Source organism: Vanacampus margaritifer, chromosome 4 (genome assembly GCF_051991255.1).
Source record: "Vanacampus margaritifer isolate UIUO_Vmar chromosome 4, RoL_Vmar_1.0, whole genome shotgun sequence".
NCBI lineage: Eukaryota > Metazoa > Chordata > Actinopteri > Syngnathiformes > Syngnathidae > Vanacampus > Vanacampus margaritifer.
In genome coordinates this window covers 9268100-9374665 of record NC_135435.1, presented here as the reverse complement: position 1 = coordinate 9374665, position 106566 = coordinate 9268100, and the positions used below count along the sequence as shown (strand labels likewise).

The 106566-nt window shown below is 39.0% G+C and overlaps 3 protein-coding genes and 1 long non-coding RNA gene across 4 annotated transcripts; 3 read left to right on the top strand and 1 right to left on the bottom strand.

Annotated features, from left to right (window-relative positions):
- The first annotated feature begins 21321 nt into the window (after positions 1–21321).
- On the top strand, positions 21322–54927 carry coro2ba (coronin, actin binding protein, 2Ba). Its single transcript, XM_077564442.1, has 12 exons — positions 21322–21728; positions 40890–41090; positions 46048–46164; positions 47244–47393; positions 48902–49066; positions 49833–49949; positions 50042–50146; positions 50584–50680; positions 51676–51788; positions 51914–52004; positions 52103–52242; positions 53739–54927. The coding sequence occupies exons 1-12, from the start codon at positions 21714–21716 to the stop codon at positions 53871–53873; spliced, it is 1446 nt and encodes a 481-aa protein (XP_077420568.1). The 5' UTR covers positions 21322–21713; the 3' UTR covers positions 53874–54927.
- A 2993-nt stretch (positions 54928–57920) lies between these two features.
- Positions 57921–62852, bottom strand: anp32a (acidic (leucine-rich) nuclear phosphoprotein 32 family, member A). Its single transcript, XM_077564178.1, has 7 exons — positions 62681–62852; positions 60073–60222; positions 59883–60005; positions 58820–59018; positions 58631–58737; positions 58377–58443; positions 57921–58279 (listed from the first exon to the last, which is right to left on the bottom strand). The coding sequence occupies exons 1-7, from the start codon at positions 62732–62734 to the stop codon at positions 58200–58202; spliced, it is 780 nt and encodes a 259-aa protein (XP_077420304.1). The 5' UTR covers positions 62735–62852; the 3' UTR covers positions 57921–58199.
- Positions 62853–73949: 11097 nt separating this feature from the next.
- On the top strand, positions 73950–74873 carry LOC144050827 (uncharacterized). The gene is made up of 2 exons (XR_013293938.1): positions 73950–74375; positions 74510–74873. It is a non-coding gene; the product is annotated as an uncharacterized LOC144050827 (long non-coding RNA).
- A 4362-nt stretch (positions 74874–79235) lies between these two features.
- glceb (glucuronic acid epimerase b) lies at positions 79236–103492 on the top strand. Its single transcript, XM_077564285.1, has 6 exons — positions 79236–80031; positions 81736–81803; positions 89089–89609; positions 90714–90959; positions 97002–97294; positions 98999–103492. The coding sequence occupies exons 1-6, from the start codon at positions 79996–79998 to the stop codon at positions 99728–99730; spliced, it is 1896 nt and encodes a 631-aa protein (XP_077420411.1). The 5' UTR covers positions 79236–79995; the 3' UTR covers positions 99731–103492.
- The last annotated feature ends 3074 nt before the right edge of the window (positions 103493–106566 follow it).

Genomic DNA, 106566 nt, shown 5'->3' with positions numbered 1-106566 from the left:
TCGCAATGTGAATATCAAAACAGAGACTTAAGTTTTACCTTAGAGACCGTAAGCTACGTTTTTTATGATTCTAAGCTTGCGCTGACATTCGCTAAATATCACTAATCAGGTTGCATGAAACTAAACGGTGACTCATGTGCAATATGTCAACGTTAAGTAATAATGCTGGGATATAAACACCTTTAGCTTATGGCCACTGTTAAAACTCATTATAATGTAAAATTGAAATTATTCATTTTAATTGTCTTCAGAAGTCCATAAAGAAGCACTCACGTAGACAAAAAATTGAAGGCGAGTTCAAGAGGTTACATCGGTTGTTTGTAATTAAAACATAAAAGCATTCTTCATGTGCAACAAATGTTTCATAACAAGGATCGTTGTCATCTTTTGTGGGTACCAAAACGAGCTTACGAGTCCCCCAGAGCTTACAAGAAAGATGATAAATTGGTTCAAAACTTTTGAAAGCCAAGTGCTGTGAATGAAGGCCATATGCCAAGGATCTGTCAGTGATCAGAGAGAATAGTAAGCAGTTCTCTCCATTGTCTTTCTGCAAAAACAACATTTCCAAGTTTTTTAGGTTACTGTTATAACAACAACAATCAACCCAAACTAGACAAAGTGCCAGTACGTAGAGTAAAATGAAATTATAATGACCAAACGGCCTCTTTTGAATGATATGTCCATTTATTTACACACGGTTATAAATTCATGAAAATGTCCGGTTTTCAATGTTGTTTACGGGACATGGACACGAGTGGTGGACGAAAATCTGGAAAAGAAGGCAAGTTGTGGGAGTTAGGACAGCTAAAAGCAACGGAATGTTTGATGTGGAATATGGATATAATATATAGTGCAAAATGAGGGTTGGGGATCCAGGTCCAGAAAGTAAAAAAACGTGAAACAGATTGGCTTTAGAGAGGCAGAGTGGTACCGTCACTTGCCTACAATGCAGGTTGGCGTGGATTCGCTTTCCCGGCTGGGAGACCATGTTTGTAAGTGTGAGTGAGTACAGAAAAAACAGGTGGAGACGAGCTTGTTTACCTGCCGGGTGAGTAGAAGCACCTGTGGCTAAATCTGAACTGTTTCAAAGTTTTTAATTTTTTAATTCCCCCCACACTGTCCAAAACAGTAATAATAATAATAGCATGACATTCCGTTTATTCGTCTGTATTTCATCACCGTTGATGAAGTCGCCAGACTGAGGTTTGTTGAACCACATACAACTGCAGTCGTTTCGTCCCGGAGCGTTGAAATAAAGTCCTGAGCTGTGCCAACGACCAAGAAATTAAGCTCACTCAGAGTGCACGTTCGATGCCCGACGGGCAAAAAGGTTTTAGAACATCATTTATTTATGTGTCAAGCAAGACTTCAAAAGAGTGTTAAAATACTTAATAGAGGGAGTCCTCGAGTTACGTCGTACACAACCTATGTCGTTTCGACTTTACGGCGCCCCGTGCCTTGTCAGTCACCTTCTTTTTCGTTAATTTCCCACAGTAATCACACCATTTTAAGTTGTGTTGTTGTTACCTCCAGCAACGGATGTCCATCGAGCAGGTCGGCTCGCCATCAGTAGCATCACATTTCCGTGTTCAGGTCTCCATTAGCTCCGCTTTGCAATGAATGTCCGTGCGGAAACACAAAATATTGGTTCTGGCTGTTCCGGGTCACGCAAATGTTTTTTTTAAAATTACTGTAAAATTGACTTTAACATTTATAACAGTTAATTTGGGTTACATCGCCAGCGTAGGAACGGAATTCGTCCGTAACTCGAGGACTCCCTGTAATTAATGTATGGCGCCTTTGAGTAAACTTTTTTTTTTTTTTTTTTTTAACCCTTTTTCTAACCCTAACCCTAACCCTAACCCTAACCCTAACCCTAACCCTTTTTTTTTTTTCTAACCCTAACCCTAACCCTAACCCTTTGAGTAAACTTTTGAGTATCATTAAGTATCTCGAGATCGGGCCAAGTGTCCTCCTTTTTTGAAAATCAAAATACGGTCACCCAAACTGAAATCAAAACGGAAAAGCAATGGTACTCACCTCACCCATCTAGACCCTATCCAACTTGCAAACCACAACTGCAAGCAATTACCTCAATCACCCTGGATTAACTGTTTGAGTGCGAGAACGGTAGTTTTATCCAGGCACAAGACAAAGGAACGCAAAGGAGCGAAGTGTTAATCCCCGTCAGAGTTTAGTCTGGATGTGTGCCTTATGTTGAGGCTCAGCAACTATTACCTATCAAAATGTCATCAAGTCTGATACCTACACACTGTATTGCTGTTGTCAGTAGTTTTGACTCATATGCTTCTAATGTAATGCCATCACCCAATCATCAGTTGAACAGTCAAGAATAGGCAAAGGGTTGAGCTATACAGATCCTGAATTTCTGTTTGTAGTTTTTACAATATTCAGTACTTCTGGAACTATATTCAATGCTGTCTGAGTGGGTGTTTTTTTTTTTTTTAATTTTTTTTTATCTCTTAACACAAATAGTACAGAAATAGTATTTTTTAATGTGAGCCCAATCTTGCAAGAAAGGAGCACACAAAAAAATCAACATGAATCACTCATCCACTATTAGCTTTGTTATTTGTGGGTTGAGACGGAGCACGGACAAAAAGACAGGATCAATGTTCAGTTGTTTTTGTTTTTTTGCCATTGTTGAAATCCTGAATGGTGGGCCATGATGTTGCACATCGCCCATGACAATGGAACTGTAATGTCACAGAACAAAGACAAATATCTGCCTCCAACATTACAAACATATTGTGTAACCCGATGAACAATACCATTACAACCATTACAAATAAGATTTAAAAGAGATGGGACTTAATTCAACCAATCAGTAAGGAAAAGGATGTGCCCTTACCTCACAGATGATCCAATTGAACAGCTCAGAGTTACATCCTTCTGCCAACTTAACTCAATACCATTGGTACCAGTATTCGTTACCTTTAATGGCTACAAGCCCATATCCTGTTTGTCTGAAGTTACACTATGTTCAATTTGTACTGCCAGTGTTTGAGACTTAGAAATCATCCTTCAGACATTTACAGTAACGACACACCGGAGCATATTGCAGCCAATAGGGATGTTACTTTCCACAAATCACAGCCAAGTAAGGCAGGATGAAACAAAGAATGATTTTATGGAGTTCCAAACAAGGCTTGTGAGGACAGCAGGAAGAGATTACTGATCCAACAGGTGGCCCTGAATATTCATCTGGAGAAAGTGTTAGAGGGTGTGTAAGGACATCTGCAGGAAAAAGCATTTACTCCAGCTAGGTATTATTATTTTTTTCTATTAAACTGTAATGTACAGTAAATCAAACAATGGTAATACAAAAACAACATGCTTTTCATTGAACAGAAGTATTTTTGTAGAAGGTGATATCAGAATAAATACAACATTTTCAAGTGTGTTGCGTTCTCAAGTATCAAATATCGACAACTGTGAGTTTGTGTGATGACATTCAAATAACAACAGATTATTAGCATTGCTCTAGCCAGAATTAGGAAATTAATATGAACTCATCCTTCAGGAATGGGATGAAGTAGTTGAACACTGTTGAGGTTACGCAAATCAGTGCATGGAGAGTAGAAGTGGGTAAGGGTAATATGATTGACATGGTGCAGGCTGAGAAGAATTCAGTGGTTTCACTGGGTCACCATGAAGGCATTCTTCCACCATGCATCATATTGACTACATTTTGACAAGAAGTTGTTGAATGTGTATGTGTGTGGGTGCGTGTGTATTGATTAGTTCGAATACCACAAAATAATTACATATGACATATATAAATGAAATCTCAATGTGCCTCATAAATATTCTACCCAAAACTAAACTTCATAATACTGAGTTAACATTTTTAATCATAATTAATCACATGACTTCAATAGTTAACTCCTGATGAATCTCAAATTTTATATCTGTTCCTCAATGTACAGATAAATAAAACAGAGGTGGGCATTGGCATTGACTGGAATTGATGATTGATGGAAGTGCCCACCTTTTGCCGTGTGCTTCAGCCTCACAAAAATACACGGCTTGAGAAGGATCGTGTATACTCACCGCAATCAACAGAAGTAATCCTGCTTCACTCGGTGCTCAGTCTGTGCATTTTTTCAAGGCTTCGCATTATCATGCATTTGCTGACAGTGCTGAAGCACACGCCAAAAAGTGGGCACTTCCATCAATCATCAATCATCAATTCCAGTCAATGACGATGCCCACCTCTGCAATAAAATGTACAATAAAATATTTTTTTCCTAAGTTTTCATACTCTTGTAACATAAAAGTGGAAACAAATTTTAAAGTAATAAAAATATGGCTTTATCTTTTAGTCATTGATACAGTAATTTCATAATAATGTATAAAATTGTGTTAGAATTAAAAAAAAAAAAAAAGTACTGTACTGTAGAAAACAAGTGTGTTGTTAAGTTGTGTTGAAGTAATTTTTCTGCTATTTTGATGGCATAATTGCATTTGTAAGATAGTGACAGCTCAGTGCATTTTTCTTTTCATATTATGAGCTATCTAATCTTAAACATAAAGTAACTTGTGAAATTCTGCCCGTTTTTAAAATTGTAAAATACAACTTGACCCAAGTCACCAAAAATACTGTATAAGCATTATTATTAAATTTATTACTGCAAAATGTTGACGTCTGCAACTGGAATTTCCCCAGTAACAGGCTTTCCAAGTTAAGGGGCGGTCATTAATTGCGCATAAAAGCACTAATTTTTAGGAACAAATTTTGACACCCCTAATATATATATATATATATATATATATATATATATATAAGAAATTCCTCTTGTGGCTTATTTTGATAATTTTCCTGGTCTTTGCTATATCAGTCATACTATAAAATTAAACATGAAACATCTGTCAAAAATGATCTTTTACAAGCCCTTCCCTTGTCTTCTTTCATTCCAGGGCAAATACAGTACGTTGAAAAAAAATGTCACCACATTCATTTATCCAATTATGCTGCTCATAACAGATGCTTAGGTCATGCCGTCATGTGGTTTAACATAAACGTATGCTTTGGTCATGCCTTCATCATTGGATCACACTATCTTCTTTCCTTGCACTTGCATTTTTATGAGAGATGGAAAAATTGTAGTGGGATTTTTGTCCTTCCGGAGTTCAATGGAAAACCAAACAGTCTACAATATTCTGCACACAAAGATTATGCACAAATCCTAGACTTTTTAAATGGAATACTTATGACAACACTTTGCAAAGGGAATGAGTATGTGTGCCATTATTCCCGGTAGCACTACACCCTTGCAGCTGGCACTGTCCAAACTTAAGATTTAACGTTTGTTTTTATACGAGGCTTGGCAGCTTGCTTGGTATGGCGAAGACAGCTTTTCAAACTGTATTTTTTTAAATAATTATTTAATTTTGCGAAAAGAGGGAGTTGTAATCCAATCAAAATTCTATCTACTGCTTGTATTGTGCTTATAGATATGTTTTCTTTCACTCATTCCTTTACTTAACCAGGTAAGAAACTCATTGAGATAAAAACTCTCTTTTCCAAGAGCGACCTGGCCACAGGGGCAACAAAAACACACGATTGTTACAACATGTATTTATTTATTTTTGAGAGAGTGAGAAAGAGCTCAGTATTGTTCATTCGGTAGTCTTACCGATTCAACATGTCATCATCATTGCGCTCTCTCTTTTTTATTTTTTATTTTGTGTGTGTGTGTGTGTGTGTGTGTGTGTGTGTGTGTGTGTGTGTGTGTGTGTGTGTGTGTGTGTGTGTGTGTGTGTGTGTGCGTGTGCGTGCGTGCGTGTGTGTGTGTGTTCAGTAACCAGAAGGTCGGCTGTTCGATCCCCGCCTTTCCCAAGTCAAGTGTCGTGTCTTTGGGCAAGGCACTTCACACACGTTGCCTCCAGTGATACTCACACTGGTGTATGGAAGGTGCGAATGTTTGGTGGTGGTGGTTGGAGGGGCTGTAGGCGCACACTGGCAGCCACGCTTCCGTCAGCCTGCCCCAGGGCAGCTGCGGCTACTTAAGTAGCTTACTGCCACCACAGAGTGAATGTGTGAGTACATGAATAATGTATCCATTCCTCTGTGAAGCGTCTTTGAGTGTCTAGAAAAGGGGTCCGGAGGGCGGCGGCGGGGGGCTGGGTTGTGGTGGTGCCTCATGTGTCATTTTTGTAGTGCATATGAAGCACTTTTTCATTTTGGCCATCAATGTTTTTGACGCCGTGGATGTGTACGCTTATCGTGACGGGTAGTAGCGCCGAGAAGCCCACTGTTTTTTAAGTAAGCCTGTGGACTTCCAGTTCCTTTGTTGCGCTCCAGTTTTTTCCTCACCTTGTCTTGTCCCTTCTAGTCTCGAGTCTTGTTCCTCGGTCCCAAAACTCCAACTGCTATGGCAGCAGGCTGATGTGGTCCCAGCCCCTGCTCCACGGCAGCAGCAGGCCCCCACTCCCTGCTCCATGGCAGCCTCAAGTCCCCGTCCCAGCTCCACGGCGGCAGCCAACCCCAGTTCAAGCTCAACCCCTGCAGCCCCTCCCCCCCTCTCCTGTGCCGCTGCAGACCCTGGCCTCCTCGCCTGTGCCGCTGCAGCCCTGGCCCTCCTCACCTGTGCTTGTTAATTGAGAAGTTTCAAAGAAGTTTTTCCACATTCCTTGTTTGCTTTTTGGTTGTCCTTTTGGAAATAAATCCCTTTTTGTTGAACTCCTGCAAGCCGGCCTTGCCTCATTGTATCCTGCATTTGGGTCCTCACCCCGCAAACGTAACAAATACTTACAGGTCTGAACATGTCACCGGCACAAATGCTGTTGGGAAGAGTTCTCAATCAACCCCACCAAACATCTCCAACAAGTTAAGAGCCATGCAGTTTCATCCGAAACATTACTTTGACCAGCCTGCAAAACCACTACCTGTGTTACCTCCAGGTAACACGGTGCACATGCAAACACAGAGCGGCTGGGAGCCAGCAGTTGTCGTCCAAAAGACAGAGGAACCTCGCTCTTACACAGATGAACAGTCTGACTTGGATGATTAAGTGGAACCGCCACAAGGGTCCCCACCTATTGATCCTATTGTAACCTGTTACACACGCATTGGTAGTGCAGTCAGGCGCCCTGCTAGGTACAGAAATAACAAAGTGGATGTTTTGAATTTACAGGTCCATGACACATTTCTTCATGTTGTGCTTAGTATTTTGTCATTGAAAAATAAATAAATAAAACAGAGGTAATAGGAGTCACTCAGCCATTGTTAAAATTGTATTTGCATGCAACTTGAAATACATTTAAATTAATGTTTGACATGGTTTCTGTAAATAATAATAATAATAATGTTTAAGTTGATAGATTTTCATACATTTAGCATTACAAAGAATATTTGGCATTTGGGGGGGAAAAAAAGGTCACAAGGCACTTTTGTTGGATGTGGTGTTTTGTTGCTAATGAGACTGCTAGGCGGCGCTGTGCTATGTTGTTGACTATGTAAGTTGAGAGCAAAGAGTTCCGTAAAAGAGATCACCAAGGCCAAGGTGCCCTTTCAGACTCCTATTATACAGCACTACACAAAGAGCTGATCCCTCACGCTAGAGCCAAGCCAACACAAGGTAAAGAAATACAACACACGGCGGCCGGCGACATGCGCTGATTAATATCTATTGATGGGGACGACCGGCCTCCGGCTGAAAATGAACCAGCCATTCGGGAAACTCATGAAATTCCCGATGGCCTGTCCGCCCCTGGCGCTAGGAGTCTGTTTGTCTCTTTCATTATCCATCCCTCCTATGTATGAACCGGACGGTATACCGCTGCCTGTTACATTCATGCATAGAACATTATTGTCAAGAATTTTTTGAGGTTGCCTTTCGCTTAAAACTACAAAAACTTTGGAAATATACGGTTGACTACCTTGAAGTTAATATTAGTTAAAGTCAATGCTGTTATAACCTGAGCAAGACAAGCTACCAACTATTTCGGGTCATTAAGTGAAACAGTTCTGTTTTTATTTCTGCTTGTCTTTGAGATGCTTGAATTGTGTCAGCATTGTGATTGTTTATAATGACCACTTATATTCTTACATTTGTTTTTGCCTTCAACTTAGCACATCTGTGGTTAGAAACAACAACTAGTCTTCCCGTTTCAAGACTAGCTTTTCCTCCCAGTCTTGACCATCAACATGAAAGATCAAACAAATACCGATCATGTAAAACTATCTATTACAAAAATGAAAGCTATGTGCCAAAACTATGTTCCTGGCGGCCAAGAAAGACTCGTTCCCAATTCTTGCTAAGGTTTCTCATGGTCGATCACAGTAGTGCTGTCACTATTGAATAATTTTAATTAATTTGAATTGAATATTGAATAATTTTAATAATTTAATTAATCGATTAATCCATAGAATATTCAATCGATTAATCGACGTATTGGATTCATTTTAATTTTGCATTAAAGTGTATTACAAAAGCACTTTCCCTGATTACTGTTTATTAATCAGTGGTTTATTTTGTACTTTTTTTTAAGGGGGGTGGGGGGATTGATGTTGTACTGATGCATTGATGTTACCGGTTCGGTCTTTGTTTTCTAAAGTAAAAACAGATGTTTGCAAATGTCTTATTTTGATTAAACAGAAGAATCAGTCTTCTTTCATGAAAGACTACATAAATGAGTGAACAATTGCTGTTGTTATGCTAAAATCACATTATTTGGACAATTTTAAATTAAAAAACAGCTCCAAACAATTACTCCATTATTAAAATAGTTGTTGATTAATTTGATAATTGATTACTTGTCGATTAATTGATTAATTTTGACAGCTCTAGATCACAGTATCTATGATGAGTCCTGGAGGCTGACTGGCGCACGACGTTTCAGCAATGTCAGTAGGCTACTTTTCACATTCTTATCAAGGTCAGGCATTTTTTTCCAGTTCTTTCAAGGCTTTATATGACTTTAACATGGACACCAGGCATGTCGGAGCATATTTATGCCCATGGTATAAAAAGCAGGCATGAAAGCAATACAAGTTATTAATCCAGAATAATAGGAGAACACCCTTTCAGTTTACTGTACAGTTTTAAAATATATGTGTATGAATGTAATTAAAGCATATTAATCAAATTTATGTCATCTTTAAGGGAAAAGGACACCACATACTGCAGACATAATAATTTACTGGAGTCATATAATTTTGGCCATGACACAGAACTGTGAAAAATGCAAATGTGTAAAAGGGGATGAGTACTGTATACTTCAGATGTATGTCTGGAATGGGTAAAACGTCAGGACCTCTTATTACCAGCTGGACACAGGAGAGATTTCAAAACAAAAATGTGTGTTTAAAAAAACGGTCCCCAAGTGTGAAATGGCCAACAGACAGAAGTTGTATTTGGTAGCTTGTTTGACCAGGAATAAGGTATTGTTGTCAGAAGAGGGCTAGCTTTCAGTGGTTCATTTTAAACAAAGGATATCAAACCATGTCATAATTATTCTTATTAGTATTATTATCATTGTTTTATTGGTCATAGGGACAGAGAAAGCACCACAATAGCAAAAATGGATTCATTGGTATTTAGTTGAATATTGGACAAATAGTTAGGTGATGGGAAAACGTGCCACCAACAACCCTCAGCTCAAAGATATTTCATTACACAATGTTTGTTTTTTTAAACTCTATATCTTGACTTGACTTATTGTTTCTGTCAATCAATCATGAGGCTGATGTGGTCAAAGCAAACTTTCAAATCTTATTTCCAATAAACCCTCAAACTGATAAATTGCAGTGGATTCGATTTCATCAGACATCCTGGAGTTGTCGTGAGAAAGGCCGAGCCCTTCAGCACAGACACGCTAGACTTGAACACACAACCAGCAAAAGAACATCAGAAAGAAGTCTATGGAAAAAAGGACACAGAGCGTGTACCTATACCAAAACCGCTGAAACAGCTGGCTGGTGCCCCAGTTTCCTCAGCCAAACAGCTGGTGTCCAGGAATGAGATTTTAAGCTGGAAATAGCGACTCAGACGTCAGCTTTTTCAGCACTACCTACCGACTGCTACTAATTTAATGCTAGCAGGCTGTTAAGTGTCTTCCCGTTGCCTGTTGCAGGTCAATATGCTACCCCGTGGCTGTGTACAGCTGGAGATCCTGTCCAATAACATTAGCTTAGTGCTCCCTTCTGTACACCAAATAGTCAAGTCAAGTTAGCGTCTCTGACCTCCGAGGGTAAGGCATTCCAGAGCAAATCGAAAACGCTCTTGAACCCGCAGACTTCTTTTGGCTCTTGGGATCACCAAAAGACCAGCGTGTTGCGGATGAAGGTTTTGTGTCGGAACGTACGGTACTATTGAATCGACCAGATAGGAAGGCGCTAAGCTGTGTAATATTTTAAAGGTTAAGTAACAGAACCTTGAACTTACCTCACAACACATTTTTCATGTTTTTACAAGCCACTAGACATCAAATCAAACCCTTCTCATCTCACACTTGGCAAACAATAACTATAACAAACCTTAATATGAAACAAACTGGAGGGGGGAAAAACAGACACATGTGTATTGCTGAGTTTTAAATAAGGAAATCACTTCCTACCTTGGTGGGAGACCGGACATTGGCAGGAGGCAGCTAGCGTCTCCTAATGAGGAGTAAAGGTGCTTGGTCTCTTGAGGTCTCCCTGATTTGTTGGAATTTGGATGTTTCTGGGGTTGGTGAAGGACTATGGTTGGTGGCCCGGTGTCTGGTCGGTGCTGGATTTCACTTTCCTTTCTTTTCTTTGGTCCTTCCTCGGGTCTCCTGACGGCCTCACGGCTCTGGCTGGGTTCTGAAGTGTTCGGTTTAGGTGAACGGTATGGGATTTTTTAATAGGTTTTAGGTGAACTAATGAATACACACTCACACACACATACACATACTCCCCCACATACAAAATAAATAAATAGATAAATAATTAAAAAGGGAGAGAGCAATATCAAATCGGTAAAATTACCGAATGAACAATACTGAGCTCTCCAGAATTTTTAAAAAAAAAATAAATAAATAAAAATAAAAGGAGTAAAGGTGCTGGTTGCAAGGCGTAAGCAGGCAACAAGGTGGTCATTGAAGAGAGGCAATTTTGTCTCACCAACAAATCCCATGAAAGCATTAAAAATATCTTTACCTCTGGTGTGTCTTTTTAAAGACAAAACAATGAGTAGCTCTTCCTTGATGCTCATGTCTTATAATAATAATTAATTATAATTATGTCTTATTATTATTATGTTTTCATCAGGATGCTTTTTAGCATCCTGATGAAAACATAATTGTGCCACATCCCCTATATTAGTCGACTCCTCAAATTGGAGAGAAAAGCACAAACACCTGTCGATATCCTTCCTCAGCTGCTCCTGTATATTCACGGCCATTTCTTCACATCGCCTTGTAGCGGTGTTGCGGGAAAGTTGCACTCCGTTAATGGCCTTTAAAATCTCATCAAAAAGGCTATCCGCTGCTTCGAGGATGTTTTCCTTCACAATATCTCCGTCTCTGAATGGCTTCTTGTGTTTAGCAAGAACACGTAACTTACGCGATAGGAAGCAATAATTGCGGCTTTAGCCTTGACCTTCCGTTTGGGGAAAATTGCTTGCTGTGCTTTCAAATCCCGCACTTATGCGGCGCGTAATGCAGTTTTTGCCGGTACGTAGAGTTTTAAAATGCCACGCCACATTTCCTTTCTTCGCCAACGCCGTTGTTCCCTTGCAGATTAAACAGACGGGTTTTAAATTATAATAAACAAAAATATAATTTTCCTCCCACTCTGGGTGAAAATGCTCGTTTTTCCACCATTTTAGTGTGTCCTGTAATTCACACTGACTGCAAAACCGATGCAGTGCGTTTTCCGTGCAACATCCGCACGGACTGCAATTCACACCACGTGCGTTGCGTGAGCTGTCCGTGTCCAGAAATAAGCACCTGACAGACCCCAAGATTACGGGGGTTCATGCTGGAGAGTTGAGTTTGCGCGATAACAACCGTGTATTTAGAGTCCTATTGGTAAACAATAACCACACTTACCTGTTGTCACATCGATATGCTTTTGGACATTATTTCTGGAACATGGCTCTTCCACCATGGGTAAGTACGTTTTGTGTTTAAATAGTGTTATTTTGTCATGTTTAATTTATTCTGAGCTTGTTTTTTGTCTTAAATGTCCGACTCATGTCATGCTATGTAGTTAGCTAGCTTCCCTCCTCCTAAAAATGAGTTCGCAAACAGTTTTATTTTGAAATATACCGGATCTACCTTGATGTTGACGCTCGACTTACTGTTAGGCTCGTGTAATTTTTTCAGCTTTATGAAAAGAACGCATGCGAAAACCTTCCGCAGCGCCGCATCCCTTCCGCACCTGGTGTGAATTGACACGCAGACTCGAATGCTTTCTATTCCTTGCGGCGGCCGTACGGAAAATGCACCGCGTCCGTTCCGCAGTCAGTGTGAATTGGGCGTTAGTACATTTCTACAACGTACATTTTAATCCGTTGCCTTGATTGGTCAAAACCAACGTGCAAAGATGCCGCATCGTCCAATCAGCTCGAAGTATTGTACAGCAAGTCACCCCTTTTCCAAACGGATCAACCGAGTAAAGTCCCAGATTGATAATGTGAAGAACTCCCTTGAGTGAATTGCAATTATCAATCTGGCTTGTGAGGTGAGTCCTAAACCGGCTGCTGCGAGCACCGCCCACAAAACTCTGGAGCGCTGCGTTCAAACTCCTCTGAGTGGCCACGCAAGATCGGCCAGCACTTGCAGTACAACCACGTCTTCTTGAAATGTGGAAATTGGATGGATGTTCAATTCTTCAATAAACATTAGAAATAAAACGGCTCCTTTCCTGCAAGAAATCGTAGAGGAGGAGGGGGGGGGGGGACCCTGAGTGCTTTAGCCACTTCACCAGTTAGGTTCAACAGTGCAGAATTGTCACTTGTAGTCAGCCCCAATGGCATTGAAAATGTGAAGGCAAATTGCTTTGAAATCATTTGAACAGAATGTTTACTGTTAAAGGCTACTTTTATCACTATCCTGCGAGCATGGAGGTCTCAGAGAAAGTGGCAGTGTGTTTAGGCGGTGCGGGGGTGGGTCCGCACCTGATGACGTCACAGAGTGAGCACCCGCTCGTTTTTCCGGTTGGGGCTGGAGAGCAGAATGACCTAGAATTGAAAATGGAGGAAAGCATCACTTTGGTGATGTTTTTGGTGAGCTCCAAAAAGTTGATTTTTCACGTTATTGTCCCTCTAAGAAGCCACATTTTCTCATTTTAAAAGTTAATCAAGCCAGATCAAGAGTGGCAGCTGTTTTTACTTGATGTTACAGTACGTAACTTATTTTTGTTAAGAATTTTTTTTTAAAAAAAAGTAATTTTCAGTCAATACTGATTAAAGCTTATCAGCTTCTCTAAGATGAAAGTCAAACAAATAGTAAAAAATACTGCAAGCTGTTAGTCTCTGATCATTTGTATTTTTTGTCGACTTTTCCATGCTGGCCCGCTTGATGGCGCACTGAAAATGACGTTGGCTCATTTTGGGTGTAGACATTAATTCAGGCAGTGCGCTAGCCATCATCATCTGAACCCATAAACTGCTGGGCCAACGGCGAGCCCGCCTTTCATTTGATTGCGAACCAGTGGGCCAGATCTTGTTTGGCTGTCTCCTTTTCTGCCTTGCTTCTAACAACAGAAGCAGAGCTCAGAGTGCACACAAGTGTGCACCCAACACAAGTCCTAATGATGAATAATGTTGATCCAACAGCTTTATATATTGCAGCTTTTGCCACACTTATGTAACTGTGAACGATCATTTCAGTTGCTATATCAGGTTTCAGGCGAATTTGTATTCAATCTGGAAAATATGTAAGTGGGTGCCAGCCAATTACAGGGCACATATAGACAAACAACCATTCACGCCTATGGACAGACTAGTAAACGTCTTCAACAAACCTATACATGCATGCTTTTGGAATATGGAAGGATGCAGAGTCATCGGAGGCAGGGAGAACATACAAAAGCCATGAAGAAAGTTCCGACCATTCTGCTGTCACTTGTTCCATGTGGTGGAAATATGTCACTGCTTTGCGGCTGGCAGTAATCATGTGCTGATGGGCTGCCAGTACCGCTTTGATTACCAGGCACAATCAAGATGGGAAGTTGCAATGCAATCCAAATCCACGCAGTTTAGATTCAGATAGTTTGTCTGATTCCAACAATTCAATAAAGCAGAAAGTGAGGTCAAAGAGACACATATAGACAATTAGGATTAATAATAATAATATTCTTTAAAATGGCTGGGGAAATTGACTTATCAAGTACCCAGATGAGGTTCTTTATATCATGTCACTCCAAGGGGAATTTAAACACAATTCAAACATGTTGGATCCCTTTGCGTTTACTTTTACATATTTACAATTCTGGATCTAAAGGTTCAAGAGCATTCCTTTACTTTTTTCATAATCCCAAGTCTGTTAGTGTTGAGCGAGGGAGTGAAAACGTCAGACTTGCCAACAAGCTGTGTAAGCAATGGCAGCAGCTTCACTAATTGAAGAAAGAGTCTTGGATTTAATACTGAACCAGAAGCTAGCCTGCCTTTTCTCTGCACTCTGGGAAAAAAAGAGAAGAGGACCACACAACAACATACACAGCGTGGCTGATTTTGTGACACTATCTCAACAGAGGGCCAACACAACTTCCTCGGATTACAAAAAAATGAAGGACAGCAAAAACAAGTTGTTGTACAAACAGAAAGCGTAATTAAGCTTGTGGATTTCAGAGAAAATAGAAAATAATAAAAATAAATTTTAATAAATCACATTTTTGGGAACATACTGTATGTTGGCTCACTCTTCTTTGCAGAATTGTTTTACTATTACTGAAGTGTTTTCAAGCACAAACAGCCTTTTGAAGGTTGGCCACAGCATTTCAGTCAGATTCAAGTCCGGACTTTGACTAAGCCACTCCAAAACCTTCATTTTGTCGTCTTTCTTCTCAAGCCATTCAGAAGCTGATTTGTTGGTGTGTTTTGGATCCCGCTACAGAATTCATTTGTGCTCAAAGTCACAAATTGATGGCCAAACATTCTCCTTCGGGATTTTCTGGTGAAGAGCAAAATTCATGGTTCAATCAGTCACAGCGAGTCGTCCAGGTCCTAAAGTACCATAATGAGACACAGAATATTACAAATATTGGAAATCTTTCAGATGTTTTCTTTCTTTCTTTCCTTTTTTCCTTTCTTTCTTTCTTTCTTTCTTTCTTTCTTTCTTTCTTTCTTTCTTTCTTTCTTTCTTTCTTTCTTTCCTACAAGTATCCATGTTAATTTAGGTCAGCAATGATTTTGGCCTTGGAATACTGCTATGGATGTCATTTTTGCCCAGCCTCTTCCTTTTTGTTGAGTCATGAACACTTAACAGAAGCAAGACAGGGTTGCAGTTCTTTAGATGTTGTCCTGGGTTCTTTTGTGACCTCATGGATAAGTCGGCACTGCGCTCTTGGGCTACGTTTTGTTGTTGCAACCACTCCGGGCAAGGTTCACTATTCTCCATTTGTGGATAATGGCTCTCACCGTGGTTCGCTGGAGTCTTAACACTTTCCCGACTGATAGATGTCAATTACATCTGTGATTTCATTGAACATGGGAATAAGGCTTGGGTGTAGTTAGTGAAAATGAACGCAGCCCCCCCCCACCCCCCCCCAAAAAAAAATGTGATTAGCCATATGTAATTCATGATTTATCAAGATAGTCAGTTACTTTTTGTACACAGACTTTTAGTTTTGAATATATTTCCACCGTAATAAATTATATCACTATTTAAAAACTGACAGTACAAAACAAAACATCAAAATATACTCCCTCAGTTTACAGTTACAGTGTCTCACCTAATCAGTATGGCAATTCAAAGAAAACTTTCTTTTTTTTTAATGGCCGCCAGGTGAAAAAACAACAGGCTAGGCGAAAACAAATGGATTTGGGAAGGGGAAAGTTGAGAAAAGAGGCATCTATACAATAGTGGAAAATGACTTAAGAGATGGTGTGAGTTCAGTGATACAATAAATCCATAAATGATGGAACGGTCAAGACAGCTGTGAGACAAAATGACATGAATCCAAATGGCGCTCACTACTACTGTCTCTCATACTTCCTACTTCTGTCAACCTATGTCACATACTTTCCTCTCGCTGTTCTTTTAAAATTCTACTAAATCCACTCCCCTTTCTTCCACTCCCCTCTTTTTCTTCATTTTGCTGAGGATAGAGGAAGTGTTTTTTGTGCGCAGACTGCGGCTGACTGGGTTTCTGTGCCATCAGTTCCAGAAGCTGAAATTTGAGGAGCTGTACATTAAATGTTCCAATCGAGCAACAGTTTCTCTGAAGGGAAATAGTGGGGGTGGTTGTGAAGGGGGGCTTCGGGGGTTTAAGGTTGGAAGAAGGGTGAGAGGAGGCTTTTTAATTTTTTATTTTTAAATAGGAGCGTTGCTGATTATTACAACCATGCCCTCTGGTGGTCTGGGTGCAAACTGCAGTATGCTCCTCGAAGATGTCATTGAGCTGCCAAATCAGAGAACATCCCTTCGTATCACGTCGTCCCTGAAAAACGAAACCACAGTAATTTAGTAATAAAGATGATGAAAAATACAAGTATTATTTGAGTAGGCGTCTATTAAGGTATTAAACACAGTGACTCCGGCATATAATAAACTTGGATAAAGAGCATACTTCAAATAGCTGAGGAAAACTCGGTTAGGGATTAAGAATAGAGGCCTTCAGCATTCCAGATCTCTTTTTGATGTTGGCAGGCATAACATATCTTTTAATGCATTTTGGACCCACATGTGTAGCTATACCACCAGGGGAACCTTTGATTCATAGTCTGCTCACCACCGGAGAAATTTGATGTTGTGGAAGAGGGTTCACAGTTTTTTTTGGATGATTGTTTAAAATTTATGGTGTGGTAAGATTTCATAATGGCCACATTTTTAAAAGGCAACTCAGTCACTCAACTGTTTCTGACCTTATAAGAACCTTCTAATTTATTTAGGAACCTTTTAATTTATATTTTTTTTAAAATAAGTATAACATAACCTATAGATAATTAGAAGAAAATAATATATAGCCTACTTGAATGAAATAATTTTTCAAATTAACTTTCATAATATTGAGTTGTTTTTACTCATTGATTATACAAAATAATAATATTAGTAGTTCTTACCATAATTACGTACTGATGATGCAGCATCAGTCTTGCAATCTTGCTCAAGGATGCTTCGACATGGTCACAATAGCCTGGAATCGAAACCACAACCTCAGAGTTGCATGAGGCCCACGTTACCACTGAGCCACGCCACCCCCATTAACATCATCCAAATCTCTGGATTGTACTCATTAACCTTTCCTGTTAATGGTTCAAAATTTAATCTCATTAAGCACTTGTGGCTTGACAAGCAATTAGGACACTGCACAGGCAGCAGTTGTCACCTGACATAATGACTTTGCATTCAGAAAATGCAGGCATGTTTCTCTGTACACGCATGTGCACGCATATTTATTTATTTATTTGTTTGCTTAATTATTTAGGAGTTTCAGGTTATTTGTATTGAATATATTTTATTTAATTTGCTGTTTACTGTTAATAAAGGTTGTCAAATGGCTTGTTGCGTTATGATCAACTTATGCCAATGATACCTTTTTTTTCGATGGGCAGAAGGATGTAGGGCGCTCTTGCGTCACGTTAGTAAGTGTAATGACAAAAACAATGACAGTACGGGCTGATGCACATTGTGAACATTTATTTTAAACGTGATTTTGAAGTCCGGTGCTTTAAAAAAAATGTTTTTATGTATGATTGTGAAAGTTGGCGTGTTTTCGTGCCATACCACTTTCACGTTCTAAATTGCCATTTTATGTTTTATGTCAGTGTCACAAAAGCTGTACCATACGGTCAAGGACGGTGTGCAGTTTATCGAAAATTTGTCAGGAATGGGGACCGTTTGCCGTGCATGCCTAGAGAATCAAAACGGCAAAGATGCCTGAAAGGGAGGTGGGTGGTTTTATTGTGCATACGGTTTATGGTAATAGCGCAACTTTACCACAAGAGGACAGCAAACGGTTAGTTATGAGGGGGATTCCTCATGGTAAATGGCCTTGACAAGCAGTCAAATGTATGGATTAAAGAAAAACATCAGCATGAATTTCTGAAGTTCACCAAGAAGGAAATAGCTGATCTACATTATAATGTAAAAAATAAATAAAAAGAAGAATTCACCCAAATCATACACTCCAAATGAGAATATTTTCATAATATAAATTAGAACACTCTGTAATGTAGTGGCATCTGCATTACAGTTCTGAGGTTTCTGGTTTAAATATCTCCTCTGGCCTTCCTTTGTGGAGTTTGCTTGTTTTTCCTCCGGCTTCCTGTTTACTTGAAGATTCTAAATTGGCCAGGTGTGAATGTGAGTGTGATTTGTATGTCTATGTGTGCCATGCAATTTTGCCAGCAACCAGTCCAGGGTGTACCACGTTTCCCAAGTAAAGCTCAGCCTCGTTTCAGTCATTTGTTTTCCAAATAACAATTCAAAGACTGTGTCTCCCCTCAGGAAAACTATTGTTCTACACAGGAAATGCTTAGGAATGGTGCCCCGCAACAGAAAGACGGGAATGATAATGTCTTTGACAATTGAACTACAGTAAGTAAAATAAAAGCCACACACAAAACAAGACTCTAATACTCATCTGAACATGTCAACAAACAAAGTCAGTGTTGTTTGTTGTATAACCAAGAAAAACAAGTCTCAATGCTGAATAAAGTTAAACCATGGAGACAGAGTTGGAATCTTGGCCTGTCTCTATCATCTCTCCATGAAAACAGATTAGTATGACAAACGTGGCTGGCCCAAAGACTGCTTTTGTAACACCATGTCCTCACCAAAGAATGATCAGCTTTTATTTGCAAGCCACAAAACACTATTAACACACCAACACGTTTTAGATACAGTCAGGGCCATAAATATTGGGACAGCGACACAATTTCTCACCTATTTGGCTGTAGACACCACCACAATGGATTTGAAATCAAATGAACAGGATGTGTTTTCACTGCAGACTTTCAGCTTTAATTTGAGGGTATTTACAAACCCCAATTTTAAAGAAGTTGGGACGTTGTGTAAAATGTAAATAAATACAGAATACAATGATTTACACACCCTTTTCAACCTATTCAACCGACACTTCAATATTCAAACTGAAAAATGTGTTTTTTATGGAAATATTCTTTTATTTTGAATTGTATGCCTGCAAATACATTCTCAAAAAGGTGTTAGATGTTAGAGGGGCAACAAAAGATTGGAAAGTTGAGGAATGCTAAAAAACATGATTGGGTATAAAAGTAGGATCCCAGAAGGCACAGGTGTTCAAAAGAAAGGTCAAGGTGAGGTTCACCAGCTCTTTGGGGCAAATAGTCAGCAGTTTAAAACAATGTTTCTCAATCTACAAATGCAAGAAATTTAGGGGTTTTATTAATCATTGACAGTCCATGATATCATCAAAAGATTCAGAGAATAATGAGAAATATCCGCATTTACTGTATGTGGCAAGTCCGAACACCAACATTTAATGCATGTGACTTTTGATTCTTCAGGTGGCACTACATTAAAATCCAGCATTATTGAGTAAAATATATTGCCATGTGGGCTCAGGAACAATTCAGAAAACCGCTGTGAATTGGCACCGTTCGTCACATCTACAAATGCAAGTTAAAACTCTTAAAAAAAAGCTTCTCTGGGCTCAAAGAGAAAAAGGACCATCCGGATTGTTAACAGAGCAAGTTCACAATCTAGAATCTGTGATGGTATGTTGTGTGTGAGTGCCCATGTTATGGATAACTTGTATTTGTGAAGGAACCAGCCATGCTAAAAGTTGTATACAGGTTTTGGAGCAACAATAGCTGCAATTTGGAAAATGTCCTTTTCAGAGATGTCCAGGCTTTTTTTGTTGTTGTCTGCCAGCAGTCCAGACCTGTTTCCCATTGAAAATTGTAAATCAAAGAAGCAAGAATGGGAAAAATGTCACCTACAAAGCTTCATCAATTGCTCTCCTGGATTGGCTGGCAACCAGTTCAGGGTGTATCCCACCTAATGCCCGAAGCCAGCTGGGATAGGTTCCAGCATCCCAGCGACCCTTGTGAGGAGTAGATGGTTAGGAAAATGGATGGATGGATTTCTCAAATGCTTATTGACTGTTAAAAGCAAAGATGATGTATCACAGAGGTAAACGTGCACAGGTCCCAGCTTTTTAGGAATGTTTTGCAGGTATGAAACTTAACATGAGTGAATACTTGCAAAAAAAAAAAAAAAAAAGTTTTTTAGTCTGACTTTTTTTTAATTCATTCAATTGAATATAGGTTTTGCAAATCATTGTATTATGCTTTTATTTACTACATTTAACACAATGTCAAACCTTCATTGGCATCGGGGTTTGTACATCCAAATCAGGTGTACAGTACATCCTACTTTTTAAGGGACCAAAAATAATGGGGCAAATTAACAATCAGAAATCAAGCTTGTCCTTTTTAACTAGACAATGTGACATTTCTGGAGAAATTGCGTGTGAATGCCGAAAGCTGAATGCCAATATTTGAATGCATGTGGAATGCTTGTGAAATTTTGCTGTCAATTACAGCCTGAAGTCTGGAAGGCATACACATCATCGGATGCTAGAATCATCCGTCTTCAGTTCCTGCTTGTTCTTCGGGCATTTTGTCTTCAGTTTTGTCTTCAAGTGAAATGCATGCTCAGTTAATTTCAGGTCAGATGATTGGTTTGGCCATTGCATAACATTCCACTTCTTTGCCTTAAAAAACTCTTTGGTTTCTTTTGCAGTATGGTTCTGGGCATTGTCCATCTGCACTGTGAACCGCCCGCCCAATGAGTTCTGAAGCATTTGGCTTAATATGAGCAAATAATATTGCCCAAACACTTTGGAATCTCAGCTAACTTTCGGTGAAAGGTGGGGTACGTAATGCAGTAAACAACACAACTTGGGATTTATGAGGATAACAAAATATCTGCTCTGAAGTGTGAAGTTGCCTTAGTCATAGACACATCAAGGCACAAACTCGAGCTGATAACAAGCAGGTGCTCGTGTAGAAAAAATGAATTAATTCTTTCAGCAGTGCAGCAGGCAGGGTAGCAAAGTGCGACACACAGTGACCAACATTCCTCTCCTTCCGACCAATCATTGTGCTTTTGCAGAGTCACTCTTCCTGCCTAGCTCTGCCTGACTACTCGTCAATAAGCTGCATTAACGCACCACTAATCATACTGTGATCGTGAGTGAGAAAGCAGGGCAGGCAGACTTTGTGTGCACCATCCCAGCGCGTGTGTTGTTTCCTTGCGTGCATGTGGTGAGGCAGGAGGGGTGTGTCCTGCAGAGTGCGGGGAAGCTTTTCCCTCTGGAATCAAGCAACCGCGCTCAGAGCACCAGCCGTGACTTCACTGCAGCAGCAATCAGCCTCTCGGGTACTTAGTGGGCTAGACACACTACCTGTCTGTCCACTCGTCTTCTCTCTCTCTCTCTCTCTCTCTCTCTCTCTGCATAGCCAGCAACCGGAGCTGCTGCCCTCCTCTCCTCCTCATCACTCCGCCACTCCTGCAGCATTGATCTGTTTGAACGGGACACTGGCCTGCAGCTCACCCACTGATTCTGCATGACTGTCACAAAGGTAAGAGATGCTGCACGGCTTAATACTGTTTCAAGATGACTCCTGTGATATGATTGGTTGATTTAAGTGAAGTGTGTGCTGATTAGTTGCTAACATGCTTTTGTTTACATAGCAAACACTGGTTATGATAAACTGAAGGATGGCAGTTTCTCATCTGAAATATATCACTTTATTGCAAGTTTTCATTTCTAAACAGTTTTTCCGTTAAAATCTGATAAATTACCCGTTCAAATGTGCAAAATCCTTTTTTAATATATATTTAAAAAATTAACAGAGAAGCAACCTTATCTATTTTGCATGCTAGCATCCGCTTTTCTAATACAAACTAGCTGAGGAAGCAATTACCAGATTTAATTATAATAATTCAGTTGCATTACAGGGACTAACTACCTAATTGAGGATGATTAGTAAGTGGGAGGCAGAGGCATGAATCTTTCCCCCCATAAAAGGCTATTTGGGTTTTTATGGACCATTCCAAGTCCCATACTAATTATCTGAAAATATAAATGTTATAAATGTTTAAGTATTATTAGTATTAGTATTATTTAATTAGTATTAGTTTCTGCCAGTGGATATTTATTTATTTATTTATGTATCTTCACTGTCCACCAGTGGGTATTTATTTATTTTGTGGTGTCAGAAGCTGTTTCCGCCAGTGGATTTTTTTTTTCTTTAAATGTAAGAATTATTAGTAATATTTTGGGGGGTTCAAAAGCCCATTTGGATTAGCTGTTAGTTTGGGCTTTTAAAAACATTTCAATTAGAATTGAATGGCTGATTCAAATGCTCTTGAATGTGGAGCTTGGGCTGAAGGTTTCCCACCCATGTCAAGCAACCCAAACAAGGGTTAGGCTGAAGGAAGTTGAAGGATGGACCTCACCAACCCCCCAAAGACTGTCATTGATACAGACTACTACCAGGCGTTTCTCTGGGCCTCCTACTAGTCACCAGCTAGAAATAACGAATAAAGGCCCCATATCAAAAGTTTTGCAGTGTTTAAAACTGTGACTTTGATTTGTCATCATGGATACAGGCCAGTGTCAGCCATTTCTCAAGGTCTTAGGTCCTATAGGCAATTGCTTGTGTTGTTGCAACATCTCTGGGCAGCACGTGTGTGTGTATATCTGAGTGTTTATGTGGAGCCAAGATTGTGGTTTGTATTTAAGACAGCAGCAGCAGCAGCGGGTTGAATCCTCTTAATCAATTAACCAAGTGAGGGAATAGCACGGAATGAGAGAGGAAGAGTGGCAGGAAGACAGATAAAGGAAATGAGCACACCTATGCCCAGGAGGAGAATTAACCTGGACTAAAATAGATGACCTAGTAGAGACACAGGACAATGGCCTCATTTGTGTTCCATACCTGAAATTGTATAAAAATGTTGCCTATAAATTAATATAAAATGGTGTCTTTTCTTCATCTTGTACAGTGCAGATAAGCACACAGACACAAACTCTCAAACTACAAATTGTCTTCCTGTGTGTGATTACGTGGGAGGTGTAAGAGCTGCTGCTGCTGCGTAGGTTCTCCACTACGATAACTGAAATAGGAAAAGGCCATGTGCGCCTTTGTTAAACAGGAGTCAATGCCAAAATCTGTCTCCAGACAGGACGAGCAATACATTTTTCTCATCCGTTTTGCAAACCAATCACGCAGTTGGCTAAAATTTAGGGGAGGGGAAAAGAGGCAATGCATGGAGATGTTATTGTTGACTAAATTTTGATGAGTGGGAGGATTAGGCAGAGATGAAAAGCAGCCGTTTTCAAAGCTCTGCCTGCCAACAGCAGAAAAGTCACCTTGGGGCAGGATGCAGGACAAGTGCTAGCTACCATGCTGACTGTGCTGAATGACCCTCCATTCCTCAGCATAGAGCAACAATATTGTAGAAAGGCTTTTTTTTTATTGCTCTGTTATCAGTAACATCAGATTTATTATTCGTGATGATTTTCTTTTAGAGATGATAATGTGGGTACTAGAATTTGGAGCATACCAGACCACTCAGGATGGCACTTATTGCATTTGTTGGCCAACTCGATAAAGTGGTCGTGTGACTAGCACCTAGAGCAGAGGTGGGCATCGAGGGCCGGAGTCCTGCAGGTTTTGCATGTTGCCCTTCTCCAACACAGCTGATATATGATCAGCTCATCAGCAAGCTCTGCATAAGCCTGATAACGATCCTGTTGATTGGAATCAGCTTGTGTTGGAAGTGAGAAACCTCCAAAACCTGCAGGACTCTGGCCCTCGAGGACCGAGATTGCCCACCTCTGACCTAGAGTGAAGTTGTTCTTAAAGTGGAAGTCAACCTTAAGCATTTCTCGACAATAATATGTTATATGTGACCTCACTAGTCTCAACATGACATTCTGATTAATATTACATTTTTGGAATATGAGTTATGAAGCTAAATCCAGCCGTTTTTATTCATCTCGGCCACTTGCTGTCGACTGAAGATGACATCACAGTTGCTCAGGGCTCAGGCAACGACCAATCACAGCTCACCTGTTTTCTGAAGCTGTGCTGTGATTGGTTGCTACCAGAGACCCGAGCAACATTCATGTCATCTTCAGTCGACACCAAGTAGCAAAATGGCCCCCCCTGAAATGGATGAAAACAACAGGTTTTTGTTGCTTAACTCATATTCGCAACACAATATTAACCTGAATACCATATTTAGACTAGTGGGAATGCATAGAACATATTATTGTCAACAAAATTGGGGTTGACTTCACCTTTAATATATAATTGCAAAAGAGTATCAACTTTACAATCTGCCTTTTAAAATGGAATAGTTAGAACAAAAGCACTAGCGGCTCCATTATCAAGCTCTTTGATTATGAGCCAACTTTCACTGTTCCATGTAACTTACGGAGCTAATTGGTCCTCCTAACTTGTTATCTTGCCATGAGGCATGCCGGCACAACTTTTTCATTTTCATAGACTTGTGCAAGTCTGTGCAGCACATTTTAAAAACAGGGTTTCAGAATCGGCACGGCTACACTCCTTTCCATATGATGATCGCGATTGTGGGAATGTGCCCCCACAACCCTACCATAACTATGCCCCGGCCAGTGGGTTGATTTAAAGAAACTTGTTCAAAAATTATAATAGTAACTTGGAGATCGCCTCCCTGTTTCAATAAGTTGATATGTTAGTATTCCAATGTTCTTCAATATTCATAATTTAATCTAAATGGAGTTCTCTTTGATTATAATGATGGTCTTTTATGTTGAAACATATCACAATCTTATGTATAAAAAAGGAATAAATTATTAATATCAAGAATATTCTCGTTTTCAAAGCAGTTTTCCTGAATTAATGAAATTATGTTTAATTTGAAGAGGGGGAATCATTTGTTCACACTTGAAAATGAGGCTCTGAACTCAGCTAACATAATACTGAACCGTCTTGTGTTGCAGTGGCAACATTGGTAGTGCCATGAAAATAGGTCACAGCTTGTTTAATTCCTTGGCCTTTGACTTCAAACAAGGCCTCACTTGGTTGAGTCGTCTGTGAGACAGACATGAACGTAAGCTCTTTAACCTTTTTAAGACTCAACTCAACTCAACTCAATTTTTATAGGACTGACACTTTGGTCCACTTTCTTTCAGGCTGGAGCTTGAGCCAATACCAATTATTGTATGGAAAATCACATTTTGATTTGTTTGACTCTAGCAAGCTTGTTGTTGCTATTAGATTACTGATGTGTAAAATGAAGTTACCGTACATACTAAATAGATAAACTAGTAAACATTACCTACAGATATTAAAATGAATATTTAAATGACAGATTTTGTTACCATTACTATTTGTATTAGTTTTTTAAATTATAATAATTAAAATACTACTACTACTACTACTACTACTACTACTACTAATAATAATAATAATAATAATAATAATAACAATAATAATAATAATAATAATAATAATAATAATAATAATAATAATAATAATAATAATAATAATAATATACAAGAAATAGCACTATCTAGCAAATCTAGCACTATGTCCAATGTTAAAAATAAATAAATTCTGACTGAAGCAGAAATAAAAATTGTGTTCCCTCACTTTTTGCGGGTGATATTTCTTTTTTTTTTTTAACTTATCATGGTACATGTTTCTTAACTCATTCACAGCCATTGGCGGCTACAGATGTCAAAAATTCATTTGAACTATTTCTATTAGCTTAACATTTTTTTTCCACTTTTGTTAATATGAAAACCTAGGAAAAAATATATATTGTACATTTAGAACAGATATAAAATTTGTGATTAATCGTGAGTTAACTATTAAAGTCATGCGATTAATTACAACTAAAAATTGTAATCGCCTGCTGCCCCTAATTTTTAACACTCTTTTCTTTTTTTTCTTAAAAAAAAAGATTGTTAAAAAAATGTCTAGGTTTTCATACCCTTGTTAACAAAACTAGAAAAAAAATGTTAAACTAATAGACATAGTTAAAATTAATTTTTGACGTTTATAAGCGTCAACGGCAGTGAATGAGTTAATTTACCAAATAGACTATTCAATATTTTGTTTAAAAATGAAATATATTGTGTTGTTTGAAAGAAAAAGCTGTTTTTAATTGGGTCTCTTTTTTTTAAAGGACAAAAATAGCAGCATAAAGGAACCCAAATAAAAATCTGCGATAGAGCGAATCCGCAATAAGTGAACTGCGAAGTAGTGAGTGACCACTGTAATGTTTTTCCTTGAATGCGATGTTTCCTGCTGCATACCTTAGCATGTGGTGCCATGAGCTTCACAGCTTAAACCTCAGGGCTCAGCATGAGAATATTGTTTTACAACAGTAGACTGCTTGTGTTTGTGTGTGTGCATGTGTGTGAGGAAGAGAGAGCAAGAGAGGGCAGAACTGTGAGTTGGCGGACAAATAATCTGTAGGTGGGCAGATTTCTACCGGTGTAGTCTATTAGAGTTCCTGTGATTCGAAAGAACCATTATCCTGGTTTATGACCTGAATGTGTGCAAGTGTGTGTGGACATCCTCAAGGCTTCTAAATAAAACCCTGGAGCTTGCATCTGCTACCTTACGTAAGATCGAAGTGGGAAGAAGGAACCCCATATGGTGTTCTCAAATTCTTTCAGTCAGAACTCATGATAGTTTCCTCCATCAAAAAAGGCTCACTTTCGTGGAGAGGCATAATGACCACTATGACACTTTTCTGAATGCAAAAGTTTTTCCAGAAGGCTGTCTGACTGTAGTCTGTCTACAAGTCTTTAGTGAGAGAATTTGGGTAATGAAGAAACAAAGGAGCTGAATTGTGCCTTAAGTTTCTGGTCATTTTGCAGCTATTCAAAAGATTCATAGCAAGCTACTGGCATGAAAGGTTGCACATAGGCTGTGATTTGTACATGAAGTCCTTAAATGGTCCCGTTGTATTGCGAGGGGCACTACAGAGAAAGCAGTGTGTTATGACTGACAGTGAGTTGTGGGAGATGGACAAGAGGATTCTAAAATAAAAAGAACATGACAGACAGTAGTAAGGGACCTCGACTTTCAGCATTTTTTTTTACTACTTTAATCATCAGAAACCAATAAAAACTAGTTAAAGCTAAATAGTGTTTGTATGAAAGCATTGTCAACGACAACGCCCTTTCCTGAGTTTTGTGGAAATTTATAGTGTATTTTTGTGTAAACCGGCTAACTCGTAGACGCAGTCACAGCTGCCGCACCCTTGCCACAGCTGTCAATTTGGTAAATCGACTTTGCTCGGCCTAAAAACAGAAGCATCCTAATTTTCGGGTTAGCGTGCGTGTGAATTTGGTGGACATGCTACACCTCGCTGGATGTTCCAGCTCACCGAGCAGACGATATTCTAAACTCAGTAAAACCAGTTCTAACTAGTTGCGAAGGTGGCATAACGCGATTTTGGTGGATTTGATCGAGGTGCAGGCAAACTAATTTGGCGCACCGCAGAAGTGTGTGGTAGATATCATCTACTTCATTATCTCTTTGATGTGCGGTCATGTGGTGCTATTTAAGATAATAATAATAATAATTCATTAAATTAATTGAGGGCAGCACGGTGACTGACTGGTTAGCACGTCCGCCTCCCAGTGCAGAGGACGTGAGATCGAGTCCGGGCTTCGGCCTTTCTGGGTGGAGTTTGCATGTTCTCCCCGTGCTTGCGTGGGTTTTCACCGGGTACTCCGGTTTCCTCCCACATTCCAAAAACATGCATGGCAGGTTAATTGAACACTCCAAATTGTCCCTAGGTGTGAATGTGAGTGTGGTTGTTCGTCTCTGTGTGCCCTGCGATTGGCTGGCAACCAGTTCAGGGTGTACCCCGCCTACTGCCCGAAGCCAGCTGGGATAGGCTCCAGCACCCCCGCGACCCTAGTGAGGAAAAGCGGCCAAGAAAATGGATGGATGGATGGATGGATAAATTAATTGATTTCTATAATGATTTCAGAGGCTTCTCCTATGCAGCTGTCATATTTATGAATGAAATTAATAATAATAATAATAATAATAATAATAATAATAATAATAATAATAATAATAATAATAATAATAATATTAATAATAATAATAATAATAATAATAATAATAATAATAATTTACATCCACCACACACGTCTGCAGGACTTCGAATCAATCTGTCTGTGCCTTATTCAAATGCACCAAAATCTCGCTGCACCACCTGCACCACTAGATTGATGTGGTTATTGTGCGGCTAAAATCAGGGCAACTTTTTATCGTCTAATTACGAGATGCTACCAAATTCACAAACACGCTAAACTAAAACTTGCCCTGGTACGAAAATAAAAAATGACCATTTTTAGGCCGAGCGTCCGTCCGTCTGTCTACGAAAATACGGCCTTTAGTCTCACTCTTGTGCTTCCTAAGCATAATGATTACATTTATTTATTTTTTCAGAACTTTATTGATGTTTCATGTCCGTATTAAAAACATGACAAAGTGCCTTAGCTTTATTCCATAAATTAGTTGCAGAATCCTTGAACAGTGATTGAAGGGTGGGCACCCACTTTATGCTCACATGGGGGGGCACGAAGTCCTCCCTCACAAGCATAAACACATTTGTTTACTGTCAAAGCGTCATATCCATCCCAGTGATGTGAGTAAACGGGCTTCCAGCTGTGTTGTGTGTTTGTAATTACATACAGTATCTGCAAACACCCCAATTATGCAGGAGGCCGATGCCGTTTTGACGTCATTCGCTCATATGTGGTCTGAAAGACTTTAGAAATGTGTTTATGGTAAAGCCTCTGCTAGTTGAGTATCTTAATTAAAATGATACAAGTTCTTTTTATATGTCGCCTCTTGAGAGGCTCATAAATTCTATTTATGTTTTTGAATCTATGCATGTCTGAAAGAACATTCCTGTGGAAACTCTACCGCCTACCGTGCATCTAAACTGTAGTTTGATTTAGGCTTTTGGATAATTCACAGCCTGTTTACTCGCACACATTCATTCACACACTCAGAAATAATCTGCAAGCTAAATCGGCAATCTAGCAAACTAAATATCTTTTCTTGAAGTTTAAAGAACTCACCAGTGTAGGAGATTAAGAATATTAAATCCAGAGTTAATCTTTTGTGTTTTTGTTGCCAGCCTGAAAAAAGCAGATAACGGTCACACGCAAGGGAGATAAACAGAAAGAGCAAGTTGTGCAAAGGGGTAGACAAAAAGCATGAGACAAAAGAGGGAGAAAGGGTCAATAGTTGTGAGAAAGCCACAGAAAACGCTTTCTGCATTGGAAGAAATTCAGATCTCATGAGCTCATTGCATGTCAGAAAACGTCCGATCTGCTCAGTCTGCGGCTCTGTGAAACTGTACATTTCAAATCTGTCTGAAAGGGCTCAAGTGCATTTCCATATGAGATGGCAAAAGTCTCCACTTCTTATGTCTCTGTGTATACAATATCATTCACCACATGCTGAAAGCATTCACATTATGACAGTGATAGACTGGAACTAACTTGAAAAGCACTCAATGGAATGGTTTGATACATTTCCTTTTTGAATAAAGTGTTCATATTTGCATTTAGTAGAGGGCATGTTTAAAAAAATAAAAATAAAAATAAAAATAAAACAATTGTTAATGTAATACGGGCATCATACCCTTCTTTGTCCAAATACATTTAGGTCACCATTTCTAGCAGATTAGAAAGTGTTTATGTACTGGGAAATAAGGGCTGTATTGTAAAATAAATAAATAAATAAAATACCATTTAAAAAAGCTCATATTTGGGGGGAAAAAAACACAATATTGTGTTTTTGTACATAATAACAGCAGTGACGGCGAAAAAGGCTTGGCCATGTCATGGTCCTGTGCCCCTATTGGCTTAGCAGTGCAAAGCATCATGGTCTATGTAGTTCACAATGTTTTGTTGTCCTTTTTTGACGGCGATGTTGACAAATATTTGCTGGTATGACTGATTTACAGGCGTGATAACAGCCGCAGTGGCCAAAACATTCCTAATTAAAATTAAACTGTACTAATAAACTAACCACCAGATGGTGCTAGAACTGCGCAAATGGGATACAACCTCACCTTTTTAACGGACATGCTGCTTTTAAAATCATGACATGAATCAGACGATATTGTGGCACTTTTAATCTTGCGATATCAGGATATTGCCGTTATGGTTGCATCCCTAGTCTACTTGTATATACAGTAAATGAACAAAAAATATTTTTCTTGCTGTCTTGTTTCTTCTCTGCATACTATTACCCTTTGAGGTTCCAGCGTGTGTGAAAGAGACCAAATTTGACAGTGTATTTTTGGCGACAGTATGGAGGCTGTTGTGCTACTGATGGACAACCATGATGATTCTCACCCTCAAACAGTAGTTGGCTCATAAGTCTTGCGGAATCCGAATACATAATTTGATCCCACATCACATGCTCATGCATGAGACTGACAATAGCAGTACTGTATACAGTAATGTGTTGTCATTTTACACATGCTGATGTAACATCAACTTGTGTTCTCATCCTCAGACGCTTTTTCTCAACGTATGGTTTGGATGTTGGCCATGATTTATTTTCTTGTTTTACCGCAGCGAGATTTAAAATGAAATACACAACCCATCCTCACACACAATTTGGTCTGAGCTGCCAGCAAAGAGCTGAGTGAACATTAGTGAGTGTTGAGTGGGGCAAGAAGAGCACATCAATGGTGAATGATCCAACCGCCCACACATACACGCACACTAGCGAGCACACACACACACACACACACACTGAAGTTCATTCAGGTCAAACTCAGCCATGTATTATGCCCATGGGCTCTGATTGCAGCGTAAATATAGATATTACTTTCTAAGCAGTACATAATACAGTACAGTTTCTTTCTTTTACTTAGTTCTGCTCCCTCTTTTTCTTTGTGTTTGTTTATGTTTTATTATCTAAACAGAACATATTACACAAACCTATTAATTCATTTTGTAGAAGCTTAGTTGTAGCACACAGTTGCATCAGCATCACAAGTCAGCAGTTTGTTGGATGCATTTTGTCAAAGCAGATCCTCTTAAGGCAAGGCTAGTTTGAGGTTAACTGACAGTTGATGAGATCACGACCAGTAGTCAAGGAGTGTTCAGCAATACTTAATGCGTCTCTCACAGACACAATCATCAGGCCTTAAGGAAAAGTTTAAAGGCTCATATGGGGTGCTTGTGATTTTTCACTTTCTGAAAGTTGATAGGGTGTAGATCTTGCGTGTGGGCCTCAATATTAGCAAAGGAAATTACTCATAAATGGGATAATATAATACTTAGACCATTTACAGTTGTTGTGGCTACGATATCCCACCCTGATGTTAAACAATATCCAAAACACTATAAAAGGTGTAAACGCTTGATTCACAAATATGGAGTATTTATTGTCAAATGATCAGGATCATTCCTGTGTAAAGCGTTTGATGATACCACCCAAAATGAGAAAACATATGAAATAAATTATCAAATGTCATATTTGTCCAAAGGGTATTGTGAAAAGAGGCTACTGTGGCTACAGGCTTACTGCACTGCGGAAGTCCAGTTGACAGGCTGGCAATAAACAGATCAATGCAACAGACTGGAAAGATGTGCATGAGTGACCTTTTGATAGATAACATACTAGTCAAGCACTTTCCTACCATGGGTGGTGCTCACGATACAACAGCAGATTGAAAATGGAAAAACAATGTGTCGAAGATACCTAATTTGCAGGGAATGTACAGATTATTCTGTCTTCTAATGACCATCCGTCGATGCCTTGTGGATACAATGGCATTGAGCATCCATCCATTTTCTTAACCGCTTGTCCTCACAAGGGTCGCGTGGGGCGCTGGAGCCTATCCCAGCTGGCTTCGGGCAGTAGGCGGGGTACACCCTGAACTGGCTGCCAGCCAATCGCAGGGCACACAGAGACGAACAACCACACTGACAATCACACCTATGGACAATTTGGAGTGTTCAATTAACTTGACATGCATGTCTTTGGAAAGTGGGAGGAAACCGGAGTACCCGGAGAAAACCCACGCAAGCACAAGGAGAACATGCAAACTCCACCCAGGAAGGCCGAAGCCCAGACTCGATCTCACGTACTCTGCACTGGGAGGCGGACGTGCTAACCAGTCAGCCACCGTGCCGCCTTGACATTAAACAATGGTTCAAAAAGAAACAAACTGACTTGATCTGATATTTGAACATTCTAAATCATTGAGGGCTGCAATTCAGAAGTCTATTTTCTTGCCTGGAGTAAATCATGCACGACGTGTGGCGCAGGAATATGCAGTGTGTGTTAGACCTGATTTTGCTAGTTTTTCAGAGGAACGCTGGCCTGTGGAATGATTTATAAAAAATATACTGCAATAATGATTCAGAGGGATTCATGCCTGCAGTGTTCACAATTTTATGAACAAAATATGTCGCGTTCGACCATTTGTTTACCCTGCGCCGGCCATTTACACATGGTATGAACGGCCTTAAGGTTTAGATTGACTTTCTGACACCAAGTTGTCCCTTAGCCAGGCCTATCTCCAAGACAATCGTTTTGCTGATGATCGTGTCTGTCGAAATGGTTAGCACGTGCAGCAAGCGTTACACTGATAAGAAAATCAGGATCTGGCAGCATCAATTCAGCGCCAGGTGCAGATGTGCTGTTTATGAAAACAGAACCCTCAGACTGTAGAATGGTGATGTCTCGTCCGGGCAGATGGTCTGGCACTCGACTTGGCCATGTCCTCCATCCGGGGTTGTGTTTTCATTCTATCAAACCATCAGTCCAAGGAAAGAGAAACTGAGTGAAAGATAAGATGGTGAGAGCCAAAGAGCGGACAGCTCGAGCTCAAAAGTGGTTGATTGACGAGCTAATGATAAGAAAAGAGTGTTCAGTCCATCTGGTTGCTGAAATAGTGGAGCGTGATTTTTTTGGCCATACTGAGTTCCAGTGATTCCAAAATTGAAATCCTTTCACTCTGTCCAAATAAGATGGCCGAGGAGCATTTCCTGGATAAAGTGAAACAGATGATCAGAAATCAGCTTCCTGTTTTGCATCAGAAATCAGCTTCCTGTTTTGCATCTTGATTTTTATTTTTTTTTTAAACGTATTTAAAAACTCACAGCTGTTTATCCAGTAACATTTTTCTGGGCTGTGATATATTTTATAATCTGATCAAAGTGCTACTTCAGTTCCTGATCCTTGGTTTAGTGCTATTTGGCTTTAATCAGTGAAACACTGCCAGGAAGAGATTTTAATAAATAAATAAAAGAGAGCGTTAGATAAGTGCTATGTACTATGTTAAAATCATTTTCTATAATATTGCTATTTCTGTCCTCTGTGTGTTTTCTCTGGGTTATCCGTCTTTGTCACACATTCTAAAAGCATACCTGTACATGTTAGGTTAGTTGAAGACTCAATTGTCCAAAGGTGTCAGTGTGAATGGTTGTTTGTATGTATTCGTTGACTGAAGTCTTACCCAAAGTCAGCCAAGATATGCTCCAGCTTCCTCACAGCCCGCCTGGTGAAGATGTTGCTGTTACTGCCACAGGTGATCAATTGTGGAAACTCAGGAGGTCAAAATATCGCAAAAGGTCACAAACGGTTGCTAAGACGCTTGGCAACTCTTTGCGACCATTTGCGACCTTGAACGAACCCTGATGAAAAATGAACATCCACTTTTTCTGTGCTTCCTTAGATGCTTAAACTTGGAGGGTTATTGTTACACTTATTGCGAAGTCCGAATGGTGAATGGGGGAAGTCGCTCAAAGCTAAGGTCAATCCGCAGCCATTCCTGACCAGACTACGGCTTTTTGGGCCCAAATATTGTGAGGAGCCTTTCTCGCCCGATTGATCGTAAAGCCACACTCAGACACAGGTCCTTCAGTTCACATTAGTTCTCTCTATTTTTTAAATTGGAAGATTACTGTACGCTTTTTAACGTAAAAGTAAGGCACCTTACAGAACGGCTTATTATTATTATTATTTTGAAGTGAAACAAGAACACGACACTATTGAGGCACTCCCATGAATATTGTGACATCCCCAGTTAACATTTTTTCCCACAACATCGACATCTAGCCTGCGTGCAAGACGTTGTCGACCCCTGGTCTAGTGGGTTAAGCATTGTCGTGGAGACATCTCTGCAGTGTCTCACTAGTTTCCTCAGTCTCGAGGAGACGTCTGACTAGTCGGGGAATTGCCTCAGCGATTTCTCAAAGACCTGCTGGAGACTTGAAAAAGTCAAATATCTTTGAATTCACCTCAACTTCCTTTTGGCGTGGCTAGTCTCTGGATGGATGGATGGGTGGTACTCTAAATCAAGCGTTTATGTCATGTCTATTTATCCCCCCCCCAAAAGGAGTCCTGTTTCTGCTACACAATGGACAGATGATGACATTCAAACAGTGTAACGGCTTTATGGCCTACTTTGCTCTCTCGTTTCACCTTTTGTGCTGTTTTTCTGCCAAATTTAGGACTATAATGAATGACCACCCAAAAGGAGGTTTTGCAATAGTGTGTATTTTGTGGAATTTACTGCTGTATGGTGACTAAATAAAAAATACACCACTAGTAGTATTACGATAAAGCTTTGTGCCTTTCAAATTAATTGACTGGCGGTATGACAAAGAAGAATTCATCTGTCTGTGATATGCTCTAATACTGTACATTGGCACAGACTCCTATTGGGGGATGGGAGATTACTCATTTCATAATTTTCTTCCAACAAATGCCTGTCTGCAACCGTTTAACGAGACAGACTTGTGGGTGTAAAACAAATTATAATTGGTGAGGATTTTGGATGGGGCAAAAATAGTACATTAATTTGACTGAACAATAAACCTCTTTTTCCCTCGGTGATGATGGATGGCTTGTAGGACAGCCATTCTTTGTGAGTTGTGCAGGACAGCAGTATTTCACAATTGGGGGCATCTTGCTGCCTGAAATGCCATTTAGCTCTGCTTTTGAGCCTCCTACATTTATTACAGTTTTTTCTTTATTCTTTATTAGGATCCTCATTAGCTGCCACAAAATGGTCGCTAGTCTTCCTGGGGTCCTCAAATAATTCAACAAAAACACACAGAGTTTAAAATTACTCTATGCAGTAAAAAAAAAACAAAAAAAAAACAGTATTAAACAGATAAAGTAAGTAGAAACAGACAAACAACAATACACAATTGAAAAGTGCCAAAAAGAAAATAGAACTTGAAGATGCATACATGAATACATGCAGTTACATTGATTTGCCAATTGTAAGGGATAAACTAGTTCATCTGTAATGTGTATTGTAATAACTTCTTGAAAGATGACTTGCTGCTGACGTTTCTTGACATCTTATCTTGTCTCGCTTTTGTTTGGATTATGAAATCGACTAAATTGGACATTTAAGCCACATTAAACCTCTGATCTGAAAGAAACTTGCAATCAAGACGCTGTGTGGTCAAGTAACATTTTACTTAACCACAACAAACTGAACTGCAAAAGCATTGCTTTGACTGTCAAAAAATGTCCCATCTTCCCACGGCAGAGAGAACTATTCCAGCCAGATTTCAACACTTCCTGTGTGAATGAATAGGGAGCTCATTTCAAGCTGAGCAAAAAAATTGGATTTGGCTAAAGCAGTGACAGCATTTCTCTGTTTTTGTGAGGTTTACTTTTCTCTGAGAAAGGAAGTCATGATAAATGACTGCATACTGTCACTGTGAGGCAGAGGAGGCAAGCCAAAAGAGATGACACAGTGGATTGGCTGGGTCTTGCTACATTTAAATGACATGAGTTATTCTCAGTCTGTGGAATTCTTTGTGTCTGGTGAATATAATAAGATGGTCAAAATGCCTCAATTCGGAGACAGCTGACCCCCCCAAATTGAAATAGCTTCAAACTTCTGGGCGATGTCAAAACAACTGTTAAAGTGACTCTAATACATGCATTGCAAAAAATAAAAAATAAAAGTAAAAAAACAATAATGTTGTTTTTACGGGGAAAACCGTCAACTGTGGTTACCAGGGAAATTCTGTAAAAAAATACAGTGCAAATGTAAACAACTTTACAGAACAAGTTGTACACTTTACTGGTATTGAATGTATAATACAGAGTAACTTACCGGGAGTCAATGTACGATAAACTGAATCTGCATGTAAATTTTACAAAACAAAATAGTATAAAAGCAGCATACTCTTGGAAAATGGTACTTCATTTGTATAGCACTTTCCTACCTTACAAGGAAGGCCCTCAGGTTTTGGATGTTTTCCTTCTCCAACACAGCTGATATATGATCAGCTCATCAGCAAGCTCTCATAAGCCTGATAATGATCCTGTTGATTGGAATACTGACTAAAAAGGTTTTTAAAAAAGACAAAATCTGCAGGACTCCGGGCCTCGAGGACCGATTATGCCCACCACTGCTCAAAGTGCTTTGCATTTTGACTACTAGATTATACCTACTGATTACAAGCATCAGGAACAACTGGAGTTTCATTATCTTGAGCATGGATCTTGAACACAGTCACACTGCGCGGGGACTGAACCAACAACCTCAGAGTTGCAAGATGACCACTCTACCACTGAACCACACCATCCTGTTAGGCATCAGTAAAAGACTGCTGAATCTACAAGTTTAAAATGCCTAAAGTTTTAGGATATAATATACAAATTGTTCTGTAAAGTTGTTTATATTTGCACAGTATTTTTTCATAGAATTGTTCTGGTATCCACAGTTGCCAGTTGTTGTTTTTTTGCAAAAACAAGCGGATTTTTTTTTTTGCACATTGTTTTACTGTATATTTAAATATTCTTATTTCTATTATGAATTTGTAAAATTCATGTTTATTTTGGCATAAACAAAATGTACCAAAGAACATGCTGACAAAAAGAGTTATTCTAAAACTGCTATTATGTCATTTTAACTGTATCCCAAGATTATTATTTTTTTGTTTTACAGTTTATCTCTGTTTAAATAACAGTCATTTGTGAATTCTCATTCACCCCCACTCAAATATAATTTATAAAATGAGTGCAGACAACAAGCCAACCTCACATTGTACATTCCTGAACAACTGGCTGCATGTATACTGTATTTCTAAGGCTGCGTTCACGTTACAGCTCAATTCCGATTTTTTCACAAGTATCTATCTGATTGTTTTCATGCAGTGTGAACAGTACAATTCCGATCTTTTCACAGCCGACCTGGGCCTCTTTCGTATGTGGATATAAATCGGATATGTTTGTGATGCATCTGCACTGTGAATGCTCATCCGCACGCATCCGATTCATACGTCAAAGCCTGATATGCGCTCTGCGCGGGCGGGAGAGAGTGCTTGGAAGGGAGACTACTGACATGTCTGTGAATATATGCAAAATTGTTTTGAGTAACAGTGTTAAATTTTTATTTGTCTTTAATTCAATCACACTTGAAGCATAAAGTGGACATGTAAAGTGATAGTAGAAATTCAGCCCTGCAGACGGTTCATCACAAACGGCGATGACGTGACGTCATCTTTGGTAGACTTCTCAATGAAAGGAGGAGGTCGAGGAGTCTCCCCTCATTTCCCCCAAATTACCTCTTTCAACCTCGCTACGCTGGCGACATGAAATGAAAAAATAAGTCAGACGCATTTCTGTGGCTGTTTGTAAACAGCACGTTCAAAACTGACGCACGAGGAAGCCAAGGACAGCAGCCAAACATAAGCGAACGTGAAAACAATCCACCAATCGGGAGCGTTCACACATCTTAATTTGCATAACGTCTGCAGACAAGACACATGAATCCAACTCCTAACACGTCCGCGAAAAGAGTCCACCAGCCCACCAATTAGTAGTGCGCGTTGGCATGGCTAAATTTGCATATGACACTGATAAAACTTGCTTGCCTCGACGCGAGCCGGGTTGCTTTCGTAAACACTGCAACGTGACGTTGTTTTCGGTGTAAATCACTTGACGTGTGCTCTGCGCGTGCGAGTCGCATCACGGGCGCGTTGCGTTCACATTAGATGTCGCATTTGTTTTTGTAATGTGAACGGTATATAAAAAGATCGGATATAACAAAACATCTGAATTGGGCATCACGCCCTGCAGTGTGAACGTAGCCTTAGAGTCTTCATTTTGAACTTTTCATATTTAATCATTTACCAAAGATGAGATGGCCCCACAGAGATAGTAAAACAAACCTGTGTGTGTGTGTGCATGCGCGTAAGACCAGCAGAAGCATTTTGAATGAGGCATTTAAAAGAAAAGGAGGCAGAAAGAGAAGGATTGGCAGAAAGAGAAGAAGCAGTATGCTCTGGCAAGGTGTACAGAAACAAAATGAAAACAACCCTGCTCTCTGCAGTTGTCCGCCTTACAGCTATCAAATGTTATATCAAAATCACATGTCGGTTCTCTCACTGTCGAGGCCGAAAGCATGCAGTGAGGCTGCAAGGGGTCTGGCTGGACACATTTCAAACACATTGTAGACAATAATCAGGGGAGATGGGGGTTTTTTTTGTTTTGTTTTTTTGGGACATTCCCTGCTTTCATAGGTCCATCTGCCCCAGGCTGTTGTGGTTATTTATTTTTCAAAAAAGAAGAAATATTTCAGGATCAGGGAAAGGAATGCAAAACAGGCAGTCCTTTTACGTCTGGCGTCAATCATACAAATGCGTCCAACCTCCAGACAGGGTTTGCACCCTGAATCCCCTTTGTCCTTGATTTGATTTGTTGTTGTTCACACGATAGTAAGGAATGCATTTATAAATAGGGGTGAGATCATGTCACAAAGAAACTTTAACTTCTTTTTGACAATTTCATGAATAAATGCATTGAAACATACCTTATAAAATGTGTGGTTTTAGTTATTTTCAGTTTGGAGGTGGGGGTTAATTTGCTTTGCTAGACTTCCTCTGTTTACCCAGTGACAGGTCCAAGATGTCTTCCAATCATTTCACACAAGATTTAACTTAGCACCACAAATTATGAAGGCCTCTTTAGGGAGGGAATGCGACAAGATCCCAGGAGCAAGGAACAGAAGTTCTTAGGATTTATGCAAATGTGCATGACATGCAATTGAATGAAGGCGCTGCACCCTTGTAGTGATGCACTGTTAACATAGTTTAGCGTGAATCTTCAGGGGAAGATTGGTGGTTCAAATCAGCAATGGATGGATGGATGGTGGGATGGAAGGTGTGTAGGTGTGTTAATGGTGAGCTATTAGTCCCAGTGAGAGGGGAAGAAGGTGGGAAGTGTGAGTTTAAAAGCAAGGCATGGTAAAAACAGGACAGCACAAGCTGTCTGATTGTATGTGAAGGAAAAATGAGGAAGTAAAGATCTCAGTGGTTGACTTAGAGGAAAATGTCACAGCAGCTTTGTGACTACTAGAGGAACACTATAGGTAACCCGATCATCAATCTGTTTATATGAAGAGGTTTTTCAGGATATTTTTTTCTGTTATAAAAAAAATATTCCGAAAAACAGGGGCTGCGGTATTCAGAAAAAACAGGAGTGAAAGGTACTCTGAAAAACAGAAAATATTCAGAAAAACAAGAGAAAAAAATTATATATAAAAAAAATGAATAAAAGTTACTCAGAAAAACTGACGCTGGTGCTCTGTTTTTCTGAGTATTTTTTCCCCCTCTGAACTCCAAGTGACTTTTTGCAGACACTCGCTAATAGCGGACACTTTACCACATGCCTCCAACATACCTTCAACTATATCACTTACTTGCTCAGTATAAACATGTCAATCGATTGGCATGATTTTAGTAAGCTAACAGTTAAGTTTCTACTTTCTACGGAAGCGTATTGCATGCTGGAAAGTAGCGAGTCTGCAACAAGTCACTTGGTGTTAAAAGGTAAAATAAAAATAATTTTTAAAAAATTCTCAGAAAAACAGAAGCTAATGCTGTTTTGGGGAATTTTTTCCCCCTGTTTTTTAAAATATTTTTTCCAGGTTTTTTTGAATTTTTTTTTTTCTGTTTTTTCTGAGTAATTTATCCTCCTTCTTTTTTATGACAGAAGAAAATATGCATGAAAACATGAATGCAATACATTTCCGTTGTATGGTTTTATACCTTTCATTTGATTGATTGATTGATTGATTTTTGCCCATCAGATAATGTCAGATGAAGTTTGGCCATGCAGTGAGTGCAAAGTGATGAGCAAGCCATTTCTGATTGTCAACTGAAGCTGCTTTGATCTGAGCCGTTCAAAAATACTGAATTTGCATGGCTCACAAATCTTACCAATGGTATTTTCAGTCACTTCCTCCGTTTTTCATCCTAACCAAATGATTCTATCAGTCCCTATCTGACAGTGTGAAATATCATCCGTCCAGTCTCATATTGAGTATTTTTCACCACTTCATGTGTGACTTTTATCAGATATTCACAGATGGGCCAGCCCACCCTGTAACTGTGGCTTTGTTCGATGGCGACGTGACAAATTATTCCCTGAGCCCATCATGTCCACTCAAAAAAATTTATCTCGGAAATTAGTGAAACTTTCTGTAAGTGTGCTTTGGAAATTAAGTTATTGACATTTTTCCAATCGAGCGTTGGGGAGATGGGAGGAAATGTATCTGCAGATTTACATGCTTCCCCGGTAACATAAGTGAGCGGGGCTGCTCAGCTGTACTTTTCTTTTGTTAGTATTGAGAACATTTCGCTTCTGCCATATATTATACAACATAAGTGTTTAATTTTCTCTACTTCCTTGTGATGTCAGATGTCATGGCGCCCGACCTACCGAAGCTCCAAATTTCGAAACGTCTATGGGAAGGTGGGCAGTCGGGAGCACTGCTACGATGGCATCCCCATCACCAAGAACGTCCACGACAACCACTTCTGTGCAGTCAACTCCAAGTTCCTGGCCGTGGTCACTGAGAGCGCTGGTGGGGGCTCATTCATCATCATTCCTGTTTCACAGGTAACACTCGTTAAAGTCGGACGCCACATGTCAAATGCATCATCATCTCGGAGTCTCTCTCGGTGCTGAATCCAGGCATTGCAAAACTATATAAAATCATGCTTAGTTTGGAAATGAAAAAACTAAACAAAAAAAAAGATGCTGTTTGATCATGATGAGAAAGCTTAGCATAGCTTTAGCAACTCATCGGCACTTAACAGTCTCTTTTTTAGTTTTTGTATGAAATATCAGGCCTAATATCATCTATATTAAAGACTAAATTGTACAGTAACACTCTGAAATGCATAGTGAGGGGGGGGGGGGGTGGCACTGCATGGAATGTGTATAAAAGTGTTTCTGTGAATGGAGAAAACCAGATGGTCCTTTTTCTCAACAGATCCCAATTTATCTCAACTCAACTCAATTCTTTAGCCAAGTCCACCCGACTTTCACTTGGACTTGGATATCAGACATCACACTGTGTTAATCCATACAGTATGATGTCTGTTAAATACATTCATAAGGGCTCGATTTTCGTACCCAGGGCAAATCTAACGCAAAGACCAGTCTAACTGTTCACATGGGTGGAATTTTCTTTCTTTGGGCATTTTCGTAGACGGGTGGCGGTAGAAATACGTGATTGTGCCGTTGTGGGAGTGAACACAGCCGACTTGATTCCAGGCCGATAGAGGCGGCTCCCCCTCATTACCTTTAAATTCAGCGCAGGTGAGGCACGCTGTTTACATGGCAGAGATCGGTGCGCAGAAAATACATTCATGAGGAACTGCAAGAAGATCTTTACTTGCGGATGATTTAAAGTTGGCCTTCCACCCCCGATCATGCTTCTATGTGTGATGCGGCAGTCGAAGGGGTGTTTAAAAAATAAATAAATAAAATAAATAATTGTTTAATAAGTGTTTTATTTATATATGAAAGATAATAATAATAATAATAATAATAATAATAATAATGCATGAATTGATTTCTACAATGATTCAGAGGGTTTGCTTTATCTAAGTAAGCCCCCCCTCCTTTTTTTTGATCCCATATACCATTCATTCTTCATACTTATGTCATGATGATTCTAGCTTCCTGTAACATTGAATACTAATTCACTCTCTTCTGAACGATCCTTTACCGTCCAAAGCCTGCAAAGTGGATCTTGAGCATTTCCTGGCCCTTTCTTCTGCTGAGTTGATGAGCCCAGAGTTGACATTAATCCTGTTACTGCGCAACACAGACAAGAAACTCTGTCTGGAAATGGCAGATGTTTTTCGCAGGCATAAACAACAATTTAGCAGATAATCACTGTTAGATAAAGTCAGCTAATATAAACAAAGTTTACGACTCTTTCGCTCTCTCTCTCTCTCTCTCCCTCTCATCCTATCTTACTGTAAAAAAAAAAAAAAAAAAAAAAAAAGGACCGCATACATGCATGCCTTCAAAGCAACAATCTAGTAAAATGTTTTTGTTTTTGGCTGTTGTTGATTTCTTGTTTTAAAATCACATACAGTCAAGAACAACTGATAATACACTGCACATGCCAGTTCAGTATTTGGCCATTGGACCTAATAAAACAAACAGCAGTGCACATGTGCACTCGTTGTTTGTTGTCTTCAATAAAACTACTTATTCAATACCATTCATCAACATATATACATGTAAATGAAGACCTTGCCAAGCAATCCATCTCAGGGGGCAGCCATTTTATCACTTGCTGTCAACTGACATCACAGTTGCTAAGGGCTCAGGTATCGACCAATCACGGCGCACCTGTTTTCTGAAGCTGAGCCATGATCGGCTGTTACCTGACATTATTATAAAGAAAATGTTGGGCTTGACCTCACCTTTAAAACTCTTTGTGTGCGTGTGTGCATTCTATTCGCATTAAACGTCGCGCATGCAAAAAAAAAAGGTTTTGGAGCTCAACTGCATCTGAAAATAAAGCCATCTAGGCTGAATAAGTGATGCCATTGCCATAGACAAAAGTGCACCGCATCCATTTGACAGTCTCATTCGTTAGCTGTCCCTGAGATGACGCTTGATATAGTCATGAGAATGCAGAGAATGATGACAGAGAGGAAGGCAGTACGGTATAAGTCAAATATGCAGCTCGTAATACTGCATAGAACCAGAGTGGGGGGGGGGGGAAGGGATAAATGATTTAAATCTCCAAAATGTGTTGGTACACAAGGTGGCTTTTAGTGACACACGCCCCTTTCCTCCCCTGATGTCGACACCAAGGTTATGTCCTTCATGGAGGCTGACATATTATGCTGACAGCCACCGTAACGACCACACAGCTGCCCCTCACACAAAGCCACCAGCAGGACGGAGGGCTACTGCTGACACCACCTGGCACACACAATGTGCCACATAGGCTCGCTCACCAACACCTCAGACATGAAATCTGTGATTTGCAGATACTGCTCCCCTTCCCCATATCTATGACAGGGACACAAAAAAGACCATTTCACCCACAATGCTAGTAGCCCTAAACAAGGTGGCAGCATTTAATACCCATTTATAGTCATCTATTGTCTTGATTCCGAAAGCAAGCAGCTCTGATGCCAATCCACACTAAGCAGCAGCAGCAGCATCATTTGTCCATCTGATAAACTACAGCAGCATAATAGCAATTAACCTCCAGACGCATGACTCGGCATATTCATTTTAGTCTAATGAGAAGTGGCTGGCCATGTGGGAGAATATGCCACAGAATATTTATAACCTGTTCTGAAAAGATTTGCAGGCTTTTTAATTAGAATGTAAAAATAAGAAAGTGCTGCAAAGTTGTTGAAGATCAAACAATACAAAACAATACAATACAATACAATACAATACAGCTTGTTCTGTAGTAATACTATCAAATGAAACACTTCAGCCTCATTATGCAATAGTGGAAAAAATATGAAATAAATATGCTCATTACACCTTTCTATTTTGTTACAGAGTGCCTGGAGGTTCTCACCAGTAAAGACTATCTATCCATCAATTATCTGAACTGCTTTTTCTTTGTAAATAGTAGGGGTGTGAATTGCCTAGTACCTGGCGATTCGATTCGTATCACGATTCTTAGGTCACGATTCGATTCGATACCGGTTAATTCCGATTCGAATCGATAAATTGATTATTGCGATTTCTTAAACTCAAATTTAGAAAATACTCATCAGTAAAATTGTACATGTACACTGTAAGATTTGTATGAAAATATATTTATTTATCTGAAAATTCAGGTTGCAGTCTGTTTCATGTTTGAACAGCACTGAAATAAGATATGAAGGCTTAATTTTTCATTAATATAACGTTCTTCCATGCTTAATGTGTAAATCCTAACCCTAAATAAGACGTTTTGTTGAATATTACCCCCCCAAAAATTGATGTTTAAAAATCGATTCGGCCGCATATTGAATCGATTCGAGAATTGCGCACTATAATATCGCGATATATTGCAGAATCGATTTTTTCTAACACCCCTAGTAAATAGTGTCTTTTAATGAGGATGATGATTGAGAAATTCTTAATTCAGAATATGTTTATGAACTGTTACAGTCCCCTTGTGTTGCTTCGTTTCTTTGTTTTTCAAGAGATTCCAAATTGTGCCCAATGTTTGCGCAATAGCTCACATCGATTTTCCCTCTTCTCTCAGATTCAAAATGGTTTGTTATCTCCCAAAGACTCTTTGGCCTTCATGTTTGCTGAACAGTAAAAGCCGTTTTCACAGGCGAAACCCAAAGTAAAAGAACAGCACTATCTAACTAATGTTTAAGCAATCAATCTAAAAGACAACACCTGAGCGGCTCGAAACACCCGTCAGTCAAATATTCAATAGTTTTGCTCGTGTGAAAGTGGGTGGTTTCAAACAAAAGATGCTCTGTCCTGAGTTGTTTTACGTCATCTTGATGTAAATACCATGAAATAAAAAGCTGGAATTCTGAACTTTTGCCTCATCTTTGGATCTGAAAGCCCAATTTTTTCAGTATACAACAAAAACGAAGGAATTGACCTTGCCGTTCCAATACTTTTGGAGACTATGAAACTTTTATACATAATATTAATGTAGATTCATGATTAGTCCTTATATTAATGGACAATGTCCTCTCTACTAAATACTTTTCTGTTGAAGCTTTATTTAAATATATAGCAATGAAAATCACGATTGCACATTTTCCCTGCTGTTAACTTTCCAATATGCTTCACTTTTATAGCAGTTATGGTGGCCCTCTTTGCTTCTAATCCATTTTTAAATGACGTGAGTGTACTACACAGTGTCAGAAAATGTGTCTTGTTCATCCTCAGAGTTAAGAGAGGAAAGTGATACACACATGAACAAACGGAGAGCTCAGAAACCTGATTTGACCAAACGTGACGTAACACAAATCTCTTGGGAATTAAAAAAAGAGGTCAGTGGACTAAAGTGACATCAAACATTTATGACATCACTCCCTTCAATTTACTAGTATCGTGCGATTATGAGACAGTGCCCCACAGTGGACACAAGGGATTACTGCAACAATTCTTTAACAATATTATATTTTGTATTTTATTGTATAATGGATATTCGCGACTTAGATTGCTTAACATAAATGAATACAGCACCCAAAATATTACTTATTTACTTACTTACTTACTTATATATATTACTCTTCTAAAAATGATATTTTCTTCTACTACAAAATAATTTGGCCTTCCCATGTGGAATTTGCATGTTCCTCTCTGTGCTTGTGTTGGTTTTCACACCTACGGGAACGTTAAGTGGGAATGGATGTTTGGCTGACAACCAGTCCAGGGAGGAGCCCATCTCTTGCCCAAAGATGGAATATGTTCATTCATTCATTCATTCATTCATTCATTCGTTCATTCATCCATCCATCCATCCATCCATCCATCATGAGATTACATGGGTGAGATATGTTATATTGTACTGTACATGCTTAAACATGAGTAAAGCTAACATGCCTCTCCCCCTGTCTTGCAGTCAGGCCGTCTAGACACTCACTACCCAAAGGTTTGCGGGCACCAAGGCAATGTACTCGACATCAAGTGGAACCCCTTCTTTGAAAACATCATAGCGTCATGCTCAGAGGACAGCTCGGCAAGTGACCCTCGCCACTTTTATTCCCTACCCTTCAATAGATTGTTATTAAGCATGCTTAATTTGAGCTCTGTTGAATGAAGACTTCTTTTTTGTCTCAGGGTGAAATTAGTCCCAGATTTTAACTAATTTACTGCTATTGACGACTATAGACGGCAAAAATTAATTTTAACTATTTCTATTAGTTAAACATTTTTTTCCACTTTTGTTAACAAGAGTGTGAAAACCTAGATTTTTTTTTATTGTAGTCATGCGATTAGTTAAAATTAACATTTTAATCGCCTGACGCCCATAATTTTTTATAATCTTTTTTTTTTTTAATCACGTCAGGTGAATAAAATTTTTAATTGTAATTAATCACATGACTTCAATAATTAACTCACGATTAATCACAAATTTTATATCTGTTCTAAATGTACTTTTTTTTTTAGGTTTTCATACTCTTATTAACAAAAGTGGAAAAAGTGAAAACTAATAGAAATAGTTAAAATGAATTTTTGATAGCCATCAATGGCAGTGAATGAGTTAAGGGCATGCAAATTCTGTATGTGGAACACAAACGTTCATATCCCTTCACTCCCATCTTTGCCTGATTTAACAAGTGTCATTAAATAGTATTACAGTATACCTATTTAGATTGACTGATACTTTTACAATTCGCTTTTCAGTATTATACCTGAAAGTACTAGCAGGCATCTTTAGACACTGATTGGTCCCACCTATGGCTCAATTCAATCAGAATTTTGAGTTATGATGCGGTATGGATTTACATAAACTGCATAACTTCAACAATGACATCACAGTGAAGACATTATAATGCAGAATGTGCTGTTGAGTAGTTTCACAGTTGATGAATAATCCCCTCTGGGTCATCATAGTGCTTCCAGCCATAACTGTAATCCAGTCCAATCTAAAAGCAAAGGACTACACTGATCAGGGGATCTCTGGTTAGATCATAATAAAGCCCACTGAAGAAAATGGGGCCTTCACTTAAAAAAAAAAAAAAATTCACATAGACTTGTAGGTTTCTGTTTCCGTTGGCCTGTCTCATAATGCAGTTGGACTTGTGAATATGACAGGTGCGGGTGTGGGAGATCCCAGACGGCGGCCTGAGGCGAAACATGACGGAGGCAGTGCTGGAGCTTTACGGTCACAGCAGACGGGTGGGACTGATTGAGTGGCATCCCACCAGCAGTGGCATCCTATTCAGCGCCGGCTACGATTATAAGGTATCGCATCAGTACCAATGTTGACATGATAAGATCGTAACATGCAAAACATCTGAGCCTCATATGTAGCAACTATACAGTAATGTAGACTATTCATATGGGAAACAAAACAAACCACACGCACGCTCAGTTGTTTTCCTTGTTTCTTCACAAACAAGATGAACTCTAGCAAGTTTAAAACAATCAAAGTCTCCCTAACACATAACTGCCCAGCCTGTGACTGTTCATTTTAGTATCCAGCATGCCGAGTTTTATAAGCAACTGACACAGCTGATCCGTCATTAAACACCATCACTAATGGTGAAAGCTGGTCTTATGTAAAGTAATTTGAGTATTTATTCAAGATCCTTGAAACCTGGCTTATGGTCTATGGACTAGTTACGCTCTTTGTCCCCATTTAGCATGACATTCTTGGTAAACAGGTAGGACATGGTAGTGAGGCATAACTGTGCATTAGCTGACAATTTATGGGCAACAGTACAACAGTACTCTATATTAAATTCAACTAGATAACATCAAACAATTCAGTAGTACTACTAGTAGTGTGTATATGTCAACTAGTGCGCAGTTAAGCCTCAAATAATACTTGTGCAACTAGTATGCCAACGTTTTCTGCTAGTGTGCAGGAAATCCTGCAATAAACAGTAATAAACAGTGGGGAAAACAGTACTAGAAAGACACTGTCGTTTTACCAGGGCACATTGTTCTACTAGTGTAGTATAGTAATATTTACTATAGGTCTTAAGATGGATATCTAGGTTATAGAATAAATGGTATGGTAAGCAGTTTACCATATGGTGCAGCAATATTATAGCCCACCAGACTAGGTGCAGTAGATGAAAATGGATGGATGGTATTTATCTGATGAACATGCATCTATTAGGGCCACGTATATATATATATATATATATATATATATATATATATATATATATATATATATATATATATATATATATATATATATATATATATATATATATAATATCTTCATGAGCATACTCAATATTGGAGTAATCCAAAAGTAATCCAGTTACATTACTTTAATATTATGGTACTTGGATTACGTTACTAACTAGACACTAGAGACAAAAGTAATTTTGTCATAATGCATGACTCCTTCTTGTGATTGGCTCCAAGTCAGCAATAAGATCGTTCAGAAGATCTAAAAATGGCATTTCTGAGTAAATGATATAGTGCAATCATTTTTGTTGCCATTTTTTTTAAATGCCAGTGCAGTTCATCTAAGGTTTGGTAAATCACATTGCAAATGCTAAATTCAGCAGTTTACATGTACAGTGTTTTCACACTTGGCTGACACAATCCTGGTTGAGCCCAATTAGTTGATCCGCTTCCACATCTGTTGGCGTGTACAATCATGTTTGTGTCCGTTTCCCCACATTCAAACCTTTACTTTAGCAAATCAGCATCTGACTCCTTTGCAAGAGGCCACTTCAAACACAATACAACAAGCCTATCAACTTCACTCACACATCCCTTTTCGTCAGATCCTGATCTGGAACTTGGAGATTGGAGAGCCAGTAAAAATGATTGACTGCCATACAGATGTCATCCTTAGCATGTCCTTCAACACAGACGGCAGCCTGCTGGCCACCAGCTGTAAAGACAAGAAGCTGCGAGTCATTGAGCCGCGCTCTGGAAGAGTCCTTCAGGTAGGTTCGATAGAGGGAGAGTAGTCTTTAATAGATGTATTGGAATTCCAGTTTTAAAACAATCCCCTGTTGTTGGTTGCGTATGTAAGTTATCATGCTGATTATGCCCAAATCTTACTAATTTTGTTTTTAATTCCAGTTTGTTAATAGGGCCCGACTGATTAATCAACCGCCTATTATAATCGGGCGATTATTGCCGTTCAAACATCAGCCAAAACAATAGGTCAATTGGGTTTGATTATTTTCTCCTTATAATGTCATCATCAAACAAAACCAAAGTTTCCGACGCTGTGAAAGTACCCTGAATGTACCATTTTGCTTGCGTAGCATTAGCAACTAGCAAATGTGTAGCGTATATTATTCTGCTATCACTAAGCATCCTGTAAGATGATTAATGACACCCCAGTTGGAGTTAACTGTAAAACTAAACACACGACGATAAGAATTACATCCACTGTATATTTTAAATACAAAACATGCTTCGTTTTTAAAACATCGCTATCCTAGCGCTAATGCTAAAAGTGAAGGAAAGATCCCATTCAAATGCTAACTGTTTTTACTTCAAATAACGAATATTCACACACAAATGCTGTGGGGACACAATTTTATGAATTAATCATATATTTTTAAATTATTGGCAGATTAATTGGTAATCAGTCATTTTTTTCTGCCAAAACTCAGTATCAGTCGGGCCCTAGTTTGAAGGTTAAGCTCTTTCTTTTGAGCATCTTGGACACTCCACTTTTTTTTTGTGCTTCTCCTCCAGCAAGCGAGCTACAAGAACCACCGGGTAAACAGAGTGGTTTTCCTGGGCAACCTCAAGCGGCTGCTCACCACAGGTGTCTCTCGTTGGAACACACGTCAGATTGCCCTTTGGGATCAGGTGTGGTAAACCTCCGTATGGCAGTTTGGGAATGGGAGGAGCAAGTGTGTGCTTGTGTTTGCATCAATAATTACGTATGTTGCTCTTCCCAGGAGGATTTATCCATGCCACTGATGGAGGAGGACATAGACGGTCTCTCAGGATTGTTGTTTCCCTTCTATGACTCTGACACTCACATGTTGTACCTAGCAGGCAAGGTTAGCAGTGCTGACACTTGAAGATAATTTTCTAGTCCTATAATATTTTCTGTAAGAAATCTGTATTTTGCTTGTCCAAATAACGGGTAATACAACAGAAATAATAATTACAAAAATATACATTTATTTTGTAATATTAAAAAATAATAATTTCTCTACCTACTTCTATTACTACTAGATCATACTGGGAAAAAGTGAAAGTGGTTATTAATATAGATATAATATGTCATTTTCAGAGCTACACCAGGCACCTTCATAACATTGGTTGTCTCAGTTTTTAATGTTCTCTTCAAAACCTTTGACAAAAGAAATGTGTCAAATGATCACCAGTGTTCAGAGTGGTTGCATGTCTCTGTTGTGTTCTTGGAGTCAGACTCAAAATGTCCACTATGGTGATCCAGGCTCACAGATTTGAACATGCTCTTATGTTTTCCTAGGGAGATGGCAACATTCGTTACTTTGAGATTACTACAGAGAAACCATTCATCCAGTACCTAATGGAGTTCCGGTCACAGGTTCCTCAGAAAGGATTAGGTAAGTCGCTACTGCCAACTGTGGCCGAAAAATGTAACTTAAAAAAACAACTTTTATTTAGACAATCAGAACATAATTACACTGAAGAACATTTCTTACATAAATTTCTGACAAAATCTCTGTTCATTTTAAAGATGACGTCACATTCAAGTGCGGGAAATTCGAACTTGAATCGACGGAAGGCTTGCAAGAGTTACCATTATGAACAGCTAATAAGTGTCAGAAAAACGGGGGGGGGGGGGGGGGATTATTAAAAAAAAACTGAAAAAAAATCCCGAAAAACAGAGGTGGTGTTCTGTTTTTCAGATTTTTTTTTTGTCTGTTTTTTTACCTCTGAACTTCAAGTGACTAGTTGCAGACTCGCTATTAGCAGAAGCGGACACTTTCCCGCATACCTCCCTATGCAATAAGATGGTCGTGTTTAGTGGCTCTCAATAAAGGAATGAATGTGTATACTGTATTGTGGTTTGTTCTCTAATCTCTGAGGGAAAACCCCTTTAAAAAATATTCAGAAAAACAGAAAAAAATATTTTGAAAAAACGGAAAATAATTATTTTATAAAACAGGGAAAAATGACTCAGAAAAATAGAAAAAAACGTATTCAGAAAAACAGGAAAATAAAAAAATTTAAACAGAAAAAAACTGGGGGGGAGATATCCAATAAAACAGAAAAAAATACTCCAAAAAACAAAGCTCCCCCCAAAAATTTGTCAGACAATCAAGAGGGTTTTTTTTCCAAGTGAGTGCGCTTCCGTAACCTACTTCATTATTAGTCCATTGTGACAGTTGAAGGCGAGCGAGCGGGTCACAATGGAAATGAGTTTTGTACTAAAGTGGTCTTGTAAAGGAAATAGGATTTGAGCAGGAAGTAATGAAAGCTAGAGTCAGGTCAACTGAAAACTCCCTAATCATCACTTTGTCCTGTGCCGTTCCAAGTTTGTTCAGTTTCACCTTTTATGTGGTCTATGTGTCACATTATTCACTCTCCTTTACAGGTGTGATGCCAAAGCGTGGTCTGGATGTGGGATCTTGCGAGGTCTTCCGATTCTACAAGCTGGTCACCCTGAAGGGCTTGATAGAACCCATTTCAATGATCGTACCAAGAAGGGTCAGTGAGATAATCAAGGCTCATAATTTTTCCCCTGAATCTTAATGGAAAGTCCTCCACAACAATAGCGATGCTAACTGAATTTACTGACAGTGGATTTGATGTACAGTATATCTGTTCTACAGTCAGACACATACCAAGATGACATTTACCCAATGACTGCGGGAGCAGAACCTGCACTCTCAGCCACCGAGTGGCTCAGTGGCATCGACAGAGGTATGGTACACTTGTGAAAACGGATTCAAAACTCAGTTTGTGTACGTCATATGTTTATGATCTCTGGTATCGCTGTGTGGCTTGTTTTGTGCAAACAGATCCCGTCTTAATGTCCCTGAAGGATGGCTTCCACCGACCAAACAAGTTAGTGTTCAAGGCCCCAGTAAAGGAGAAGAAAAACGTGGTCGTGAATGGTATCGACTTGCTTGAGAACATACCACCCAGGACGGAAAATGAGGTAGAAGATAACAATTCCAAGACCCCAAAATGTGGTGTGCTTGTAAAACAGCTTTAACCCTGTTTTTGTCTTAATATTAAAACACATGATGTACATTATTATATATAATAAGAGTAATGTAAATTAAAATGTATGAAAACTAACCAAGGTTGATCAGGTTTTTAATTGTGGATCAACAGAATTATTTAAAGCCCGATTTATTAACTTTCAGTTTTCGTTGATTATGGCGGCACCATATGGACAAAAGCGGTAGTGTTTTGCCTAAAGGAAGACCACGTTTCCCATTCTCATCTCCGGGTACCCTGGAGTTGGATTGAAAAAGGCTACATTTCAGTTTGCAGTGGGTGTGATAATGATAAATAGCGATCAGGTAATTATTTTATTGTCTATTTTTTCTTATTCACTACTGTAACGTTTCTCAAGTACGTTAACAGCACACGTTGGTTGGGTTGGGGATCTTACCTTCTTAATTGTTAACACGCAAATGGCTACAGTGTTGGCCATCGCTGACGCCAGACAAAAAAAAAAAGGAAAGAATAGTGAGAAAAACGTATAGAGGCACGACTCTTCTCCGTTGGCCTCTGACACTCAACTCCATTCACAAGGCTCTCACTCCACACTGCGTTCCCCCTCCCTCCCTTCCTGAAGCACCCCCAAAAATAATAGGGGTGTGCCAAAAATCGATTCTCATAAGAATCACGATTCTCATTTAGTACGATTCAGACTCGATTTTGAATGTCCTAAAATCGATTTTATTTAAATTATTTTATACTGTCTTGCCTTTGTCTGTGTGTGCCTTTATTTGGAGCGCTGTTCATGTTGTACCTGGTTTGGCCACTTAGGGACAGTGTGGTTCCACACGGTCTAATACACTGTTAAATTGTAGCCACATTAGAGAGTAAAAGGAAAAAGTCATGATCAAGTTATTTCAATCAAAGTTGGGGGGGGGGGGGGTCAGCATGGAGCCTTTCTTTTGAGTGAAAAAAGTGCCGCGAGTAGCGCACTAATTGGCATTAGCGAGTCAGACTGGAGTAGATCATTACAATTCCTTGCACATCTATAGATTGGAGCAAAAATCAGCAGTTCCCACCAGCGTCCTCAAAGTTACTTAGTGCCAGTAAAAACGATACATACCCCCTCAGACCATGACAAAGGTTCCATTAATCTAGCTGTAAATCAATGTTTCATCAGCAGACTTATGAAAATATGAATTGCGAAGTTAATAAGTGGGGCTTGAAAAAAAAATCATGAAACAGGCATGTATAAAAATGGTGGCAAATCCAAATTTGACCGTAGGGACAGTGTGTCCTCTAAATTGCATTACAGCTGTCTTCAAACTTGTAACCAGTCAGTCTGCCTATTTCAAGGGTGACTAGTAGGGTGACTACTAGGTCACTGTCACGTTGCCCATATTAAACATTTAAGTCCACGGGACTGTAATATCAATGTATTGCACCTTCCAATCATCCTCTGTCTTTTTTCTTGTCTCAATGCAGCTCCTGCAGATGTTCTTCCGGCAGCAGGACGAGTTGCGGAGGCTGAGGGAGGAGTTGAGCACCAAGGATGTGCGAATACGCCAACTGGAGCTGGAACTCAAGAACATGAAGAATTTGAGTCCCAACAACATTTGACCTCTGACAAAGCCGCCTGCTTTGTCTCTAGTTTGGACCTCCAAAAAACTTTGGAGCCTTCCACCATGTTTGACCTTATACTATAGCCCACTTCCAGCTGCCCTGCCTCACACATTGGATGGTCACTGAACATTGGATTGTGAAAGCTGATGTATTACGGCAACTTGCCTCACTTTCAGCCACTACACTTTATCTAAAATGCCTCCGAATCTTATATGTTCACCCTAAGTACTGACAAGCAACAGTTTTTTTTTCTTTTTTTCCCAAGCCAAATTAGTGGATAAAGTTCAATTGAAACACTTTCTCTTTAGGCCTTAAACGATACTGCAGCTTGTTTGCAGGGAGCTACAGCATCGTCTCAAAATGGTCGGCATGTACTTGTGTACGTTGTCTATTACGTCTTCCCAACTGCACAAGTACTGTCTTCTTTTGAAGAGAATCCATGTGTAATGAGCAGGTGTGCACCCTTGGGTCTACACTAGCTCAGCATTTAAGGGAACTTTTGTTGGCACTTATTTGGTTTTAGGGCTAATTACAGGGATGGGGGTTGTATTATACATTTGCTACTATTTATTTGTTTTTCTCATATTGTTTATGACTATGTGGCTGGGCAAGTAATGATTGTGACGATTGATGGATTTCGCTGAATGTTTACATGTAGTTGATGCAAGATTGTTGTGGAAGTGGCTCTTTAATGGTTTTTGACAATAACACCATAACTACAGACAAGGTAGATATATTGTATAGGTATTACATTCTCGATAGCTAATCCCTTTGGTTAACTATATCACTGTTACTATAAGCCATGTTTACTACTAGCGAATCTCTAATTTTGCTCCGCCTCTAATAGTAGAAAGACATTTATGCTAACTTTAAACCACATGTTTTAAAAGCCTATATGTTCTCCCTTTTTGACGTGATAATAGCCATAAAACGGATGTTTATTTTTTTCTTGGCAATTTTGAAAGTGAAAGACATGTTGGTTACAGAATACATGCAACACAAATGAAATGTGGACTTCCAATAAGTTTTAGTAAAGGTGGATTCTTCTACACCCTTTGAGCACTTTTTGTGTCAATGATTGTTGCAAACCGCATCATTTTAGGCTTCAGTATAAACCTAAACATTCATGTAAAATAGCCAAATTTAAGCACATCTTTTAGTGTAGCACTAATCAGAAGTATTGCATAATACAATGAGATTCAACACAAGGACTAAATACTACACTATTTTCAAGTCTAAATGAATAAGTCTCAGTCGGTGTGACTCAAAACTGAATAACAGAATATAAGATATAGTGAGGGGAACATTTAGGTGTGTCATGTCAAGTTGACCTGTGAGCAAGCTCAAGTAGCAAATAAAAAGGCTGAACAGAATTCTAGTACTCACTTTTTGAAGTGTGGTATAAGAGCCGTAACAGGGCCTCTTCGAACAGGATGTAGTGTGACATGATGGTAAATGATTGACAATTACAGTAAGTAACATCCAGGAGGCATGATCATCCTAGATTCATAAATGAGGAAGATATTTATCAGGTTGCAAAAACCACAACTGTCCAAATATAAATAAACTGGTTTTATTGTTGTAAATGGAAAGAGGAAAAAACTATTTGAATGAGGTTTTATGAAGGCCAGTTTGACCATGTTGCTTAATGTGAAAATTCAATAGTAAGTGTAGTAGTTAGTTAGCAGCTCACATATCGTCGCCGCTATGTGAAAAACACTTATGTCCATTTTTTCCCCATTTTTTAAATCTGTATGGGTTTTTTGGGAGGGGGGGGGGTATCTGCAGTTAGCTTCATCCCAAAAACATACAAATGTAAAAAATGACAAAAATGGACATAAGTGTTTTTCACATAGCAGAGACAATATGCAATTTTACTATTCATGGACCAACAAGACCTGTGTACTCCCAGGACATTTTCAGATAGCTGTAATTGTTTGTCATAGAAAAGAACAGTGGACAGACACAAAAATAATTCTGATGCTGAATTAATCATCTTTATGGAGAGATTATGCTTAAAAAGTTCTGTCCAAATGCAAGAAGCTTCACACTGCACATTCCGGGTAAAATAGAATACATCATTCATATATTATTACAATGTATAGTTTCACATCAGTTATATGCTTAATGTCTGCTGCCATCAAAGAGAATACAAAAAAATAGATTTGGTCAATATTTACAATAACACGTAATATCCGAACTATCAAAGCTTAGGTTTTGACAAGGGTTGACTTCTGCTATGGGTTAAATGCCTCAGAGGGTCACCCTCAGCACACGTTTCACATCAGGATAGCATAGTACACATGGTTTATTTCTAGGAAATAAAGTAGAATGCAAAAATAACATTTCTGGCATGACTGGACCACAACTCACATATCTGAACTACTACTGGCTTTAGATTTAGAAGTAGGCATGCATTATTATGTTGGTTTAAGTTACTTTTTAAAGTGAGGGACTTGAAAGGAACCCCAACCTAAACGACAAACTGTCTCAACTGACCTTTACCATTAACTCATTCACTGCCATTGACGGCTATAGACTTCAAACATTTATTTGAACTATTTCTATTAGTTTCACTTTTTTTTCCACTTTTGTTAACAAGAGTATGAAAACCTTTAAAAAAATGTGCATTTAGAACAGATAAACAATTTGTAATTAATCGTGAGTTAACTATTGAAGTCATGCAATTAATTACAATTAAAACATGTAATCATCTGACACCCCAAATTTTTTATAATTTTTTTCTTTCTTTTTTTTTTTAAATTAGGGGCATCAGGCGATATAATTTTTTGATTGTAATTAATCACGACTTCACTAGTTAACTCAAGATTAATCACAAATTTTATATGTTCTAAATGTTTTCATACTCTTGTTAACAAAAGTGGGAAAAAATGTGAAACTAATAGAAATGGCTAAAATGAATTTTTGACGTCTATAGTCGTCAATGGCAGTGAATGAGTTAAAACACATGTAAAAAATATATATAATCATTTCTTGTAAAAAAAAAACCCATCTTGTTGACAACATGATTTGATACACACCGGTTGCCATGTTTTTGTCTGCGTAATGCATTCTAGGATGACGACATGATATGGTTGCTTGCGGCTTTTGGACGCAATTTTCCATTAAAGGGGAACAAAGAAAGCGAGGTAAGCCTCCATAAGCTTTCCTATAGAAAGTTAAGAAAACAGTGGAAAGATGCGTTTGGAAGCGTCTACCTGCCCAAAGACCCGCAGATGTACTCTTGTCAATTCACATCATTCAATGCAGTACCTACCCTAAGGCCATTTCCTTCAGATATTGCTCACAAATCTGTCTAAATCTGTAGTTAGCATTTCTGCTTTGTCAAGATAAGACACACAGACAATCTTGGAGGTGAGCATGCTGGATGTGGAGGTCCTGGGCTGGTGTGGTTGCACGTGGTCTGCGGTTGTGAGGCCGGTCGGATGTACTGCCAATTGGTCTGAAACGCCTTTGGAGACGGTTTATGGTAGAGAAATGAACTTTCATTTCACAGGCAACAGAGCTCTGGTGGACATTCCTGCAGTCAGCATGCCAGTTACATGCTCCCTGAAAACTTGCGACATCTGTGGCACTGTGGTGTGTAATAAAACTGCACATTTCACAGTGGCCTTTTATTGTGATATGCCACACCTATGAGGTGGGATGGATTATCTCGACAAAGGAGAAATCCTCACTAACAGTTTATCAAAGATTTGTGAACAATGATTGAGGGAAATGGCCTTTTGTGCATGTAGAAAAAGTTTTAAATCTTTGAGTCCGTCTCACAAACAAAAACAAAAAAAGTGTAGCCTTTATATTTTTGTTCAGTGTAAATAAACAGATCACCGTGACTGCTAAAAACAATAGCGTGCATCCATGTTACGTCACTACCCAGAGCATTTGCGACAAACAACAATGGCGACGTATATGCATATAAAATTTTTACAAAATGTATTAGACTGGAAATTACTTTTGATATTTTACTTATGCTAACAACCAAATAAACCATACTAGAGAGCAAAAATGTCATTACAGACGGGGTTCCTTTTAAATTACAGATTTATTCACAAACTGGTCTCATACAAAGAGTCAGAAAACACCCCAAATATCTCTTCAAATGTCCTTGCCTAGCTTATAAAATGTGTCTGCAAAATAGTTAAAGGTGGACTGTAAAGACCTTCAAAGGTACACAAAAGGTGCAGAGCCTGTGACAAAGGGCAAAGAACCAGAGCTCGCCAACTGAAGGAAAAAACACTTGGTTATCGGGAAGAGACTTGGGGCATAAGTTCAAACAGTTCACATTTAACCTCAAAATGACCCTCAATCGTCATCATCGTCATCGTCGTCGTCTTCTCCTTCTTCATTCAGTTCTCGTTTTCGCTTCTGACCCCGATCTTGTTCTATTGGAGTAACAGTCAAAATGTTTAGGATGCCAGAAGAAGCGTTACAGGTTTTCCCCAAATTTTTTTTTGGGGTCGGCCAAGCCTACATACTCACCCTCTTCCTCCTTTGCCTCCTCATCGTCATCTACATCTTTGTCATTCAGGTCCTCCTCATCTTCCTCCTGGGGATCAGATTGTCTCATTACTTCACAAGAACTCCCGTTTTCATACACACAAGGATAAATAAATAAAAACTCTCTATGACACATAATTCAAGATTTTATTCTAGCATGCAGAGCAAAAAACCAACAACTATTCAATAAATTAAAATATTATTGATTTATATTTCAATACTAATTCAAGTCTGACTTCTCCACTGAGATCCCCCTTCTCATTCTCCTCTTCATCGTCATCTCCCTCATCCTCGTCTTCTCCTCCTGATGGTGCATCATCGTCATAATCCTCTTTATCTACATCTGCGTAAAACCAAGGGCTATCAGCAAAATGTACATGGATCTATCAGTACTGTATCATCTTTCAAATGTAAATGTACTGTACCTTCCTCATCTTCGTCGCCGTATTCCCAGCCTTCTGCGTAAAGCTCGGCATCCGAATCCGACGCCTCTTTGTCATCTTTGTCGTACCCGTCCAGATAAGTGAGCTGCGGTAGTAGCTTGAAAACACTTTCTCTGTACTCGCTCAGGTTTGTCACCTCACACGTGAACAGCTCAAGGCTTCTCAGGGTCCCGAGGTCTTTCTGTCAAAAGGACCAGTCTTGTGAACAAAGCAGCAACTTAGAACAGCTCAAATGTGTCATTTATGTTTAAAGGGGCATATATTACGGAATATTGACTTTTTGTTTGTAAACAATTAGCCGGGCCTTTGAAATGGATGCCCACCAAGATTATTATAGTTGACAAAAACTAAAGAAATAACTAAAATGAAAAAAAAAAGAGTTTTTTTTAACAAAATATAAGAATAATGAGTGTGCTTAAAAAAAAACAGTAACTGAAACATTTTACATTTAAAAACTAAAATGAATTACTATTATTGACAAAAGAGTCTTTGTCAATTAATTTCATACATGAGCTTTCGGGGTTCTTTTTAAATGTATTTATTTCTGTATTACTTAAACGACCGTACAGAAGAAAAAAGGTGTAACAATTGTTTGAGAATTGTAGTTTACTTTATTACTTTCTTTACTTTAAAGAGGAACACCAAACGACACACCCGGAATAAACTCCAGACTTTATAACTGCATAATCTGTGATAGGTTAACGAGGGAAAAGCACATGCATCCTTGTTATTTTTCTTCAGTCTTCAAAGTCAATTGTCCAATTACTTTTGGTCCCTTGAAAAAGAGACTACTTCATATTAAAGAGCTGTAATTCTTAAACCCTTGCTCCAATTTGGATGTGAATACTCTCAAATTACAGCGGAGAGTTTGCACTTTAAGACTATATTGATTATATGATTGTATCGCGAATATGTTTTCATCAACAGCTAAAATAACAAAACTTGTGTCACTGTCCAAATATTTTTGGGCCCACCTGTATTATTAAGAATGTGGCTGTACTTTGACTTCCACTACATTTGGCATTTTCAGGCATGTTTAACTCACCAGTGGTTCAATGGTGCTGAGGTCTTTAATCCGATTTCCGCCTAAATTGAGATGTGTGAGGTTAGGGCATTTCTCTACCAACACTTCCAAGCCTCCTGAAATCTTGTTATCGCTGAGTTCAAGCTGTGAATAATTCAAACTATTAGAAAGCTGCACACTTTTAACAGTTTATTTATGTATCAAAACCAACCTTCTTGAGTTTTTTTAGCTTCGGCAAGTGGGCGACCGTGGTCAGTCCAACCCTCATTGTGCTCAGGAATTCCAGCTCCTCAAATTCATCCGTTAGACCATCGAGCTTGCCGTCATTGGAGCGGCAGTTGTCAAGGACAAGCTCTTTGACCTACAGTAGAAACACATTCAAGTCTGGTTATTGGCAAACCCCAAATGATCAATGATAAAAGGGATTTAAAAAAAAATAACCAGAAAAACAACACACTAAGGCAGAATCCTCCTCACAAATGATTTTTGGGAGGACACTACGCTGAATTAAGTGTCAATTAATAGCACACATAGCATATTTCAACTATTCTAATCAAGTGATTCTCAAAAGAGCAGTACAAGTACTACAATGGTATGCAGGCTCCGTCTAGTGGTATGCAAAAGAATCAAGTAGAGTATAGTACAGTACTGTACAGGTCAGTTTTATTTAACATTTAAGTACAACACATTTGGTTTTAATCCTAAACTTTTTTTTACTTGAATAAATATACTTTTTTTCTCAAGTTTAGTTTAAATATATTTTAATTGAATTGTTATTTAAGTTAACACTTCGTCCTAGTTATATTCCAAATTGCATAATGTTACTGTGGCTTACAATATTAAATATCAGTTTCAATTTGAACGCTAGATTCAAACCATCATAGCAGTTATAAAACAGCAAACTCCATCTTAAATGTTGGTCATATTGGAGGTACTTGGATACCTACATATAGATATTTTTTTTAACATGGTATTAGGTGTAAAAAAAAACAAAAAAGTTTAAGACCCATTGCTCTAAATCTGTCTGAATATGCAACATTAACCATTATTGAAATGGGAAGTCATACTTTAATGACATCATTCTAAACTCAAGGCAGTCGTTTTTAGAGAAAAGGGATATTTAATTTTAAAATACCTTAATAATATTTTTATGACAAAATTCAAGCAAATGCATAAGTTGAGCATCAATGTAGAAGCCTACCCGAAACTTTAATGCAGGGGTGGACAAACCTTTCTGCTTTCTTTCTTCTTCTTTTTTAAACTAACAGATGAGGTTGTTGTTTTTTTAAGTACAATTGTGTGTATAAAATGGTTTGTTTTCATACAAACACAATTCATTGCCACGTAATATTGTGAATGAATTGTGTTTCTATGAAACACAATTGTTTGTGGAAGCTGAAATATGTAAAATGCATTTTATGATTTAGATCAAATGTTAGAACATGACAAATGCATATAATTAACCAATTTTAACCACAAAAATACCTAATTTGATGTAACAAATGTCGCAGGACGCTTGGTATTAGTCAGAACGTATGTATACTTCTGTACTTTAATGGGTGTTATTCTATTAAAGTTATTACCTCAGTACAGCAGAAAAAGAACTGTACAGTACTGTACTAGCTGTATTAGTACAGAACAGTGAGTGAATTGAGCGGATGGATATTCACGTGTGCTGAGACCTTCAATGTGACACCAATCAGCATAGAGAACCGGAAAATAGACCTGCATAATATTATTCCGCTACAGCTATTCTTCTCGCGATGAATTGGCTCATTTACATTGCCTAAATAATACATTTATGTACGTATCATTATGAAAACCGGTTAATTTATTTTTTGTACCGAGCAGATACGCGTGCAAACGACGTAGAGGGACGTTTATTCGAACAAACAAATCGGAGCAGAAGATCCTAGTCCACAAACTCATTTGTAAGTAGGAGGGGCAACTAAAGCGGATTACGCCGCTGCCATTGCCAGGCGAACGTTTCTACCTGTTGTTTACGACAAAAAAACGCAGATGGGATCGAGGATCGCTTATAGGTTGTTATTTATAACAATGTATTGTAAAATCGCGCGTCGTTTGCGTCGAATAAATGCGGCGTTCACGTGCTTCAAAATAGGACCTTTGTATGGTAGTAAAATGGCGGCGTGTCCTACTTCTAGAAACAACTACGCGCGTTCGAGCGAGGTGTTTTCGATAGATGGCTACGACGCAGTCATAATGATACGACAGCTTCAAACAAGAACCAAATTTACAGCAACGTAATGTCATGAGAATGGCAGTGTATTTTGCCTCTAGGTGGAGACGAGTAGCGCTGTCCGCCAACGTTGGCACTGCACTACAGTATTGTCTGGCCTCACCATTGCAATAGTACAGTAAGTGTGGAGCTGCGCTAACTGGGGGGTGCTGGGTGGGTGGAGCTGGAAGCGGCACCTCGAGGTTTATCATTAATTTGTCATTACTTGCGTACCCAAAGGCTCAAAATTTGTTATTCGATAAATGGAGGCGCAGATGCAAGTTGTGTCAATATACGGGGACGAACAAATACGCGCGCCGAGCAGATCTGTAAAAGTTACTAATATGGCTTCTCTCGCCGCTTGCCTTGTTTATATGGCCGCACGCCGGAGATGGAATTGACTCGCTGGGAGCACCTGTCTCTTCTCAACATGTTCGCAACAACGCAGCATTACGTCCGCATCTTTCCCAGACTTGAAAAACTTTGTATCTCTCTTTCTCCACCACGGCAAGAACGCACGTACACGACAGCGTTCACCGTCCGGTGAGACGCGAAAGCGATGGTCCGCGTCTTAACTTACCTCTGACGGAGTACAGTTCCGCAGTTCCAAGTGAATTCTCTTCTTCATCTCCATCCTGGTTCAGTTCGCCCTTTGATACACACTTTTAATAAATATCACAAATGCTCCCGGTGCCTCCTGAGCAAGGCTGTTGCAGTTCATTCAAACTTGATCCGCTAAAGTGGGCGGGGGCGCGGGTTTGGGATTGTCGTCACTGTCAACCAATGAGGTGCGCCGAATTTAGAGCGATCTGATTTACATACGTATGCACCAATGAAATGCCCCCCCGATCGAACTGGGTGGGGTTTTGTTGTCTACTGCTTGCTGTTCTTTTACTTCTTTTACTCCAGTTACACTGAATAAATGTCCCCGCCCCGCCCCTAAATGAGAGTACCGCACCCCCCCCCCCGAAAAAGACAATGAACCTACACGTGAAACGGAAATGGAGCAGCTTTGGCAATGAAATGCACCCAAATGATACTACACTAACTAATAATAAACATTTTTTATGTTTAAAAAACAAACATCAATTGTTTAATTTTCTCTGCCACTTGCCTCATTAGGGTCATAGGTGGCAGGAGGGTATGATGAGCCTATCCTAGATGAATGGACTAGAAATGGAGAACTGGCTGTCAGACATTTGCAGGTCATACATAGACAACCTTTCACACACATAGCTATGAGCAATTTTGTTTTTAATTAATCTAAAATGCATGTTCTAAACCCATTCAATCATGGGGAGAACATGCAAACACGCAGGAGGGCCTAAAATTTGAACCCAGATTATCTCAACTGTGAGGCAGATTAGCTGACAACAGGCACAAGGTATTGTCCTTCATTTATTTAGGACTATAATTACATTCAAATCACATAGTGACAAAGATGCAACGTGCAAATTACTTTTTTTAGAAGTAAAATGTTAAAAGTTGCCTCACAGTTGTGCGGTTCTCGGTTTAAGTCTTGCCTTCTTTGTGGCGTTTGCATTTTCTTCCCACACTTGTGAGGGTTTTTCCTGGGTACATTGTTTTACGCCCACATTCCAGAAACGTCTATAATGTTCTCATTAGGGTCACAGGTGAGTTTGAGCCTATCACAGGTGACTTCAGCGAGAAGCGAGGTACACCCTGGACTTGATTCTAGCCAGTTGCAAGGCACATATTGCTGCTTGTTGGACTGCGTCAAATTTTGGAAATTATTATTTTTTTACTCTTTTATGATTACTTTTTTTTTAATGTCTGCTTATATAAAAGAATGATATGTGTGCAAAATAAAAAGTTATGTTCCAGCTCTTGACTCGTCATTCTCGTTCCCCTTACAAGTAGCCTAGTTATTTGCTATATGTTCGATAAAATGCTAATTTCCGACACGGCTGGTGGTTAGCTCCAGTGAAGTTGTGCACACGTGTAGTGAAAGCTAGCAGATACGGGTACTTGTACTCAACCGGCAGGTAAACAAGGTCATTACGAAAAGCACCTGTGACGAAAGCCAAACTCTAGCAGGGTTTTTACTTTCTTGACCTGGTTTTTCCATCTCTGTCCATACGCGCCCGTACAAGCTGTTGAAGCCATTCGGCGGCCATCTTACTCCTCCCATCTTGCGAGCAGACTACTGTTAAACTATCCGTATACGTACAGATGAGACACGTACAGCTCGTTGGCACTTAGTAAAGAGCCGGTGGGCGGAAGTGTATTGCGGGATGGTCACAATTTTTTTTTTAACAAGTGGACAGTATGTATTTGAAGACCCCCTTTTTCTTTTATCGCTCAGTAAGACCCCAATATTAGATTTGGCAGAGGCATCTTTTGTTGAACTACAGGTATAATTCTTTAATTAAAAAAAAAATACAAGTTTCCGCCTGTAAACATCATTAAGCATATAATTTATACATGTATTTAAGGCAAGTTGTAAAATGTCTTAAGTCCTCTTGTTTATATTTAACAAATTAAAAACATCATAAATCATGCTCTTTCTACTAAGTACTGTCTCAAATGTTCTCCAATTTCGATACTGTAAATGTATAGGATCGTATGCCGAGAAACGTTTCTTGGGAGGAGTATTATGGCAGCCTCGCGACTTCAAAAGTCTTGACAGACAGCGGTGCAATTAAAACGGCTTGATTTTAGTTATCTTAATACACAGTCACATCCAGAAATGCAATTGTACTAATAATTTAGTGAGATAGATATGTATATAAATAAATGTACTGTATATCAACTCAACTCAATTGTATTTATATAGTGATTCATTTCACAGCTGCTGCAACTGTAACAGCACTTTACAGAACACGACATAAAACTAAAGATAAACAATAATAGGCTACAATCGTAACAAACCAACAAAATCTTTTTCTCCGTTTGTTCTCAGTTTGAAGCAGTTATAGAGCTACTCAGTTTCGGATCCTTTCACCAGTGAATCCAAATGTCCCGATCACAGCATGCATGACGTCACGCAGACTATATGTGAGAATTTAAAACAATGAACAAATATAAATCAATTTAAAACTAAATATAAAAGTCATGTGTTTACGGAATACAGAGGGAATGGGAAAGGTGTAGTGATGAGGAGTATTGCTGATTTGCTGATTACACATTTCTGTTTACTATTGTTCATATCTTGTGTTTTATTAATGTTGGCTTTTTGGATCTAGGTTGTACTTAACTATCTTTTCTGTGGATTTATAATGATGAAATAAAAACAAAACGAAAACATTGTTTATAATATATAATCGTGCAATCAATGAATGGGGCAATTTCCAAAAGCCTCTCAAACATCAACACACTCCTTTATTTTCCTTTATTCCTTGCCCATTTTCTCTCTTTGTATTATTATAGTATAGCTGCAGCTGCCAGAGCAATCCGCTTCTTCCTTTACGTGCAGCTGTGTTGTGTGGTTCAATAAATTATAATGCTCAAAATGTTGTTTCTTGATGAACACACCAGAGGTCGCAGTTTTTCTATTGCAGCGTGTTAGTTCGTCACCGCAGCAATGGATAAAATAATGAAGCGTTGCATTTTTTATTTTATTTTTTTATGCACCTAAATAAATGCTAAAATGACAATTGTTAAAGATAAAATGGAAATGTACTTTAATGCTTACATCATAGATAGGCCAATGCAATAGTGAACTGTGACTTTTTCTTTTCTCTCTCTCTTTTTTTTTTAAAGCATATATTCTTTATTTATAGCTGTTCTGGATAGGCATTTTCAGACTGCTTGAACTAAGTGTATTGAATTAATTTGTTATTATTATTAATAATAATAATAATAATAATTATTATTATTATTATATCTTATTAAATCATTAGTGACTCCAGCCCTTAAGTTCCCTTAAATTGAGCTTTATATTTTAGCATCTTGAATACATCCTGAGTTTTGGATAAACAAAGCAGGATGCTGATCATGAGCTTCTGTTTTTCTTTGTGTTAATACATGTATTGAATCTGACATACACCCATTATCTGCGCACGTCTTCCACACGATAATTGTCCATGTAACTTGATTAGTAAAATCAGTATACGAGTATGGTCATTCTCAGAAGACCTACATATGACATCTCAGAGGATATTTAGCAGCAAAAATAACCACATACCACAATGTGTTCATTTTTAATGTATGAATACATTGGCAGTGACTAGCACATTGCCTCACAATCAAGTGGTCCCAGGTTTGAATTTTGACTCGGGCCCTCATGTGTGGAGTTTGCATGTTCTCATCGTGCTTGCCCGAGTTTTCTTATGGATATTTGAGCTTCCTTCCAACCCACATTCCAAAAACATGCATGATAGACTTTGAACTGTTCATAAGTGAGCAGTCCAGGGGGCACCCTGCCTCTCGCCCATCGTCAGCTGAAATAGGCTCCAGCTCACCCATTGCCCTCATGAGGACAAGCGGTGTAGAAAATGGATGGATGTTAGAGGAAGCAAGGAAGTCCTTCTTGTGTTTACTCTTGAATAAAAAGAGAGAAAGAAAGAAAGAGGTACAAGGTTAACGTTCTTTCTTTCCGCTTGCAATAAGATACACAGATGTGAATTTTACGATACGAGTTCTATGAACTGTGGATGACCCACAGTAAAATGTTAAAATGCAGATTTAACTTGCATATCCATCAATCGTGTTTATTTTTATTTTTTTTATACCGCTTGTCCCCATTAGGGTAGTGGGTGTGTTGGAGCCTGGTGAGAGGTGGAGTACACCCATGTTCTGACCACCCAAAAGACAATCATACACACTCACATTCACACCAATAGCAATTTAGCATATTAAATTAATGTAACATCCATATTTTTAAAAGAGATTTGAGATGCAGAGGACAAGACAACACAGTAAATTCTGTAGAATAAATTTGACTCTATTTAGAGTGGGACCAAATAGACTCAGTTTTAAAGTAATATTTACACTTGGAACAGAGTAAAATAAGGAATTGGGCAGAGTCGCTCAAGGGTTGAGGAACAAACTCATGACCTTCATCTTGGGAGACAGCCGAGCTACACCCTGAGCCACAGAGGCTCAGCTCCTGTTGTGTCAGCTGGAATCAGACCAACATACTGTATATGTTTTTGGTCTCCTCTCCTCTCCCAGGCTGAAGGTTGTGAGTTTGTTCCTCAAGTTTTAAGTGACTTTTCTTTTTATTTTCAATTCTTTATTTTACTCTTATATAATATAAATACTGTTTTAGCCTACTCTAAAACTGAGTCTATTTGGCTCAACTCTAAATAGAGTCTAATAATCAATTATGGGCCTGACTTAAATGTATTCAAATGTGACTGAAGTCAACTAATTTATGCTGCTACACCAATGAACAATTACTGTATCAATTCCAGGTGTTCTCTAACAAAACTCCTTTGAATCAATATTTTGCATTTGCAGAAGAGATAATTGAGGCTACCACGAGATGGTGATATGAACACACATCCTCTATGCTATGGGTTGTACTAGTGATGAGACTGTAGACAGAGTACAGAACAGAACTATGAGTAAGATCACAAAGAGGGAAAAAGTCCCTCTTGTAAATGATGATGCAACAAATAATTTAGTAAAAGATAAAAATCCACTTTCTTATCTGAAGAATTCACTTACTTTACCATCTATACCTCCTGAAAAATTAAACCGATACGCTTTTGCAAGGACAATGGCAGCTCTGACAAAATAAGCAGTGAACTATCAGCATCTGAAGACATTCATTATTCATAGTAATTGATTTTGTCAGGTTGGAGACAGTTCTTTGTAATGCAATACCCATCCAGGACAGGAGGACGATAAACACACACAGCAATCTCCTCCATCGTGCATCACCAACAAGCTGTTTCCTCATCGCTTAGCTTCTCTTTACATCAACCTGAAGCTTTTAATTCCATTGGTGGGGTGTGCGAAATGTATTGTCTTCTTTTGAGTGCTGGGTACAAATGTCAAGTTGAAACATTAGCATTGCCATTATTGTGTACTTGCTTGTGTGTGCAAAGAGAACAGCAACCCTGCTCCATCTACTTGAGCGGTCAATTGGTACACGTAATTGCTATATTGTCCATTTTTGGTTGGTGCTGACATTGTGTACAGTGCCAGAACAGACTGTATACTTAATGATCAGGCAATGTTCATTTTTAAAATACTTAACTTTAGTTGAGTTTAGGATGCACATTCGTTGAGTTTTCCCCCACTCAATTTAAAACAGCAGTGTAGAAGTAGTCTCATTGATAGGAACAAAAAATAAATAATGAAAGTAAAATAAAATGAAAATGGCTTTTTTTGAAACATGTTTTAATGTAGGTCAAGTTTGAAAGATTACCTAATTTATTTTCAGTTCGTAATTTCATATCTGACTCAAAAAGAGTAGTGCCTCACCAGTAGGGGGAAACCAGAGCACCCCGAGAAAGTCCACGCAGGCATGGGGAGAACATGCAAACTCCACACAGTAAGCCCAGAGCCCGGATTCAATCCCGTGATGTCTGCACTGTGAGGCGGATGTGCCAGCTAACCAGTTGGCAAACATGCCACCCTGAAGTTGTTCTTTTGTCTCTAAAACCATATTGACTTTATGATTTGGTATTTAAAGGGGAAGTCAACCCAAAACATGTCTTTACAATAATATGTTCTTTGTACGGTATACTGATGGAGTTAAGCAGCATGACCTTTTGTTGTTGTTTTTATCCATTTTAAGGGGCGGTCATTTTGCTAAAGTGGTGCGATGCCAGGGAGGACGTGTGCGATTAGCATAAAGTGTATTGGCACATCCACTACAGTGGGTGGTAGTGGTGCTCTTATTGTCAGAGAGGAGTATTAGCTCCTGTGCAGAAGTGTCCTTACAACAATTTTAAAGACAAAGGAAAGGATACTATTTATAGTCGTGGCATAGAGTTAGGGGGTGGTGGGGGCGTACCGGTGTAGCAAAACAATAATTGAGAAGCATTGCAGCTAAACTCATATTAGTTTAGCAATTTTCATTTTGGTTGAGAAACAACCAGACTGAAATGATAGATTACAAATAATTAAGAGTGAGACGTTCTGCAATATTCAAGATAACTGTTTTAACCAAAATCATGTCCACGTCAAAACAGTCTGTGGGTTTATTGTCGTGACTAAATGTTATCCGTACCCTAATGACTCAAGGACTTGTCGTTACGATGGTACTGACATGTTCAGTGGAACATATATTTACTTTTGAGAGATGCACTAAGGATTTAGAAAAAGAAAATGGGGACCATGATGTTTTGACATGATACTGTAGCAACCCAGTCATGGGTGAAGAAACTTGGAGTGGTAAATTAGGCAGTTCAGAATGGCTGACGCAGAGACCCAATTTCAGAAATTGACATTAATCAACATAATCTTGTCAAAACACTCACAATACAATTAATTAAACTTCTTAATTGTACTGTACTACAGCATGCTAGAATCAAGAATAAAAGAATGTGCTAATTTTGTCAGTTGCAGATTACAGTAAATTCCTATCGCAACACAAGTCATTGAAAGGGCTGCATTGTGTACTAATATGTACAATGTACTAATAAAGGGCCTTTATAGACTGTATTGAAGAAGCTCTTGTATTATATCTCACCAGACTGATAATTTCAGCATAAAACCTTTGATACACAAAAATATCGACTCTTTTTTTTAATGCAGTTGTGTTTTGTTTTCACAATTAAAGTGTTGAAGATTAAATGTTCCCATGATTCCTCCAAGCGCCTTTTTATTTAATCACGCAATTCCTAAGTTAACAAGAGGACAAATGAAACATACACAGTCATTTGCTAGAAGCAAGTGAGGAAACAAAAAAGATTGCATGCATCTTATGTAGATGGTGAAGCACTCAGCTCTGTGAGGCAATTAATTTTTAACGAGGCCTATTCATTCAGCACAACTGGAGCAGTCGGATGTAACAGTAATGTGCAGACACTCTCGTGCTCACTACCTAGCGTTTTTTTCACTGCCATGCAACACTAAGCATACCACACAATATGGTCTAACAGAAGGGCTTGTGCATAGAAAAGTAAGATTTCTGATTTTGCTGTTGAACTTTTGAAAAATGGTTCTGCTTGGAAAGAAAGATGAAACTTCTTAAATTCATCAGTGTATTAATAGAGAAGTAAAGATTTAGTGCTAGTTGCGATGGATAGCTATACAGATTTTTGTTGTCATTCTGTTTGAAATAATTCCGATTGAAGATCTCTGGTCAACTGTTTACATGTGATGTGATCCATTCCGATCTGATGCTTACATGTGCCACTGCATAAGATAGCTAGATAGATAGATAGATAGATAGATAGATAGATAGATAGATAGATAGATAGATAGATAGATAGATAGATAGATAGATAGATAGATAGATAGATAGATAGATAGATAGATAGATAGAAAGGGACATACACACCCACACCCACATACACACACCACTGTGAGTGCTTGATAGACTGTATATTAGGATACATAATTATATATTCACAGTGTGTTACTCTGCAGCAGTGTCCTCGTATTAATTACAAGCTAACAGAGCATTTGACACAGATCTCATTATCTCAAGTACACGCACAACTGCAGCAGATGAGATGAGACTATTTACAAGTGGAATTTTCCAGAACATTTTTGTTAACATTACTATTTATCATATCATTTTTATACTACAGCAGCAGGAGTCTTAACACGGTCACAGTGCTAACAAAACTTTAATTCGCACTGCTCTGTCTTTATTTTGGTTCTAGTTTTTTTTTCTTCCTGTACTTTTCACAGAAAAATGCAGCACACACTACCAAATATCTAGAATGGAGCCAAAGACCTACATAGAGTACCCTATCTGAGGTTCACAAGCATCTAAAAACAAGCTTTGCCCACTGGATTTAACTTTGCATAACTTAAGCAGCTCAGCTTGGGGCTGTTTACAAAACCCAGTGCCGTCACTTGTGGGTGTTTTTTTCTTCTTCTTCTGTGTGTTCATTCATGCAAGTGTTGTGGTAAGTACTTGATAAATCAACTAAAAACAGTTGACCATATTCACTCGTAACAGCACTACGCATCTCAACCATCATCTTCATATACTGTATTAATCGTGACTCGTTTTTGTTATCTGTACATTTTTTGTGCATTTTTTTATGCATCTGACTACATATTTTAAGCATAATGACACCACTTGCTACTTCCTCAGAATAAAGTCTCAAATTCACTGTCTGCAATTATGTTGGTTATCATGACTATCCAGATGACACACAGCTATTATTATTATTATTATTATTATTATTATCATTATTATTATTATTATTATTATTATCAGTGTCCCCAAATGGCAGTAGTTCAATTAACGTGTTGTGTCACTGTCTAAAGCAAATTAACAACTGGATGAACCAAAATTTCCTTTAGCTAAACTAAAGCAAGGCTCAGCTAATTGTTTTTGGCGATGAAAAATAAACCGAGGGGTTGTTAGCAAAAAAAAAAAATGAAGCTGTAGAATAGTTTTTAAAATTGTGCTGCTGATTTATAAATCACTGAAGGTTTGGGTCCTGAAGTGAGTACATGAAAGAAATGCTAATTAAATATAAATCTAGTACGACTCTGTGGTCTGCAGTCTTAGGTCAATTAGTAGAGCTCAGGTTTTAAAGCAAACATGGTGAAGCAGCATTTAGCTGTGATGCTTCACACATTGCTGCCAACAAAAGTTAAGCCTGCCCCAAATGAAAATGCTTCTTCTTTATTTATTTTAATTTTTTTTAGAGAAAGCTCAGTATTGTTCATTCGATAATCCTATTGATTCGACATGTCATCATCATTGCTCTCGCTCTCTTTTTTTTCTTTTTTTGTATGCGCGTGAGCATGTGCGTATGCGGGTGTGTGTGCATAGGTGCGTGCGTGTGAGTGTGTGCTCATTAATTCCCCTAAAACCTATTAAAAATCCCATACCGTTCACCTAAACCGAATACTTCAGAATCCGGCTAGAGTCGCGAAGTTGTCAGGAGACCCGAGGAAGGATCAAAGAAAAGAAAGAAAAGTGAAATCCAGCACCGACCAGACATCTCCTACTACCCACCGGGTTACCAACCAGAATCTTTCACCAACCCCACAAACATCTAAATACCAACCAATTAGGGAGACCTCAAGGACCAAAAGGAAAGACTAAGGAAAGGAAGGAAGGATAGATGAATCAGAGTGAGATCCACAGACATCAGCCTCCACTGATTTAATGACCAGAGGAAGACGCAGATTGTGTTTGAATTTCGGTAGATGCTGGTGTGGTGGATCTGGCATGCATTAAGCCCCCCTCCACCCATACCTTTGATTAAGGTTTTTATTTTTAAGACTTTTTAAAAATTAATTTCATTGTATGGTCTTTTTGTAATGTTAGAAAGCAACTTGTCATTTCTTTACTACAATAATACACCTAAATACATTTAAATTGTGTCGTAGGTTCCTTTAGTAATGTTAGTAAGCGACACTGTAAAAATTATAACCCCGCTTAAACAAAACAAAAAAATGATGTCCAGACATTTTTTTTGCCTTGATCAAAATTATTTTCTTAACATTTTAGTTATTGAACCAAATAATTTATTTATTTTTAACTGAATTAACATATTCATTTTGACACCAGTTAATTAATTTATATATATTTCTAATTTTATTGTGTTAATTAGTAGCCAATTAGTAGCTAATTAGTTGAAATCTCAACTTTTTTGTGTGAAATTGGAATGTCTCAAAGGTGCCTTATGGTCATATTGGCTCAGCTGTAAATAAGTAAATAAAATCCTCTGCCTTTAAAATGATAATAATGCTTTCGGGTAGATTGGATGGACACAATTTAAGGCCCTGTCCAGACGGAAGCAAAGCTGGCTTTGTTCGTCAAACAAATCTCGTACACACAGAAGCATTTCAAGATTTGCATGTGTCCAAAAGAGGACGTTTAACGGCTGTAATGTACATGCTGAGTCTGGAGTGGCACTGTAGCGCAGCCACAGGGAGTTAACGGAAAGCGTAGAAGAAGAATCAGCGAAGAAGACAAACACTTTTTTTTCTAACTTTATTGTAATCTACAGAACAAACATGTCTTTGCATGTATCAAGACGACATGAAAAAGGCGAACACAGGAGAAGTGACAATGGCGGGCGATTCATGTACAGCACCGCTTGTTGAACATGGAAATAAAGAAGCAACATATTTTGTTGAAAAAGCATAAGCAAGCTAAGGAGGCTGCGCAAAACGACTATGACACGGCTATCCATTGTTGTTGACAGACACGCGAGAATTGGCGCATACGTCATCAATCTGCGACAATGCGTCATCATCGAGCTGCGACCACTACGTCATCACTGGAGGAGTATCCTGCATATGGTGTCCAGACAGACGCGTATGGGGCACGGTTTGAAATCTTTCCACTCTGGAGCCCGGTTTCAAAAGTGATCGGTGTCAAGCTCCGAAACCATCGTGTGGACGAACGGCCTCAACGGTAAGAAACTTGTGAGGATGCATTGAAACTGGCTTTCGTGTGGACGGGGCGGGGCCTAAGAGTTCCAATTTAATTGTCATGTTTCGGTTCTGTGGTGGTTGGGGTTTTGTTTGTTATGGGTGTTCTTGTTCTTTTTGTCTGTGTTCCTGGTTTCTTCCCTTGTCTCGTTATGTCTAACCACGTCCATCTCTGTGTGTCTTCCCTTCCCCAGGTGTGTCTCATTAGTGTTGGTGTATTTAGGCCCCGTCCAGACGGAAGCCAAGCCGGCTTCGGTCCTCAAACAAATCTCGTACACACAAAAGCATTTCAAGACTTGCGTGTGTCCAACAGAAGACGCTGAGGACGTTTAACGGCTGTAATGTATATGCCAAGTCTGGAGTGGCGCTGTAGCGCAGCCACATGGAGTTAACGGAAAGCAAAGAAGAAGAATCAGCGAAGAAGACGGACACTTAAAAAAAAAAACTTTATTGCAATCTACAAAACAAACATGGCTTTGCATGTATCAAAACAACATGAAAAAGACTAACACAGGAGAAGTGACAATGGCGGGTGATTCAAGTACAACATATTTTGCTGCAAAAGCATAAGCAAGCTAAAGAGGCTGTGAAAAACGACTACGACACGGCTATCCGCCATTGTTGTTGACAGACTGACGGTTCGCGCACAGTCATGCGTGAATTGGCACATATGCCATCAATCTGGGACAATGCATCGTCATCGAGCTGCAACAATTACGTCATCGCTGGAGAAGCTTTCAAGCTCCGAAACCGCGCCGTCATGTGGACGAACGGCTTAAAAGGTAAGAGACTTGTGAGGATACATTGAAACTGGCTTTCGTGTGGACGGGGCCCTAGTCTGTTATGTTTGTCCAGTCTGTGTGTGTTCATTGTCTATGTTATGTATGGGAATTCATGTGTCAAGTCCTCACCACAGCCAAGTCGCCATCGCCACAGCCAAGTCGCCATCGCCACAGCCAAGTCGTCTTCATCACAGCCAAGTCGTCTTCATCACAGCCAAGTCGTCTTCATCACAGCCAAGTCGTCTTCATCACAGCCAAGTCGTCCCCGTCACATCCAAATTGTCCCCGTCACAAACCAAGTCATAGCCATTCCACAGCAAGTCAAGTCGAGGCAAATCAGGGCCTGTCACGTCACCCTCGTTCCAGTCATGGTGACCAGTCTATTAACGTCCTGTCCTGTCCAGTCATGGCGATCAATCTATTCACGTCCCGGCCAGTCATGGTTGTCTGCTCACCTTTCTCCCTATGGTTAATAAAAGTACCACGCATTGCACTTGATTCCTGTGTCCCTACATTTGGGTCCACCATCCCTCTTCCCTCATCACGTTCCAACATGAAATCAATAGTATTATTTATAATAACAGGCAACATAATAACATATGTGATGCTGATGCTTCTCTTATTTTACTCATTTAACGTAGAATCTATAATTAAGCAAAAACAAGATTGGTACGATAACTCACCTGTCGGAAATACTTGCTTTGTCAGACTTTAATTGGTGTGTACACATTTTTTAAGCAACATTAAATAAATTGTTTCTCCCAACTCAGATTTTTGTTAAATATGATATTTTAATGTACTCGTTCACATTACAAAAACAAATGTGACTTCCAATGAGAAGAGTCTAATGTAAACGCAAAGCGCCCATGATGTGACACAGTAGTGGCCATTCTTGCCAACTCTGAAGTTGTAAATCTGATCACAGGCCATTGTGACCATGTGGAAGTATCCTTGGGCAAGATACTGAACCTTCAGTTGCTCCTCATTTTGCATCATCAGTACTTGAATGAGTGGTCAAAATGTAAAGTGCTTTGAGCTTTCAAAACCAAGATATAGTCACAAGCAACCTATCACCACAACTTGAAAACTAAATGTGAGTTAAATAAGGTGACTCATCATGAATAGCCTACTTCACTTGAGACAGTAGATTCCAGGTTGCACTGGCTAACAGTTAACAACTGCTAGTAAAATCTGAAAAAGGAATATGCAAAAGCTGCCTTTTAGATAAGATGGAAGCAAGTAAGGCTCACTGAGTCAAAAATGAACTCCTAAAACAGACATTAATTGGTACAATTTTGCTTTCCAGCAAATGAGACCACTAAAAGGTACTCAGCGTCAAATTTGCCACCGCTTTTAACAGTGGTGGATTGTGAGTTAAAAAGCTGAGGCCAAGTGAAGTGATAGCTTTTGTCGTGTATAGCTGCCTGCATAAGGTCACTCAAATATTACACACAGCTCTCACTCTGATGAGGTGCACTTGTTCATTCTCTACAACCACAAAAATGAACTGAACTCCCAACTGTTAAAGCAAAATATGAGATTCTGTAGTGGATCTCATTATGCTGCATTATGTTATAAGATAACCCTTATTATTGAATTCATATATGAATTCATCCTAATTATACTTGCCTATAACGTTACCGCCATTGGTACGCTAACCCTGTATGGCTAATATAATTAACATGTGATTATTTTCCCAGCTCTCAATGTTGCATCATTAAAACAATTCCAATGTTTTTAAAGTCCAAGATAATAGACAGCAGCTCATGCTCACATTCACAGTTACTGAGTGGGAACAGAATCCACGCTGTTTGCATGGAAGTAAAGCAAAAGAACCTTTATGTGTGTGAACCCCTTTTCATCCGTAAAAATATTCTGCCACCCTAAACACATATGAGTGGAAAATGAAGATGATAAGATGAGCTTATCTAGTGCAGGCACAGAAATCGGTGCATGATAATCGAGAGCTTGGCCAAATAACTGCGGACAAAGACATCATAGTGATAGAGCTGTGACAGGAGTTTCAAATTAATGTCTACATTCACTATAAGCACCCACAGGCACAAACAATCTCTGTCCACACAGCTCTGTCCATCAATTTATTTTGCTCCCCTGTGCCTGAATTTGATATCATATAGGGGGAATGTCATATTAAAGTGTGGGCCTCCTCTCTTTCCAAAATTCAAAATGAGAGAAGGGCTTAGAATACAAATGAGCCATAGATCAAATCAATGCTAGGGGTGGTGAGTGTCTTATCTCTCCCAGTCAGTCAGTTTAGAGTTAGTGCCTGCTACAAAGATCCGTGAACAGTAAAGTGGCCTCCCCAGCTAGACAAGTGAACACTTTGAATCCTTCCTCAAATATCATACAGTATTCAGATTACTAACCTATTTCTTAATTCTGAAGTCTGGGTAACATTTTATGTTTCAACCGATGCTTTAAATCTGCAAATGCCCATTATCTGATAGTGTCGCTTAATAACTATTTCTGACAGAATCAGACATGGGGACTGCTGTTTGAAGCTTCTTTAAAATTGCGTCAGTGAGCCCACATTTTTATACATTAGCTAAGAGATCTTGTTTAATTCAAGTCACCAAAAGAAAGATTAAAATCACAGTTCTGCAGATGGGCTGTGTTTAATCAGTCTTGGAAAAAGTAAAAGCAGGTTTTTGCACAGAAAATGGCTTTTTAAAGGAGGGTACTCGCCTCTGTTTTTGGTAGGAAACTGCAAAAATCAAGGAAGCATCACTCAAAATGAGAAATTAACAAGAACCATGGAGATAAAGAAGTTTTCTTGCATTTACTTCTGCCGTGGAGCTGTTGACCATGGTAAGTAGACTGAGGCCCCCAAGAAATCTGATTACATTGAAATGGAGACAGTAAGAGTCTGGACTCTTCAAACCACATACTGTAAACGTTCCGTTCCATACTCTAGTCTAGAGCATAGGCGGTTTTACAGGGTGGCAATGGGTAGCAGCTGCCACCTTTGCCAAATAGCCTTGCTACCTCAGTGGCCACCCCTACAGGTAACAATGAATGTTATCAATATTAAATTCAAAATATTATAAATGGTCCTGATGTTGTCTCTATACATTTAAATCATGAGTTTATATAGAATCCCAACAAAACACAGCTAATGTATAACGGTAGTGACTCTCTCTCTATATATATATTTATATTTTGCTTTTTCCTAATTTTACTTATCCATTTCACCATATATTGACTAATCGTGACTAATACAACTGCCTTGTCTTGTTCCACCAAATTATAACAGTTGTTTATTTTTTACTTCCCTTCTCAAACAGATTAAAAATAAATTGAGTTGTACAGATTAATGGTAGAAAAAAAGTTTAAATGAGCTTGGTTTACTTTTTTGTTTTCCACAAAACATTTGAACATAGGTGTTTGTATCCACTGAAAATATTGTTTTTATTTTATTTAAGAACAGAATGAATGTTATTTTTAGAAGTACAGCATCATAACTAGTCAGCTATGGGAATGTGGGACAATTTATATTGTCTCGACTCGACATTCTTTTCCAAGATCTTGCATCATGCATGCCTTGTGCTCTGTGACCTGACACTTTTTGTTTATTCCATCTCACAGATTATTTCACAAGATTTGGCATCAGCATTAAGAAGGCTTTAATTATTTAAGCCTTTGGTAAAGTGGCCTTGCACTGTCTCATGCAAAATACATTAGAGCACCAAAAAAGCAACACAGTTTCCTCCTTGCTCTTTACAAAACATATGCACAACTTGTAAATTCTTTACAGAAATTCTGTCATGATCCTGTTATCTGTTTGCTATGTTGTGTTTTTTGCATCCTTTAGTCACCTTGTTAGTGTGGATGGGCGGAGCCTCCTGCAGAGACCTCATCTCAATGCCTGCTTGTGCCGCCTGCTCAATTGCAGTGGAGGGCGGGAAGTTTCGGACCTGGGCCGTCACTGGTGACCTAAATTACGTAATCTATACCTTTTATTAACGCCATCATTTTGCAAACAAAAAAATTAAAAATGTACAAAAAATGCTACATAACTGTGTAGTATTAAAGAAGAGAATTTCACGTTGAGATTGACTACCATTATTTCTTAAGCAAGCAACATCTTCATTGTCTAATACTCCAAACAATAGTTTAGCAGTCAGCTAGGGCTGTACTATCAAATGTTTTTCGAATACATATTCTTCTATCTGTTATTCTACTGATTAATCAAATCTTCTTCTTTTCCTTTCGGCTTTTTCCTTCAGGGGTCGTCACAGCGAATCAGTTGCCTCCATCTAACCCTGTCCTCTGCATCCTCTGCTCTCACACCAACTACCTTTATGTCTTTTTTAACTCCATCCATAAACCTCCTCTTTGGTCTTCCTCTAGACCTCCTGCCTGGTATTTGGAAACTCAGCAACCTTCTGCCAATACAATGACTATCACTCCTCTGGACATGTCCAAACCATCTTAGCTTCTAACGTGTGCTGTCCTTCTGTTGTACTCATTCCTGATTCTATCCATCCTGGTCACTCCCAAAGAGAACCTCAGCATCTTCATCCATGCCACTTCCAGCTCTTTCTCCTGTCTTTTCCTCCTACAGCACACCTCACCACTGTCTTACAGTCCTCTTCTTTGCCACTCCAGACTTCCATATACAAAACCACAGTTCCTCTTTGGGTACCCTGTCATAAGCTTTCTCCAGATGTACAAAGACACAATGCAGCTCCTTCTGACCTTCTCTGTACTTCTCTATCAACATCCTCAACGCAAATGTTGCATCTTTGGTACTTTTTTTGTCATGAAAGCATACTGCTTCTCACATATGTTCCCCTCTGCCCTCAGTCTAGCTTCAACTACTCTTTCCCATAGTTTCATTGTGTGGCTCATCAGCTCTATTCCTCTGTAGTTGCCACAACAACTCCCTTGTTCTTAAAAATGGGCACCAGCACACTTCTCCTTCATTCCTCAGGTATCTTCTCACTATCTAAGATCCTGTTGAACAACCCAGTCAGAAATTCTACTGCTACCTCTCCTAGACACTTCCATACCTTTACTGGTATATCAGGACCAAGTGCCTTTCCACACTTCATCCTCACCTCTCACTAATCTTTGCTACTTCCTGGTCCACAACAGTCACCTCTTCTACTCTTCGTTCTCTCTCATTTTCCTCATTCATCAACTCTTCAAAGTGCTATTTCCATCTTCCCATCACACTACTGGCATCTGTCAACACACTTCCATCACTATCCTTTTTTACCCTAACCTGCTGCACGTCCTTCCCGTCCGTCTCTGTCTCTCTGCCTTGCCAATCTGTATAGATCAGTTTGTTGTAGGGACACCTAACAAATTCCTCCTTCACTATAACTCCTACTCAATTTCTCTTCCTATCTACACTATGATAGAACAACTTGAACCCTGCTCCTAAACTTCTAGCTTTGCTCCCTTTCCATCTGGTCTCCTGCATCATGTCAACCAGCTCTCTACCTTTTCCTGTCATTGTTGCAACATTCAAAGTCCAAACTCTCAGTCTTAGACTCTTTGTGTTCCTCTTCTCTTTCTTCCTACGAACACACCTTCCTCCTATCCTTCTACAGTAGTCCAGTTTCCATCGGCATCCTGTAGGTCAACAGCACCAATGGCGGTCATTGTTACCTGGGCCTCGACCAATCGGGTATGGAAGTCATATATTTGATTTGCATATTTGATTTGCATATTTGATTTGGCCCAACTCTAAGTCGGATGCCCTTCCTGACACAACCCTCTGTATTTATCCGGGCTTGGGACCGGCACAAGAAGACAATGGCTTGTGCCCCCTTGCGGCTACATTCATTGATTAATCAAATAATTGGATAAAAGTTATTTTTCGTTAAAATATATTGCAAAATATTTGACTGTTAATGAACCGATTATAGTTGTTAATTTGGTGTGGTTTGATAATTAAATAAACAACAATTAAGCAACATCATATGATAGGGAGCAATGCTGTATTCACCAAATAATTAATGCTAATAAATGCTTTTAAAAACTGAGAGCTAACGAGAGCTTGGATGCTGATGAATGTGAACAGCTAGTTTGACAAACACTTCTGAGGCTACTTTAGGTTAAACTTAATGTCAATTACGTGTTATTCATGCTGTGACTGAGAATAATGATTCTTTTTTGTTATACATTAAAATAACTATTATTTTTCTCTACAAAATAATTGTGATTTGGTTATGAGTTTGTAGCTCAGAAAATAGGCTAAAATGACATTTTGTTATCCAAAGCAACTTGAGCAAGTTGTGACAGTGGACAAGATAGAACTTGCGACTTGAACAAATTGTGGTGACAGTGGTCAAGATAGTCATCCATTGCTGGAGCTCTCCATGCTGACATGGCATCTGCAGCATGAAATAAATAAATTTGAGAGCATTATTCATTTATTACGTTTATTTATTTGTTTTTGGATAGATATTTTTTGCTTTTATTTCCATTTCTATTCATTATTTAAATGTAATTTTTGAACAATATTTTATATCCGCTTTTGTTTTCATTTATTTATTTATTTATATATTCATTTAGCCTACTTATTTTTAATTTGGGCAGTTTTGGTCCTTTATAGATCTGGAGCCTACCTAGTCCAGTTAACATCAATGGGCAATTTAGAGTCTTCAATTAACCTAGAAAATGTGTTTTAGAAATGTGGGAGAAATTTGCTAGAAGATGCAAACTACATACAAGAAGATTGGATCTGAAATTTAACCCAGAATCTCAGCTCTGTGAGCAACCACTATTTCACCGTACTGGCATGGTAAAGCAATATAACTCAAATGACATGCCTTAAGGGAGCAGTAAAAAAATAATAAATAAATAAAAATAATATATATATATATATATATATATATATATATATATATATATGAAAGATGAGTGTTGAACTACACTGAGAATTTAATGTCAATCATGTTGTATATAATCAAGAGGAAAGAACGAGACAAGTCCCAACGTGTGAAATTCTGCTATATTCTGGATTCCCCCCGACTACAGTAATCATGGGAATATTTAAATGACTTTGATAATTTTGTCTCTATTTAAGAGGCGTAAAAAACAACAAATCGTTCAATGAAATGGTCATGATTTTATTGACAAATATATAAGACTACAGATGGTTCTCGTTCTCCTTGAGTTGGAGAGTTGGCAAAGAAATGCGTCGTTTTGATTGGTTCGTGGAGTTGTCGTTTTATCTCGCGATATCAGAAACCCTTGCTGTCTCTACCCGACGGTGCTCACCGCCAGTGCTCAGTCGCTGTTGTGCTTGGGAGGCGATGCCTGCTGTCTGTCCTCCCTGGTTGATTCTGCCTAGGGTGAAGTAGGATTCTTTTCAACTAACCTACAGGGAAAAAAACTACTGTCGGCGTGGCAAACAAGATTCGGCTCTGCTCCGTTCATCACCACTGGCTGCAGGTAAGCTCGCTAACAGCCCGTATTTTGGCTTCCTTTTTTACACACTCAAATGCACAGCTAGCTGGACCACACTTATATTCATAACGAGCCACTCCAAAAAGAGAGAGAGAAACACCCCTTCACAGTTCCTCTCTAAAAACACATGTGTGCTTTAAATTACTTTCCCGTCCCGTGTATGTGACAGCATCGAGAACATCGGTTCTTGATAACTGAACTAGAAAAAGAATGCAGTAACTTCAAAGCTCGGTGTCCTCACTGGCATCTGAAACCACCCTTTAGCTTGTATGCTAACGACATGTCTGCTTAAGATAAATTGGTCCACTTGCTGGGGGACTGTGCTCACTTATTGTTCAGTGGTCAAATCGTCATTTTTGTTATTGCCATTGTTGTGACTTGTGAGGTGGCTACGCAAGGAGGCTCTGCACTAGTTGGTAGTTTCGGATCCCTACCAGCAGTTGTGTGAACTTATCTACCCTTGTTTATTCCCCGACAGAACACACACATTTGACCCGGGCTTAGCTGTTGCCTTTTAATCTGTTCTCACTGTAATCATCCTGATTCCATCCCTTTGCAAAATACACGGAATGAAGTGACAATACAAAGGGTTCGCTTTATCTGCCGCTGTCCAGTTATTGTAAACTGAGGGGAGACAGTCAACCACGCGTCGGTCAAGGTATGCGATCTACTTCACTGACATTTACAAGTTCTTTCTTTCATTTTACCTTTTTTAGAATACCTCGATAGCGATATTGAAACGATACAATGTCAATACAAAGACTGCAAAAACGGAACTTAAAGTTCTTTGTATATTTATTAATTACACTTATAAATAATAGAGTTGTTGTTAAATGCATAGATATTGATGCAGCAGCACATCAATATCTTTGTTTGTTCTCTGACTTAGTGGATGCATGAACAGTAGAAAAGTAAAAACATTGAGTAGCACAGAGGTGTTTTGTGTTGTTTGTTTGAAATCTATTCAAATGCAATGCAGCAGTGAGCATGTTAATACACCTGATAGACCTGTGCATGATGTTGACACTACATTAGAATGTTCTTAACAGTAGTCCTAAAAAAAAAAAAAATTAATAGGGGTGGGAATCTGAATGTCTTTCGATTCGATTCCGATTTTTGGGTGTGCGATTCGATTCTGAATCAATTTTCGATTAATAACAATTTTTGATTGAAAATGATTTGCTAATTAGTGCTCTACTCGCAGCACTTTTATCACTCAAAAGAACGGCTCCACGCTGCAGAAAATAAACTTTTATTAGAATAACTTGATTGTGACTTTGTCCTTCTACTCTCTAATGTGGCTACAAATTAACAGTGTATCAGACCGCGTGGAACCACACTGCCCCTAAGTGGCCAAATCGGGTACAATATGAACAGCGCTCCAAATAAAGGCACACACAAACAAAGGGAAGAAAGTATAAATAATTTAAAAAAAATCGATTTTGGGACATTTAAAATCGATTCTGAATCATACTAAATGAGAATTGTGATTCTTATGAGAATCCATTTTTTTGGGGCACACCTCTACAATCTATGCTGTTTAACAGTATACAAAGCATTAACATACGACTTTGCATTAGTACTGTATTCGATATTTTGAGGGCATTAGTTAATGCTACATATTTTGTGTACAGTAAAATTTCTCATAAGGGTGAGTGAGTGAGCTCGAATCTACCTAACCTGACTTTGGCCAATATGTGGGGTAGATTGGTCATCAGTCAATCACAGGACACATGTAGACAAGCATTTACACTAATGTTCCCTTCATGTGGTATTGAAATTATGGTAAATAATGTCGGATCAATTTTAAAACTACACGTCATGAACACCCCCTCATGTCTTGTTTTCCACTGGAGAACTGGAAATGTATTTTTATACCCGGGTTTCTGAGCTGAGAGCTTTTCAACTTTCGACATAGTGGACAGCACCGACAGATTTGTGAATTGTAAAAAATATTAACACTTTTATAAAGGTGTTATCAGGCGGCACGGTGGATGACTGGTTTGCACGTCTGCCTCCCAGTAGAAAGGACGTGAGATCGAGTCCGGGCTTCAGGCTTCCCGGGTAGAGTTTGCATGTTCTCCCCGTGCCTGATTGGGTTTTCTCCAGGTACTCCGGTTTCCTCCCACATTCCAAAGACATGCACAGCAGGTTAATTGAACACTCTAAATTGTCCCTAGGTGTTATTGTGAGTGTGAGTCGTCTCTGTGTGTGCCCTAGATTGGCTGGGATAGGCTCCAGCACCCCTGCGACCCTTGTGAGTAATAAGCGGTTAAGAAAATGGATGGATAAAGGTGTTATCGTTAGTGATGGGCATGTCAGTTCTTTAAGTGAACTGAACCATTACAATCGGTTCATTTAAAAGAAATAATTGTTCACCCCACACACAGCATGAAAGGTGTGTTTCCCCCAGCACTTGGATGGACTCCGCATTAGCCTTTAGCTTGGAGAAACGCATGCCAATGAAAGCTTGTCCCCGCAAGCACAAAAGGAGTGGTGTTTCGGTGAATTGTTGGCGAATCGTGAATCACTTATGGCAAGACTACGTTCACTGACTGAACTGATGTGGCAGTACATTCACTCAACGATTCGTAGGCGAACGGGCAAAGTAGCACATTCACTCACTGATACGTTGGCGTCTTCGTGAACGGGAAGCCCCGTCACTGTCTCATTCAGCAGTGCCAATAGGGCGGTAGTACGATCAGTAAAGTTACGCCCCCGTTTGGTCTGACACTGAATGGTTATTTGTGAAAATTGACGACATGCCCGCGGCTGAGCTCAAATAAACTGAGAAAAGAGCGAATCCCTTCAGCAAGTGATCCGTTCACTCATGTTCACTGAAAAGACTTGTTCTTTTTGAACGACACAACACTAGCTAGAAGTTTTTAGAACCTACACAATTACATAACGTACACAATTTAATGTTCTGTCCTTTTACAACTTTTCATTTGACGTAAATGTTCGGTTTTAGGAGCGAAGACGACAGCAGCTGCCATGTGTATTTTTTATGACAAAAGCACATGAACGGGACTCAGTCGTAATTGCGAGTTTCTGAGTGGTAAAGTGCATCTTTCCCATAGCACATGAAGGAAGGAATGACACTGCTCAATGCAGGAAATTGAATCGAATGCACATACTTGGAGCAACTAATGAGTCAGTAGTATCTTGCTCAAGGATGCTTTTGACATGGTCAGAGGGGCTTAGGATGGAACCCACAACCTTTGGGACCCCCCCTCCCCCCACCTTTTTTTTTTTTACCCCCAATTACTTTGTTGATGCAGCTGTTCTCTGCCATGATGGTTGATGATCAAACTCAAACGCACACTTCCCTCAGTGGTTGAGTTGCCCTCAGGCATTGTTTTAGTCTTGTATTGTTATTAATTTGTTTTAACTTTGTTTTTATGTTTCTGATTTTTACTTTATGTAGTACATCACTTTGTATACAGCTATTGTTTTGTTTTTTTAAGTGCTCTATAAATAAGGTTGAGTTGAGCTGAGTAAGGCAAAGGAATCTAAAACATGTCTTAACAGTTACGCATCACATGCCTTCATCCTTTTGTTGTGTCCATGCTTGCTAAAGTGGATTCTTGCGCAGTGATAATGTAATGTGGTATATGGCATTTCTCACAGGTTGCGGTTTGACTTGTGGTGGTGGGTGGAGTGTGACATTTCGCTTGTCTCTGCATTATTAAATGACAATTGTGTGGCTTGGCTCCATTTTCTAGTTGACTGTAATTGGCTTTTACTCAATTTAGCTGTGCTAAAAGACCATACAACCCGTTCAGAACTACTAAGTTTAAACTGAAATTTACATTTGTTATTTAAATTGCCCCACTGCAAATGTTTCGACAGGAAAATACAGTGTGCAGCTGAGCACAATGTGAATTTAAGAAATAAAACCGTTGGTTAGCCAGTTGTTTTTTTCTTTTTCTTTTCAAACATTTTTAATGTGTCTGGGATTAACCTGCAAAAACATGGTCCTCAAAATTAGAAGTCGCTTCTCAAATTAAGTCATTGATTAGCATAACTGCTCCACAAAGAAAGAAAATTGTCAGGGGGTAGTGGTGGTTGCGGACCCAAACGCAGGGAAGCAGGGCATAAATATAATAAAAATAGCCATTATCGGCCGAAAATTTTGGTGGCCGAATATTCGCTGCATCACTATTTTATACACTGATTTTTTTCTTCTCCCACGCAGTATTGCAATGATCTGATCTTTGTTTAATCTTTGAGTGCATATAGTGGCGAGTGGTGGATGCTTTCTACACATCTCTGACATTCATGCTTCATTTGGATTGCAAATCAAGTTTCCCCTCATTTGCGAAGGGAATCATGACCTTGGCCCAGGAGACTCTTTAAGCCTTTATTGAATTGACTGGGCTTTCCAATTTAGACTATGGTATGCTTTACTGCCACCAGTACACTTGGTTTATCATGCCTCTCTGTGCAAAGCTGGAAGTTCCTGGCCATGATTTTGGGTGTGCTAAAACACTCCTAAATAAATTCAAGCACACTCAAAATGTATTTACTATATGCCCTTTTTTACAAGCTAGAAATAGGTTCAAACCATACAGTACTCGATAGAAACCTAATATTTTTTCACCGAAATACAATTCCAGTGTTTCCCACACCATCTTAATACTTGGGCGAGCCACCCAAGTGAACTGGCCACCATCCAAGTAGAAAATTGAAAAAAAAAATTGCATGTAACATTAGTTCGGCGTCACTCACTTGTGGATCATGAGGTTAGAGTAGCAAGACTGACAGCCCCCCCCCACACACACACACCCCGAGTCCACCCACCCAAGTAGATTTAAAATCTGTGGGAAACACTGAGTTCCCATCCTTTTGCCTCATAAATGGTTTGATCCATCCAATCCCTCCCTCCTCTTCTCGACTGAGCCACAAGCCAAATGCGGGCGTGCACATTATTCAGTCACATCAAGTAAAGAACGTAACAAATTTCTTAACTTGCTCAGTGACAACACATTATTATCATTACCAGGCATTTAACTGTGAATCAATGTTTGTTATTAGGAAGGAGTTAGCCTAGGCTCAAATTAAGCAGATTCTCATTGCAATTTCAGTCAAAGTAAAAAACAAAACAAAAACGAGTTTAAGTGGCACAACATGCTTACATCACCTATGCACAAGAAGTAAGAGTGACAATGTTCCATTCCTACATTTTCTTAAGTGCAAAAATGTTGTTTACTTGAATGTAAGAGTGTTGGTGAAATAACTTCTGCACACCACTTTTCTTTTTTTCCTTCTTTAAAAAAAAAACACTCCAGTTACTCACAATCACTAGTCTGAAGTGTTGACATTTTAAGAGCAACTTTTTCAGATGAATTGTGATATTTGCTTATGCAGAAAGAAAAGAATCACCTCTTTGACCCTCCTCCCATCGCAAACCCTTTGTTCCCTTGTTTTCATATTCCATCCTGTAATATCTGCCCCAGACCGAGCATTATACTGTATACCTTCAAAGCGTCTTTGAAGCTTCTTGCTCTCCATCAAAATCCTTTTTGACTACCAACAGCATGAGCTGCTTAATATTCCAAAGTAGTCAGTGGCCTTTTCAGTGAACTAACAACGTTCTGAAGATGCAAGTCTTGTCTTTGTGTGAAAGTCAGCTGGAGTACAGCCCTCTTTTTTCCACCAAAATGCAACATACACATTCAGAGCATCTTGTGACGGACACAGAGGTCAAATTCATATTTTGGAGCCATATATGATTATGTATTGTTTAAGAATCCTGTCTGATTCAACTATTGTATGCTTATTTTTTTGAGTATTTGATGGAATCAAACTAGTTTTAACTTTCTACAGTAAAATGGTCTTGTGACTCGGAACACTGACGCTGGCCCAATACAAATGTGGTTTAAAAGAATAGGATGAAATCAAATATTTTTACTTTTTAAATATTCAATACTCAATATTTTATGGTATATTGACATTGACATTGTTCAATAATCGTTGATCTTTTTACCATGCTGCACACATTTTCTGCAAGTCAGGTTATATCCGTACAAAACAATTATGTTTTGATTTTACACGGCAAAAAGCCCTGTAACATACCAAAAAAAAAGAAGCTAGACAGAAAAAGCTTTTTAAGAGGTTAAATAATGCACTATAAAGATGCTGGTAAATTTGAAATACTGTACTATCGTTGAAAATTATCATGTTATTTATATAATGACTGCATGCAGAGTCAGTGTGGGTTCTGGCAGGGCCACCACAACATGGCTCACAGTAGCTCCACAAGGCTATCACCAAAAAGACTTAATATAGGAACCTCTCAAATGCTGAATATTTTTTTTGTACTAGTCCCAAAGTTACAAGCTTCCTCGACAATCATAAATGGGAGTGCAACTGACACTTGACTTGAATATTCACTCACACATGTTCTCAATCTTACTGACTTTATCATCCTTTTGCTTTCGCAGTACCTTAACATTGTCCTCTTGTCTTATTTCTTCTGTTTGCTCCATCACTGCTTAAAGAGCCCATCATGATTCACGACATATCTGATTATAGACGACTAATCACAAAAGTAACCAGAGATTAATCGACAAGTACAATAATCATTGGTAGCAGCTCTAGTTTTAATGTGCGAGTATATATTTTTGTATATAAATTTTATATGGGTGGTGTCAACTTCTTAAGAAAGGTCTAATGAGTGGGACAATATGTAAACGCTGGATCGTGGCATTTTGTTGCATCTTTTTTAGATATTTTGGCCAACTTCATTTTGTTAGACAGATTCTATTTACGTGATTTCTTGATTGACCAGGTCTAGATGTAATCAGGCTTGGTGTGGTCAGTGAAAAATAAACTAGCATTCCAAAAACGTTAGCTGTGATAGGCTCCTGCATACTCGCGAATGTAGTGAGAATATGCGGGAGAGAAGATAGATAGATAGATGGATGAATGGATTTTGCGATAGATTTTTTTTATTGGCTCTGAAGTATGCTGGAGAAAAGCATATAACCACGTATCCAGATTGATTAGTCCTCTCAGAGGCCAAGTCAAACTGTTTTAATTACAATGCTGAATCTGACTATTGATCCATTCTACTGAACACTGTCCTTTTTATCCTTGGTCTCAAATTAGAAGGATTCAGTTTAATGTATTTTGACAAATACTGGTACTACTCATATTTCATATATTGTAACAGACTAAATTGCTGACTGTTAGCAAAAAATATTTGTTTTGTGGACCCAACAATTGCATTCCAATTTTGATACAGTGTTTTTTGTTCTTCTTTTAGGGGACTTGTGACCATGCGTTGCCTAGCTGCTCGAGTCAACTATAAGACCCTCATTGTCATCTGCGCCCTTTTCACACTCATCACTGTGTTGCTGTGGAATCGATGCTCTAGCAACACCACCCTACGATTTTTGCCTCGACCTGCTTTGGTGGCCCCAAGTCCCAAGGATGGGGATGCTAGCTTCAGCAGCCAGCAACATCCTCCACAACCTCCAGAACCCCCACCTGTTGTTGGTGGAAACAAGCATGAGGAAATTGACTGCCTGATTAATGATGAATCCACAGTCAAAGGCAGACGTGAGGGTGGAGAGATCTACATGCCCTTCAGTTGGATGGAAAAATACTTTGAGGTGTATGGCAAAGTAGTGCAATATGATGGCTATGATCGCTTTGAGTTTCAACATAGTTACTCAAAGGTTTATGCTCAACGGGAGCCCTACCACCCAAATGGGGTCTTTATGTCATTTGAGGGATACAATGTGGAGGTCCGTGACCGAGTGAAATGCATAAGTGGAGTGGAAGGTAAGGCTGTTTGCGTAGATATACTTTTATTTGATCTGCTTTTACAAGACTTTGCATGTCTCCGGTTGTTTATTCATTATTAAATTGGAGCACAAGAGTTGTCCAATTACTTTATGGACAAACGTATATACATTAATCGTTACCAAAAAATTGAGGTTGAGTAAAAATATAATTTCCTTCTGTTGTCCATTATTTCTGGGGCTCCTCAGTCTGCCTAATGTTTATTTTTTTGTATTTACACCCTCATTTTCAGAGCATTCAACATGCTCTTCATTTCAAATGGTGATCATTGTGATCTATACAGGATTTAGATGTTATTTTTAATTAATTAATGTGAAAAATGTAAATAATTATAGCTCAACTGAAAAGGCCTGCAAGCACACAGTCAAGAAAGCTGCACACTGTGCAATTTTTATGTGCAGTACATTGAGTGTTCTAAGTCTATTAAGCTTCCATATTGCATTCGCAAACTGTTGTCTGTTGACACATTTGTGCTTCTGCACCTCTTAAAAGACTGCTTCTCAGCTGCATGAATACTGTCATCTACTAAAACCATTTGCAAAACAAGACTATTAGGAGTTCAGTCGTGGGTTTGTCAGAGACAACTCATGATTCACTTTGTCTTCATTTGCTTGATTGTTAGTACATGAAAATATACGTTGCCTGCGGACAGTTATTTACCCAGACTCCATAGATTTGGCATCTGTTCAAAACTAGAGTTATAGAAGAGGAAATTAAATTGGGGGGAAAAAATGTAACAGTTGTCACCACATGATTCTGTGCAGCACTAAGTTTGAAGATTAAAAAAGCCATGGAAGCTTATGAGTTAATTCCACATATGGTGTGGTGTCCAGGTTGACTACTTTGGCCTCTGCAGACTGAGCCTGGTGACCGAACGCCACTGAACTGTTGCGCTTTGCAAGGTTCTGTAACTGTTCTTCATGTAGGTCCAACCATTAGTTCCATTAGTTTTGTTGCGATTTGAAATGTGAAGTGGTATTATTTAGGCGTGGTTATTACTACATTGTCAGGCTTGTGTTACTCTGCAGAACTTAACAAAATGTCCATGCAGCTTGTGAAGATTTTCTCCTTTCTCTTCCACAGGCGTGCCGTTGTCCACTCAGTGGGGTCCTCAGGGCTACTTCTATGCCATCCAGATTGCCCAGTATGGCTTGAGTCATTACAGCAAAAACCTAACAGAGCGCCCACCCCACCTGGTGGTCTATGATACAGCCGAGGAGAGAGATAGCCGAGCAAGCGCGGCAACTTGGAATGTGCCAAAGGGCTGCAGTCTCAGCCGTGTCCAGGACAAGAGCCGTGCTTCCTCAGTTCGCCAATTCAGTGCTCCAGGTATGTAAGCATTCCATAAGTCCAGATGGCCTTGAGGCAAGAGGTTTAGCGCTTGTTAACTACAGCTGTAGGAGGAGGTTCGATATAATTTACACGCTCAGGGCAGTACGCTTTGTATGTGTGCGACTCAGTCATGCAGTGTCATAAACGGCTGCCTGTGACTGGTTCACCTCGGAAAGATAGCATTTAGGTTCACCCTTGATTTGTTTCAGGATCTGTCCAGTGGGCTTTTTGTTCGTAGTCAAGATATCCCCTGACCTCAACCCCCAAACCAGGGAAGGAAAAACTCAAAACCTATTTGGAGATAAAGGAAGAATGCTTGAAATCCACAAAAGTAGGGATCCCCCTTCAAGGATGCCTCGGCTGAAATTGAAAGTGGGCAACAATTTTCACATAACGGCCATGACATCATAATCTGTTGAAGATAATACTGTTTACCATCTTCCAATTTGGTGAACTACAGCCATGAATTCATAATCTGGAATGAACAACAGAGTATAAGCCTTATGGTTTGGCTTTATCATAACAAAAGCAATACAAACAATATCATAAACGTCATTGTGTTCCAATATGCACATTGTCATCCAAACTCAATGTGAGTTTGACATGACTACAGATTTCCCAGTGATGTTTCGTTCATGATTACAAGTGTGGCTCTGCCCAGGATACAGCACTGCATGAAAGCATTAAATTAATACGAGGAATAAATTGATTAAAGAAAAGGATCCGACAATGCGATGATGACAATGACATTCACTTTTATTAAGGTAAGATGGGGAAAAACTACTCATAATGTTAAAAGTGTACCTGTGGTAGTCTGAAGGAGAAATATCAAGATAAAGTGCATCCAAACGTGTTTTGCGTTACACTAGTTGTATTAAAGCAAGCTTGTAATAGCTCCCGGAACGTATTTGTTGAGACGCCATGACAGCTACTGTATTTCTCGCAGTCATATTTGCCGGCGATGAGCGAAGCTGTGACATTGCGACGTTGATAGCCATCTCTTTATGGCTCTGTACCAGTTAGCCTGTGCTGCTCTTTCTGTCTTTATTTGACACTAATAATGCCAAAGACAGACAAAAAAAAGCTAAAACTTAAATACACAGAAGAACTCAAATCAAACATGATAGGTTTCAGACTATTATAAGATTGAGGCTAGTTCAATGAGCAGACTAAACATTCTTCAGGCTGGATAGATAGAGGCTGCAGCAACTGGTATACATGCAATAATAGTTAAAACGAGACTACAATCTTGACACAATGACACGAAAATAATGGTAATAAGAAATTAGCGTGGCTGCTGCCTTAATGGTCAGTGAAAGGAGTTTACTTGTGGAATAATTTTGATTGTGAATTGAAACTGTAACTCAATAAAAAAAATCAAATACTCACTGTAAAAAAACAAACAAACATCAATTTACAATAAACTACTGGCAGCGAAGAGTGCCGGCAGCATGGTGTTATTTTACAGTGTACTACTGTGATTGATTACCGTAAAAAATAATGCAGTACTGGGCTGTTCCAAAAATTTAAATTACAGTATTATTCTGTCAACCCTTCGTTTGCATTTGACTGTTTTTTTACACACTAACAAAATTACCGTTATTTTTCGGTAAACTACTGGCAGCTAGAATCGCCAGTATCATACTCTTAATTCTACAGTGGATTACCATAAAAATAATACAGTACTGTGCTGTACATGTACATGTTGATGTGGCCCTTGACAACCGTTCTAGGTTTTTACATGGTCCCTTTATAAAATTTATTGCCCACCCCTGTTTTAAAGTGACTTGATATGTGATGCTGGAATTGACTATTTCCATCATCCAACATTTTGCCAGTCATTCTGTCAATAAAACAAGCAAAGGAGAAGAACAATCTGTGGCAGCAGCTGGCTAAAGAAGTGAGCGCAGTGTGCAGATTATGTGCAAATACTTTAATAGTGGGTGTATGTGCGTGCATGTGGTTTATTTGTGCAGTACTCAGTGTAATGTGTGAATATTTAAGGTATAGTATAAGGAACATGTGACTGTATGTGTAACAGAAATGAAAATTATCCAACCAAAGCTTAGTGTGTGAGCTGTCATGATTGTCCAGAGCACCTGCTGTTTTCTCTCTAGTTGTCCTCTACTGAGCTGCTGTCTGTACTGTAATTTTCCTCTTATCCCCCTCCCCTTTCCAGCCTCTCATCATCAACAATTTCTTTGCAGTGCCAGGCTCTACACTTTTTTCCCCTCTCTCTCCTGTCCTTGCTCACCTTGCTTTTCGGCTCAACGTGCAATCATCGCTCTCTTGCTTTGGCGTTTTTGTCATTACTCTTTAGTCTCTTCTCGGCGCTCTTAATCCTCCATTTATCTCCCTTGTCTAGCTGCAGATTTCACGCTGTCGTCTACCACTGTTTTCTGTTTTCCACCCACCATTGCAATTTGCAGTCATACTTACTCCATCTGTTGGGAGTCTGTATTCTGCTCTTTAATCAGAAAGTCCATCTTTACATACATTATCGTTTTCCTCCGCTGATGTATTGTTTCTGTCTTAGTCTACTCCTGCTTCCTTCCACTATCTCCTCCTCACATTTTGGTTCTTACTGTATCTAGGGCACAAGTGTTGAGCACCATCTCAAATCCTCTGACAAGTGGATCAATTTGTCAGTCCGCTGATAATAACCTACTGTCTGGGATCTGCACATTCCTGCACTGCCCGGAATCTGCACATTCCTGCACTGCCCACTACTTGAGCACCTTTATTGCCACACGGTTTGTCGAAGTGTCCAAAATCCACTGCACCATTTTCTGTCACTGCAGTAAAAGAGACAAGTGTGCAAAAAATAAACCACCACCATTATGCTAATTTATTTGAATGAATCAGATTTAGCCTTTTAAACAAATTGACATATTTCCAGCTCATCCTTGATAAACTTTTTCTTTTTAATATTGATTTTACAGAGCCAATCATTGTGCGCTTGCAGCTCTACTTTTCAGAAACTTTGTAGTATAAATGACATAAATCAATTTTAGGGATGCACTTAAAAATCTTATCACAATAAATGTTTGGCTGACAATGGCCCAAAAGTGCATTTTTGGTTTTCGGCGAAAGAAGATAGAGAGACACAGCCGAAAACATGATGTTATGATGACGCATGCAAAAGCAAGTGTCAACCAACGAGAAACCCTGCTTTCTCTAGTAGGAAGTTGCTGGCACCATGACATCGCGGGACACTGCTTAGGAGTTTGTGGTAAAATAAGTCTTAAAAGAAAAAAGGGTGTAAGAGAAAAACAGGGTTAAAAAAAGATCGAGCTGGTGTTCGCAGTACGCCACGCCGCCGTGGCCGACCAAGTGCACCTAGAGCAGCCACGGCGGCATATTCCAACTGCCTGCTGAACTGACAGCGCTGAGGAGGACGGTGTGGATATGACCCCAAAATTCTCCTGCCACAGCAATTTTAGTTTTCAATTATGGCCAAGCATTTTCAGTTTAGTGCAGGGGTGGCCAAGTTCGGTCCTCGAGAGCCACTATCCAGCCTGTTTTCCATGTCTTCCTCCTTCAGCGCAGCTGATTCTAATGATCAGCTCATCAGCAAGCTTGCAGAAGCCTGACAACGATCCTGATCATGAATCAGGTGTGTTAGTGGAGAGAAACATGGAAAACAGGCTGGATAGTGGCTCTCGAGGACCGAACTTGGCCACCCCTGGTTTAGTGCATCACAAATCATTTCAGTAGTAGGGCTATTAGTTTTTAAAAGAATGGCCCTTATAGTTGAGTAGAGCTATTGGAATTAATTAATTATAATTAATTAATTAATTAATTATAATTAATAATTATAATTATTATAATTAATAGCGAAAATTGTTTGCGACGCTCATTGATATACATCGGGGGAAACAATAGTTTTTGTTTTTTGGGGGTTTTTAACTTTAAAAAAAATCTTCAAAGAATCGTTGACAAACCTACAGTGTGCATTTTACATGAAAACATCCTCAAAAATGCATTCATGCATCAATTTTTTTTTTATCAAAAGAAAATATTGAAAAATATTCGCTAATAGGTAAATGGACAGTTTTACTTAATTTCAAAACAAATTGAAATTGTTCCAAATAAATAAATTAGGTTATTTTCTGTGGAAAACCAGTCCCGTAAAAAAAACATTAACTGTACTGTACTGCAAGTAACAATTTAGCAATTGTCATACAAGTCTAGTTTAAACCCTGTTCGCCCATTTTGATGGAATCGACTGCTATTTATATAGCGTTTTTTTAGCTATAGCGCTGCCAGATTCACTAGGAGCAAATTAGTGTTCAATGTCTTGCTCAAGGACACTTCGACGTGGTCAGCAGGGGTGAGGATCGAACCCACAATCTCATGGATGGGAGTGGGGGGCGAGCAGAGCAGAGCAGATACCGTCAGTGGAAACGAGGCTCTAATGATTAGCATTCAGAGGGCAGGAAAACTATGCTTCAAGCTGCATTGAAAGCATCAGTTAGAACACTAATGGAAGAGTATGAGAGTCACCTAGCCAGAAAAGACAAGATGAGATTTGAAGTTGTCACAACAAGATTTAAAGTCGTCCGCGTGATGACAGTTGAGAAAATCCTGAAGTGGGACGTCTGTGGCAAAATTGTTGTTAACCGAGCTGAATGTGACCAGTTCATTTTGTATCTATATAAAGTGTGTGAAATCAAGCTACAAAACTGTCAGTACTGTCAAAGATACACCTCAAGTTCTGAATTAGACAGGGTAAATGATTCTTTTAGTCAATAGAGATTGTTGGGATACGCTTCTTGGTATTCTGTTTTCACTTTGGCATTGCATCTTACATAACATAGTAATCATTTTATAATAACTTATTTGAGTCACACTACTCTACATCTGTCTTGTGCACAGTCATGCATAAATAAAGCATGTATTAACTGTTGACAATCGGATCCTTTTGCCTGCCTTTGTGCCTTGTGTGAACAGGATCAGTCACTCTAGTAGTTTAACTACGACATCCCTGTCACCTGCTGCTAAACCGCCACAGTCAAGTGAAGAACAGAAGAGGTGGAATCTTGTCTATATTCTTTAGCCATCCTTTATTGATGGCAGGGTAATCACAGAGTCTTGAGTACAAATCCACTTACTCTTTGCATTGCCTTAAGTAATGGATTTATGAGTGCATTAAAGAGCCGTAGTCATTCAGAGGCCCCTGCCAGACTGGCGCTCGCCTTCATTTCCTTCTGATGACCGCCTTTGTGTCTGTGGTCCTCTCCTTGTTCTACTATCTTGCCGTATGTTTTGTCAGAAATATGTCTCTGGTTGCCAATTGCCTTCTCCGTTGGCTCATTTTCACTTCTTGTGCTGTCTGGCTGCCTTAAATTTTTCTTATGACCCATCATTCCATTACTTCTCTTGGGATCCTTTTTTTCCCCTTTCACCTCTCACCAACTTTGAAGGGGTCTTGATGTTTGAGTAATTTGAGCTCTTTTGGCTGTGCAGAAGTGACATGGCCAAAGAGAGGATTATTCTGAGAACTGCTGGCACTTCAGGGGATTGAAGTGAATTCCTCAAACTTACTGAAAAAATTGTGCTGAGCTTGGACAGACATAATTGAGTGAAAGGGCCTTTTGTGGCAGACCAACATCAGGCTGCAAGTTCTGATGAAAACGAAGTTACTGCAATGCCACCTGGTGTTGTACTTTACCTGATTTCTGTCTCTTCTTCATCTTTCCCTTCTGTTACTTTTAATTAAGCACAGCATGCAATGACACATCTGTCTTGTGTGTCCTGAAATAGCTTTCCACTGTGTGTGTGAGTGCGTGCAAGGTACACCAATAGTGAAAAGCATGTCTTTATTGGAAATTGTAACGTGTGACTTTTTTTAAATCTTGCTTATCTTGAGAATACAAACAGAGGGTTAAAAATAGTCTGTTGTCATATTTGATCATGCAGATTTTTTGGGGCCAGACATATTGGAGCAAAAAATTATTTGAAATCGTCTGCATTTTTGTGAGCTTTGGTTCTTACCCTGCATTTTAACCCATTAGCCACTACTCTATCTCCACACAGAGTCTTCGGAGGCAGTATCGCTCCCTCTAGATAACACCAAAGACTTCATCCTCAGCTTGGACCTCAAGTTCACCTCCAACGGCAGCTTGTCTGTGATCCTCGACACTACAGAGAAAGGCTCGCCCTTCGCCATCCGCTATGTCACCAATACGCAACTCATCGCCTTCAAAGATCGTGAAATCACCTACGGCATCGGACCACGGACCACGTGGAGCACCCTGACGCGTGACCTCCTCACAGACCTGAGGAAAGGTGTTGGTTTGTCAAACACCAAGGCTGTCAAAGCCACAAAGGTTGGTGGGCTGCTGTTTTTTGTTCAGATTTACAGTAGAATTAAATCATCCCATAGGAAATTGTGGTAAAAGAATTCACCTATTTTAGAGTCAAGTTGTTGCTGTTATATTGTCTTCTTTAAGTCCATTGCCGATGTTTTAAGTAACATTCTAAAAAATAAATAAATAAATAAAGACATTTTTGCTGCTAAACAAAAAATTGACATCGCTGATTACAGTTAATGGAACGTTTTGTTAATGTCACGCAATTTACAAAAATATGCACCAATCTTCTAAATTATTCCTGAATTTGAGTTTTTGTTGAACTCCCTTTCCAACAAATACTTGTTTTGTAAAGATTGACCCAGTAGTTACTAAGATGTAAGGGTTCAAAGGAAGGCGGCCTTGCCCCTTTTTGCCTAAAATGTCAAAATTCGGCTGTCAAACCCCATCTTCCTAAAATTTGGGCTATTTAGTGTTGTGCACCGCTATCAAAAAGTACACTAATTTTCATCACAAGTTAAATCCACCGGGTGATTTGGGACAATTAAATGTGTTCTCTTATCAACTTTAATTTTGTTGACCGATGACGGACCCATGGGCGTAAAAAGGGGAAATTAGTCCTTTAAAGGCAAGTCAGCTTCGATACCAGCTTTATTTTAAAGCTGCTCGATGTAACAATTTGCCTCAAAATATATTTACAACAGCCTTTTTATTTGACCATTTACGGCTGGAACATCTTCTAATTAATAGATTAAAATCTTACCTTTCACAACGGGTACTCCTGCACAGACTGGATTCGGGTTTGAATTTCCCGGCCTCTGTCTGCGGTTGTGCAGTTCAATTTTTCAGCGACAAGTTGCAGTGGCGATTCAAAATTGAATTTTCTGCGTTCAATAGCTTTAGGTATCGGTACTCGTGATTGGCCACCCTCTTGGGGCCATTTTATGATAATTAACTAGAAATAAGAAGAATAGAAATTTGCTATTAATTTCATGCAATTTTAATAAGGAAAAATGGATATATTTATCTTTCTTTAAAATTGTGTCATTTTAGTTTTGGGGAATTTTATGTACTACTGGTATTTGGCATCGGTCTGTGACTACTCAAGAGTTGAGTATTCGTACTGGTTTCGGTCTGGGGAAAAAAAAGTGGTATTGAACATCATTCATAAAATCATCATGTATTTGACTTTTTTAAAACCATTTTTAACTATCACACAAGCTTAAGTAACTATGTATTCACTTCTGTGAGCAGTACAACTTGCGTACTTTGATGAGTGACTAATATAATGTGCTGAAGGAGATTAATGCCTCTGCTTTGGGAGATGCTCCACACAAATACTAAATGCAGTTCACTTAAAAATTGCAGTCAAACTTATTGTCTACTTTGCCATACTCTAGTATCAAGTAGCCTGACTTTGACATGTGTGTACTTTCCTATGTCGCATTTTTTTTTAATGTCCTGTTCTTATAAGCACAACAAATGTTTCTTTGCCATGTGTTGTGACATATGTGACACCATCTTGTAGTAGGCGGAGTTTTTCCAAAACAAAATCATCAATTTGACTGTTGAGGTTCCCTGGAAACTGCTTCAGCTGCTCTTTCACATACATTTTTAATCAAATGACACATTAACATGTGTCAACTGAAATGCAAAGTTTGGACTATTCATTTTTTATGAGTGGTGGTCTTAAGTGAAACTTCAACTGCTTTCTATCCTTAGATCATGCCCAAGCGAGTTGTGCGATTACTCTTTCAAGGGCGTGGATTTGTTGACAACATCACCATCTCCACCACTGCCCACATGGCCGCCTTCTTTGCTGCCAGCGACTGGCTGAGGCGCAACCAGGACGAACATGGCGGCTGGCCCATCATGGTGACGCGTAAATTGGGCGAGGGCTTCCGGCCACTAGACCCTGGCTGGTACTCGGCAATGGCCCAAGGTCAGGCCATGTCCACCCTTGTGAGAGCATACCTCCTCACCAAGGACCACGCTTACCTCAACGCTGCGCTGAAGGCAGTCGGACCCTATAGGGTGCCATCAGCGCAGCACGGGGTCAAAGCGGTATTTATGAACAAATTTGACTGGTATGAAGAGTATCCCACCTCACCGAGTTCCTTTGTCCTTAACGGCTTCATCTACTCCCTGCTGGGACTCTACGATTTGAGCGAGACAGCGGGTGAGAAGCTGGGCAAGGAGGCCGGGCAGCTGTTTAGCCGCGGCATGGAGTCGCTGAAGGCCATGCTGCCGCTCTTTGACACCGGCTCGGGGAGCATCTACGACCTGCGCCACTTCATGTTGGGCACTGCGCCCAACTTGGCACGCTGGGACTATCACACCACGCACATTAACCAGCTCCAGCTGCTGGCATCAATAGATAACTCGCCCCTCTTCAAGGATGTAGTGAAGCGCTGGAAGAGCTACTTGAAAGGGAATCGCGCAAAGCACAACTAGGCAGACTTCAAATTGACTGAATGTGAAGAGTAAGCTTATAGTGTGCGTCACTCTGAATGCATTGCAGTGTAGAATGTGTGTTTTTTAATCCCAAGGATGTTTAAGTAGCTGCAGCTTTCAACATTAGAACGTGTGCGCTCTGTTACGGGTGTTGTGTTCTCTGCAGCACCAATTGTAGCACGCCCTTTTTTTCAAGAGCTAGTGTTTGTAATTATGCACAGACTGTATTGTTCACGTGTTTTTGTCTTCAGGAACTAATTTTAAATAACTTAAATTGTGAGACCGTTTCAACAATCATTCATCATTCTCCTCAGATGTATTTTTTTACTTTTCATCATAGATATATGTGGAAGTAAATGTAAATAACTGAATATATTATAACGTTTGGAAGAGGAAATTGCCAATAAATAATCTTAGCAAATAGTTTGCATCACAATCCAAAGGTTAGACATCATCATGAAACATATTGGCAAGTGTGTGTTAGAACAACTTGAATAAACATACATAGAAAGAAGCATCTGTGTACTAGCTTTATCTATTTTACAGATGGCATCTTTCATTATACTTTATAGCCTGTTCATTAAAGGGGAAGCCAACCCAAGAATTTGCTTTAGAGTCATCTATTGTATGCGCCCCCACTAGTCAAAGCACTGATTAATATTATGTTTTTGGAATATGAATCAAGCAACAAAATCCGCTTGTTTTTATCCATCTGTGGGGGACGGCCATTTTGCTGGTGACTGAAAATTCACAACAAGACTGAAAAAGTCTATTTTGCACAAACACAGTATTAATCTGAATACCATTTTAAGATTAGTGGGGCCCGCAACAAATTATTTTAAAGAAGAAGAATTTTGGCTTGACTTCCGTTTTAAGGATCACAGAAAACAATCCAATCTTTTACTGTACATGGGAGGTAAGGTAAATGAAAACACTGTAGCATTTGCGCTCTTGGCTAAACGGATGCAAACGGTCTTAAACCTGTCAAGATGGGCAATAATTGTCGAGTAAGCCTATTTTTGCATGATTTGGAATCGGGCAACTTTTGAACATGGACAGCTTTCTTTTCCCCACATATGCAAAGTGGATGAAAATAAGCTGCTGTCAATATTTTGTTCATTACAGTAGGGACCTCAATCAAAATGGTGTAAGACAGCTTTGCACAGCCACTTCTATGAAATGTTGTTTTTTAGCGCCTTTCGTTTGTTTTCAATATGCCATTTGCCCAGTTCTAGAAATTGTTCTCTCATCTCAACTCATAATTCCAATTTATGAATTGAGCTGACAAGTGTAGTTGCCAGGTCAGATAATTTCAAAATCTAGATTATTGAAAAATGTAGATAAACTATTCAAGAAGCCTGAAGGGACTTATTGACAGACTTCAATGGTTTCCCCTCCCCAGTGGGTTCTCATTTTTCCTTCAGTGCATCATACATCAAAAAACTCGGAATTTTCAGTGTTGCCAAGTTCCCTGTGTGATAAGACTGAGTCATGCCAAGAAACCTACATTTCAGCCATCTAAACTAGGACTGGAACGCCTGCACACAGTGGGTTGAGTCCGTAAAACCAAGAGACTTTCTGAAAGACACTACTATTGACCTAGCGTACAGTGGAAGCACACTAGCCAGTAATCAAGCTCTCTGCTTTCAACAGCCACTCTTAAGGTTTTTTTGTTTTTGTTTTCTTTCCATTTTAATTTAATTCAAATAAATTCCTGGAGGCTGAAGGTCGTCCTATTTTAGAGTAGGCCTCAAATCTCCTTTACATGCCAAAGTAAAACTACGTGCTTGCACAAAGGAAATGATTTTATCAAAGCGTTGCCGCTACATTTTATATTGAAGACGGCATAATTCAAAGTTGGCAAATTTACTCACCTGATTTTGACCTTTTGCACATCGGATTGCGTTCACCAAAATGACTCCTTTGTCACGTAAGAACTCATATTGTTGGGTTAATCAACTTGATTCAAGGACGTCAAAATGTAGTAGTTGATGATTGGCTCCATTCTTGACAGTGCTTTTGATTCAAATATGTTTTGATGCGTTGACAGTAAATGTAAACAGTGTTTAAGATGAAGATTCAATTCATGTGTGAGAGATATAATGTGACATGTTGGTTTAAGTATATTTTAATGATATTTTGTCCTGATAATTTCATATTAGAGGTGATGTGACTCTAGTTCTCCATCATTAGGTTCTACTCGGCATGGTTCGGAATTGATCTTGTGAGTTATACATAGCCGTCTGGACTAAGGTTAAATCAGTTCCGGTTTCCTGTGATTATTTTGCTATGCTTATGCTAGTCTACAGGGTTTCTTTTTTGTTACATAGTTTGCAACATAAAACTAAATCTAATAGTTTTTTTTTTTTAATGAATGCTAGTTCTTTTTATTTATTCATTTTTTAATATTATAGTCTTTCTTCCCAGGAACTAATTTCATGTCATTATCACAGTAGCAACTCTGTTTTGTTTATACCAAAGTTGCATTGTAAGGATACTTAAATGTGTATATATTTTTGTGCAAAACTTAAAGCATTTCATGAACTTAAGTCATCTTGTCCATGTGATGCCTTTTATCTACAAATGCTTGTACCGATTCTTTTAAAAGGAACCCAGACTGTAATGACATGTTTGCTCTATATTATTTATTTGATTGTTACTAAAATAACTATGAGTTTCGTTTTCCAAAAAAACATTTCCAGTGTAATACATTTTGTAGAAACTTTATTTGGACCTACGCCGCCATTGTTGTTTACGTCGCAACACATTCAGTACATAGTGACGTAGAATGCTGCCGAGTAATGTGAAACGCCGAAAGCAAGTTAAGCCTCGTGGTGTTCCCAAAGGGACGATCAAAACTCTTGAATGCGTCTGGTGAATGACGAAAGCACGGCGTGGGGGAGGGTGACTCTCCCGATCGCATGTTGTTTCTTTAGGAACGTTACGAGGCTTACTTATCTTCCTTTCTTTATTGGCGTTTCACATTGCTTGGCAGAGAGCCAGCTGCCATTCAACGTCTCTATGCACTGAATGCGTTGCGACATAAATAACAATGGTGGCGTATGTCTAAATAAAGTTTTTTACAAAATGTATTAAACTGGAAAGGATTTTTGAAAAATGAATCTCATAGTTATTTTACTGACAACCAATTAATAATATAGAGCATACTTGTCATTACAGTCGGGGTTCTTTTTAAACTGAAATGGACAAAAAGATGTTCTTTTGTTTGATAGTTTCATTTAAAAGAGGGTGCAGGTTGGGTCTGTTTGTCTCTTTTGCTGAGACTAATTTGTGGAATAGTTGAATGTTTTGTTATTCAGACAAAAGCACAAGATCTATTTAAGATACTTTAAAATATATGCGTGTGTGTCTATTTTGGCTTCCCTGTTTCTTTCCGTGATATGAGGTGCAACACATAACATTTACAAAAAAAATGCTATTATTATTCAATGTCTTATAACTATACAACTTTCTTTTTCCTAATTTTTTCCCCTCATATTTTCCCCTCACTATCTGCTTACATAATTGCCACTGAGTCTGCTTAATTTATGCAATAAAATGTTTACTTTGATTGTGTCACCACAGGAGACCCAGAGTGGTTGTACTACAGATTTCCCAGTTGAAGCACAATGTGCAAATGCTACCATTTTTTTTTAGTCGCATAAATAGATGTGTTTATACACAAAGTAAAACTTTGTGCTTTAAAACTAGCTTTTTTCAAAAATGTAAAAGGAGAAAAACGAAATAAATGCATTTTCTTAATCTCCCTGTGTGTTTTCTGAAATGTTTCCCGGTATATGTTTAAGACGAGGGACGGCTCTAACTAAATTTTCTTATTGGACAGTGTTTAGTATTTGGCACCATCTAGTGGCAAACTAATCATTTTGAAAAACTTAATTTCACAATATGCAACAGAAAAAAAAGATATCATTTCAACATACTTTTTTATATGTGTATATGTATATACATACACACACATATATAATTGTGGGTCTAGTAATCCCTCATTATATAACATAGGTCGCACTGCGCCTTACACGAGGCTGACATGTTTCGTTCATGTTCCTCTGGAGGTGCTTGCACCTCGTGTTGTACCCAATGGGACAGCTTACCTTCCAAAGCTGGGCCCTGCAAGTGGTCCTCTCAGTCCCATGATTCGGACTCTCGCCACTTGTCTCCCTCGGCTTTGCTCTCTTTACCTTTTGCTAGCGTCTCCCGCTAGCCGCTCTTATTAGCTTCTCCAGCTAGTTCACGCTAGCCGCTCTTTTTAGCCCCTCTAGAAAATTCTTACTCTTGTTAGATATTATTAACATTTTAATTTTTTATTTCATATATTAACCATGTTGAAATGTTTATAGATGTGTAAAGTAAGTGAAATAACGTTGAACTCAGTATAATTTGACCTTAACCTAAGCTGGAACATAATGTTTGGTCTAAAAAATTCCTTCTCAGTGTTCTGTGCGAAAACACAGTCTGTTCGTGAGAACAGAATCTGCTTCGAACACACACACACACACACTCTGTTTGCGCCATCGCTCACGGCCACTCTAAATCTAGTTCAACTTGTTTGTAAGATATTGTTTTGAGAAAAAGTACCCAGAGAGTATATTTTGTCTAAAAATGAAAGACAGGTGCGGTCTGTTTACGGGGATGATGTTGTGTGACATGCTGAGTGAGTGAGAGCCAATCTGTTCTGCTCATTCTCGGAAGGTAGGAAAAGGGGCGTTTTGACTATAAGAAGCCCTCTTCCCAAAGGGAGGGGGCACAATGGGCAATTCCACCTCCTACGTGATGTTCAGGGTCGTCCCGATGTCCGGAGATCTCTGTTTTAATAAATCATCTTTGCAATGGTGTTTTTTCTTACAAGAAATCTGTCTTCATATTTTTGGAACACGCAAAAGAGGAATAAATTTAACCTCTTCACTCTCCAATCTAGCTTGCTGTTCCCGCCAGCTCCTGCTTGTCAGTCTGCTAGCTTGCTCCCTATAATCATGCTGAATATAATTTGAGGAAAGTGTTTTATCCTCTAAATATTCGGCTTTCTTGTTTCCATCCTAGATGAATTAAATATTGCTGTCTTGTGGAGTTATACCGTAGTGGAGGACATGGGTGTAATTTTCCTGTAATTTTCATTAGGCCTCAAACGGTTTGAGATGTAATCAAGAGCTGGACACAAACATGTGATGAGCCGTTCCACAAAATCAACTGTAAATGTGGGTGCTCGATTTACGACATGACATTTCAGGGTAACAAATGGCACACAATTAAAACAAATGTTTCAAAATGAAGAAAAACTTGGGAAATAAAAGAAAGATTTCATAGAACAAATACTATAATTTAAGTTGTAAATGTGGGTCAAAGCTTCGATAGGTCTAGCCAACCCTGATGGTCATCCACTGTTATAATATTTGTTATAATTAAGTTCAATTGCACTTGCACTCAAGCATGGCATCCTGTCACACGGTTAATTTATCTTCTTTGATGCTAGATAAAAGTATTTAGAAACAATTTGGCCGTCAGAGCTCAGTGATCTTTTGCCACTTTATTTTTGTTTCTGGTTTGACTGTTTTGCCTCACTCAATTGTTCATTAATTTTGAACTACTCAAATTTTACAGTAGACAAACATTAATACCTAAGCCTTTACGATGATAGGTAAACCCGTATCCATATTAATATTTGATCCTGTAGATGGATGAATAATTATGCTTTTCTCTTGTAGTGAGGAATGCAGACACCTGCTTGCATTTTTCATTCCCTTCTGGAATGTTTGCAGTCTAGCCGCAATTTGTGTAGCAGCAAGACATTCCTCCATCCCTATGCTTTGTTCAGATCTAATGATATTAGCATCCCTCCTGACTTTTGAGTGCAGTCTCCCCGTCCTGTGATTAGCCTATCATAAAGCCGATAAGCTCAGTCTCTTCATGGCTCCTGTACGGGCCTTCCCGTCGCCTCGGCTGCCATTCAGATGCCTTTGAGACGGCCTCTGGCTTTATGGTCTTCATAAATTCAACCACTTGATGAAATTAACTCTCTGTTGAACCCTCCTACACTATTAGCTTCCTTTGCCTGTTTTGAGGAGTCTTCGTCTCAATCGTTGTCATCCTGGGACACACATTTTCCTTTTGTTGTATATTAGTTGCTTTTCCACCAACAAATCCCAGGATCTTTGAGTTCCGGGTAAAGGGAGTTTTGGTCATAAGAGTTCGGCAGAGAATTTATAATTTGTGTTTCCACAGCATCTTAGAGTTCTCGGTAATTAATGCAAATGAGTTTGATGAGCCCCGCCGATGCAAAAACAACACCCACCCCCAAAATTGACCAACCAATCAGCCTTGGTCGGTGTATATATATATTTATATATATATATATAAATTTATAAATTTATTTATTTATCTGCAGCATGAAATAAATAAATGTGAGAGTGTTTTTATTGATTGATTGATATTTAATTCTATTTATATATTTATTTAGACTATTTTTATTTTTATTTTTTGAATCTCTTTTTTAATTTTTAATTTTTATTTATTTATGCATATTTGTATTTTTTGTTATTTTTATTTCGATGTACAGTATATTTATTTTTGGGATTTAATGTTTGAATTATATTTTTTATATCCGATTTTGTTTTAACTTGAAGTCATTTATTTTTTAATTTTGGCACTTTTGGTCCTCCATTAGCGCAGCCCGACCCCTTTAAAGTTCCGGCCTGGCTCAGCAAGACCCTGCTGCTGAGATAGTACTCGGATGCCCCCTGGGGAATTTAATTACCCCGGAAATTGTTGTTGGTGGAAAAACGCGCAATCTGAATTTTACCAAGGTAATTGAAATGTTCTCC

Coding starts and splice junctions, on each gene's coding strand:
- glceb (XM_077564285.1), top strand. CDS start 79,996: ATGGCGGTCATTGTTACCTGGGCCTCGACCAATCGG. Junction 89,610..90,713: donor ATGCATAAGTGGAGTGGAAG/GTAAGGCTGTTT, acceptor TCTCTTCCACAG/GCGTGCCGTTGTCCACTCAG. Junction 97,295..98,998: donor AGGCTGTCAAAGCCACAAAG/GTTGGTGGGCTG, acceptor TTCTATCCTTAG/ATCATGCCCAAGCGAGTTGT.
- anp32a (XM_077564178.1), bottom strand. CDS start 62,734: ATGGAGATGAAGAAGAGAATTCACTTGGAACTGCGGAACTGTACTCCG. Junction 59,019..59,882: donor TCAGCACCATTGAACCACTG/GTGAGTTAAACA, acceptor TCCTTTTGACAG/AAAGACCTCGGGACCCTGAG. Junction 58,280..58,376: donor GGAGGCAAAGGAGGAAGAGG/GTGAGTATGTAG, acceptor TTACTCCAATAG/AACAAGATCGGGGTCAGAAG.
- coro2ba (XM_077564442.1), top strand. Junction 41,091..46,047: donor TCATCATTCCTGTTTCACAG/GTAACACTCGTT, acceptor CCTGTCTTGCAG/TCAGGCCGTCTAGACACTCA. Junction 51,789..51,913: donor CAATGATCGTACCAAGAAGG/GTCAGTGAGATA, acceptor TCTGTTCTACAG/TCAGACACATACCAAGATGA.